General features: G+C 47.4%; 6 protein-coding genes and 1 non-coding gene across 17 annotated transcripts; 3 read left to right on the forward strand and 4 right to left on the reverse strand.

The window, feature by feature from the left end:
• Positions 1–4311: 4311 nt before the first annotated feature.
• On the reverse strand, positions 4312–16584 carry Sumo2 (small ubiquitin like modifier 2). 2 transcript variants are annotated; one of them, XM_059272098.1, is made up of 4 exons: positions 16396–16580; positions 14792–14923; positions 9299–9370; positions 4312–4976 (listed from the first exon to the last, which is right to left on the reverse strand). In XM_059272098.1, exons 1-4 carry the CDS (start codon positions 16414–16416, stop codon positions 4914–4916), a joined length of 288 nt encoding a protein of 95 aa, XP_059128081.1. In that variant the 5' UTR covers positions 16417–16580; the 3' UTR covers positions 4312–4913. The 2 variants fall into 2 exon arrangements, with proteins under 2 accessions (XP_059128081.1, XP_059128083.1); XM_059272100.1 differs by lacking the exon at positions 9299–9370 and having other exon boundaries at positions 16396–16584.
• Positions 16585–30735: 14151 nt separating this feature from the next.
• On the forward strand, positions 30736–51045 carry Nup85 (nucleoporin 85). Its single transcript, XM_059272105.1, has 19 exons — positions 30736–30826; positions 32331–32424; positions 33763–33925; positions 34649–34719; positions 34940–34983; positions 37715–37784; positions 40101–40222; positions 41860–41994; positions 42094–42216; positions 42417–42548; positions 42753–42859; positions 46687–46770; positions 46910–46975; positions 47139–47290; positions 48263–48380; positions 48468–48568; positions 49993–50144; positions 50473–50574; positions 50865–51045. The coding sequence occupies exons 1-19, from the start codon at positions 30794–30796 to the stop codon at positions 50964–50966; spliced, it is 1971 nt and encodes a 656-aa protein (XP_059128088.1). The 5' UTR covers positions 30736–30793; the 3' UTR covers positions 50967–51045.
• A 394-nt stretch (positions 51046–51439) lies between these two features.
• Positions 51440–74619, reverse strand: Gga3 (golgi associated, gamma adaptin ear containing, ARF binding protein 3). 8 transcript variants are annotated; one of them, XR_009380784.1, is made up of 18 exons: positions 72762–74617; positions 63630–63714; positions 63458–63533; positions 60774–60872; positions 59181–59304; positions 58823–58926; positions 58176–58256; positions 57656–57793; positions 57024–57105; positions 56828–56944; positions 56258–56503; positions 55875–55942; positions 55270–55592; positions 54823–55046; positions 53575–53744; positions 53341–53451; positions 52425–53092; positions 51440–51911 (listed from the first exon to the last, which is right to left on the reverse strand). XR_009380784.1 is itself a non-coding variant. In XM_059272103.1 (18 exons), the coding sequence occupies exons 1-18, from the start codon at positions 72799–72801 to the stop codon at positions 52982–52984; spliced, it is 2091 nt and encodes a 696-aa protein (XP_059128086.1). In that variant the 5' UTR covers positions 72802–74618; the 3' UTR covers positions 51440–52981. The 8 variants fall into 8 exon arrangements, 4 of the variants coding, with proteins under 4 accessions (XP_059128086.1, XP_059128084.1, XP_059128085.1 ...); XR_009380783.1 differs by having other exon boundaries at positions 52288–53092; XM_059272103.1 differs by having other exon boundaries at positions 51440–53092; positions 55270–55381; positions 55490–55592; positions 72762–74618.
• LOC131918082 (U6 spliceosomal RNA) lies at positions 69886–69990 on the forward strand. Its single transcript, XR_009380831.1, has one exon. It is a non-coding gene; the product is annotated as a U6 spliceosomal RNA (small nuclear RNA).
• Mrps7 (mitochondrial ribosomal protein S7) lies at positions 72876–76046 on the forward strand. Its single transcript, XM_059272106.1, has 5 exons — positions 72876–73173; positions 73651–73842; positions 73949–74012; positions 74576–74743; positions 75569–76046. Exons 1-5 carry the CDS (start codon positions 73091–73093, stop codon positions 75788–75790), a joined length of 729 nt encoding a protein of 242 aa, XP_059128089.1. The 5' UTR covers positions 72876–73090; the 3' UTR covers positions 75791–76046.
• Positions 76047–76344: 298 nt separating this feature from the next.
• Positions 76345–81368, reverse strand: Mif4gd (MIF4G domain containing). Of its 3 annotated transcripts, none has more exons than XM_059272109.1 (6): positions 81189–81368; positions 80289–80420; positions 78001–78110; positions 77693–77848; positions 77485–77577; positions 76345–77034 (listed from the first exon to the last, which is right to left on the reverse strand). In XM_059272109.1, the coding sequence occupies exons 2-6, from the start codon at positions 80368–80370 to the stop codon at positions 76807–76809; spliced, it is 669 nt and encodes a 222-aa protein (XP_059128092.1). In that variant the 5' UTR covers positions 80371–80420; positions 81189–81368; the 3' UTR covers positions 76345–76806. The 3 variants fall into 3 exon arrangements, with proteins under 3 accessions (XP_059128092.1, XP_059128091.1, XP_059128090.1); XM_059272108.1 differs by having other exon boundaries at positions 81180–81368; XM_059272107.1 differs by lacking the exon at positions 81189–81368 and adding an exon at positions 80772–80982.
• Positions 81369–88852: 7484 nt separating this feature from the next.
• Slc25a19 (solute carrier family 25 member 19) lies at positions 88853–106400 on the reverse strand. Its single transcript, XM_059272110.1, has 7 exons — positions 106155–106400; positions 101692–101861; positions 101371–101526; positions 98121–98291; positions 92641–92824; positions 91318–91448; positions 88853–89213 (listed from the first exon to the last, which is right to left on the reverse strand). The coding sequence occupies exons 2-7, from the start codon at positions 101821–101823 to the stop codon at positions 89031–89033; spliced, it is 957 nt and encodes a 318-aa protein (XP_059128093.1). The 5' UTR covers positions 101824–101861; positions 106155–106400; the 3' UTR covers positions 88853–89030.
• Between the last annotated feature and the right edge of the window lie 12602 nt (positions 106401–119002).

Below are 119002 nucleotides of genomic sequence, written 5' to 3' on the forward strand. Positions count from 1 at the left end.
GCATAAATGACTCAGACAGTTGCATCACCAAAGCCCACTCCAGCATGAGTGACAGCTCACAAACCTGGTGCAGGGCACACTGCACAGCCTACAGGCAAATCATCAATTTAGAGAATACTTTCCAGGTGTCTCAGTTGATCTAAACCTCTTCCAGATGCTCAGCTGGTTTCTGCTTGTTGCTCTGGACTCAAGAGGCATGTTTGCATCTTTGCTTGTCTGAAAGAGGCTGGAGAGGCCTAGTGAATCTGGTCAGTTTCAGGGACTTCCTGGGGTTGTTTTGTTTACCTTCCTGTTTAAAGAGCTTCCCTGATGGATGGGATGTTTCTGTCTCAGAGGAAACTGTTATACAACTGACCCAGGAAACTCTTGAGGAAATCCATCCCTTCATAGTCACAAGTTTTACAACATACAAAGTTAGTGACTAAATATACCTTCAAACCATGAATTATAAAGAAAAAAATACATGAGGATTCTTGGATTTTGAAGTTTTTTAAAGCCCCAATGGTATACTAAATCCTAAAATAACTTCATTGTCCCATGTCACTGCTTACAGGGAAATAACACTCCACATTCCAAACAACAGATTAAATTCCAACCTGTTTTGCTGTGTTCTAATTATGTCTCACCCTAAGGAGCACTGAAGACCAGTCTCACTACAACACATGCAGTTCTTACTGTATAGGGCGCTAATGTTTAGAACCCACCTCGACAGTTAGAAAGCTAAAGCACACAGTGGCTAAAACACCCTGTGGATACATCCTTGGCTTCTCAGTTTCAAGGAATCAGCAAGATGCACACAATGTAGGAATTGGTATAAAACCTAAGAAAGCAGGGGTGTGGCACATGCCTTTAATCACTAGATCACTTGGAAGGCAGCAGTAGGTGGTAGGTAGGTCTCTGTGAGTTCAAGGCCATCCTGGTCTACATAGTGAGACCTTGTTTCTAAGACCACAAAACAACATCCTAAAAAAATTTATTTTGAGACCTTGTTTCTAAGACCAACAAAACGACATCCTAAAAAAATTTATTTATGTTGTTATTGGTTTTTGAGAGAGGGTTTCTCTGTGTAGACCTAGCTGTAGAAGAACTACCAGGCTGGCCTCGAACTCAGATTTGCCTGCCTCTGCCTCCCGAGTGCTCGGATTAAAGCTGTGTCATCACCACCCCGCTATTACTATTATTTATTTTAGGTGTGATTTTCCCCCTCTAGACAGGATTTCTCTGTGTAACAGCACTGGCTGTCCTGGAACTCAATTTGCAGACCAGGCTGGCCTTGAACTCAGAGATCATCCTGCCTCTGCCTTGAGTGCTGGGATAAAGGGTACGGGCCACCACCACTCAGTTTATTTTAGGTTGAGACAAGGCTGTCCTGGAACTCATTATATAGACCAAGCCAGCCTGGAACACACAGAAATCCACCTGCCTTTGCCTCCCTGGTGATAGGACTAAAAACACGTGCCACTACACCTGGCCCACTTTTTTAATTAAAAAAATTTTGTGTGTGTGCGCCTGAGTGCATGTACGTGTACCATATGCATACAAGAGCCTATGGAGGTCAGAAGAGGCACTGAATCCCCTAGAATTGTAGTTACAGAAGATTGTGACCCACCATATGGGTGTAGGGAGAACCCGGCCAGGTCTTCTGCAGAGTAAGTGTTCTTAACTGCTGAGCTGTCTCTCCAGTCCCCATTTCCACTATTTTTTTTTTTTCTTTTTTTGATTTTTCAAGACAGGGTTTCTGTGTAGCTTTGCGCCTTTTCTGGAACTCACTTGGTAGCCCAGGCTGGCCTCGAACTCACAGAGATCCGCCTGCCTCTGCCTCCCGAGTGCTGGGATTAAAGGCGTGCGCCACCACCAGCCGGCCACTAATTTTTTTAAAGTTATATATATATATATGTGTGTGTGTGTGTGTGTGTGTGTGTGTGTGTATGTATAAATGTACTTATGTGTATGGATTTTCATAGGCATGTTTACCTGTGTACCACATGCACGCCAGAGCCCATGTGTGGACCTCAGAGGACAATTTGTGGGAGTCAATTTTCCTCCCACTATGTGAGCTCCAGGAATCAAACTCAGATCATCAGGTTCGGTGACAAGTGCTTTTATATACTGAGTCATCTTCCCTCCTCCTTTGTCTTAGTGAGTATGTGCAAGTGTCAAATGTCTTCTATTATTCTGCCTATTCTTTTATGAAGCCCTCTCCCTGAAGGGCTTGCATTTTCTTGGCTAAACTAGAAGCCAGCAAGCCCCAGAGATCCTATCTCTGCAGGAGAACCCCTGCCCCAACATCGGGGGCTGGCTCGTCCTGGACCCCAGATTAGGCACAAACTACACCAAACACCTATTTTCACAGAGACCCTTTATTAAGCAGGAAAGAAAATAACTGCTTTCTGACTCAGGGAGAAAACAACAGCGAACGACCTTGCAGATGTAATTTAAGAGAAGGGGAGGTCTGTGTTAGAATGGGCTATGATGGTGTGGTAATGGAGACAGGGACGAGGAAGAAGGGGAAAGGATAAGGGAAAGGAGGCAGAGGTATTTGTCCCAGAGGGACAAAGGACTGCCTCCGGATAGAGGACACAGATGTAGCACATAGGAAAACAGCAGTTTATAAAGGTACAAGGCGAAACTCCATATTAGGATGAGGTTTAATTTTTTTTTAAGGTCTTATTTATTTATTATGTACACAGAAGAGGGTACCAGATCTCATTACAGATGGTTGTGAGCCACCATATGGGTGCTGGGAATTGAACTCAGGACCTCTGGAAGAACAGTTGGTGCTCTTAACCTCTGAGCCATCTCTCCAGCCCCGAGGTTTAATTTTAATTGGGCATATTAATTAGGTGAACTAAAGGGCATTTTTGATAGCTGGACTTTGGTAGTCAGCATCAGGAGGAGGTGGTCAAATAAGGGAAAAGACCATGGGGGCTAGCTTTAGTAACACAATTTAATGGATTTTAGCAAGGCAGAGGGAATGGGGAGAAGGGCAAGGCCTGCCAGAGTCACATGTCCCTTCAGTCTCCACTACCTCCAATGCTGGGGTTACAGGATACCCAGGTTATGTGGATACTGGGATCCAAACTCATTTTTATGGTTGCCCAGCAAGTGCTCCTATCGTGAGCAGGAAAGCTTTAGCTAAGTCATTTTAATACTTAAGGAACACGGCATCGAAGGTACCTTCAACCTTCAAGCTAAAAAAGCAAAATACCGCCTGTGGAGCACACCTTGAGCCCCCTGCACTCAGGAAGTAGAGGCAGGGTGATCTCTGACTTCCCAAGTACACGGTGGCACAAGCACACTTATGCACACACACAAAAATGCAGACTTTCAAGACAGGGTTTCTCTGTGTAACAGCCCTGGCTGTCCTGGAACTCTTTCTGGACCAGGGTGGCCTCAAACTCAAGAAATCCGCTTGCCTCTGCCTCCCTAGTGCTGGGATTAAAGGCATACACCACTGCCCAGCAAATGTATACTGGTTAAAAAACTAAAAATGGGTCAGGTGTGGTGGTACATAACTTTAATCTCAGCACTGAGGCAGATTTTTTTTTGAGTTAATGTATTTTTTCTTTAATTTATTTATTGTACTTCATGTGCATTGGTGTTTTGCCTGCACTGGAGTTACAGTTGTAAGCTGCCATGTGGGTGCTGGGAATTGAACCCAGGTTCTCTGGAAGAACAATCAGTGCTCTTAAGCACTGAGCCATCTCTCCGGCCTGGCAGATGAGTTTCTAAGCCAGCCTGATCTACTGATCTACATTGTGACTTGCAAAAGTTTAATTTTTCTCTACCTCAGGCATGATATTTACCCCCTAAATGTCTGGCTTTATTTATTTGATACATATAGATGTTTGGCCTACAGAGGCCAGAGAATATCAGATCTGCCTAACTAGAATTAGTTGTGAATCACCAGATGGAGGCTGGGAATCAAAACAGGGTCCTCTACCGTGCTCTTAACTGCTAAGCCCTTTCTTGTCCCTTTTTAAAAGTCAAGAGATGGTCTTACTCTATCACCCTTGTTGGTCTGAAACACGCCATGTAGACCAGTTTGTTTCTGCATTATCTGCCTGTCCCCTGCTTCAAGTGCTGGGGACTAAAGGTATGTGCCACCACATCTGACCTTGCCTTAAGGCTTGATTTTTTTTTTCTTTTTGGAGACAGGGTCTCTTTATGTAGTTGTGGCTATTATAGAACTATTATAGGACTTGTTATTAGACCTCCCCCGCCCAGTGCTTGGATTAAGGGTGTGTGAGACAACACACTTGGCATTAAACATCTTTCCTATTTACTATTCCTCAGAATAAAAAGAACAGCTCATTTTAAACAAGAAGTTTATTTAAACAACAAGACGCTTGACTTGAAGGGAAAACTATCTAGGATCATTTTGTTCAAGAGTAATTTACCCCTACTTAAAGACAGATTGCCCTACATGTAACAGCTACGTACAAAAAAGTTATAAAATTGTCCTTGGTTTTACAATGATAAATGAAAAACATTAAAATTCTCCAATCAAACAAGGTATGCAAGGATTTTGTTGTTGGGTTCTTTTGTTAAAACGTTGAGAGCAAAATAACTTACTGGAATATAAAGATAAGAGCTGAATGAGCATGCCACTAATGGAGAAAGGGGGATATTTTCACAGAACCAGTACTTTCCCCCAGACCATCTCCATCTGATGTCAATCAAAACAGAACATTGGCCATTTAGTTTAAAAAAGAAAAGAAAAAAGCGCAAATGCTTGTGCACATACACCAGTTACTTTATGTACAATAAAGAAATGGGGAGAGGGAAATGAAAGAATAGAGAAAACTATACTGTAGTAGTCAGGATGTGGTGGAACCAAATTGCGGCTTTCTAATTGCGAATGTATTCTTGGTCTATAACAAAATTCTGGAGTAAAGTAGCAGGTTCCCTTTTTAGTAGACACCTCCTGTCTGCTGCTGGAACACATCAATCGTATCTTCATCCTCCATTTCCAACTAGGACAGAAAAGAAAACAAATTTTAAGACCAGTGAAGTACTTAGAATTCTAGTTTTCATGTTAAATTTACATAAAAGTACAGGTCCCATTTCCACTTCAGGCTTCACTATTAACAGATGTCAGTTTCTTAAAAACTGGGCATGGTGACACACAGCTGTCTAAAACCCCCGAATTATGGAGCTCAAGAAAGGGAAATGCATGTGATACCAGCCACAGGCTGGTCTTAAGCACTCACCAATCCTACCTCAGTCTGCCAAGTGTTGGGAGACTGAAACAGTTTTGATGAACCTAATCATCATCACAAGGCTTCACATACCACATACCTGTAATCTTAGCACCCAGAGACTGAAACAATGCTCTATATTCTGACACCAGCCTAGACTACAATACATGTGATACTAAGTCTTCAAAAATCTAAGACTTACCCTAAGTTAAACATCAATAAATATAAACTTTTTAAACGAGGCTCAATACTCTTAGGAAATAATGTATTTGTTAAACATCCCCAAAAGAAAGCATTAGACCAAAATCAAAACTTAAATATCATGTAGTAGCCAGGCACAGTGATGCATTTCTGGTTTTTTGTTTGTTTGTTTGTTTGTTTGTTTGTTTTTCGAGACAGGGTTTCTCTGTGTAGCTTTGCGCCTTTCCTGGGACTCACTTGGTAGCCCAGGCTGGCCTCGAACTCACAGAGATCCACCTGCCTCTGCCTCCCAAGTGCTGGGATTAAAGGCGTGCACCACCACCGCCCGGCAGTGATGCATTTCTGTAATTGAGACTAGCCTGGTCAACAGAAAGAGTTCCTTGCCAGTGTTTCTATGTAACAGCTGGTTGTCCTTGAAATCACGCTGTAGACCAGGCTGGCCTCACAGAGCTCCTCTGCCTGAGATTAAAGGTAAGCACCACCACTGCCAGGCTAAAAGAAATTTTCTTTTTTTTCTTTGTTTTTTTTTTTGTTTTGTTTTTTGGAGACAGGGTTTCTCTATGTAGCTTTGCGCCTTTCCTGGAACTCGCTTTGGAGACCAGGCTGGCCTCGAACTCACAGAGATCCGCCTGCCTCTGCCTCCCGAGTGCTGGGATTAAAGGCGTGCGCCAACAAAATTTTCTTAATTCTAGGAACACACACACACAAATGTAAATAAAGGAAGCTGGAAGGTGGTGGCATAAGACTCCAATCCTAACACTTCAGGAGGCAAAGGCAGATGGATCTCTATGAGTTCAAGGCTGGCCTACAGAGGAGTTCCAGGACAGGCAGAGCTACATAGTGAGACCCTGTCTAAAGCCTGGAACTCAAGAAATCCACCTGCTGGGTTTAAAAGAATGAGCCACCACTGACCAACTAGTTTTCTTAAATCTTAAAATGATACAGTGGGGGGATGGCAAGATGGCTCGGTTGTAAAGAGCATTGGCTGCTCTTCCAGAGGTCCTGAGTTCAATTCCCAGCAACCACATGGTGACTCACAACCATCTACAATGAGATCTGGTGCCCTCTTCTGGCCTGTAGGCATACATGCAGGCAGAACACTGTACAAAATACATTTGTACAATGTTCCAGGGTAACAATTTTAATTGAATACATATTAATTTTTACATTAAAATATCATTTTATGGTAAAAATTTAAATGCTTCAAAACATACATACCACATTTACAATGTTAGGAAATGTCAGCACCTCCTTGTGGTTATAAAACATAACTGACGACTGCCACTAGTCAGAATTTCTTCAGCACATTTTCCCTCTAGAACTAGAACTAGAACTCAGACAAGGTAAGTCTTTAAGTCTATTAGTAAAATCACACCTTGATGATGATGTTCCTGACTATTTAGCCCTCTCCACTATTTTAATATAAAAAAATATTTATTTTATGTATACACTTTTCAGAGGCAATTGAAACAGGGCTTCTGCATAGCTCTGGGTATCCTGAAATTTCCTATGCACACCAGGTTAGCATCAGAGATTTGTCGACCTTTGCTTCCCAAGCAGTGGGATAGGGATACGCCACCACACCCAGCTCAGTTATGTTATGTTTTGTGCATCATATTCACATACTAGAGTTATACAGATGGTTGTGAGCCCGTGGGTCCTGGAAAGGAATTCCAAGTCTCCCATGCAAGAGCACCAAGTGCTCTTAACCACTGTACCATAGCTTCAGACTACACACCTCCATTTTTTTGGGGGAGGGTGAGAGTGGGGGTAGGCTAAAACTGTCTCAATGTCTAACTCTGGCTGTCCCAAAAATCACAATGTAGACCAGGTTGGCCTCCAACTCAGAGATCCATCTGCTTTATCTACCTCCTGAGTGCTGGGATCAAATTAAGGCATATGCCACCATACCCTGCTCCCCTCCAATTTGTACTGGAGAATTAAAGCTTAAAATCAAATCAGGTAGTGGCTCACACTTTGTGATTCCAGGCAGCCTTCTCAATGTTCTTCAGGGCCAACTTATTAGGAAACAGCACAGGCTATGTCTCAAAGAAAAAACAAAAAAAAAACAAAAAAACGCCAAGCTTGGTTATATGCTCCTGTAAATTCCAGGAGGCAGAGGCATGATCACTGTAAAACCCAAAAACAAACAAATCAAAGGTGAAAAGCCCAAAAGATCCAATTTAAATTTCTATTCACAAGAATTAGGTGATTGCCGGGCGGTGGTGGCGCACGCCTTTAATCCCAGCACTCGGGAGGCAGAGCCAGGCGGATCTCTGTGAGTTCGAGGCCAGCCTGGGCTACCAAGTGAGTTCCAGGAAAGGCGCAAAGCTACACAGAGAAACCCTGTCTCGAAAAACCAAAAAAAAAAAAAAAAAAAAAAAAGAATTAGGTGATTTAGGCCAGGGAGAGGTGGTGCATGCCTTTAGTCCTGGTATTAGTGAGTCAGAGGCAGGAAGATCTGAGTTCAAGGCTAGCCACAACTACAGTACAGACCAAGTTCTAGAACAGTCAGAACTACACAGAAAAGTCCTGTTTCAAAAACAAAAATGAGCAAACAAACAAAAAATCAGTGATTTAGGGGGCTGGAGAGATGGCTCAGTGGTTAAGAGCACTGACTGCTCTCCCAGAGGACCCAGGTGCAATTCCCACACCCACATGGCAGCTCACAACTGTCTGTAACTCCAGTTCCTGGGGACCTGACACCCTCACACAAATATACATGCAGGCAAAACACCAATGCGCATAAAATTAAAAAAAAAAGTTCGGGGCTGGAGAGATGGCTCAGCGGTTAAGAGCACTGCCTGTTCTTCCAGAGGTCCTGAGTTCAATTCCCAGCAACCACATGGTGGCTCACTACCATCCATAATGAAATCTGGCGCCCTCTTCTGGCCTGCAGGTGTATATGCAGACAGAACACTGTATACATAATAAATAAAAATAAATCTAAAAAAAAAAAAAAAAAAAAAAAAAAAAAAAAAAAAAAAGTTCAGTGATTTAAAGTGAAGTCTTAAATTTAAGGAAAAAGTCTTAAATTTTAGAGGAAAAGGACACAATGCTTCAGTAGAGAAAATCATGTATTGCACAGATACAAAAACTGTAGTGCTATGTCAGAAAATTAAGGGAGATAACAGCATTACCTTTACCAATCAAGCTTGTAAAGAGTCACCTACATGTACATAGTCAAGCTCAGCGAACAAGAACAAGAACAGTTGGCAGACTGGGCCAAGAATAGATGAAAACCAAAAATATCCCCAAAAGAACAGTGAAAAAATTCACTTTAGGCTGGGCAGTGGTGGCGCATGCCTTTAATCCCAGCACTCGGAAGCAGAGCCAGGTGGATCTCTGAAAGTTCGAGGCCAGCCTGGTCTACAGAGCGAGATCCAAAACAGTACCAAAACTATACAGAGAAACCCTGTCTCGGAAAAAACAAACAAACAAACAAACAAACAAACAAACAAATCACTTTAGCCGGGCATGGTGGCTCAAGCACTCAGGAGGCAGAGGCAGACAAATATCGAGTTTCAAGGCCAGCCTGGGCTAGAGAGTCAATTTCAGGACAGCCAGGGCTACACAGAGAAAATCCTGTCTCAAAACAAATGCACAAACAAAAAGAAACACAACAGGAGGTGGTGGTGCACACCTTTAAGGGAGCAAGTGAGCAAACAAAAAGACAGCTGTAACCCCAGCACAGTGGGTGGCCGAGACTGGAGGATCAGTGAAATTCCAATGCCAACCAACCCCCAGGTTCAAGGAAGACTCAGTCTCAAAGGAATAAAGCGTAGAGCAATAGAGCAAGTAATGTGATGTCCTCACTGGCCACACACACACCCATGCATAAATATAAGCAATCATACCCATAAAACTTAATTTTCTTAATAGTAGAGATTTTTTACCTGTGCAGGTGTATCTGTTTCATTGATTGGTTGCCCATCAAACCGGAATCTGATCTGCCTCATTGACAAACCCTAACAAGAGATTAAAAGCAAACAGCATATAATCATAAAAAAAACCTGCTACTTTGGTTTTTTGGAAACAGGGTCTCACTATATAGCTCTGGCTGTCCTGGAACTCACTATGTAGACCAAGCTGGATAAAAACTCCATTTCAATAAAACTACAAATACATGTAACCATAAAATTTTGAGGTAATTTCTATGATCAACAAAATGCTAACATTTTCTATGTAAGTAAATATTTGGTGTTTCTCATACTTAGAGACTGTGTTTCAAAATCAAGATGGTACACACATGCCTGTAGTAATACCAGCACTTAGAAGGATTAGGAAGTGTGAGACCAGCATGGGCTACATGAGATCCATCTCAAACACAAAATACAAGAAATAAAAAAGGGAGACTAAGGCATTTAATTTTTTTTTTTTTTTTTTTTAAGAATTATTTATTTATTATGTATACAGCGTTCTGCCTGCAGGCCAGAAGAGGGTGCCAGATCTCATTACAGATGGTTGTGAGCCACCATGTGGTTGCTGGGAATTGAACTCAGGACCTCTGGAAGAGCAGTCAGTGCTCTTAACCTCTGAGCCATCTCTCCAGCCCCCAAGGCATTTAATTTTTTAAACTAAATTTTCAAAATATGGGTATTCACATTTTATAGCACCTCTCAATACTGGTCACAATCCAAGTGATCAGTGTGTTATGTGGCTTCTGGCTATCATCACAAACACAGATAGGATACACAGATTAGTATCTGCTGATGAATCTAACAATACCGAGGATCCCAATGTTTAGACTTCAACCGTGTTACTCAATGGGGATTCCACAAAGATTTCTAGAGGTAAAAGTCTGGCCACGAAAGCCTGGCAACCCAAGCTCAACCCCTGGAAAGGCAGATGGAAATAACTGACTCACTCAAGCTGGGGGTGTGGTAGTTCCAGCATCCAGGAGGCAGAGGCAAGTGAATTTGAGTTTGAGGCCAGCCTGGTCTATACAGAAAAACCCTGTCTCAAAAAAACCAAGCAATAAAAAAGAACTGACTCCCAAGTTTCCCCTCAACCCCGACACATCACATACAATCAAAGTTCAACATACAAGGAGAGAGGAATGAGATGGCAGAGGCTAAAGGTGTCCAAGTTTGATACCCCCGGTGGAGACGCAGCTCCATCAACTTGTCCTGACTGCTTTTTGTTGAGAAGAGTCTAGAAAACCATGGAATTCCCCATGTAGACTCCGATATGTATACCATCAGGCCCCACTCCCCATCTTTTTTTTTGGTTGTTTTTTTTAAAGATAGTTTCGCTATATGGCCCAGGTTGGCCTGGAACCTAATACATAGACTAAGCTGGCTTAGAACTCATTTGTGTGTGGATTTCTTGGCGGTACATTTGAACATGAGGCATTAGTCTTTTGATAGCATGCACTTACCTCATGTTTTAACGGCAGGGTCTTAGGCAGCTCTCAAACTCACTTTGTAATAGAGAATGACATTTAACTCTCCAATCCTGTTTGTACCTTTCTAAGCTGTGCCATATTTGTTCAGTGCTGGAGATCAAACCCAGGGCTTTGTGCATACCAGGCAACTCTACCAACAGACTCCAGTGCCATCCCTAACATTACTTTGTGTTCCTTGGTTTTTTTTGCCTGCATGGCTGTATCAATCCCCTGCTGCTGGAGTTGCAGTTGTGAGCTGCCATATGGTGCCGAGAACTGAACCCAGGCCTCTGGAAGAGCAGCCAGTGCTCTTAACTGCTGAGCCACCTCTCCAGCCATGTCATCCCTAACTCTTATGGAACACATGTAACTCCCTCTTAATTGAAGTATCTTGTGAGACACCCACCATGGTGGCTAACTCAAACCCATCTTACCCTCTGCCACTGGAGCTTGTGGACAAGTATATAGGATCAAGAACTCACACTGTGGTGAAGAGTGATAAATTGTTGGTACACTTCTAGGATTCGATGACTTTATCAGTACGGTGTTAGAAGATGTCAGGATTACAAAATTAGATCAGATTTTACTAAAATAAACAATACTGGTTCCTAGAGAAGAGCCTGAAGTGTGAATGGATTTCCTTGACTTACACTAGATTCTGGCCTTTTTTAAAACCTTTATTGTTCAGATTCTATAAAATGAAGTTTCCATTAAACAGAAATACTTTAAAGAATACACCCATTTTTTTAAGGCAATCATGGATAAATAGATGTTTGGTTTTTTTTTTTTTTTGGTTTTTCGAGACAGGGTTTCTCTGTGTAGCTTTGCGCCTTTTCCTGGAACTCACTTGGTAGCCCAGGCTGGCCTCGAATTCACAGAGATCCGCCTGGCTCTGCCTCCCGAGTGCTGGGATTAAAGGCGTGCGCCACCACCGCCCGGCCCAATAGATGTTTTTTGATTAAAAAAAAAATGGGGAAGGAGGAATCTTGTCACTCTAAATTCAAGTTATTCTAAACTTGAAGAAAACGGGAATCTTAGTTTGAGTTAGCCACCATGGTGGGTGTCTCACATGGTATTTCAACTAAGAGGGAGTTATATGTGTTCCTTAAGAGTTGGGAATGGCCAGGCAGTGGTGGCGCACACCTTTAATCGGGAGGCAGAGACAGGTGGATCTTTGTGAGTTCGAGGCCAGCCTGGTCTACAGAGCGAGATCCAGGAAAGGCGCAAAGCTACACAGAGAAACCCTGTCTCAAAAAAACAAAAACAAAAACAAAAACAAAAACACGAAAACAGTAATGTCACCCAGCAGTGGTGGCGCACACCTTTAATCGGGAGACAGAGCCAGGTGGATCTCTTGTGAGTTCGAGGCCAGTCTGGTCTACAGATCAAGATCCAGGACACGCACCAAAACTAGAGAAACCCTGTCTGAAAAAACCAAAAACAAACAAACAAAAAAAACCTAACAAAATTTAGTTTTTCTTTTTTTAATGTACACTGGTGTTTTCCCTACATGTATGTTTGTATGAGCGTGTCAGGTCCCCTGGAACTGGAGTTATAAACAGTTCTGAGCTGCCATGTGGTTGCTGGAAATTGAACCCGGGTCCTCTGGAAGAGCAGCCAATGCTCTTAACTGCTGAGCCATCTCTCCACGCCAGCCTGTTTTTGTTTTTTTGTTTTTTTTGTTTTTTTAAACATACAAGTAATTAAGATTCTTGCAGAGGCCAGGCATGTTGTTGCACGCCTTTAATCCCAGTAATCAGGAGGCGGAGGGAGGTGGATCTCAGTGAGTTCAAGACCAGCCTGGTTTACAAAGCGAGTTCCAGATCAGGTCTGCTATACAGAGAAAGCTTGTCTCGAAAAATAAAATTATTTAGAATATTAAGATTTTCCCCAGAAACCTGAGGGTGGTGAATGTTCAATAGAAGATACCAAATAATTCCTGCCCTCAACCACTTCTTACTGGGGACTGAAATCTGGGCCTCCCCATGGTAGGCAAATGCTCTACTACTGCACTATGTATATTTCCAACTCTAATAATTCCTTAAAAAAATTTTTTTAAAAGTGGGGCTAGAGAGATGGCTCAGCAGTTAGGAGCACTGGCTTTTTGTTCTTCCAAGAGGAACCAAATTCAATTCCCAGCACCCACATGGCAGCTCACACCAGTCTACTGTGGGTTTCAGGGACTGAACACAATCGGGCTTGCAGAGCCTCCTTAAAAGGCCCCTTCCCAAATCTTTTTGTTGACTTACTCTTCAGAGAGATTTCACCAAAAATTAATACTATGTAATATTTTAATTTTAATCCCAGCACTTGGGAGGCCAAGACAGATGGGTTTTTGTGAGTTTCAGGCAAACAAATATAAGTGTAAGAATGCTAACAAAGGAAATTAACAAAATAAACAAGCCCGGAAGCAGTTCTCTATTATCACGTTATAAAGGAGACATGAAACAGGAAGTATGAAGGCACGTGCCTAAAATCCTGCCAATGGGGCGACTGAAACTAGAGCAGACTTCAAAGCCAATCTAGGCACAAAATGAGTTGGCTGTCTTGAAAACAAAATGATTTCCAAAACGTTCACATCTTAGACAATCAGTGTAGAACAAGAAAAAATAATCCTATTTCTGTCATTATTACAGCAGATGAACTGGTGTGGGAAACAGAGCTGTCATCTTTAAAGTAGGCTTTGCTTTACCGACTTAGCACTCCAAAGGGAAGCTAGCCTGTAGTAAAACTTGCACTGACTTTCCAACATTTGTCCAAATCAAGAGACTTTAAACCTAGCACTCGTGAGGCAGACAGCTGATCTCTGTGAGTTCGAGGCCAGCCTGGTCTATAGCGCTAGTTCCAGGACAGCCAGGACTACACAGAAGAACCCTGTCTCAAAACAAACAAACAAAAAGACAATGAGCCTGGCTTGCTATCACAGAAATGAGGAGGAAAGGGCAGAGAACTGCTTGAGTTTGAGGCCAGTCTAGTTTACACAGCATGTTCTAGTCAGCCAGTGCTCCACAGGAAGACTGTTTCAGAACAAACCAAAAAACAAAAACCCAACACCCAAATCACAAGGAGAACTTTCTATTTCCTCTCGACATGTATATATTTTTCTATTTAATATACAAATATCCCTATAATATAAGTGTTCGGGGCTGGAGAGATGGCACAGCAGTTAAGAGCACCGGCTGTTCTTCCAAAAGAGCAAGGTTCTATTCCCAGCACCCACATGTGGGCTTAAAACTGCCTGTAATTCCAGTTCCAGGGGATCCAACTCCCTCATGCAGACATATATGAAGGTGAAACACCAATGCATGTAAAGTAAAAACAAACAAAATTATAAATACACACATAGTGTTCATGCTTTACTCAAAAGGGTTAAAACTTCCTAACCTCCGGTGCTGGGTGGGTAACTTAATGGAATAGTGTACGTTTAGCATGCGTGAATCTGGTTTAAATTCCCAACATATGTGCACACACAAATGTCGTAATTTCTATACTTCAGAAAACTGCAATACCCCAAACTCACATTGTTACATTGTTTTAAAAATCTCTTTCTCTCTCTCTCTCTCTCTCTCTCTCTCTCTCTCTCTCTCTCTCTAAGTCAGAGTTTCTCTGTGGTGTAGCCCTGGCTGTCCTGGAACTAGCTCTGTAGAGCAGGCTGAGATCCGCCTGCCTCTGCCTCCTGAGTGCTGGTATTGAAGGCATGTACCACCATCAAGCCCCGCAGATTTCTCGGGTGTTTTGAAAGAGGGCAATGCCTAATGATAAAAGAAAAAAAATTTACAAAATCCACTTTTTCCTTTGAAACTTGTTGTAAACGAGTCTTGTGGATCTAATGAGTTGTTACTGGTTTAACACTAGAATCATAATACTAAACCTATACCTGCAAAGTGTACAATAACAATCATCTTACCAAAAATATTCAAGGCAATATACTAGTCTATTTTCTACACATAATTTGGTTGTATAAATGAATGATTACGTGGAAGTGCACATATTAATTCCTCACCTGTCGTTCACAATAGGCTTTCATTAGTTTACTAAGTGGTGTATGCCTCTTAATCTTAAACTGCACCACAGAACCATCCTGCCCCGCCACCTTCAAATTAATATGATCGTTGTTCTCAGTCTTGACTCCTTCCTGTTGAAAGAAAAATAAGAGTGTAATTGGAATATGTGAAACACAAACACCTTTAAAGCAGCAGCAGTCCCAAAGGCTCCAGAATCAACAGGTTTCCTTCATTCTCTATCAATCAGCATACAGCTGTTCCCAGCCGCTGGTCTGAAAGATGAGACACCCTGCAGCAAGTGTTACAAGGCTGTTACACTAACAGATACTAACAACAGCAACAATACACTTACAACAGTCTCCATCCATTTTACTGTGTATGTTTTTGAGGCTAAATTTTCTAAGACGGCATATTTCCTGTCGTCGCCAAAATTTGTGCTGCCCATAAGCCCGGCTGTCCTTTCTCTTTTCAAAGCGTTTTAAGTGTGTGTGTGTGTGTGTGTGTGTGTGTGTGTGTGTGTGTGTGTGTGTGAGAGAGAGAGAGAGAGAGAGAGAGAGAGAAAGCCATTTTCATTGCATTTCAAAACTATTGCTACCTTCTTGTTAAAGTTAGCAAACTCTGCTCAATGACCCTATCAAATGAACATCTTTAAAAAAAAAAAAAAAAAAAGAAGAACGTCCTCAACTGAGGGATGATGTCCCGACTCTCTCTTTAGCGTTGGCAGATTAACGTTTGCTTCATTTCTAGTTCAGACCTCATTCCCCCCCCTCCCTTTGCTGTCATGGATCGAATACAGTCTTCGCGCATGTCTTCCCGCAGACCGCGACCCAAACCGAACTTCAGCCCAATCAAATGGAAACGTCCAAGGGTTCTTTCGGCCCGAGTCCCCCCCTTAAAGTCGAGTCGAGGCGGGAGGGTGCCCTAGTGACGGCTGCGCGTCCCCTCGTCCGCAGCCGAGTCTCCCGGTGCCTGAGAAGGCGCGTTTTCCACTCGAGCCCATCCCGTCTCCGCTCGCACCGCAGGGCACAACTACAAGAAGCCACATGGTCCCCGCCGGGGTCGGGGTTGCTGGGCGCCCGGCGAAGCGGCGCTGCCCCTCCCCCGCGGGCCCCTGGGGCCTCGAGTGGGACCTACTCCGGAATCCCCCGGCCGCCGCTGCCCGTGCACGGCCCATTGATTCGCGCGCGGCCCCCGCCCCGGAGGGGAACCCCGGCCCGCAGCACTCCCGCCGCCGCCGCCGCCGCCCGGGCTCCGCGCGCCCAACGCTCTCCTCACGCACGCCGGCCGCCGCCGGAGAGCCAGCGCGGGGCCGCTGGGCCCGCGGGCTCCCGCGATGCGCCGCCCGCCCGCCCGCCCGCCCGCCTCGCGCCGCGCGCGCTCCGAGGCCCTGGGGGCGGGGGAGGGCGGCGGGCCTCCTCGGGCGCGGGCGGGAGGAAGAGAGCCAGGGAGGAAAATGGCGCGGAGCGCCGGGCCCGAGCCGCGGCTGGCCCCGTGGGGGGCCCAGGGCAGGAGTGGGAAGCCCGCGGCGGGCTTCGGCCGGGACCCCGGGCCGCGCCACCCACCGGCCCGCACGGCGAGGCGGAGACGGCGGCGCCGAGCTCACCTTGGGTTTCTCGTCGGCCATGGCGAGCGCCGGAGTCTCCTCAGCCGCCGCTTCACAAAAGAGGCACCGGGTCCGCACTGAAGGCGCACACAAGCAGCACCAGCAGCGGCAGAAGAAGGAGGCGGCAGCGGTGGACGAGGCAGAGGGCGCGCGCACGTCGTGCGCTCCCTCCCCCCACCCTGCGTGCGCGAGCACGAGCGCCCGGGCCTTCTCATTGGTCGACGCCTCGCGGGAGCGCGCAACGCTTACATAACCACCCCCGCCGCCCCCCCACGGCCCGCGCCTCCGCCGCCTGGGCCCGGCGCCCGCCGGAGCGGCGGGAAGAGGCGCGGACACGCGCACCAGCCCCGCCGCGGGCGCGCGCCTGGCTCTGGGCGGGGCTGTATTGTCCTCCTTCGGTGGTGGAGCATAATCAAAATGGCTTCCAGCTGGTCCTCGGCGAGGACAGGGAGGCTCGTGGCCTTAGACGTGAGCCTGGGCCTGGGCAGGCCGACCGGCTCCACGTGGAAGGGGGAGCCTCAGCCAGAAAAGCAGCCGCAGCCGCAGCAGGCGCTGAGAAAAACTCCTGTTCAGTAGGAGAAATGCAGCCTTCCGCACCTCGAAGTTCCCAGTCCCCTCATCCTGCACCCTCAGCCAGCTTCCCACCAGGCAGCCTCAAGCACACCCATCTCTTCCAACCTGTTGGTAACCCTCCCCTAGCTGAGGAGAAATTCCTTGTATCCACTCAAGAAACTCCTCGCTAGGGGCGTGTCTCCCAACTTCAAGAGGGCACAGTCCCTCTGTGGACCGAAAGCTTACAGGCCGAGCGTTCCCTCCTCTTACCCAGCACACACTAGAAGTGGGTCCTCCCGGGTGAAGGATCCTGACCTCTGCGCTGTGGGCCCCGTCCCGTGACTCCCATTGGTTTTATTATTTCCTGTATCCCCGTATTTTCTTCTACCACTGGGGAAAAATAAATAAATTCTCAACTCTATTACCGCCATTATGCTCCTCGGCCAAACAGCTTGAAGAAATGCCCATGCCAGCTGTCTCCACCCCCTCAACTCCCACTCACTCCTGAAGCCACTGCAATCTGTTGCCGTCCCCATAGCTCCACTAAAACTCCACAAGGTCACCTTGCTGAACCCAGTAATGTGTTACGTTTCTCACGCCTATTGAACTCCCTGTGACTTTGCAGAAAACAGGTTTATTTTTTTTCTTCTGTCACCTCGGGCCTGTCCTTTGTCACACCAAAATCTTTCTCTTCATCAAACATTCTCTTAGTTGTTTCTGGGAGTTTCACCACAGGCTTTTTTTCAATTACTACTATATTTCCTCTACTGGGATGCATCAACCTCTTCCATTATCACTACTTTTTTTTTTCTTTTTCTTTCTTCCTTTTTTTTTTTTTTTTTTTTTTTTTTTTTCTTGAGGCAGGGTTTCTCTGTAGCCTTCACAGCCTTGGAACTCACTGTAGACCAGGCTGGCCTGGAACTCAGAAAGAGTGCTGGGATTAAAGGCGTGTGCCGCCACCGCCCAGCTAGGTCTCCATCTTGTAATCTGTGTGCTATGATCCAGACTCTGCTCCTCACGCTTGCACAGCAAATTCTCTTAACTACGGAGCCATCTCTCCAGCCCTTCTGTTGTTTTTGAGACAGGGTCTCACTCTGTAGCCCAAGCTGGCCACAGACTTGTATTCATCTTTTTGTTGTAGACTCCTGAATGTGGGTTCACAGCATGAGCTACCACGCCCGGCCTGCACTTGGCTTTTTTTTTTAAATGGGTATGGGTATTTTGCTGGGATCAAAGGTGTGCACCACCACCACCTAGCACCATCTACTTTCTAATGACTCACAAATCTATATTTTGAGTCCAGATCTTCTACCTTTAAAAAAAATTTCTTGCCAGTGTACTCTTGAGGCAGAGGCAAACACTCTGAATTGAGACCAGCCTGGCAGGACAGTTACCCTGTCTCTAAAAACAACAACAATAAATCGTTCTTTTGGGTAGAGACTAGTGGCACATGTCTTTTTAATCCCAACACTTGGGAGGCAGGACAGAAAGATCTGTGTACATTCCCCAATAGCCAAGACTACACAGTGAGACTGTGTCTTTAAAAAAAAAAAAATGTAGTGAGGGCCAATGTTCACACATGCCATGGAAGGGTGCCCACGTGGAGTTCAGAGGACAACTTCTGGAAGTAGATTATCTCCTTCCATCTTGTAGGCTCTGGGGACTGAACTCACCCCATCAGGCTTTCGGGCAAGCACCTTTAGTCAAGGAACCATCTCACCAGCCCCAAAGCTGTAACTTTGAAACATCTCTCTGCTCATTTGTCCCTGGTGCACTTCAAACTCAGTAGATCCCAATTAATTAAAATGCTTCATTTTAGCTCGGCCTAGGTGTGTGCTTATCCTTAATCTCAGAGTTCAGAAAGCAGGAGACTCTCTCTAAGTTAGAGGCCAGCCTGGGCTATGTACTATGTTCCAGGTCAGCAAGAGTCACAGGGAGAGCAGGGTGGTGGTGGCACCACCTTTAATCCCAGCACTAGGGAGACCGAGGCAGGCAGATCTCTGTGGTCTGCAGAGTGAGATCCACAACGGCCAGGGCTACACAAAGAAACCCTGTCTTGAAAAAACAAACAAAAAAGAGTTACAAGAAGACCCTATCTCAAAGCCATTAATTAGTTAATGAATTAAAATTTATTTTCTGAAATTCGCTGAGCGGAGTTAGGCATGTGGCACATGGCTTTTTTGCCAGTACATAGGAGGTAGAGTCAGGAAGATCAGGAATTCAAGGTCATCCTTGGCCACTGGGCGTGGCTACAGAACCAAAAAACATGGCTCTCTATTGACTTAGGGCCATATGAGACCCTCTCTACAAAAAATGAAAATAAGTTAATGCCTTTTTAACCTAAAAAAAAAGTCTTTTCCATCTTTTCTCCATTGTAGATATTCAAAGTTTCTCTGAATGAGTGAGTGAATAGAAACGATGCCTGTGTGTAAGGTCCTGCAGCAGCACTTGGGAGACAAGGGAGTGCAAAAGAAAGATGAACTCCCTCCGTCTAGTAACTTCCAGTGCTGGGGCGGTGCAGAAGAAATGAGAACCAGGGCCACCGACACTCCAGGGTCTGTGGTACTTGCTATGTACCAGGCACCAAGGCGAGTAGTTCTCCTTTCTTTTTAGTTTTTCAAGACAGGGTTTCTCTGTTTAGCCCTGGCTGTCCTGGAATTGGCTCTGTAGACCAGGCTAGCCTCGAACTCAGAGGTCTGCCTACCTCTGCTTCCCAAGTGCTAGGATCCAAGGTGTGTGCTCCACCACCACCTGGCATCTTTTCCTGAAACATCCCAGTGAATGGAGCAAATACTTGCTACTGAGACTTGAAAGGGTTAAATACTTTGTGCAATATCACACAGCTTGCAGGGAGTGAACATGGCAGGTGCCTGACAGGTACTAGAGACAGAGAAAATAATGTTTTCCTAGTCTGCGAGGCTCTACCGAACCTCAGACTTTTCATTGCCACAACATGCCTTTCCATCTTATAGAAATGCAGAGATAAATATGTTGTCAAACTCACCCTCATTAGCATGTGGGGCTTTCAATAGCACAAAGGTCATTTAAGTATTAACATCCGGGAGACAGGAATCTCTTTATAATATACCCACCCCCACCAAAGTTATACTAAGTTACAAAATCACAGGCAAAGAAGGAATTTATATAAAATACTTATTAAATTTGTGAGCAGCACATATTCCAAAGACACACAAGAACTCTGCAAAATGAATTTAGGGAACTACTGAAATCACATACAGAGGGCTAGATATATGGCTCCCTAGCTAAGGGCACCCCAGCAATCTCTTCTGGCCTCTGAGGACATTGTATGCACATGGTGCACAGCATACATAAAGGCAAAACACATGAAAGAAACAAATATTTAAAACAATACACACATACAAGGTGAAGGCATAGGCATACAGTGAAGTCTTGTAATGCCAGCTCCTTGGAAGGATGCCAGAGGATCAAATGGTTGAGGCCTACCTGGGCTACATATGAGTTTAAGGCCAATCTAGGCAATTCAGGGACAGCCTATCTCAGAAAATTAAAAAAAAAAAAAAAAAAACCAATCTGGGTGGTAGTGGTGCATGCCTTTAATCCTAGCACTAGGGAGGCAGAGGCAGGTGGATCTCTGTGAGTTCAAGGCCAACCTGGACTACAGAGCAAGTTCCAGGACAGGCTCCAAAGCTACAAAGAAAAACCTTGTCTCGTAAAAAACAAAAACCAAAAAAAAAAAAAAAAAAAAGGGATAAGAAAAGAAGGAACCAGGGAGGGAGAGGAGTGTCTCTGGTAGACACTTGCCTAGCCCAGGAAATAGTCCCCAGCGCCATAAAATAACATACTGAAAAGCTTCTGTTTTAATACCTATGAAGGGCCAGAGAAATGGCTCAGTCGGTAAAGGCACTTGCCATCATGCCTGATGGCCCAAGTTCTGTAGAACCCACCTGGTGGAAAGAGAGAATCAATTTCCAAAAGTTGTCATTTGGCACATGTACAAACGTTTTGCCCAAATAAATAAATATAAACAAAGAAACAAGGGGGGAAAAACACAATTAGGGGCTACAGAGATGGATTAGTGGTTAAGAGTGCTTGGTGCTTTTGCAGAGGACTGGACTTTAGTTCCTGACTCAAAACCACCTGTAACTCCAGCTCTAAGGAAACCAGCAAATATTAGAGAAAAAGGAAGTGCAGTGAGTTTACACAGGAAAGACTAACAGCAGCCATTAACCGAGTGATTACCAAGTGAGGAGACCGGCTGAGTCCTTAATCCTCAAGAAGCCTGTATAATAATTATCTTCACAGAGAGGCTGCACAACTTGTCAACCACCCTGAAGTGGTCTAGATCTTATGGAATGATTGTCTTGTGACTCAGACCCCAGACCTTAATTTCCATAGGGCTGTAAATTCATTCACTATCATAGAAGGCCACAGAGGAAAAAGGAAAGAAAGAAAGAAAGAAAGAAAGAAAGAAAGAAAGAAAGAAAGAAAGAAAGAAAGAAAGAAAGAAAAAAGAGGGGAAGAAAGAAGGAGGGAGGGAGGGAGGGAGGGAGGGAGAGAGGGAGGAAGACTGTGAATGAAGCTCAGTTGGTAGAGTATTTGTCTAGCATACACTAAACTCCGGGTTTGAACCTCTGAATGATGTCAAGTCATATACCTTTAATGCCAGAACATGGGAGACAGGAACAGGCAGATCTGTGAGTTCCAGACCAGCCTGAGCTACCTAGTGAGAACTTGTCTCAGAAGAAAACAAAATTTAAGGTCAGCCTTGGTCATATAGCAAGTTTGAGGCCAGCCTGGGTTATATGAGACCAGTACCATAAGTGCCAGTCATTTTCCAACAGCTAATGTAATTTATGAATCAAGTAAAGGGATTAATGAAAGCCAGACATGATGGTACATATTCAGAAAGCTAAGGCTTGATTAGGGACTTCAAGGTCCAGGGCAGCCTAGGCAGCATAGCAAGACCCTGTAAACCAGACCCGCGCACAAGCAAGCACAGAGGAGGAGGTGGAGAGATGATCCAGAAGTTTAGAGTATTCTTCTTGTTGTTGTTCTTTTTTAAAGTTGTGTTGGGATAATCTTTTTGTACACTGTGTGAAGACTTGTCTCTTTTTAACCTCACCTGCCTAAGGCCAATAGCTAGGCAGAGAGGGTAGGCGGGACTTTCAGGCAGTATAGGAACTCTGGGAAAGAATCTGAGGTGGGAGTTTTACCAGCCAGACGCAGAGGAAGTCAGACATAGGGAACTGAGGAGAGGTAATGCGCCACGTAGCAGAATGTAGATTAACATAAAAGGGTTAGTTTAAGTTTTAAGAGCTAGTTGAGGACAAACCTAAGCTAAGGTCAAGCTTTCATAATTAATAAAAAGTCTCCGCATCAGCTGGGTGGCAGTGGCTCATGCCTTTAATCTCAGCATTCAGTATCAGAGGCAGGTGAATCTGAGTTTGAGGCCAGCCTGGTCTACTCAGCAAGTTCCAGGACAGCCAAGGCTGTTACATGGAGAAATCCTGTCTTGACAAAAAAAGACCAAAAAAAAAAAAAAAAAAGTCTCTATGTCATTGTCCAAGAGCTGGTGATCCAAACAAAGACCCTTATAAATTTGTAATTTTATTCATTTTTGTTTTATTTGTGGTCGCCCGCCCCCAGACAGGGTTTCTCTGTGATGTTTTGGTGTTTGTCCTGGATCTCACTCTGTAGACCAGGCTGGCCTCAAACTCACAGAGACCTGCCTGGCTCTGCCAGAGTGCTGGGATTAAAGGTGTGTGCCACCACCTGGCCTTTGTTTTTGTTTTTTGAGACAGGGTTTCTCTGCATAACAGCTCTAGCTGTCCTGGAACTTGCTTTGTAGACCAGGCTGGCCTCAAACTCACAGAGATCCACCTGTTTCTGCCTCCCAAGTGCTGGGCCCCGCTTCATCTTTGTTTTATGTGTATGCATCAACACCACATGCATACACTGCCCTTGGAGGCCAGAAGAGGACATGGAAACCCCCTAGAACTGCAGTTACAGGCGGTTGTGAGTCACCATATGGGCGCGGGAATTGAACCTGGGTCCTCTGAAAAAGCAGCAAGTGCTCTTAACAGCTGAGCCATTTTTCCAGTCCCACTTGTTGCTCTGGCAGAGGACCTGGGTTCAGTTCCCAGCACCCACATGGTAACTCAAAACCATCCATAATTTCTGTCCCAGGGGATCAGATAATACTCTTTTGACCTCCTTGGGCACCGGGCATGAAGGCAAATGCTCATGTACATAAAACACACACACACACACACACACACACACACACACACAAATACACACACAAAGAATGAATGAGGATGGGGTTGTATGATAAAATTTTCATTACTAGAAGTTAGCTGGAAACTGGACAAGACAGGTCTAATTCCTCTGAGAACCTAGTTATCAATAATTGTCCAGGTATGGTGGTGAATACCTGCAGTCTCAGCACTGAGGAGGAATTCTGAGGTAGAAGATCTGGATCTTAGACCAGTATGGGCTGTGTAGTGATTCTGAAGCCAAATGCAAATACAAAATACACATAGTGGAAGGAAATTAAATGAATGGGCAAGGACAAGAACCACAGAGCCATGTGTAGGTTTTTTTATTTTGTTTTTGTTTTTTCAAGACAGGGTTTCTCTCTGTAACCCTAGCAATCCTGGAATTTGCTCTGTAGACCACACTAGCCTCACATTCAGAGATTTCCCCCTGCCTCGGCCTCCCCTCTCGAGTGCTGGGATTAAAGGTATGCGCCACTACACTTGGCCCATTTATAATTTTGACCCCACCGCTACCCCCTAGCCAGGAAATAAATATAAATAAATCCATAATATGAATGTTAACCATGCATAATTTATGCTGTCCATTTGTCTCCCAGGTCTAACAATGTTTGGTGGGATCCTTGATCCAATTCTGTGAGCACTACAGGAATACTGACTGACTGCTTTCTCAGTGCCTGGGGAAATCTAGAGGCAGATGGTGATGATGTTCCAAAGACCTTCCAACTATCTACTTGGGTCATTTCAAGAGAGATGAAACCTAAGATTTTTTTTTTTTTTTTTTTTTTTTTTAAGATTTATTGTGTATACAGTGTTCTGCCTGCACACATCCCTGCAAGCCAGAAGAGGGCACCAGATCTCATTACAGATGGTAGTGAGCCAGCATGTAGTTGCTGGGAATTGAACTCAAGACCTTTGGAAGAGCAGCCAGCGCTCTTAACTTCTGAGCCATCTCTCCAGCCCCGAAACCTAAGATTTTAGCAGCAGTCACTATGAAGAACCAAGTATATAATCCTTTAAATTCAACAGTTGGGAGCTGGAGAGAAATGGGTCTGAGGTTAAGAGCACGTGTTGCTCTTAGAGAGGACCAGGGTTCAGCTCCCAGCACTCACATCAGACAGCTCACAACCAACCTGTAATGGGGGTCTGATGCCCTCTGCTGGTCTCTGTGGGTACCTTTACATTCACGGTGTACGTATATACATGAAGGCACACGCACACACATGCAGAGATACAAAAGAAAATAAGAAAATAAATGATAGCCAGGCGGTGATGATGCATGTCTATTAAAATCCCAGCATTTGGGAGGCAGAGAGAAGTGGATCTCTGAGTTCAAGGCCAGCTGGTCTATAGAATGAGTTCTGGGACAACCAGGACTACACAGTGAAACCCTGTCTGGGGGAGGGTGGAATACAAAACAAGGTGTATGACTTCTGAGGAATGACACCTGAGGTTGACCTCTGGTCCCTACAGGCATGGGCACATCTGTTTCTACACTTGTATGCAAGTTTCAGGAGCATTGCTCTAAGTTATATTTGTCTGATATGTATATGGACAGTCTTGGAATACAAATGCATTGCACAATAAGTATATTAATATTCAGTGAGTGGGTACGGGGTAGGGGAACTGGGGATATAGCTCAGTGATAGATTACAGCCTAGCTTGTGGCTATGAGTTTCACCCCAGCAGCACACACACTTTTAAGACAGAATTTCTCGTTGGGACCTAGGGCTCAACATATGGCTATACTTGCTGTCCAGTGAGCCCCAGGGATCCACTTACCTCTGCTTTCCACTGCACAAATTACCAGATATTAAAACTTTCAATTATTTGTATATATATATACATATATATGTATGTATACACACACACATATATATAATTTAACTTTATGTAATGTACATTGGTGTGAAGGTATCAGATCCCCTGGAACTGGAGTTACAGACAGTTCTGAGCTGCCATGTGAGTGCTTGGAATTGAACCTGGGTCTTCCAGAAGAGCAGTCAGTGCTCCCAGCTGCTAAACCATCTCTCCAGCCCTTGCCTATATATTTTTGAGACAGGGTCTTGCTGTGTAGCCCTGGCCTAGAACTCACTATGCAAAGCAGGATGGCCTCTAACTCAAAGAAATCTACTCACCTCTGCTTCCCTAGAACTAGAGCTAAACCCCTGTGACACCATGCCCAGCTACACACCCAGATTTTTCATTTCAGTGCTGGAGACTGAACTCAGGTCCTTGTGTTTGCAAAGCAAAGACTACCAACTGGTCTGTCTTCCTATCTCTTTGCCTTCGAGTTTTTTTAATGAGGTATATATTCATGTAAAACAGATGTACAAATGAAACATTCACTGATTTTAAAAAACCCAAAATTTTATTTTAAAACAATTCTTTGGTTTACGCATAATTTTACCATTTATAAAAGAGAGAAGCAAATTTGCATGTTAATTGATGGATGAGCTTGTTTCTTTTTAACATAAAGAAATAAATCTTCACTAAGTATTTGATGCTGCAGGATGAAGAGCATCTTCAGTGTTTTCTAGGGTAGGTGGATGTTTGTTTCTGTATGTATACATGTTTGTGAGGATGGGTGTACATGTGTGAATGGGTGTGTGTAGAGACTAGAGGACAATTTTGGGTGTCATTCCATAGAATCCATCCACATAAGGTTTTCTGTTTCTTTGGGAGATATGTTTTTTTTTTTTTTTTTTTTTTTTAGTTTCATGGAATTGGCAAACATTTTGCCAAATGAGCTATCTCCTCAGTGTCTACATTTTGATTATTCTAATTAGCACTGAAACTTTGTTTTATTTTGCCTTTTTTTTTTTTTCCTTTTTTGAGACAGGGTCTCACTATGTAGTCCTGGCTGTCCTGGAACTCACAGAGATTTGCCTACCTCTGTCTCCCGGGACTTCTTCCAGGGCTGAGATTAAAGGTGTGGGCCACCATTCTTGAAACATTGTTTTGTAAATATGTATTATAAAATGTCAGAAAAGGGCTGTGATAAACCCGCCATGGTGGTGCTGCCTGTCAATCCCAGTACCTGGAAAGTGAGACAAGCCTATCTCTGGCCTACAGAGAGAGTTTCATGTCAGGGTTACAGTTATATCTTGTTTCAAGTTATACCTTGGAGACTTGAAGACCAGCCTGTGGGAATAGCTATGGGGAATAAACTTGATTAAGTTAATTAAGATTGGAAGACCCGGGGTTGGAGATTTAGCTCAGTGGTAGAGTGCTTGCCTAGCAAGCACATGACCCTGGGTTTGGTCCTCAGCTCTGGAGAAAAAAAAAAAAAAAAAGATTGGAAGACACATCCACTGTGGGTGGCATCATTCCCTGGGCTGGAATACTGGACTGTATGAATAGGAGAAAGTGAGTTGAGTACAAGAGTTCATCACTGTTTTCTTTCTTTCTTTCTTTCTTTCTTCCTTCCTTCCTTCCTTCCTTCCTTTCTTTCTTCTTGGTTTTTCAAGACAGGATTTCTCTGTAGCTTTGGAGCCTGTCCTGGACTAGCTCTGTAGACCAGGCTGGCCTCGAACTCACAGAGATCCACCTGCCTCTGCCTCCCGAGTGCTGGGATTACAGGTGTGCGCCACCACCGCCCGCTGTTTTCTTTCTTTCTTTTTAATTAATGAGATCATGTCTTACTGTGTATCCCTGGTTAGCTTGAGTTCACAGATATTCTCCTTCCTCTACTTTTCAAGTGTTGAGATTTAAGGATGTGTGCCACCATGCCCAGCATCATTCTATTTTTTTTTTTTTTTTTTTTTTTTTTTTTTGGTGAGGTTCGAATGTAACGTGGTGAGCTTCCTCAAGTTCCTGCTGCTGTGACTTCTCTATCAAGTTGGGCTGTAATCTTTAAAATGTGAGCTGAAATAAACTCTTTCTTCCTCAAATTACTCTTTATTTACTCATTCTTTTTGTTGTTGTTGTTGTCGTTGAATGAGAAACAGAGTTTCTCTGTGTAACAGCCCTCACTGCCTTGGAACTCACTTGGTAGACCAGGCTGGCTGGCCTTCAACTCACAGAGATCTGCCTGTTTCTGCCTCCCACCTGCTTGGATTAAAGGCGTGTACCACCACTACCCTACTCTTTTCTTTTTTAAATTTATTTTTATTGTTTTAATTATGTGTATGCACATGAATGCAAGTACCCACAGAGGTCTGAAGTGTCCGATCCCCGGGAGCTGGGGTTACAGGCAGTTGTAAATCACCCACTGTAGCTGCTGGGGATTGAACTCAGGTCTTCAGGAAGAGCAGAATTTGCCCTTAACCACTGAGCCATCTCTCTAGCCTAAAAGACCCTGTTTCAAAAAAACAAAAATATCCCCCAACAAACAAACAAAAAACATCAAAAAAACAAAACAAAACAAAACAAAAAACAAAGTTCAAGGTCAGACTGGGCAATATGGCCCACACCTTTAATCCCAGCATTTGTGGGAGGCAAAGGTAGGTCTTCTTTCAACACTCAGACATCTTAGTTTGGTGGTGAGTTTGTCTGAACTCTTTCTTTCACAGACAACTTTTTGCTCTTTTTTTTTTGATACAGGCTTCTCTGTGTAACCCTGGCTGTCCTGGATCTTGCTCTGTAGACCAGGCTGGCCTCTTCTTTCTGCCTGCTTCTCCGGGGTTGGGACTAAGGTGTACGCAACCACCTCACTGCTGAATTATTTTTTTGTTCATTGCATGTTCAGGAATCTTTTAATATTGCTACGTATTTTGTGATTCCCAACCTTCAGGTATATGACTTGATATGGGGCCATGATCCACAGTTTAAGAAGCTGGGACTTGTGAAACAGTCCTGTAAGTTGACTTTTGTTGCTGATTTTTGTTTGCTTGTGTAGAAACAGTTTCACTGAAGCAAGGGGGATAGTCTGGAACTCACTATGTATCCTCTTCTGGCCTCTTCCTTCCTGAACTCCCCCTGTCAGACTCCTGAGCAGACAAGAGCCACTGCTTCTAGCTTACGGGACTTTGTGATTTCTGAGTCCATGAAGATAGAAGGTACATTGTTAAGTGTGTTACAGAAAAGCAAAACTAAACAAAAATTAGCTGGAAGTCGTGGTGTATGCCTTTAATCCTAGCACAGAGATCACCTGCCTTGGTTTCTGGAGTGCTGGTATTAAAGGCATGTACCACCATGCCTGGCCCGGGATGCCTTCTTAAGCACTGTGACACATCTCTGCAGACCTGAGTTATATCTTTTTTTTTTTTTTTTCCTTTTTAGTTTTTCAAGACAGGGTTTCTCTGTGTAGCTTTATGCCTTTCCTGGAACTCACTCTGTAGCCCAGGCTGGCATTGAACTCACAAAAATCAGCCTGCCTCTGCCTCTCAGTGCTGGGCTTAAAGGCATGTGGAGACATTTTTGGTTATCACTATCAAGGGACACTATGAGCAACTAGTGCCTACAATCTGGGTATTTTGTTTAGTAACCTGTAATAGCCCTGACAGCATATAGTTATCTAGTCCAGCTGGATCTGGTGTCCTGTGCCCTTAATCTCAACACTAGGAAGGCAGAAGCAGTTGGATTTTTGTGAGTTCTAGGCAAGTATAGTCAGCATAAAGAGTTCTAGGCCAGCCAGAGCTATATAGTGATACCCTGTCTTAAAAAACAACAACAACAAAAACTACTAAGTCCAAAGTATCAATACTGAAGAATTGAGAAAGGTTCACTTTATTCTTTTTTTTTTTTTTTTTTTTTTTTCAAGACAGGATTTCTCTGTGTAGCCCAAGCTGTCTTGGATCTCGTTCTGTAGATCAGGCTAGTCTTTTTTTTTTTTTTTTTTTTTTGGTTTTTCGAGACAGGGTTTCTCTGTGTAGCTTTGCGCCTTTCCTGGAACTCACTTGGTAGCCCAGGCTGGCCTCGAACTCACAGAGATCCGCCTGGCTCTGCCTCCCGAGTGCTGGGATTAAAGGCGTGCGCCACCACCGCCCGGCAGATCAGGCTAGTCTTGAACTCAGAGATCCTCCTACCTCTGCCTCCTGAGTGCTGGCATTAAAGGTGTGTGTTACAACTGCCTGACTTCATCTCATTCTTTTGTTACACACACATACACACACACACCCTGCAAAATTCAAGTAACTGGCTGCGCTGTGGTGGCTCATATCTTTAACTCCCAGAACTCAGGAGGCAGAGGCAGGTGGATCTCTGTGAGTTCCAGGCCAGCCTGGTCTACAGAGTTAGTTCCAGGACAGCCAGGACTGTTACACAGAGAAACCCTGTCACAATAAACAAACAAACAAAACAACAACAATCACAACAAAAGAATAACTATTTTTTTTACTTTAAAAATACACTGTTGGTGTCAGTGATTATAATAGCATTGTGAAACTTCTGGGAAAGGCAGCAAGATACATGTGGTAAATCAGTTGTGCTTTGTGTAAATTTATGTTTTAAAATAAATATAAATATTTTAAGATATAACTTTAAAAATATTTTAAGTTTAAAGTAAATTTAATATTTTTTAAAAAGTATTTCATTTGTTTGTATACTGGTGTTTTGCCTGCATGTCTGTGTGCTGTGTGTTGTGTGTGTGTGTGTGTGTGTGTGTCTGTCTGTCTGTCTGGTGACCACAGAGGCCAGAAGAGGGCATCGTATCTCCTGGTACTGTTATTTCACATGGATGAGAATACTTTGACTTGAACCAGGGTCCTCTAGAAGAGCACCAAGTGCTACACTACTGACCCAACATTCCAGCCCCCTAAATTTTGTTATGGATGGCTTATTTCAGTGGTAAGGATTTGGATGAAATTTTGATGGCAAAAGGACTTTTAAAGAAAAATAAAGATTTCCTTAACAACTTGTGGGGTTTTCTTTGTTTTTTGAGACATGGTCTCATTTATCCCTGGTGTGAGCTCAAACCTTGCTATATAGCTAACGCTGGTCCTGAACTCTCAATTTTCCAGTCTCCACTTCCCAAGTGCTGTGATTCCCGGCTTGTGCCACCATTCCCTACTTCCAAGTTATATATGTCCAGCAATTTAAGTAGGTCATTCAGAATAATCCCAAGGGAAAAGAAGAGTTGCCAGTATGTAAAAGGTTGATGATGTCTCATTCTTTGGTGGTGGCGGTGGCCGCGACTAATTCCAAATAAGGGCGTTATGCTTGTCGGAGTTCGGAAAAGGGACAGTAAAAATTCTAATAACATACATAGATCAGGAGGGGAGGGTTCACAACCACCATGAAGAGATAAAGTGGGCTTATTGAAGCCAAGAGGATGAGCCATTCCACACCCACGCATGCGCACACACCCTCACAGCCGCCGCCTCTCCCGCCATCTCCGGGGGCCTTCTTCTCGCCAGGTGTGGGACTGTCCGCGGCGCCGCCTGATTCATTGGGAGTATTCCGTGAGGACAGGTGGCCCCTTGCACTGTTTTTCCTGAGTTGTTGTCTCGGGCTGGAGGGTGTCACACGAATGGAAGGCTGCAGAGGGCTGGGTCGTGGCTGAGACGAAGGGCTCTGCTGCGTTGAGGTGTGCAGGCACTGCGGAAGCCGCCCTGCAGGGGGTCCTCTTTGGCAGCTGGCTGTGAGCGGGAGGCCTGAGTGGAGAGCATCGGCAGCGTGGCGAGGTTCCGATCGCAGGGCCACCCGCTATGGAGGAGCTCGATTGCGAGCCCGCAGTAACTGTAAGGGCGCCCGAGAGAGGCTTGTTTTGTCGCACAGTGAGGGCTACGTTTCTTTGGTCACTACAGGCTTGCCTCCCTAGCTGCGGGACGCATGCTTCTTCCTTGGACTCAGTTGCCACCGTCCGGGATGTCAGATTGAGTGGGAACTTGGTTAGGGCGGTGGTGGTCCCTAGGCTTCAGCTCCTGTGACTACTCATCGGGCCGCCGAGGCCCTACTGCATCCCGCTCATCCCTTGTCTTTCTGACCTTCCTGCTTCTCTAGTTTTCCCCTTCGGGCTTTAGAGTGACCTCGGCATAAACCCCGCATTAGCTTCTACCTCTCCTGCTACGCTGGCCCGAGGCTTAATGCGTCATTTATTCTCTCAGGAGAGTATAGACTACCAGTTTTTGCCGATTTATATTCTATTCCTCTTGGACTTGGAACAAATTTTTAATTATGTGTATGTATCTGAGTATGTGCAGAGGCATCGGATATCACCTGTGCTGGAGTTAGCCGCCTAACGTAGGTGCTGGGAACCGAACTCCGGTCCTTTGCAAGAACATTAAACGCACTTACCTTCGGCGCCCTCTTTCCAGCACCTTTTTATCTAATGTGGATAATCTCTGATAAATTCATAGCCAGGTGTTTCGATGCCCCTCTAAGCCCAGGATTTTGGAGGTTGAGGCTGGGGGCTCACCAGTTAAGGCTAGCTTGGTAATTGCGTTGCAAGACCATTCTCCAAAAGCAAGGATGTAACCCCCAGCACTTGGGAAGTGGATGCTGGAGTATCAGAAGTTCAAGGCCAGCTTGTTATCTGGGCCCTTATTTAAAAAAAAAAAAAAAAAGTGAGAGGAAATGGGACTTGAATCTTCTGTCTCTTGTTTATCTTGTGAATAAATTATCGTGTGTGTGTGTGTGTGTGTGTGTGTGTGTGTCTGTCTGTCTGTCTGTCTGTCTGTCTGTCCTGGATCTCGCTCTGTAGACCATGCTGGCCTCGAACTCACAGAGATCCGCCTGGCTCTGCCTCCCAAGTGCTGGGATTAAAGGCATGTGCCACCACTGCCCGGACATAAATTATCTTTTAAAAAATTTTATTTATATTTATTTTTTATTTTTTGCCTGTGTGTATGTCTGTGTGAGGGTGTTGGATCTTGGAATTACAGTTGTGAGCTGCCATGTGGGTGCTGGGAATTGAACCTGGGTCCTCTGGAAGAGCAGTCAGTGCTCTTAGCTGATAGGCCATCTCTCCAGCCCTCCTCTCCTCTCCCCCTTTTTTTCCTTTTTTTTTTTTTTGTTTGGTTTTTTGAGACAGGGTTTTTCTGTGTAGCTCTGGCTGTCCCAGAGCTTGCTCTGTAGACCAGGCTGGCCTCAAACTGAGAGATCCACCTGCTGCTGCCTCCTGAGTGCTGGGATTAAAGGTGTGCTCACCACTGCCCAGCCTGACTATGCATTTCTGTGATCACACATTGAATGAGAAGAAAACCCTTACTAGGAATAACAGTTCTGTGTTTTATGTTTTGCTAGTGGATTCCAGGCGTGAATTCCAAGAAGAAGCAAATGTGTTTTGACTGGGGTCCTGGGGAGATGCTCCTGTGTGAAACTTCCTTCAACAAAAAAGGTAGTTAGTTCTTGTTCACCTTGTCCTGGCACATTTGTTGATTATCTGGGGCAGAAACTGAAGTTATTTGGCAACATTTTTATTTTTGAAGCTTTCTTTGTTTTTTGTTATTTTGAGATGGGGTCCCCCTGTGTAGTTCTAGTAGACTTGAATTTGTGCAGTCTGCTATGTGGTCCAGGTTAGTTTTACATTGGATTTGTGCAGTCTGCTATGTGGTCCAGGTTAGTTTTACATTGAATTTGTGCAGTCTGTCATGTGGTCAAGGTTAGTTTTACATTGAATTTGTGCAGTCTGCTATGTGGTCCAGGTTAATTTTAGTTGAGTTTTGCATCTTCCTCCCTCAGCTTCTAGAGTGCTGGGATTTGAGGTGTGAACTGCTACACTTGACATTAACATTTTAAAATTTTATTTTCTACGTATGGGTATTTGGCTACATGCATATCTATGCACCACTTGTGTGTTGGTGCCTGCAGAGGCCAAAAGAGGGCATTGGATCCCAGGAACTAGAGTTATATTTTTATGTGAGTTGCCATGTGAGGTGTTGGGAGTTGAACCTAGGTCCTCTGGAAGAGCAACCTGTGGTTTTTTTGTTTTTTTTTCTTAAATGTAGACTCTTTTCTTTTTTTTTTATTAATTTTATTTATTAAGTATGCAGTATTCTGCCTGCATGTATGCCTGCAAGCCAGAAGAGGTTGCCAGATCCCATGTGGTTGCTGGGAATTGAACTCAGGACCTCTGGAAGAACAGTCAGTGCTCTTAACCTCTGAGCCATCTCTCCAGCCCTTGTTTTTGGTTTTTTGAGACAAGGTTTCTTCGTGTAGTTTTGGTGCCTGTCCTGAATCTCTCTGTAGACCAGGCTGGCCTGGAACTCACAGAGATTCACCTGGCTAGAAACAAAACAAAACAAAAAACCACCATAAAAACCAAGGATATCGGTATCATCCAGTGGCTCAATGATAAGGTTCTCTAGCATGTGCAACACTCTTAATTAGATCATCAATACCACCAAAAAAGAGGAAACTGTGTTGTGTTGCCTGCTTGTAATCCTAGTACTTGGAAGGCTTAGGCAGTAGGATTGCCAAGACTGTGATACCATTCTAGGCTATGGAGTGAGACCCCGGCTCAACGTTCCCTATCTTCTGAAAAAAATTTTTTTTCTTTTAAAATAGGCCTAGCTTGCATGGAATTCAGTCCTAATCTTACAAGTGCATAGTATAAAAGGCACATGCCCTCATGCTCAGCCAGTTTTTGTAATTAAAGAAATAGGAATACTAGAATGGTTTCTCTTTTGGGGGAAATGATAGATCTTAAATTAAACTTTTTCCTGTTTTGTTTCAGACAAATCAGAGAAAGTGCCGAGCTGCCCCTTTATCTATATCATACGGAAAGATGTAGATGTTTACTCTCAAATTTTGAGAAAACTCTTTAATGAATCCCATGGAATCTTTGTTGGTCTGCAAAGAATTGAGGAGGAATTGACTGGAAAATCCAGGAAAGCTCAGTAAGTTGGGTACTGGTGGATGCTGGTCCGTGATGAAGTAAAATGCATTCTTATCCTTGTGAGTGACAGAGGGCCACGGAACTCCTGGCTCTCTTGTGTATTTTCTCAGGATGGGACTTCTTGATTATGTAAATACTGTTGGAAGACTTACTGGTTTGATAAGCCTTTCTGTTTGGATTCCTACTTCATTTGTATGTGTCCCTTGTATATGCCCACCCTCCAAAAAATAAATAAATAAAAGGAAGGCTAGTCCAAATAAGCCCTTGAATTAGATCTCATTTTTTTGATATTTGAAAATGTGGTAAGCAGAATTGAAACATTAAGCGGAATTAAACATTGAAAATGTTTAAGAGCTAGGGGCCAGCCTGGTCTACATAGTAAGTTCCAGATTAGCCAGAGCTGCATAGCAAGACCTGCCTCTGCCTTCTGAGAGCTGGGATTAAAGGCATGAGCCACCAGCACCCAGCCTTTTTCTGTTTTTGTTTCTTTTTCTTTTCTTTTTTTTAAGATTTTATTTATTTTTATTATGTATACAGTGTTCTGTCTACATGTATCCTTGCAGGCTAAAAGAGGGCACCAGATCTCATTATAGATGGTTGTAAGCTACCATATGGGTGCTGGGAATTGAACTCAGGACCTCTGGAAGAGCAGCCAGTGCTCTTAACCTCTGAGCCATCTCTCCAGCCCTTTCATGTCTTCTTGTGTCATTTCATTTCTTTGTAGATTGGTTCGAGTGAGTAAAAATTACCGATCGGTCATACGGGCCTGTATGGAAGAAATGCACCAGGTTGCAAGTAAGGATCTTGTGTATATCTGAAGTATGCGTCTGGTACTGTTTTCTCCAGAGGTCTTTAAGGAGGCTACTTTATAGTTTGGAGTGGGGCCTTGGTTGGATGAAGCATTTCTAATGAAAATGGGTGGGTGTTAAAAGAAACAAAGACAGGAGCCATACTGAGCTTAGGAGGTCATAGTGGATTGAATATAGTCAACTTAAGATGTTTTGTATTCTGCTAGTTGCTGCTAAAGATCCAGCCAGTGGCCGGCAGTTCAGCAGCCAGGTAAGGGGGTGGCTTGTGTTCATTGTATTGGCAACATTGTGTCTTTCTGTGTCCTTAGTGTCTAGGGTGGCTTTGTAGTCACTGTTGCAGGAGGTTTTCTTTCCAGGTAGACCAGCAGCTCTTTGGGGTGGCAAGTATGGCTTTAAAAGTGCTGGTGTTTCCTTCAAGGTCTAGCCCATTGGAAACTAGGATCTGCTTGATAAATGCTGCGTTTTCATTTCCTGTGGAAAAGATGAGGTCTAAGCACATGGTGTTGGTGAATTGTTATTTGAGGTGGAGAGTTGAGCTTTTGGGACCATTGTTTGGAACTCAACATTTTTGCTGAGCATCAGATGGTTATAATTCAGTAGGGACTAGAAAGTGACACACAGAACCCTCTTTCCTTAGTGGGATCCCAGTGTTTTTGTGACTGATGAACAGGGATAATACCCTGTCTCAGACTGGCACAGTGTGTTTTCCTGTGAACCAAGGTTCAGGAGTGACAGTGTCTGAACTGAAGCATGACTTCGTCTTCCTAAGGACAGGGTCCAGGTCTCCTTTATCTTATGTGGGAGGGTCTTATATCCCGCTTTGCTCTTAAAGTTTTTACAGTGCTGGGTCTCCAGTACCCTAGGTGTGCTAAGCATATACACTGTCACTGAGCTATGTATCCTCAGTCTACATGTCCCCTTAATTTTTATTCATTTATTTTTTTTTTATTTTTATTTTTTTTTTTTTTTAAAGATTTATTTATTATGTATACAGTGTTCTATCTGCACGTATGCTTATAGGCCAGAAGAAGGCACCAGATCTCATTACAGATGGTTGTGAGCCACCATGTGGTTGCTGGGAATTGAACTCAGGACCTCTGGAAGAGCAGTCAGTGCTCTTAACCGCTGAGCCACCTCTCCAGCCCTTATTCATTTATTTTTATTGTGTGTGTCTATTGGGTGTATGTACACACAAATGCACCCGTGCATGCATGTGGAGGACAGAAGAGGGTGTTGAATATCCTCTCTCACTCTCTGCTTATTCTGTTTCTTCTTGAACCTGGGAGTTGTGTTTTCTTGGCTAGGCTAGAAGCCAGCAAACTCCAGTGATCCTCCTTTCTCTGTCCCCCTTATAATTGAGGCTACAGATGTGCTCAGACTCCAGCTTATCTGTGTGCTATGATCCAAACTCTGATCCTCACGCTTGCACAGCAAATTCTTTTAACTACGGAGCCATCTCTCCAGCCCTTCTGTTGTTTTTTCAGACAGGATCCCACTCTATAGCTCAAACTGGCCATGGACTTGTATTGATCTTTCTGATGGCCCTGGACTTTTGTTTTAATTCTTTTTTTTTTTTTTTTTTTTTTTAAAGATTTATTTATTTATTATGTATACAGCATGTATGCCTGCAGGCCAGAAGAGGGCGCCAGATCTCACTCTAGATGGTTGTGAGCCACCATGTGGTTGCTGGGAATTGAACTCAGGACCTCTGGAAGAGCAGCCAGTGCACTTAACCTCTGAGCCATCTCTCCAGCCCTGTTTTAATTCTTTTTATTTTATGTGCGTGGGTATTTTGTCTGCATTGTGTCTGTGCATTGTGTGTGCGCCATCCCTACAGAGGTCAGAAGCAGTTATCAGATCCTCTGGAGCTGGAGTTTCAGGTGGTTGTTAGCTACCATAGAGTGCTGGGAATCAAACCAAGGTCTTTTGCAAGAGCAGTCAGTGCCCTCCACTGCTAAGATCTTCAGCCCCTGGACTCAGCATTTAATAGCCTGTTCCCTAAGCTGCAATCTGTGGCATATGGGCCTGTCTTTTCCCCTTTTCTTTTCTTTCTTTCTTTTTTTTTTTTTTTTTTTTTAAGATTTTTTTTTTAAGATTTATTTATTAATTATGTATATAATGTTCTGCCTGCGTGTATGCCTGCAAGCCAGAAAAGGGCACCAGATCTCATTATAGATGGTTGTGAGCCACCATGTGGTTGCTGGGAATTGAACTCAGGACCTCTGGAAGAAGAGCCAGTGCTCTTAACCTCTGAGCCATCTCTCCAGCCCCCTCTTTTTTTTTTTTTTTTTTTTTAAAATAGGATCTCATATAGTTCAGGCTGGCTTGGAAGTCCTCATCCCCTACCCTCACATTCCATGTGCTGGGATTACAGGCTAGGTGGGTATGGAACCCGTGACACTCCTACCTTGGTCTCCTGAGTGGCAGTTCATAGGTATTCACCACTGCCCTGGCTCTGACTTTGCAATTTTGTTCTGCTCATTCATTCATTCAATTTATTGACAAAGTTTCTCAAAATTATCTCTTCCTTTTTCTCAGGTAAAACTCCTATAACCACAATTCGCCAAGAGCATCAGTGTGTTATGCAAGTTTACCTTTCTATTTCATATAAAAATAAATTCACTAGTGTCAGAATTATGCAGGGCTTTCTTCTATTTTTTCTTTTCTTTTTTTGGTTTTTCGAGACAAGGATTCTCTGTGTAGTCTTAACTGTCTTAGAACTATAGCTCTGTAGACCAGGCTGGCCTTGAACTCACAGAGATCCACTTGCCCCTGCCTCTGGAGTGCTGGGATTAAAGGTGTGTGCCACCATCACCGAGCTGAATTGTGCAGGTTTTTCTCTCCCCATCTAAAATCCGGTCCTGGGCTCCCTGGTGGGAAATCTTGCTGGAGGTGTATCACTGACTTAGGCTCTACCATGTTTCTTTGCATTCAGATTTCAGAAATGTTTCCTGTTAAAATTGTCTCCATTTCCTCTTCAGGTCTCCATTTTGTCAGCCATGGAGCTCATCTGGAACCTGTGTGAGATTCTTTTTATTGAAGTAGCCCCAGGTAAGCTCAGTTTGTTTCTTTCTTTCAGGTAGCCTCAGTTAAGCCAGGCTGACTGTCATAATGTCACAGGGTCCCTGTCGTTCTTGTCCTTTCTGGTCCGTGCTGTGTATCCTGACAGTGCATTGCTGCTCAGAGGCTGGCGCTGCACTGCTCTTGAGTGTAACCATCAGAGACAAGGACAGAGCAGCCACAGAGACGGACATGTCGTCAGACCCCTTCTAGGAACTGAAAACATTAGGTAGATGACGCTCCAAAACTACTCTGTGGGGCTCCAGAAGTGAATGGCTCAGCAAGGAAGAGCACTGGCCACTCTTCCATAGGACCTTCCAGTTCCCAGCATGGTGGCTCACAAACGTCTCTACCTCTAGTTCCAGGGGATCCAGAGCTCACTCAGGCCTCTGCTAGCATCAGTCATGAAAGTGGTGCACAGATACAGGCATGTGTAGGCAAAGCATACACACACGCTTAAAAAAAAGTACTGCCGGGCGGTGGTGGCGCAAGCCTTTAATCCCAGCACTCGGGAGGCAGAGCCAGGCGGATCTGTGTGAGTTTGAGGCCAGCCTGGACTACCAAGTGAGTTCCAGGAAAAGGCGCAAAGCTACACAGAGAAACCCTGTCTCGAAAAAACCAAAACAAACAAAAAAAATAAAAAATAAAAAAAGTACTGAGAAACAAATAGCCAACTAGCATAAAAAAGGATGCCCAGTATATGGACTGTCTGAGCTTTACATGTAAGGGATTTTGGAAGGGATTAGGTGATGGGAGTCCAAGAATGCTGTGATTGGTGATCAAGGCTGGGGATACTCTCCCTATCTAATTGGGGTTATTCCTTTGATCTTGAATTATGTTGTGGCTCATCCAGTGCCCTGGCCTCTCTGTTCAGGTGCTGTGCTTTGTTGTTGTTTTTTTTTTGTTGTTGTTGTTGTTTTGGGACAAGGTTTCTCTGTGTAGTTTTGGTACCTGTCCTGGATCTTGCTCTGTAGACCAGGCTGGTCTCATACTCACAGAGAGCCTGGCTCTGCCTCCCAAGTGCTGGGACCAGGCGTGTGCCACCACTGCCTGGCCTTGTTTGTTTATTGTTTGCTTGCAATGTAATGACTTATGCTTGCTCTTTCCTATGACTGCATATACCCTTAACCTCTGTGCAGCCTAGCATTTCACTCACACTCCTGTTAAAGTGACTGGGAGGCTGAAGGCAGAGGATTGAGAGGTAGAGGCCATTAGGTTACATAGCTAGATCTTGCCTAAAAAGGACAAAACACAGCCTACTGTGGTGATGCAAGCAGTTTGTCCCAGCAGAGGCCAGCTTGCTCTACATAGACAGCAGCCAGGGCTACATAGTCAGCTTCTACCTTAATAAAATCAAAACATAGGCCAGGTGTGGTGGCATACTCATAAACTCCAACAGCAGGAGGGTCTCTGAATTTCAGGACAAGCAGGTGTACATAGTGCGACCGTTTCCAAAAAGAAGGGGGAAAAAAAGAAAACACAAACGGGGCTGGAGGGCTGGCCCATAATTTAAGAGCACCGGCTGCTCCTGCAGAGGACCCAGGTGTGCCTCCCAGCACCAGTGTGAGTCACAGCTCTGTGTAACTCCAGTTCCAGGGGTGGGCTGTTGCCCTCTTCTGGCTTTTTGGGTACTGCATGCATACAGGCAAAACATTCATAAAATAAAGGTAAATAAATATAAATAAATTTTAAAAAGGACAAAAAAATAATCACCAACAAAACCCCCAAACACAACCAAAAACAACCCAACATCAAAAACTCAAAGCAGTAATACAAACTTACTGTTCAGATACCTCCCCTGTCCATGTGATTTTGAGAAGTACATCTGTCACCCACCATTGATACGTACTGTCTAATAATGCCAACAATGAGGTAGCCATTTCAAAGACGCTGCACACAGCCTTCCATATTTGTAAAGAACACGGCCGTGGCAGGGTATGGTAGCACACACTTGCAATGCTGGCATTCCCATATACTCCAGCACTTGGAAGGCAGAAGCAGAAGTTAGAGTTCTCGATGAGCTTGGGCTTTAGAACACAACCATGTTTCAACAACAACAAAAATCTGATGTTTGAGAGCAGTCTGAGGCAGGTATCATCCCTTCTGGGATCCAGTGAAAGATGGTCCTGCCTTGCAGAGACTGGACTGGCTTGTAAGCGCCTTGCTTTTTCCTTCCAAGTTGCAGGAGATAAATCCCTCTGCAGTTAGGTTTTCTGCTTTAACATCAGTGTCTGTACTTTGGGTAAAGTGGAACTTGCTGCAGATGAAGGTGGGGTCTTTGTGTGTGACATGAGTCTCTCTTCTCAGCTGGCCCCCTCCTCCTTCATCTTCTTGACTGGGTCCGACTGCACGTGTGTGAGGTGGACAGTTTGTCGGCAGATGTTCTGGGCAGTGAGAACCCAAGTAAACATGAGAGCTTCTGGAACTTGGTGAGTGGGATGTAGCCTGGTCCCTTCTTCCTTCTGTCTTGCATTCTGCAGCCTGCTGCTGTCATTTGGAGATAGGATGACCTAATGCTCCATGTTTGGCTCAGCTCTTTGAGTTTATGATCGTAGAGGTGGTTTTACATCTTTCCTTCTCTGCTCCAGAGTAGTTTCAAAGTAATTTAGCATGGAGAGTAACGCTTGGTAAACTTGGGATTGGAACGGAAGTTTGGTTTGTTTGTAGAGCTGAGGAAGAGAGGGTAAAATGATAAAAGTGGTTGATGGGGACCAAGGTGGGGATGGAGTGCAGATGAGCACAGCGGCCATTTTGAGGTGGTAGGATACTCTAGGGCAGTGGTTCACAACCTGTGGGGTATCAGATATGCTGCATATCAGATATTTACATTACAGTTTACAACAGTAGCAAAATTACAGTTATGCAGTAGCAATGAAGTAATTTTATGGTTGGGGTCACCACAACATGAGGAATTGTATTAAGGGTCAGCATTAGGAAGGTTGAGGACCACTGGTCAGGGGCTTGTGGTGGTTTCCTAGTAGAATGCCTGTCTAGCATCTGCAAGATCCCAGTCTCCAGCACCACAAAAAGAAAAAGATTATCTTTGGTTATTTTGTTGGTTATTTTTTTTTCCCCCTTGAGACAGGGTTTCTTTGCTCTGGTTGCTCTGGATGTCCTAGAACTCACTCTATAGACCAGCCTGGCCTTGACTCCTTGACTCACAGAGATACACCTCTACCTCCTGAGTGCTGGGATTAAAGGCAGTGACACCACCGCCCGGCCTGGTTTGGGTTTTGAGACAAGGTCTGACTATGTAGCTTTACTGGCCTGGAGCTTTTTTTTGGTCTTTATGAAACAGGGTTGGGTGATGTGGATGCCTGTAATCCCAGCGATGTGGGGTGTGGAAAGCAGAGGATGGCCACCAGCCTAACTCTAAGTTCAGTGAGAGAACCTGTCTTACGGGACTAAGTCATAGAGTAGTAGAACCAATCACCTGATAAAGTCCTCTGGCCTCCTGGTGGGACACAGCTGTGTAGACACATATGCACACACAGAGATCCAAACATGTAAAGTTGGTTGCCAGCTGTCCTACAACTGACATTTTCCAGAGGGGTAATGCCTTTGTCAGGGTTTCTATTCTTGAGATGAAGCACAGTGACCAGAAACACCCTGGGGAGGTAAGGGCTTCGTTTACCTATCCCAGAGTCATAGTGCATTGAGAGAAGCCAAGGCAGGAACCTGGAGGAGGAGCTGAAGCAGAGGCTGGGGCAGAGGGCTGCTTACTGGCTTGCTCCTCATGGCTTGCTCAGCCTGCTTTCTTAGAACCCAGGACCACCAACCCAGGGATGACACCACCCACCATGGGCTGGGCCCTCCTCCATCAATCACTAATTAAGAAAATGCTCTACACCTGCCCACAGCCTGACCCTATGGAGGCATTTTCTTAGTTGAGGTTCTCGCCTCCGATGATGATCCTACTATAAAATCAGCCAGCACAGGGCATGACTGGGAGTTACTGCTAGAAGGGAGGAGTTCTTGCTGACTTGGGTCAAGGGCAGCCTGGAGGAGTCAGCACTTTGCAGTCCTGAGCCTTCTGCTGGGGTTCATGTCCCACATCTCTTTGCAGGTGACTGTCTTGGTGCTTCAGGGCCGGTTGGATGAGGCACGACAAATGCTGTCCAAAGAAGCTGATGCCAACCCCGCTTCTGCAAGCATGTGCCGCATTCTTGGGGATCTGATGAGGACAATGCCCATTCTGAGTGTACATGGGAGCTGTCTTGCCTGCCCGGTCTTGGGAGATAGGGATCAGGGAACTTGTAAGTCTGGGAGCTTAGTGTCTCACAGCCAGTCTCTCCCACAGCCTGGCAACACTCAGACTCTGACAGAGCTGGAGCTGAAGTGGCAGCATTGGCGTGAGGAGTGTGAGCGGCACTTGCAAGACAGCACATTCGCAGCCAGTCCCCACCTGGAGTCTCTCTGCAAGGTGTGGGGCGGGGCAGGGCGGGGCGGGGCGGGACACTTCCCTTGGGACGCTGGCATCCAGGCAGCAAGGTACTAGCTTCTCTTTGGAGAGGGCTGTCAAGTCACTGACTGCAAAGGAGGGAACCCATGGCCCCAGATGAGATCAGTAGAGTTGTAAGAAGTCTTCACCGAGGACAGAGCTCAGAGAACGTCTCTCCTCAGATCATGCTGGGAGACGAGGCCACCTTGTTGGAGCACAAGGAGCTTCTGAGCAACTGGTACCATTTCCTAGTGACTAGGCTGCTGTATTCTAACCCCACAGTGAAACCTATTGACCTGCACTTTTATGCTCAGGTGAGTGAGTGACAGTGTCCGGGGGACTCTTTGGTTCCCTAATTCTTGGTGTGGCTTCCATGGAACAGGAAGGCTCTTTACTTCAGTTCTTTGGGAAGAACTCCTCTCCAGACTGCCCACACGGCAGTCCTGCCCCAGCCCCCACCCCCACCCCCAGTCTCTGCTCCCATCTTGGAGATTGAGTGGGTTATCACCTTCCCACAGTCCAGCCTGGACATGTTTCTGGGAGGTGAGAGCAGTCCAGAGCCACTGGACAACATCTTGATGGCGGCCTTTGAGTTTGACATCCACCAGGTGATCAAGGAGTGCAGGTGAGGCCTCGTTGAACTGTTTGTTTATGAGACAGGGTCTCAATGTAGCTCTTGTTATCCCGGAACTCCATGTAGACCAGGCTGACCTTGAACTCCCAGAGATCTGATTGCCTCTGCCTCCTTTAAAGGCATGCGCACCATACCCTCTCGTTTTAACTCTTTTAAAGGGTACAATTCAGTGGCATTAAATATATGTCAGCCGTCACCTTCATCACGTCTAGAATGTCTTATTCCTCCTACTTTTTCACTTTCTTTCCTAGTTTTTTTTTCTTTTCCTTCCTCCCTCCCTTCCTTCCTCCTTCTTTCTTTCTTTTTTGGAGACAGGGTCTCTGTTTGTAGCCCTGGCTATCCTGGAACTCACTCTGTAGACCAGGCTGGCCTCGAACTCACAGAGATCTGCCTGCCTCTGCCTCCCAAGTGTTGGGATTAAAGGCATGTGCCACCACTGCCTGGTGTTTTTGTTCTTTTTCCTGTGTAGTGGCTTATATATATGTTTTTTATAAATATTTGTATGTATGTATACTCTGTGTGTGGTGGTTAATGTGCCTTGTGAAAGCCTCAGCTTTATTGCCTTGAGACATGGATTCTCATTGAGCCAGAAGCTTGATGTTTCTCCTAGGCTGACTGTTGGCTGGCAAGCTTTTAGGATCTACTTTTGCCCATTCCTCAATGCTCTGGCTTATTACCTGGTATAGAGGATTCAAACTAGGGTTCCTCATGCTAGCAGAGCAAGCAAGTGTTCTTATGCACCAAGCCATCTCAGCCTGTTTTGTGGTTTTGGGCTGCCTTGGAACTGACTAAGTAGCCCAGGTTGGCCTTGAACTTTCAAAAAAATCTAGAATTACAGGTAGGGACTGTCATACCTAACCTTTTTACATTTATTTCTGTAGACTTGCTGTCATGGAGTGCCTGAGCCTGGGTAATTTTTTTTTCTTCCCGAGACAGGGTTTCTCTGTGTAGCTTTGCGATTTTCCTGGATCTCGCTCTGTAGACCAGGCTGGCCTCGAACTCACAAAGATCCACCTGCCTCTGCCTCCCGAGTGCTGGGATTAAAGGCGTGCGCCACCACTGCCCGGCTGAGCCTGGGTAATTTATGTAGAATCGAAATGTATTTTCTCACAGTTGGAGAGGCTGGAAGTCTGGGTGAAGGCCCTGGCAGGTGCATTGCTGCAGTGACGGCATGTGTTGTTTTTGTGAGAGTCTCTTACAGTAGCTTAGGCTGTTTTGGAGTTCACTGTGTAGCCAGTAGACCAGCAATGCTGCCTCAGCCTTCCAGGTGCTGGGAAAGGGGTTGAGCTACCACACTCAGCTCCTGATAGTGCTTCTGAGTGCTGCATCCTCCAGAGGGGAGGAATGGCCCGCTCCCATGTGGTAAAAGGTGGGAGGCAGAGCTCGTAGCCTGCTAAAAAAGTTCTTTGTAAACTGACTGCATTTCGTTTGTGAAGGAGAGTCCTTATCACCCTCTGAAGCCCTATCTCTTAGTGCCCTCATGGCCACTAAGGCTGCTCAGGTCTCCTGCCTGACCACATGCAAACAGATAATGGCTTCTTCTGATGAACTGGGGTTTCACTGGAGCTTGAGCTCTGCCTTGTTTATACTTGTTTCCATTGCAGGAATATTCAAAATGGTATTGCAGGAAATGACATATATAGGAAGTAGCTAGGCTCTGTAGCTCAAGTTTATACTCAGCCTACTACCTGGAAGACTAAGGAATGGAGGAGCAGAGTTCAGAGACCAGCCTCTACTACATGACAAGTTCAGGGATAGCATGGGCTGCATGAGACCCTATCTTAAAAAAAGAAAGGAAAGAACATAAAATCTAGAAAGAGATTGAGAGATGGTTTAGCAGGTAAAAGGTGCTTGCCACCAAGCCTGAAAAGTTTGATTCCTGTAACCCACATTGTGGAAAGAGAAAATCAACTTCAGAAAATTGTCCTTTGACCTCCACATGTATGCTGTGGCTTTTGGTGCGTACTTGCATATAGAAACACAAATAAATAAATGTTAGATAAGAAAAAAATCTAGGAATAGTGAACTTATTATTAGGTACCTACTAAACATGCACTCACTTTAGAGGAGAGTGCTTCCCAACAGTTTAATTTCAGTGAGTTGGGCTGTTGAACTCTCATGGCTGGAATTCACAGCCCTCACCCTGAGTCTGTCCCTCATTGCAAAGAGCCATAACCAAAGTAGGGAGATCTAACATAATCAAAGCTCAGCCTTCCTACCTGGTGGTGTGATCATCTCCTTGGGAATGGATACAAGAGGATTAGGAGGTCAAGTCCAACCTTGCCTACATAGTGAATTTGATCCCTGAGTTACAGGAAACCCTGCCTCAGGAAACCAAAACTTTGCTAGGTGCAGGGGCTCATGCTTTGATCCTAGCATTTGGGAAGCAGAGGCAGGGGGATCTCTGAATTCCTGGCCAGGGCAGGGCTACACAGTCTCAAACAAAACAAACAAATGGGAAAACTTTCAAGGAGTCTCTCTATGTAGTAGTTAAGTATCTGGCTGTTTGTGTTGTACTGAGAATTGATTTGCAGCCTGCTTGTAAGGGAGGAAGTTGGGAGTGGCCGCAGACAGCCTTGCTTAGAACTGAGTTCACTGACCTGGATTTGTTACAGTAGATCTGGGCAATGGAAAGGATTTCCCTCCTGCTACCATGTTGGATTTTTTGGGGAGAGGGGTTCATGTAGTTCAGACAGAAGTTGAACTTGATACATAATTAAGGTTACCCTTGAATTCTTGATCCTCCTGTCTCTACTTACTAGGTAAGAGGATTACAGATGTGTGCCACCACGTGTTTTTTGTTTGTTTTTTGAGACAGGGTTTCTCTGTGTATAACCCTGGCTGTCCTGGAACTCGCTCTGTATTGTAAATGGAGTAGAGTGTCTGTGTCCTGCCCACCAGTTCCCAAATAACCACTTTAGAGGCTTAATATTACTTATAAGTGATCAGCCAATAGTTCAGGTTTATTACTAACTAGTTCTTACAGCTTAACCCATTTCTATTAATCCCTGTATTGCTCCAAGGCTCATGGCCTTTACCTCTATCTCACTTTGTATGTCTGACTCATCTCTGTCTGGGGACTCCTCTGACTCCACCCTTCTTTTTTTTTTTTTTTTCCAAGACAAGGTTTCTCTGTGTAACAGCCCTAGGCTGTCCTGGAACTTGCTTTGTAGGCCAGGCTGGCGCCTCAGACTCACAGAAATCAGCCTCCCTCTGCCTCCTCCCAAGCCCTGGGATTAAAGGTGCGCCCCATCCCCACCCCCACCACCCAGCCCGACTCTACCCTTCTTTTTTTTTTTCTCCCGCCCCCGACTCTACCCTTCTTTATCCTGTCATTCTCAGTTTGGCTTTGCCACCTAACTTTATCCTGTTCAGCTACTGGCCAGTCAGCTTGTTTATTAAACCAACCACAGTGACAAATCTTCACAGTGTACAAAAGGATTTTCCACAGCATTGCAGACCAGGCTGGCCTCAAACTCAGAGAAGTCTGTTTGCCTGTGCTTCTTAAGCAGTGGGATTAAAGGAGTGCACCACCACCACCAGGAGGCTTTTTTATTTTTAATTTTGAGCATGTCGCACATACACACATATACATGCCCTGTTGTTTCCAGTAGAGGTCCAAGGACAGCTTTTGAGAGTTGGTTCTCTTTATTATGTGCGTCCTAGGGATTAAGATTAGATCATCATGCTTGGCATCAGGACCTTTCCCTCAGCCATTTCTTTGTCCAATTGTTTTGTCTTTTCAAAGCATAGGGTTTCCTGCTCATCTCAGTCATGTGATTTGGTCCCTTCCCTGACTTCCTTTTTGCTTGCTGCAGCATTGCCTTGAGCAACTGGTGGTTCGTAGCTCACCTCACCGACCTTTTGGATCACTGCAGACTCCTCCAGTCACACAACCTCTAGTAAGTTGGCCAGATGCATTGACCCTCCTTATGTCACCAGGCCTTTGAGGGAGGGCCAGTAGGATGCACAGGAGCAGGTTAGGTTGCTGGAGCCCTGAAGGGGGCAGGCTTGCAGTCCTGTGTTGTTGTTTTTTTCCAGTTTTGGTTCTAACATGAGAGAATTCCTTCTGCTGGAATATGCCTCAGGGCTCTTTGCTCATCACAGGTAGGAAGGCCCCACAAATGGTAGTGACCTTGTGGATGCCAGTGGAGTCTCACTGCTCTCTTGGCTGGTTTCAAGGGTTGGGAGGATGAGCGTCGGGTGGCAATGCCCAGAGCCATAGGGCAGCCCATCTAGCCTCTCAACCTCTGTCTTCCTTGGACCTTAGCCTGTGGCAGCTGGGGGTGGATTACTTTGACCACTGCCCAGAGCTGGGCCGCGTTTCCCTGGAGCTGCACATAGAGCGGATTCCCCTCAACACAGAGCAGAAAGCCCTGAAGGTGCTGAGGGTCTGTGAGCAGCGGCAGATGACTGAACAAGGTGAGTCCCAGTTCCTCCCAGCCCGTCCTCTGGTTTGTCAGGGCGTCCTTAGGCTGAGCACAGCTCCCAAATACTGTGACAGCTTACCTCTCACTGCCACACCGTAGAGATGGTGTATGGTACGTGCCCAGACACAGGGCCACATCAGGGAGGGACACAAGAGTTGGAGTTGCCCTTTAAAACCTAGAAAAATCAGTCCTTTTCCTTTTAGAAAAGATCTACCTGTCCTCACATTTCATGCGACCTGTGGTCAGAGCTGAGAGTCATATGTAGCTGTAGGTGGGTGGTTGCTCCAGCAAAACCTGGAGCAGTGAGGAAGCTGGGCAGGAGCACAGCGGCAGGGACAGGTGTCCATGGCTTTGTCCTTGTACTCCCACTACTGCTGAATAATAAGCCCTTGTACACTTAAACCGTCACTTGGAAGCTCATGGTGTTCAAGACCTGAAGGAAGGAAGGTAGATTTTGTGGTCTCTGGACAGATAATGGTGGGACTATTATGGGGTGGATACTAAGACCTTTTTTGCCACTCAAGCACAAACACTCAGAAAGCCTGTCTAGCGAGTGGGTCATCTGTGGTACTAAGCAGAGTGAAGACAGCAAGAATAAATTATGAGCTGGGCAGTGATGGTGCACAACTTTAGTCCCAGCACTTGGTAGACAGAGGTAGGTGGATCTCTACAGACCGAGTTTCAGGACAGCCAGGGCTACACAGAGAAATCATCTGGGGGGTGGGGTGGGGGGAAGAATAACCTATTAAGCTTCTGGTTCTTCTCACTTAGCTATACATTGAGCCCATAGTTCTTATATTTTTGGTTGTGAGCCTAGCCTTTAACGGCTGAGCCATCTCTCCAGCCCGAGCCCATAGTTCTTTAGATTGTAGAAGCTGTAGGTTGGCCATGTCTGTCCCAGAGGGCTCTTCACGGGAGAGATTATAAGGTCTAAGACTTTGCCTTTTGTCTTCTCCCCTGAAAGTTCGAAGCATCTGCAAGATCTTGGCCATGAAGGCTGTCCGCAATAACCGCCTTGGCTCAGCCCTCTCTTGGAGCATCCGTGCCAAAGACGCTGCTTTTGCCACGCTCGTATCTGACAGGTGGGTACAGTTTTCTGGTTGGCTGGGAGGTGGGAGTTTGAGGAGGGCCTAGTGCTGCTGCTCTAACCTCTGGCCTGGGTCCTGCAGATTCCTCAGGGATTACTGTGAGAGAGGCTGCTTTTCTGACTTGGATCTCATTGACAACCTGGGGCCAGCCATGATGCTCAGTGATCGACTGACATTCCTGGGTGAGTCTGTATTCTTTTCCCTGAGTACGAGGGAACCATCTTTCTAGATTTCCCCAATCTGCTTAGAAACCTACTTGGCAGAGTTTTGGTAACATTTTATTTTCAAGTAATTCCAAACTTACGGAAATGTAGAAATGTCACAAGGAATGACACTTTTCATGCTCAGTTTTGTTTTTAAGACAGGGTTTCACTGTGTAGCTCTGGCTGTCCTGGAGATCCCTATGTGGACCACCCTACCCTCTAACATGGAAATGTGGGGGCTGGAGAGATGGTGGTTAAGAGCACTGTCTGCCCTTCCAGAGGACCGAAGTTTAATTCCTAGTACCCTTGGCAACTTACAACTGTCTGTAACTCCAGTTCTAGAGGATCTGACACCTTCACACATACATACATACAGGCAAAACACCAATGTGCATAAAAAGAAATAAATCCTTAACAAAAACAAACCAAACGTAGAAATGTTTGCCTCACTTCCTTAAGGCTGGGATTATGGGCCTGGAGAAAGTCTGGAATGCTTTCCATGTCCAGTCTCCCATCACACTTCCACCAGACATTTTCTCATCCCTTCTGTGAGCTGGCAGTTCACTGCAGGAAGAGATGAACTTCTCCCTCCATTTCATGTGTATCACCAGGACTCGAGTTTTTTAATCTTTTTTTTTTTTTCCTTTTAAAATTATTATGTGCATTCATGTATATCTGTGTGAGGGTGTCAGATCCTCTGGAACTGGAGTTAGTTATGAGCTGCCATGTAAGTGATGGGAATTGAACTCAGGACCTTTGGAACAGCAGCCAGTGCTCTTAACCACTGAGCCATCTCTCCAGCCCTTTAATCCTTTTTTTTAAACTTCTGTTTTGTGTGTGGGTGTTCTCCCTGCATGTAGAAGAGGGTATGGGGTCTCATGGGACTAGAGTTAGATGATTGTGATCTGTCATATGGGTGCTGGACACTGAATCCAAGTATTCTGTCGGAACAGTTCGTACGATTAACCATGGAACCATCTTTTCAGTCCTCATCTGACCTCTTGTAGTCTATTACAGTGCTGCTATTTCCCCAGAATTGGTGTTCCTAAATGCCTGTCCTTGAATCCTACATTTCATTTATCTGTGAACTTCGACTGTTCTACAAACATCCCAGTGTATGGCGTTCTAGTTTGAGGCCAGGGTGCCTTTTCTTTTTTTTTTTTTTTTTTTTTTTTTTTTTTTTAGATTTTATTTATTTATTATGTGTACAGAAGAGGGTGCCAGATCTCATTACAGATGGTTGTTGAGCCACCATGTGGTTGCTGGGAATTGAACTCAGGACCTCTGGAAGAGTAGTCGGTGCTCTTAACCTCTGAGCCATCTCTCCAGCCCCCAGGGTGCCTTTTCTAAGTCTCAGGAAAGTGGAGAGGAATGTTCAGGTGAATTCACGCCTCTCCCAACAGGAAAGTACCGAGAGTTCCACAGACTGTACGGGGAGAAGCGCTTTGGTGACGCTGCTTCTCTTCTGCTGTCCCTCATGACCTCTCAGATCGCACCCCGTTCTTTCTGGATGACTCTGCTGACAGATGCCCTACCTCTTTTGGAACAGAAACAGGTAAGGCTCCACTTCTAAGCAATGTATTCTGTCCTTTGGTGGTCCTCCTTAGCTTGGTTCATATATGCCTCCTCCCAAGTACTTCTGTGCATGCAAGTGTATTATTATAGGGCTCGTGAAAGAAAAGCCAAAGTGATGCTATCTGCCAGTGGTGCTGAGCCTGACTAGAGGGGTGGATGTGAGACTAGGAGCCATAGCAGCAGCCCAGGGCTCTGTATGCAAAGCATTCTTCTCAAGTCCTTAGAAGGAAGGGCTTCCGTGAATTTGGACCTAGCCCAAACAGGCTCTGCCGGGGGAGCAGCTAAGTGAATCGGCCTCTTTCCCCTAGGTGATTTTCTCAGCAGAGCAGACATATGAGCTGATGCGCTGCCTGGAAGACTTGGCCTCAGGGAGGCCAGGGTGTGGTGAGCCTGATGCCCAGCAACTCCAGGTCATTTTAACTTTGGGGAGGTGGTTCCATGCAAAAGGTTTCTGTCTGGGGATTTCCCTCCACTCTCCTGTGGTCTTGAGCATTAGCCCCTTATGAACTCATGTGCTTTTAGTTATTAAGCTGTCTGTGACATGCCCATTTTTAGGAGCAAGTGGATGGTTCTAGTCTTCCTATCCTTTCTGCCACCCATAGCATCCTGGTCTTAGGCTGACCGTGACTGCTGTGTTCCTTGGAAGCATTAGAGAACACTGCCTGCCTGCTGTGCCTCACCTTGCCTTTCTGCTCTTTAGGATGACGACATAGAGACCACCAAGGTGGAAATGCTGAGACTGGCTCTTGCTCGGAATCTTGCTCGGGCAATTATAAGAGAAGGCTCACTGGAAGGTTCCTGAGATAAGCCGTGGACAGTAGTTGCAATATATAGTAACTTTGTATGATGATGTAAATAGATTTTAAAGGAATAAATTCTCTTTTGCAAATACAAGTCCAGTTTTTAGTCTGACGAAGGAGTTTTTGTCTATCCTGAACTAGTGGCAAAAATAAACACTTTTGAGATGGATATTGCCACACCTCACAGCTGGCTGTGTCAAGTAGTGTGTGCTACACCTGGCCCCTGAGCTCATGGATAGAGAATGGTCTCTTAGAGTACCACAGGACTGGCACATGCAGTATCTTCCTGCCCAAATGGAAAGTTTGGCAATGTTTGTTGCTGAGGTCTTACCCCACTCAGGCAATGACCCGGAACGCACTCCACCTAACTTCCTCAGTTATCTTCCTTCAGCAAGACTTCAGAAACCTGTCTGGAGTTCTCACATACTCTCTTCCCGTCAGGATGAACTGTGTTCTGTATTGAAGGATTCCAAGCTGGGTGAAAATGGTTTTATTTCACATGCAGCAAAACAAGGGCAGAAGGTGGGACATCACCCAGTACAGCTGTTGACCACGAAGAGTGACCTGTGTTAGTGAGCAACACTCATAATTTAAATATTTGAAGGTTCATAAAGGTATGTCTCCACATAGTAATCCCATAGATATTCCAGGGCTGGAGTAAACCAGTCTCTGGAAAGCTCCTGGATTTATTCCATTACTGGGGAAAATGATTCTTTTGACCTGTTGTAAGGAAACTGTAAAACCTGCTAGCTAAGGACAATGGTGGGGAGGTAGGTCAGATGACCTCTAGACACAGAGCAAGGATGCTCCCAGGTGTAGGGGACCAGGGGTACAGTTGTGTCACCCTCCTTCTCCAAGGAACAGACAGCTGAGCCCCCTGTTGTCTCGAAGCTTGAAGTCTCTGGTCTGGAGCAGCTGGGTCATGCTAGCTGAGGTGAGGCTGAGCACTGTGGAAGCAATAGGGTCTGGTAATTCAGTTCAAGCATGGCCCCTCATCTCATCACTTCCAGACCCAACATGTCGCTCACAGCGCCCCTCTGTAGCTGGGGAAAAGTGGGTGTTTTGGTGCAGCACAAAAGGACAAAGTCTAGTGCAATGTGTGTGACCCTGAGACTTCCTGGGTCCAACCACATGTGCCACACTACATTCCATGTGGCGGGGAGAGGGAGTCACCAAAGCAGGAGGATGCAGAGTGGCAGGAGGTGTCTTCCCTTAAAGGCTTAAGGGAAACACAGCAGTTTATTTCATGCCAAGCAAGAGGTAGTGAGTAGGATGGCCTATTCCCACTGCAGGAGATATGCTTTTCCTAGAAAGCCACAGTACCTGCTTCTGAAGGGAAACATTGGCACTCTTCCATTTCCCTTCCTATCCCTAGTTGAGGCTATTAAGCCGTGTTCCCTGTCCTGCTGAGATGTCCATAGGACACAACCTGCCACTGTCAGGAAAAGCACGTCACTCACTCAATAGCCACTTCAGGATGCTGCTGCCTGCAGAAAACGGAGTGAAGACTCTATAGTATACTCCAGATTCTCACTCTAAACCACTGCTGCCCACTTTGGTTCAGGCAGCAGCAGTGCCTGCTAGCCAAGCCAAGCAGCATGGAACACCAGTGGGAGGTATAGTCTCCCATGCCATGCCTCTTCAGGATGTAAAGATGCAGTTCTTGACGGGGTTGGAAAGGCGCTCTTTGGAGCCCTCTCCCTGTTATCAAGGGATGCCAGTAAAAAAAGTAAAAACCCACTCCAGGCCCAGAGTCCACCATCCCAGGGCAGCCATTGAAGCCACCAGCCACTCCCCACCCACACAGTACGGCCACTTCAAATCACACAGGCAGATAAAACTGGTCCTTTTAGGGGCCCAAGAAGAGATGATCACAGCAGTGGCTTGCCTCCTGATAAATGTCCAGGGCCTTGGTCTACACCAAGCTGGAAACACTGTCAGGGTGTACAGTGGCTGGACTAGACAGCCTGTCTCAGGTTGCCTGCCTTCCAAGGAGAGATGACAGCACTTGCTGGGGTCATAGGTTCCCCCACTGCTCCACAGGAGGAAACTGGTCCACTTCACCCAGTTCTATGCTCAGCTGCTCCCCTAGAGCAAAGCTCAGCTTATACCGAAGACGCACCTTCTCCTGTAATAGAGGGCTGCAGGTGAGAATCAGTCCAGGAGTTCCCTCTGTAGGTCACTCTCTTGACTCTGCTGGTGGGATGGACCTTGTGCACCCATGTCTACCCATACTCAGTCCCTTAACCTGGGACAGGAAGGGGTTACTGCTACAAATCATGCCAGGACTTCAGACAAGAGGCGCAGAGGTGGCACTCCTGTGTCCTAATCGGGGCAGCAGGACCAGGTGGGTATTGTGGATTCTCCCATGCTTACCTTCATTGGATTGGCCAGTAGCATGACCTGGGTAATGGCTGCAGGTGGCTGGATGGGACTAAATGGAGAAAGTTCTGTTCCAGAGGGTGGCTGCAACTTCACTTTCATTGACTGAAGATAAAAAAGAAGCTCCTTTGAAGGGAATGGTCCAGGTGTCTGAGAAAGCCCCACTGAGACCTGCTGGCCACTGAATGGCGGCCAACATAGTAGGTTCAAGATAAGGGAGGTGGATACCTTGGGCACTGCGGCCTGCAGCACAATGCTCTTGACTGGCAAGGGAGCTGTATTCAGCATGGACACTACCACCACCAGCACATCGGGCCGTCCTGGGGGACACTCCTTAGCAAAGTGGAAAAGGATGCGGAAGCCGTTTTTATCATAGGCTGTCACCGGAAGGGCACTGCCTGCAAGGAGGTGTTACATTAGTGAGTGTAGAGTATGACAGGAGAGAATGTCCAAGGCACTCCAGAGCCCCAGTGGTACTTCAGTGAAGCCAAGTGGGATGGAGAAAAGCAAGTGTGGCTGAACAGTGCTCCCCTGTGAGTACTGGAGAGGCCCACGGTTATACAACTGCTGTAGGAAGTTGAGTAGAGCTGGTTGTGGTGGCGTACACCTTTAATCCCAACATTAGGGAGGCAAAGGCAGGTAGATCTCTGTGAGTTCAAGGCCAGCCTGATCTACAGAATGAGTCCCAGGACAACCAGGGCTTCACAGAGAAAGCCTGCCTCGAAAAAAAAAAAACAAACAAAAAGCTGAGATAGGCTGGAGAGATGGCTTAGTGGTTAAGAGCACTTGCTATTCTTTTTTTTTTTTTTTTTTGGTTTTTTGGTTTTTCGAGACAGGGTTTCTCTGTGTAGCTTTGCGCCTGTCCTGGAACTCACTTGGTAGCCCAGGCTGGCCTCGAACTCACAGAGATCCGCCTGGCTCTGCCTCCCGAGTGCTGGGACTAAAGGCGTGCGCCACCACCGCCCGGCTCAAGCACTTGCTATTCTTGAAGAGGATCTAGCTTCCCAGCACCCACATTGGGCAGCTCACAACTGCCTGTAACTCCAGTTTCAGGAGTTCTGACGCTCTCTCTGACCCCTGTAGGAACTTGTACACATGTCTAGCACATGCACGGACTGAGGCACACAAACATACATAATAAAAATACAATCTAGAGAAAGCCTGTCTAAAAAACCAAAAACCAACCAAACAAACAAAAAATGCCGGGCAGTGACACGCCTTTAATCCCAGCACTTGGGAGGCAGAGCCAGGCAGATCTCTGTGAGTTCGAGGCCAGCATGGGCTACCAAGTGAGTTCCAGGAAAGGCGCAAAGCTACAGAGAAACCCTGTCTCGAAAAACCAAAATAAAAAAATAGAAAAGAAAAAAAATTTTAAGACAGCAGGCAAGTAGGCCCTTAACCAGAAGTGAGCCCTGCATAGTCACACACCTGTAAACACTGCGGCCGTGAGGCCTGCTGCTTGTCTCCAACACTTACTAGGCTTGATTGATTCCAAGGGCACATGGACATTGGCCAGGGAGAGCTCTGGGCCCCTCAGAGGACTGCCTTGGGACTGGAAGGCTGGTGATTGGAAGAGAGGGCTTCCAGGTCCCGTGGAGAAGGGCAGGAGAGGCCTGGCTGGGGTAGAGGTGGGAAGCAGCGGGGAGGTAGAGGTGGCCCCAGGGGAGAAACAAGAAACAGGTTTCACCAAGCCTGAGGTCCTGAAGGGAAGGAAGGAAGGAGGACAGAGGACAAGTCAGAAGGCAGGCTAGAACTGCTGGGCAACCCCTCAACCAAGGCCAATCCCTAGCTACCCAGGGTCACCAGCTTCCAGCCCAATTAACAGGATCAAAAGGGATCCCCACACCCCGTCCTCTGGAGCCTCCCTTTTGACCTGCATATGACACTCCACCCTCAGCCACCCTCTCTTCTCCCATCCATTACACTTTGGCCTCTTCCAGAAGCTGATCAAGGGCATCTAGGCGGTGCGAGCTGCTGTCACCCAGTGCTGAGCTGTGGCACTCTGGGGCTGTGGGATCAGCCTTTGGAACCGAGGCTGGGGCAGGTCCAGAAGAGAACATGAAGGAACCAGTGCTGGGGGCTGGTGCACTGGCTGGGACCACAGGAGCTGGGAAGGGAGCAGGCAGTGGAGCTTGGGACGTACTTGAGGTAGACACTGGGGGAGGGAGCAGAGATCCATCTGAGGGGCAGCAGGCTGCAGACACTGGCCTGGGGTTGAAGAAGTCCAGGTCTGATGATGGTTCGTTCTGTACAACAGAAACAGCAGGTGAGTAAAGGCTTAGGAGGAGCTGCAGCAACACCGCAGTTCATAACCCACCAGGTCGGTCCTTCTGAGGTATCCCATCATGACCCACAGAATTAAATGTTGGGGAACAACCCTTGGAGGCAGCGTGTCCCAGCTACAGTGGACAGAGCTCTAGAGAATACAGACGCTCTGGCTCTAGCCAAGTGCAGCCAGGCACAGACTAAGTAACGGTGAGTTCTGGTCCTCGGGCACTTTAGTGAGGTAGCCATTGCTGTGCCACTACCTGAAACAGGTGCCACTGACTATTTCCAGCTGACTCTCTGGAAGCAGTGGGGGCTGGGTCAGTAAGGCCTAAGAACACAAAAGAAAACTCAATGAGATGAGACCCTGGGCTGAGGCAGCAACCTCCCGAACTCCCTGAAGAATGGTCATTTGATAAGACAAGTGACATTACTTGATGAATGGGTACAGAGAAAGTATTCCCTTACAGCTAGATTTGGAAGTAAATCCACTTCCACCCTTTACACAAGACTGAAGGGCCTCCCAGGAAGAGAGGAGCTGAGTTGCACCAGAGCCATGTTCACCCTGGCATCCACAGTGGCCTCCGGAACTTGACTGACAAAGCATACTAGAGACCCCTTCCTCTAATGCCACCCTTGCACGTACCCAAGCAGAGCAGCTCCTCATCCAGCAAGGAGAGGGCATTGCTCATGCTCTCAGGCCCTGGGGGAGCCTCAGCCTGGCTGGATGACCGGCTTCGTGGAGGCCCAGAGGTCTGGGGGGGTGGAGGGAGGATAGGGATGCCTGAAGTGGCTGGGGCAGGTGCTGGGGCCAACACTGGGGATGAGCTGCAGGGGGTGTCCAATTCAGCAAGGTCGATGAGGGTGCCTTGGTTACTGCAGTGGTCATTTCCTGGATGGGTCGACACAGGAGGAACAAAAACATTCAGAGTCAATGTAGTGCCTGTGTAGTAGAAGGCAGGACCCTGGCCGGACACAGGAGCTAAGGCTTTTAGCTTCTGTCCCAAATCAGTAGCATTTCTCTAGGGAAATTGAAAACCAGGCTTGAGAAGGCAAGCAGAACAATCTCCATGCATACCTCCTGCCTCTGGGAAGCGAAAGACCACCTGAAATGGTTGGGAATTCCCTCAGGCCCTAAGACTTGCCACTTGTGGCTCAGTGGTCAGGACTTGGGGCTGGTCTGGAGGGTCCCAGAATGGGGAATCATAGGATGTACCTTCAGAGTCAGGCATGGTTGAGGTGGTCACCTCACCATTGATGATCTGCCCTTCAATAATGGTTTTGTAAGAGCTGATGACCCTGGAGAGGTTGTCACTGGCCTGCAGGATGTCCCCTAGAGCAAAAGAGACTCCTCACTGTGAGGGCTGTGACGACTCTCCCACAGAGCCTTGCCAAGTACTCTTTATGCTCACCCAAACTGTTGTCATTGTCTTCTGTCTCACTGGCTAATTTAAATAACGTCCGTCTCTTGTTCTCACAACGATCAAACAGCTCCTGAGAGAGAGCCGGACATAAAGATCAACTACAGAGGCTCTCAGAAGTTATCTGATTCAGTGTGGGATGCCCCTCAGCCACAGACAGTCCCTGGCAGAACTGGGACCAGAGCATGCATCTTTGTGCTGTCAGGGTTCACTCAACAACACTGCCGAAGTCTTTGTATCAACTCAAAGTCACTCATATGGTAGATGAGATGTGCGCCTCAGAAAACACAGCTAAGCTACAACGTCACCATCAGGATCTCAGGGAAGTCTCCCAACCACGTGTCCCCAAGGCTTAAAGGCAGAGAGTAGGAGTGAGCACCCAGATACTGACTGTGGAGTCTCGGGCAAGCACCTGCACCAGGAGTGTTAGCTCTGTGAAATAAAAGCACTGTCCTTCATTCCCCTGCTGTAGCACTTGCACCCGGAGTGTTAGTTGTATAAAACAGGGACACTGCCCTCTGCTGCCATGAACAAGCCCAAAAAGCAAGCATGTCCTCACCAGACCAGGACCCACTTGGGGCAGAGCAATGTGAGCATGGGGCTCTCGGCTCTCAGCAGCTTACCTTCATGAGCTCTTTGTCAGCCTCCGACGAGTACTCTTGGCTATAGTGAAGCAGCATCTCATGGAGCAGCTTGACATTGTTGTTAACTTCCTCCAACGTGTGCAGGCGCTTGGTCACCTTCTGGATCCGAGCCTCATCCTGCCTCAGGCAAGAGGGTGCAGGAAAAAACAAGTTCACCTAGCTTGCCTTCCGACCACCAGGCAGGGCTCATTCGTTACCCAACAGTACAAGGGCAGAGACCAAGTCTCGGAGCTCTGCTTAGCCTGTTTCCTAAGACTACAGGCCTCCCTCAAACTTACCCTGAGCTGTTCTTTCACAGTGACACCTCCCCCTCCACTCCTCTCACCCACCACTCCTCTACTGCTTTCTCCCATAGAAAATATAAGGCTCCTCCTAAACTCACTCCAGTTCAGGGCTGGTGCAGAGTGAACAAGACAGGCCTAAGATCTCTGGGGAAGGACTTCTGCTCTGTGGTAACATGCTTCTGTGCCCCACGCCCAGAGGACCAGGACCCACTCACTTCCTTCACCATGGACTTGATGAGTTTGTTAGCTTCCTGCAGATCATCTGGGTTCTTGCTTTTCAGCAGCTTGGCTAAAAGCTGGAAGAGAAGGTGTCTAAAGTGAAGGAAGGTGAGCGTGTGCCCAGCCCCACTGGGCAGACCAGAAGAAACTATAGCTCCCTGCAATACCAAGCAAGACCCCATTTCACGTTTGGTAGGATGGCTCAAGCCTACAATGCCACCACTCAGGAGATTGAGGCAGAAAGATATCAAGTTCAAGGTTGGTTTAGGCTATAGTGGGATACTGTCTCAAAAAAATCAAAAGTGGCCGGGTGGTGGTGGTGGTGGCGGTGGCGGTGGCGGCGGCGGCGGCGGCGGCGGCGGCGGTGGCGGTGGCGGCGGCGGCGGCGGCGGCGGCGGCGGCGGCGGCGGCGGCGCACGCCTTTAATCCCAGCACTCGGGAGGCAGAGGCAGGTGGATCTCTGAGTTCAAGGTCAGCCTGGTCTACAGAGTGAGTCCAGGACAGCCAGGGCTGTTACACAGAGAAACCCTGTCTTGAAAAACAATAAATAACTAAAAATAAAAAACAAAAAGCTACCCTGACACATTCACCCTGCTACTGCCACGAGTCATCTAAAAGACTCCAGGTCCAAGATGTACTTTACCTTGGACTTCTCCTCATCATCAAAAACAGGGTTTCTGGGACGAGGTGGGGGAGAGGGGATGAGCGTTCTGTCCATGGGGATGGGGGGGTCCGACTGCACTATGCCTGAGGAGACACAAATGACAGAGTACGTGCTTAGGCAATGGTCACTTTGTCCTTCACACATTGAGGGCCAAATCTCTATGAGGAGGAGCAAGAAAAAGACAAGGCTGCTCTCATCTTGTGAGGCAGCCCTCACACAACTCTCTACAGGAGAGACAGGGCAGAACCCTGGGAACCCCAGCATTCCTTTGTCTTCTTTGCCGTGACCAGCACTCAGGGAGGGCCACCCTGAGGTTAACGGAGAGGTAAACACACACCTTGTCTCTTCAACATATGGTAGGCATCTCTGATCTTGGCTTCCTCCGGCAAGGCCAGCGTCCAGCTAAAGAGCAGCTCGATGACCTTGGTCTTCACCTTCTCAGACACCCTGTCTCCCAAGTACTGAGGCAAAAGGAAGTGAGGAGAATTGCTTTCTTGACAGAGTGTTCCCCACTCCAGTTCACAAGTCTACTTGAACAAACCCAGCACTCTACAGTGTGTGACAGAGTAGGGACGGGAGCGACAGAGTCTGCAGCCAGAAGAGGGCCAAGACCTTCTCCCTGGGCTTCCATGCAGAAGCTGCCTGAGACACTGAAAAAGGCGGGCAATGTAGTAAAGATTTATTTATTTAATGTATTTTTTAAGGTAAACTGAACATACTTGTGAGGATTTTTTTCTGAACACACTTGTGAGGATTTTTTTTTTTTTAAAGATTTATTTATTTATTATGTATACAACATGTATCCTGAAGACCAGAAGAGGGCACCAGATCTGAGAGATGATTGTGAGCCACCATATGGTTGCCGGGAATTGAACTCAGGACCTCTGGAAGAACAGTCAATACTCTTTCTTTTTTTTTTTTTTTGGTTTTTCGAGACAGGGTTTCTCTGTGTAGCTTTGCGCCTTTCCTGGAACTCACTTGGTAGCCCAGGCTGGCCTCGAACTCACAAAGATCCGCCTGGCTCCGCCTCCCGAGTGCTGGGATTAAAGGCATGCGCCACCACACCCCGGCAACAGTCAATACTCTTAACCTCTGAGCCATCTTTCCAGCCCAGTAAAGATTTATTTTTATTTTTATGTATGTTGAGTGTTCCCCCATGAGTATGTTGGTGCCTGTAAAGGTCAGAAGTTGGTGTCAAATGCCAATGACCCTATAATTACAGGCATTCATGAGCCATCCAATGTGGGTGCTGAGATTTGAATATGAGTCCTCTGGGACGATAGCAAGTGCTCTTAATCACTGAGCCACGTCTCCAGCCTGATAACCACATTTTCTTTCTTTCTTTTTTTGGTTTTTTGAGCCAGGGTTTTACTGTGTAACAGCCCTAGCTGTCCTGGACTCACTCTGTAGACCAGGTTGACCTTGAACTCACAGAGGTCCACCTGCCTCTGCCTCCCAAGTACTGGGATTAAAAGTGTGCCTGGCACCACCATCCAGCTTTTTTTTTTTAAAGATTTATTTATGTATTTTATGTATACGAGTGCTCTATTTGCATGTATGCCTGCACACCAGAAAAGAACATCAGATCTCATTACAGATGGTTGTGAGCTACCATGTGGGTGCTGGGAATTGAACTCAGGACCTCTGGAAAAGCAGCCAGTTCTCTTAACCTCTGAGCCATCTCTCCAGACCCAGAGTATTAACTTTCTACACTTTTCCGGGACACATACAGCCATGTTTATGCTGGGAGTCCATCAGGAGGCTACTCAGACCTCAGACTGATCAGTCATTGGTATTTTAGGAACCAGGTTTGCAAGTACAGGACACAGAGCATCATCTCTGTGAAGATGTTAAATGACCAGAAAAGCCAGTAAAAAACGAAGGGACAGAAAAGCAGCTCCCAGAACACAGGACATTGCTATCAACTGACCTTTGGAGAGACGACTTTGATTAATTCATTCAAAAATCGGAACTTCCCCACTTCGTTATGAAATCTCCTCCCACAGTTCTTCATACATGCCTCTAGCACCTGCAGCCACACAGAGAGAGGCAGTCTGTGACAGGAGGTATGGCACCTGAGACATACAGTATTTTTTTAATATATATTTTATTTTATTTTATTTAAATAACATTTTTTTTTTTCCCAATCTGGAGCTGTCCTATGCACTTCAGGATATTCCCACCTATACCCCTCCTCCCCTTCTACTCCTCCTCCATCTGCATTCAGAAAGAGGCAGGTCTCCCATGGCCTTGAACAAAGCATGGCACATCAAGTTGAGGAAGGATCTTTAATACTGTATGAGGCAAGGGGAGGAGCTCAGTACTGCCCCATGCAGCATTAAGGAACCTGACCCAGGTGAAGGGATTCACTATGAGAAATGGTGCACTCTCCCTTGAGAATGGAGGCTAAGTCACAGAGCCACTCAACACAAATCCTTCCTTCTAATGGCATGCTCTGCAGAGAATGCTACACAAGGGCTAGAGCAGGAAATGTTGAGACCCAGACACCAAGACAGTTTGCTGCCAGACCTGCAAGGGCCTTCCACAAAGATACTGACTTGGAACCTTAGGAGGAAAACCAAGTTCTAAAGAGAAAGGCCCTCTGACTCAGGGTCCAGGGTCCTTTCTGAAAACTGACCTTTTATGGGGGTAGATATTTAAATCTATCATCTTTCATTTAGATGATGGGGCATTTCCCTTGCCTCCTTTTTTGGCACGTTCCTATTCTGCTTGGGGCCCCATCATTCAGGTAGCTTGTACATGTCAGTGTTCAGGTCTGAACGTATGTGTGTATAAGCCAGGTTAACCTCAGGCACCCTTCCTTAAATGAAGTCCACCTTGTTTTGAGACAGGAACTCTCACTGGCCTAGGACTACCAATTAGTCTAGGCTGGCTGGCCAATGTCCGCCTGTCTTTGTTACCCAGAATCACATCTGGTTTTCTCTGTAGGTCCCAGGGACTGACCTCAGGTCCTCATGCTTGCAAGCACTCTACCAATTGAGCCATCCCCCTTAGTCCCTCGGTTTTGTCTCTGCTTTTCTGTTTTGAGGCAGGTTAGTCTGGAACTCAATGAGATCTGCCAGCCTCTGTCTACTGAGTGCTGGAATTAAGTGTCTGATAACAAATGCTGGGATTAAAAGCATATGATAGGCTGGGTGGTGGTGGCACAAGCCTTTGATCCCAGCACTGGAGAGGCAGAGGCGGGTGAATCTCTGTGAGTTCGAGGCCAGCCTGGTCTACAAAGTGAATTCCAGGACAGGCTCTAAAAGCTACACAGAGAAACCCTGTCTCGATAAATCAAAAAACATGTGATAACATGTCCAGTAGTTTCTTTTTAAAATAAACACACATACATAGGGAAGGATTTTGTTTTATGTATACAGGTATTTGTCTGCCTGTATGTCTGTGCACCACATGTGTACTGTGCTAGAGGAGGCCAGAAGAGAGCATGGGATGCCCTAAAACTCGAGTTACAGATGGTTATAAGTTTCCATGTGGGTGCTGGGAATTAAACCCAGGTCCTCTGAAGATCAGCCAGTACTCCTAACCACTGAGCCAGCTTCCCCAGCTCCCAGTGGTTTGCTTCTTTAAAGCAAGGTTTCTCCACTGCAGCCTGGCTAACATTTCAGACTAGCCCCTCTTTGCTCTGGAGCTGTCCTGTGCATTTCAGGATATTTAGCTGCACCCCTGGCTACCACTCTCCAGCAGCCAGCAGCCAGCAGCACGATTACACTACCCTCTACAATAAAAGTACCCCAACACTATCAAATGTCCTCTGGAGACCAAAATTGCCTCCCTGCAAACCAGGCATGGTGACACATGCCTGTAGTATTAACACTTTAGAGATGGAGACAGAAGGATTGAGACATCTTAAAATCAATCAATCAACCAAACGAAGAGCTTGACTGCCCTTGAAAATCACTGTTGTAAAGGTCTTGACTCCACAGGGAAAGAGCACTGCACCTGGGCCTCTACACACCGTTGTTCTTCTGTCTCCAGGAACCAAATGAAGTCAAGGTCAGAAAGGACCCAGAGTCTCTAAATCTGGCTGTTGTCTGGGGAGCAGGGAAGCACCTGAATGTTCCCCTCACTGCCTGACCAAATACTGACCTCTGCCCTTGTGGCCGTGACTATCAGCATGACATCTTCACTAGTACAGACAGCATCTTCAGGTATGCCACCAACTGGATCTCCCAGGCTTTTCTTTGGCTGGCTGACTTTTTTTGTTCTTTTTTGAGACAGGGTTTCTCTATGCAGTGCTGGGTGTCCTGAACTTATTTTGTAGACCAGGCTGGTCTTGATCTCACAGAGATCTGCCTGACTCTGTCCATGAGCCATTGACTCTTAAGTGTCAAGACTACTTAAGTCCTCTCTGAGCCCTGGACTGGACTGAAGGTCCCGCCTCTGGGATCTCTCAGTCACCTGTGCAGCCTCCGTGCTAGGTCTAGAGGCATGAGTACTTGTAGACCAGCTGATTGACATGTTCTAGATATGCTCAACCTGTATCACTGGACTTTGGGCATGCCTGATTACCACCGATGGCCTAATGGGTGTGTGAGGAAAGACCTGAGCAGTGAATATCCACTGCTTTCATCTCTGACAGCAAAGACCTACCGTGAGGGCCTGCACTGCCTCCCATTCCTGTGGAGACTGGATCTTGTGAGCCAGGAGTCGGACAGCGATCTGGGGCCTGGTAGACAAGCACACTAGAGTCAGTCTGCAGATGGAGGCCATCTGGCCAGCCCTCCTTGGCCAGGTTTTAGCCTTCTCTCTCACTGGCACTCACCCTTCAAGCTCCTTGTTGATCTGATCACAGAAGCCAATGATATATTCCCAGTCTTCCTGGCGGTTAGAAGGATTGGTAGCTTTATCTTGGGGCACAAAACAGAGGAAAACTGTTAGAAGAGCAATTCACAACACAAGGTTGTCTTCACAATTTTTAAACACAGTAAGTTTGCTTCCAAATTTGTTTCATAAGGATGTTTCCACAGTTCAGCCAGACAACAAATATAAATCCTGCTTTCTGCCTAATATTTTTGGAAGTTGCAATAAAAAAATGAGAAAGCAGCCAGGTGATGGTGGCACTCACCTATAATCCCAGCACTCAGAAGGCAGAGGCAGGCAGATCTCTGTGAGTTTGAGAACAGCCTGGTCTACAGAGCAAGATCCAAGACAGACACCAAAAATACACAGAGAAACCCTGTCTCAAAAAACCTACAGATCCTTCACAAACATTTTCTAGATGTAACCTTTCTTTTTTTTTAATGGTATTTTTTTTATTTAAATTTATTTTATGTGCACTGGTGTGAAGGTGTCAGATCCTCTGGAACTGGAGTTACAGATGGTTGTGAGCTGCCATGTGGGTGCTGGGAACTGAACTCAGGTCCTCTGGAAGAGCAGTAAGTGCTCTTAACGGCTGAGTCATCTCTCCAGCCCGACCTAACCTTTCTTAATGCTTTAAAGATTTCTGAAGTTGCACAGGACCCTCTACAAATGTATTTGGCTCTAATTAAACACCTACCAATCTTGTGCAGTCTTCCCCTGCATAAACAGATTCAGCACCCTGTTTAAACTGCCTTCAATGATCAAGTACAGACAAATCCTGTGAGCATTCTGAGGGCTACAGAAGTTCTAGAATTCCAGCACTAGATGTAAAGCCCAGAACACTTGCTTTGGTCTCCTTCCTGCTACTTTGGCATATGTGCTAAAAGAAGATGGCTCAGCTGTGGGTGGTGAAAGGCTCTGATGCAGATCTGAATTCTGCTCTCTGTGTTCAGAGCCTCAGGCCCAGAGAAAAGAGAAAGCCTGAGCCGCACATTTTCTCCAAGAGCCTTGATCTTCTGCAGTGACAGACCTTCCAACATTACACAAGCTAACCTCCTAAGTTTCTAGATTTTGGTTCTAAATGTGGCTGCTTTCGTCTTCTTTACATTTATTTACTTGGGGGGTGGAGGCATGAGTGGGGCTCAAGTACTGTGAATGTGGAAGTCGGTGGACAACTATAGGAATTGGTTCTCTCCTTCTATCATATGAGTGTTTTTTTTTGTCCCCTAAGACAAGGTTTCTCTGTGTAGCTTTGTAGGCTGTCCTGGAACTCGCTCAGTAGACAGGCTGGCCTCAAACTCACCAAGATCCACCTGCCTCTGCCTCCTGAGTGCTGGGACTAAAGGCGTGCACCACCGCCACCCGGCCCATCACTACCCTCTTTTAAGATTCTTATACTTCAGCCCAGGCTGGTCTTGAACTCACAATGATCCTCCTACCTTGGCATCTCAAGTACAAAAATTGTAGGCATGCCTCACCACACCAAGCTGTGTTTTCTTAACTTTAAAAATCACCACTTGGTCTAGGCCTGAGAGCACAGGCCTGTAATCCCAACTGCGTGAGAAGCTGAAGCAAGAGGCCTGAAAGTTCAAGGCTAGCCTGGGCTACAAAGTAAGTTTAAGGTTAACCTGGACAACTTAACAGGACCTTGTCTCACAATTTTTTTTGAGACAAGGTTTCTCTGTGTAGCTCTGGCTGTCCTGGAACTTGCTTTGCAGACCAGGCTAGCCTCGAACAAACAGAGATCTACCTGCCTCTGCCTCCCTGGGATCAAAGCTGTGTGCCACCATTGCCTGGCTTGTTTCACAATTTTTTAAAAAAGGGAAAAAAAAAATGCCTAGGGGTACATGCCTTTAATCCCAGCACTCAAGAGGCAGAGGCAGGTGGATCTCTGTGAGTTGGAGGCCAGCCTGATCTACAGAGCGAGATACAGGACAGTCAGGGCTACACAGAGAAACCCTGTCTCAAAAAAACAAAAAAGAAAAAGCAAATAGAAAAACAGAAAAAGAAGGCTGGGGATATAGCGCAGTAGTAGAGGACTTTCCAAGCATGTACAAGGCTCTTGGTTTAATGACCAATACCAATAAACAAACATAAAGCACCAGGTAAGCTTGGCATCCAATGGATGTCTACAATCTCAACTCTCATAAGACAGAAGCAGGAAGGTCAGGCATTTCTGGCGGCTTGGGTTACAAAGAAATTCTGTATTCTCCACCCACAAATCACGAGTAAGGTGGAGGACTGAATCCTAAAAACCCACCCTTCCACCAAGAACAGGGCATCTGAGCAGAGGTCTTCTTAGACTGGGGCTGGTTCTGCCTGACAGGGCTTCTGGTCTGGCTTCAGCACGAAGACGCTAGTGACCAAAGCTTGAATTTAGAAAGTGAGGCACGGCTTTAATCCCAGCACTTGAGAGGCAGAGCCAGGTGATCTGAGTTCGAGGCCAACCTGGTCTACAGAGCAAGATTCAGGATAGGCACCAAAACTACACAGAGAAACCGTGTCTCAAAAAACCAAAAACAAAGAAAGAGAATGAGGCCTCATGGCATAGGCCTTGTAGGACCCTGGTTCGAGGAGGTGTGTCACTGGGGGCAGGCTTTGAGGTTTGAAAAGCCCACACCACTCCTTAGCTCTCTCTGCCTCATGGTTGTATCTCAAGACGTAAACTCTCAGCCACTGCTTCAGAGCCATGCCTGCCTGCTTGCCGCCATGCTCCCACCATGATGGTCACAGACTCACCCTCTGTAAGTGCAAGCTTCAAGTTAAACATTGTCTTCTACAAGTTGCCTTGGTCATGGTGTCTTAGCCAGGGCAATAGAAAAGTCACTAAAATAGCCTGCAATCTCAACGTTGGACTTGGTAGGGTGAAGAAGGAGAATTCCAAGTACACTTACCTCAAAGTATGAAGTAACTAGAGTTGAGAGCAACTAGGTGGTAGAGGTCCTGCTGAGCATATGGGAGGCCCCAGCTTCAATTCCCAGTAACATACACAAGTTTGTAATTTTATATTTAGAGGAAAAAACACATGGCTAGGGCTTTTTATTTATTTTGAGACAGGGTCTCACGTAGCCCAGGTTAGGCTCCAACTCACTATGTAGTCAAGGATGACCATGACTCCTGATGCTCCTGCCTTTGCTTCCAAGTGCTGGGATTACAGATATATGCCAAGGTGGCTGTTCTCAATCTTGAAAGATAATTAGTAACACCTTCCAAATGGCAAGCACAAAGAGGGATTATTTTATTCAGCAGTGTCCATTTGATAAGCAATGTTGTCGAGCCTACACCAATCACCAGACAATACTAGTCATCACCAAGGTCTCCTGGCCCAGGTGTCTCAGGTGTCAGTGTGGCTTTGCTATGCTAATCGCTATCTTTTGGGATGCTTCAAGTTTTCACATGAAACCAAGAAGCTACAGGACTCAAAATAAGACACCGAGAAGCCAGACCCATGCCTAATGCTTCTATGAGAGACACAAGACTTGCACAGTGGACAATGGGAAAACCATCTTCCAAACAGAATAACGTAAGGACTCCTACAAAGCAACAGGCAAAGAAAACTGCAAAGTCCGCAAAGAAAACTCTTCCCAAGCACTGCTGCCCCCCAGAACGCTCACCTTCTTCTCACTGAGGACAGGGAACACAGTACCGCTTCCCAGTGTCTGCAGCTCAGAAGGCACAACCTGTCACCCACAGCAACTAGAAAAACTACTGCGGGTGGTACTAGATGACTCCAGCTCTCCAAGCGCTCATCACTTCGCCTACCCCACATTCTCCTCATCTAGCAGAGCCAACAATGGAGTGCCGTTCCCCCCCCCCAACCTGGCCTTGAACCACCCCTATGGGTCCTCCTCTGCTGACAGTTTGTGCTGTGTTGCTGATTGGTCAATAAATAAAACACTGATTGGCCATTGGCTAGGCAGGAAGTGTAGGCGGGACGAGGAGAATAAAGCTGGGAAGTGGAAGGCTGAGTAAGAGACACTGCCAGCCGCCACCATGACAAACAGCGTGTGAAGATGCTGGTAAGCCACGAGCTACGTGGCAAGATATAGATTAATGGAAATGGATTAATTTAAGCTGTAAGAAAAGTTAGCAAGAAGCCTGCCACGGCCGTACAGTTTGTAAGCAATATAAGTCTCTGTGTTTACTTGGTTGGGTCTGAGCGGCTGTGGGACTGGCAGGTGACAGAGATTTGTCCTGACTGTGGGCAAGGCAGGAAAACTCTAGCTACAAGTTTGTCTTTTGGGTCTCTGGTGAAAGCCTCATCCTCTGCTGCTTCCATCCCTCCAGATGTCCTACTCTCCTTAAGTACTACTTAGCTTAAGCACTGCTAACCTCGACTCCTACAGGACGTCAGAGGATAGGGATGAAAACAAGCAGCTTTGACTACTTGGAACTCCACATGGCTTGGCCTCTCCAAGGAAACCAAGCTGCACACAGCAATGACCCAAAAATAAGCAGACCCAAGAGCACAGTAAAGGAAGGGGTCAAGGTCAACCTGTACCGCTGCATCCTGAACCAAAGGAGAAAGGCCCAGTTGCCTTGTCTCTCAGGCACTCATGGAAAACAAACTGCTATAACCCTCGAAGTTGTCTGAGATGATTCAAGCTTTCACACATCTCAAAAGTAAGACACCGGAGGAGCTATGGGTGAAGTACAAAACACAGGCAGGCCCTTGAGGAAGCTGTGCTTCTATGTGAGCATGAGGAAGAAACTGGCACATAAACAAGTCTATAATTACGTTACTTTGATACACAAGTAAGTCTGAGGACCTATCACTTCTCCTTACTGACTTCCCCTATTTCTATATACAGTACCGCTATTCAAAAGCGCCCAGGTCCGAAACCCTACTGTTGATCCCTTCTCTTTCCTTCCCTATATCTTGGCAATCTTGCTTTTTTCCCCTTTTTAAATTTTTATTACATATTTAATTATTGTGTATGTGGGAAGGGGGTAGGAGGGGAGATGTGTGGTATGTCACAAGTGTGAGGTTAAATGACAATTGGTAGGAGTTGCTTCTCTCTTTCCACTATGTGGCTCCCTGGGATCAAACTCAGGTTTAAGGCTTGGTGGCCAGTGCTCTCACCTGTGGAGCCATTTCCTGGCTCTTGGAGTCGCTTTCCTAATCCACGTCTTTGTACGGTCTTTCTCCTCCGTACCCCAACTTCTTGCTCCTTCCAGAACCTCCCCTTCTTCTCTCACTTTCTGTGTCGTACACAACGTCTGAGCTGGGGCACATGGGTATCAGCACACATGGGGAGGCCAGAGGACAACTTTACAGAGTTGGCTCTCCTCCACATTTACATGGTCCCAATGGCTGCACCCAAGCGTAGCCAGGCTTGCACAGCAAGCCTCTTTATTCGCTGAACCGTCTTGCCAATGCTGGTTTTTGGGGTTGTTTTGGAAACAAGGTCTCACCCGGTAACCCTTAATGGTACTGGTCTCAAACTTGGGGAGAGCCTCCTGCCTCAGCCTCCAAGTGCTGGAGAACAGATGAAAGCCACCACACCTAGCTTGTTCTCATCATTCTAGGTGAAGCCTGCCATCAATCCTCCTAACAGGACAGTTTAATCAGGTCTAAGAGGAATGGGAGCCTGCTAACTGTCAACACTCAAAACCCCTCAGGCAGAAACTCCCAGTGTCTTAGGATTTGACCCTAACTTCCCAGCCTAACTTCCTCTCTACTCCTATATTTGTCTAACCGCCCAACTCCAACCCCTGCTACTCCGTGCTTTATACATCACCACCCAGCATTCTTGGGGCTGTCTCCCATTGTCTTCTTTCTTTTGTTTTTTTCGAGAAAGGGTTTCTCTGTGTAACAGTCCTGGCTGTCCTGGAACTCACTCTGTAGACCAGGCTAGCCTCGAACTCACTGCCTCTGCCTCCTGAGTGCTGGGATTAAAGGTGTGCGCCACCACTGCCCAGCCGTCCCTAGCATGATCCTGTCTTCTCATTTTCTGTCTTTGGTCATTCTCCACTCCCCTTCCTCGATTACCTAAAGAAACCTGCATTTTAGTACTTATGGCTTCCACTCACAGTCTCTGCCACTTTAGTTTCTACCCATTCTGACATCATATCCATCAAACTGAAGACAAGACTACTTGAACTTCCTGGGCCTTTTTGTTTTATTTGTTTTTGTAAGCCTGGCATGGAACCCAGTGCCTTGTGCATATTAAGTGAAAGCTCCATCACAGAACAACTGTTTAAACTTCCTAATTCTTGTGCTCACTTTGGCAGCACATATACTAAAACTGGAATGTTAAAGAGAAGATTAGCATGGTCCCTGCACAAGGATAACACGCAAATTCGTAGTGTTCCATATTTTTTGTGTTTTGTTTTTTGAGACAGGGTTTCTCTGTGTAACAGCCCTGGCTCTCCTGGAACTCACTCTGTAGACCAGGCTGGCCTTGAACTCACAGACACCTGTCTGCCTCTACTTCCTGAGTGCTAGGATTAAAGGTGTGTGCCATCACTGGCCGGGAAGTGTTTCATATTTAAAAAAAATAAAATAAAATAAACCTTTTTTCCACCCCCACTCCCCCAGACAAGGTCTCACTGTGTAGCTCTGGCTATCCTGGAACTCACTCTGTAGACCAAGCTGGCCTCAAATTCACACAGATCTGTCTCTGCCTTACAGGTGCTAGGATTAAAGGTGTGTTCCACTATTCCTGGCGAATATAAACTTCTCATAATACTCCACATGGCAGTGGCTTGCTAACCACCAGTGAATGGGCCAAGCAGGACCTGAGAGAGGGTTGAAGTCATCATGAGATGGTTTGTGAGAAGAAGAATCTGAGATGGGTTTGAAGCATTTAATTGAGCAAAGGGGAGCAGGGCTTTGGGGTTAATGAGAACACCGTGTGCTGGTGGGAAAAGCACCAGAAGGCCACTGAGAAAAGGCAGGGAATGACCAGAGATGGACTGGAAGGATGGCGGCAGGGTTGGAAGCAGGGGGAGGGTGACCAATGGTAACCACTCTCCTGGAAGCAGCATGCAGAGTGGACCCAGGAGAGGCTGCTGTAGTAAGGCAGGCAAACCATGGGTGACAGGACCTTCACTAAGATGGCAGTGACTGGTTCATGGCATTGGTGCAAGTCACACCATTCAGTCACAAGAACTGTGGAAGGTGCCCTTCTGAAATCTCAGCTTCATAGCATGTTTGAGGCCAGCCCGGGCTTCCTGAAACCCTGTCTCATAAAAAGAAAACAAGTAAATCAACCCTGCTGGGCTCAGCTTAAGTCTCTTAAATTATTCCAATTTTTCTCATTACCATCTGCGCACTGAACCAACTCCACTCTGGTTACTTCCAGCTGCAAGGTTTTAGGAAAAGTCTGAGTGCCGTCAGAGTGTCCTGTTTGAACTGTGGCTACAGAACTGGTTTTGTTAGCTGGGTACTTGGTCAACATTTTATTTATTTTCATCTTTCAAGAATGTGATTGGAGGCCGGGCGGTGGTGGCGCACGCCTTTAATCCCAGCACTCGGGAGGCAGAGGCAGGCGGATCTCTGTGAGTTCGAGGCCAGCCTGGTCTACAAAGTGAGTTCCAGGAAAGGCGCAAAGCTACACAGAGAAACCCTGTCTCGAAAAAACAAAACAAAACAAAAAAAAAGGTGATTGGGGCTGTAATCCCAGCACTCAGGAGGCAGAGGCAGGTGGATGTCTGTGAGTTCGAGGCCAGCCTGGTCTATGGAGCAAGTTCCTGAACAACCAGAGCTATTATATAGAAAAACAAAAACAAGCAAAAAAACAAAAACATCACCACCACCAACAACAAAAAAAAAAAACAGAATGGGATTGGAAGCCAGGTACGGTGACATGACATACACTTTTAATTCCAGCACTGGGGAGACAAAGGCAGGCAGATCTCTGTGAGTTTGAGGCCAGCCTGGTCTACAGAGGGTTCTAGGACAGCTGAATACTCTACAATGAACTCTAACCTCAGTGTTTTCAGTTTTGGACACGGGGTGTCACTGTTTGCCTTATTTAGTGTTTTACTCACTTGTCAGCCAGGCAGGCCCTACCTTATCACCCAGAACGGCTGGGACTACAGGGCTGGCTGTACACTGGGCTCCCTGGCTCAGTGATTTTAACCAATGTCTGCAATCCAGCACTGTGCACTCCTTGGAGAACTGTTCCATATAGGGAGAACTGTTCAGTGGCCTGCCTGCAACATCAGACTTTGCAAATGTAATCGTACTTTTCTTCCCTTTGGGGATGTGCGCCCCTTCAAGCCTAATTTCAATCTCCTGAAGGGTATTTCTTAAGGACGACCAGGTAACTGGGAGGCAAGTCTTCACACCCAAAAAGCTAGAGACTGTACTCAGTAAAATACCTTGGCACAAAGCTCTATGTAGGCATCCCAATTTCTGTCTCCATTTAAGAGGCTCCCCGGGGGCTAGCCCTTAGTTAACTTATTAACCCTTGTGATTAACCAGCCTTGTTAACCCTTACTAAACACATGAACTGCCTGCTAATGTTAAACCTCATTCCTTCACAGCAATGTAAATTAGTAATGACAGCAACACAATGATACAACAACTTCACACTGCTCCAGAGCGGGTTATCTCGTTGAGTGTGTGTGTGTGTGTGTGTGTGTGTGTGTGTGTGCGCGCGCGCGCGCGCGCGCTCCAATGCATATGTAGTACTCCATTCCCTGCAGTCACTCTTTGAAAAAGAATTCTCACTTCAAGCATCGTGCCTGAGGAAAACGGGTATGCAGAGTCCACGGTCACAACCCTGGAGCTCTCAGCTATGCACGGGTGGCACCACTCCCCACTCCCAGAGGGACCGGCCCAATCCGGAGCTTTTACATCCTTGGGACTTTGGGGTACAAGGTCCCTCAACCTCCGCGACGCGCCTGTGCCTGTCAGCCCCAAGCACCCGGCTGTCGCTTTTCCCGGGCCTGCTAGACCTCGAGCTGCAGGCGTCGCGCGCGGGAGCCCAAGGGTGAGAACGCGGGATGCTCGCGGCGAGGCGAGGCCGGCTGCGGACTGCTGCCACAAGCCGTCGCCGCCGCCGCCGCCGCAGAAGGGATGTCGGGGTGAGGGAGGAGGGCGGCCCGCGGTTGGAGGTCAGGCAGAGCGGCCCCGGATACTCACTCAGCCAGGACTCCAGGCTCTCCCCTTCCGCCTCCGCCATATTGCAGCCGCCCAGTCCGGTCCTGCGGACTCAAACCTCGCGAGATTCTGCGCGAGCCGGTCCGGGGCGGGGCCTGCATGGGGGCCTGAGAGAGTTGAGAGCTGCCGCCGACAGGCGCGCCGGACTGTGTCGAATATCGGGCGGACGGGAGTATTCTCTTGCTTCTTCCTCGGAGGGAAACTCTGACGTAAAACCCACTCTTGAATAAACGGTGCAATTTCTCATCCGTATTCTGTCACTCACTCAGGCGCGCTGTGGACCGTCCTCTGGGGTCCTTTAGCGGGCCAAGATGGCTGCCCCCGCACTGCAGGCAGCGCGCCGGTGGTCGGGGCTGGCCTTGGGAGTGAGGCTTGCTGTGTGGAACCTTCCAGGGTGAGACGGCAACGGGCAGCTGGCACCGCCGCGCAGACCTTTACGGGAGGACCTGGGGAAAGGAAAGGAGTCCGAGAGAGCACTGCTCGGCGGCCCGAGATGGTTGAGTCAAGTGTCAACGGGCCAGCGTGGGGTCAGCGGCTTGCCCCTTGCCTGACAGCCTGGGTTGATCCTAACCCGAGCCGAAAGTGCGGCCCTGCTAGAGACCTTAGACCTGGGGTTTCCTAGGCGGTAGAGGGAGAGCTTAGTCGTGTTTGCAGAGGAGGCAGTTTAAATGGCCGATTCCGGAGAGGGCTTCCCACCTCTTGGGACGAGAGTCAGAACTGCTGCCGGGAGGTTTAGCCTGCGGTCCCAGTGGTACTGCCCCTCGTCAGCGTGATGGCAGACGGGCTTATTGTTAAGTCAAGCTTGTTCATTTGTCGAGTCACAGATTCATTTGTGGACTTCTCATCTGCTTCCTCCTCTTCCCACTCCCAGGATAATTCAGGTGAGGTGCAGCCGCTATGCCCCTGAATTCAGGGATCCCTTGATTGACAAGGAATACTACCGCAAACCTGTGGCGGAACTCACCGAAGAGGAGAAATATGACCAAGAGCTCAAGAAAACCCAGCTCATCAAAGCTGCTGCCGCAGCCGCGACCAGCTCGGTGTTTGCAGACCCTGTCATCAGGTGAGGTGGAAACGCGCTTCATGGGCTGGGATTACCCCAGGGAAGGTTTCTGCGCAAGGATCTGTAACGCAGCCTTGGAAAGCTAAACATGTTTTTCTCCTTGAAGCAAATTCACCAACATGATAATGAAAGGCGGCAACAAAGTACTGGCCAGATCCCTCATGGCCCAGGTAAGGCAGTGTCTAGAATCCTCTTTGCTTTTCTCTCTTTCCCCTGGGCTGCCTTTGTACTGTGTCTGGTTTCTTCACCTTAGCTTGAAAACTAGAGAACGGGTTTCTTTATCTGTCACTAAAATTTATTTCTGAGAGCTGGGAATGGTGGCGCCCACCTTAAATCCCATTACTGGAGAGGCCTTGGATTCCAGCACTGAAAAGGCAGAGACAAAGCAAGGCAGACAGATCTCTGTGAGTTCGAGGCGAGCCTGGTCTACAGAGCTAATGCCAAGACTACACAGAGAAACCCTGTCTGGGGGGGTGTGGTGGTGGTGGGGGTTCTCACCTGTTCTTTGGGTCAGTCTAGCAAAGCAGCAGGTGCTTAAACTCTTTTTAGTTTCTTTGAAAGACAGTCTCATGGAGCAGTCTAGCCTGGACCGTGCTATATACCTGAGGATAACTTTGAACTCTTGGTCTTCCGGCCTCCACCTCCCAAGTGCAGTCGCTGGCATGCAACACCACTCCCAGCTGAACTGGCCAAATTCTTAGGGGCCTGAGCAGCCTCTTCCCTCTCTTTGCAGACTCTGGAAGCTGTGAAGAGGAAACAGTTTGAGAAGTACCGTGCTGCCTCTGCAGAGGAACAGGCCACCATTGAACGTAACCCCTACAGGATCTTCCACCAGGCACTGAAAAACTGTGAACCTGTGATTGGGCTGATGTCTATCCTCAAAGGAGGCCATTTCTACCAGGTGAGTGGGCAGCCCACATGTGAAACTGATCGGGGAATGAGGGTCCAGAGTTTGGGCCATGTATAATAACCCCTAGAGACTGGGCACTGTCAGGATCTACTCATCTGAGGCCCAGAGTGTAAAAACCACAGGCAGAAGGTGGAAAGACAGAACAGAGTAACTCAGTAACGTCTTTGGGAGCCCACTTCCTCCCCATTGTCCAGTGTTCTGTGTGTAGCCTACGCTACACTTGGGAAAGGACTGTTTATCTAGAATAGAACTTGACCCCTGATCATCATTATTGAACTGAACTAGCCATCCCTATCAAAGCATATTTACTTTATATTATTGCGTTAGGTTGTTTTCTCCTTTAGTAGCAACTCCCAAGACTAGGGGATTTTTTTTTTTCCCACTGTCTGTGTCTTTAGTGTGGCATAGTACCTGGCCTGCAATGGGAGCCAGGAAAATTGTTCTTGTACAGAAGGTCGTATTTTTAGGCACCCTTGGTCTGAAGTAGCCAGCTTGCCTCGGGTAGCAGGACTGTCCCAACTGGTGCTGTGTAGACTGGGCAGAGCTTTTCCTTAGGAAGGAAAGTGCTGACTGAATTCACTAAGTGACTGTTTCTTCTTCACTGATGTCGCTCGAGAAAGCTGGGAAGAGACGGGTTTCTGTCTTGGGGCCCAGCCCAGGACTACTCTAAGACAGTACGAGGTAGCTTCTAGGAGGGGGAGCCCTCACAGTCAGCCCCAGCCCAGGACTGCTCTAAGACAGTACGCGAGGTAGCTTCTAGGAGGGGGGGCCCTCACAGTCAGCCCCCGCTCAGCTGGCGCTCGTCTCCTCCCCCAGGTCCCCGTACCTCTAACTGACCGCCGGCGCCGCTTCCTGGCCATGAAGTGGATGATCACAGAGTGCCGAGAGAATAAGCCACGGCGGACGCTGCTGCCGGAGAAGCTGTCAGAAGAGCTGCTGGAGGCTTTTCATAACAGGGGTCCCGTGGTCAAGAGGAAGCACAACATGCACAAGATGGCGGAGGCCAACCGTGCCCTGGCCCACTACCGCTGGTGGTAGTGGGCACGGAGGGGTGGGAGACGTCACCTGAGGGGCTGGACAGATGGCTGCTCTTCCAGAGGTCCAGAGTTCGATTCCCAGCACCCACTTGGTGGCTCACTAACCTTCTGTAACTCTGGTTCCAGAGAATTTGACATCTTTTCTGACCAATGTGGGCACCAGGAATGTTCATAGTACTCAGACATACATGCAGGGAAAATGTCTGTACATATACTACTACTACTACTAAAGTAATAAATGACTTGAGTTACTGGAACGTTCTGGAAGGAATTTAAGGATGGAGAGGGCCTTTTGTAATGCAATATTAGATCCTATGAAGCCCTTCTTGATTCTTCCATATGGCTAGAAGTTGGGTGGGTACAAATTGAGGGTGAGGCTCCCCTCACAGAGTAAGACTCAGGGTCTCAGAAGGAGCATGTGTTGCCCGGTAATCAAACTGGTTCCCCTACCCTACTACCTCATTAAGGCAGAACATGTCTCCTTAGAGATTTCCTCCAAGAAACTCAGGTCCAGTTAGCTTGGGGTACACCTTTGGCTGTTACAAAAGGAAGCAGTTTGGTTTCAGAAAAGATTTATTAGAAACCCCTCCAACCTGGTGAGACACTGTCACTCATGAAAACTGACTGGAGTACACAGGCTTATCTCCACAGTAGTCTTTGTACAAAATGTATAAAACACTCTACTTCTCTTGTAATTTGTACTCTTTCTGCCCTTAACATCCCAAAGCATCCCACCAATGGCTATGATTGCCCATTTTACAGATGGGGAAACTGAGGCACCAAGGTATTATTGCAGCAGTGGTTACACAGTTCAGTGGTTGTTAGGAGTTGCCTTTCCCTGCCTGGCCCAGGTAGAAGTGGGAAAAAGAAGCTGAAAGGACTTGGAGGAAGACCAGGTCTGTTCGATTTCTCCACAACTCCCGAGTGAGGGAAGGTGAGTCTGGAAAGGTCTACGAGGCCAACTTAAAAGGAGGGTCACAGGAAGGTGTGCATAGCCACAGACATGTGGAGCCTAGCTCAGTCAGAAACCTCACTGTAATAATACTTATGGGCAGCCGGAGTGGTTTTCCAGCCAGCTGCCCGGAACTCAATGATCTCCAGCAGCAGCAGCCGGGCCAGGGAGCTGAGGCCTATTGGGAGCAGGAAGCCATCCCGGATTAGGACAAAGAGCTCGTCCATGCGCTGCCCATTCATCTTCTCCAGCTGCTCCCCAACCCGGTGCAGCTGGAGCACCAGACAGTCGACCTGCAGGGCCAGTGGGAAGGCCTGGTCAGCCACAGGGAGGACCGGCACCTGCTGAGTACCATGCTTTGCCTGTGTGGTGGCTCCTTGCTTCATCCTGACAATGGGGTATTGCCCACATCTTACCACAGAGACTTTCCCAGAACACCTGACCAGGCTGAACTCGGGCCTGACTCCAAAATGTTGCTTAACCCTACTCACTGCCTGACTCAAGAGCTGGTTTCTGGGCCAGCTGCCCACAGCTGCCCACAGCTCTTGCCACTCCTAGCATAGGTTGGCTCCTTCTGGGCAGCCTTGCTACTGTGTGTTCCGGATAAATTCCAGACACTAGTTTGTTTTGTACTTGCTACAGGCCTTAAATGCCCCTACTAGGCACCCGAGGAGCCTCCATGGACGGGACCGGGACTCCACGCCAACATGCCCTCCACAGCCTGTGGCTGAATGGCCACTCACCTCCTCTTCCCTACTTAGACTCTCAGGCTGGGCCAGCTGGAAGAGACAGTCATAGACAGGGTTGACCAGGGCCATCATGGGCATGTTGTTCACCTGTGGGGAGAGCAACAGGTGCAGGGAGGTAGCATTAGTGACCGGGGGAGCAATCCAGCCTTGGCCTTGGGACACAGGCCATCACGGCAGCACAGGGTGACTGCCCTTGCCTCACCCTCAAGTAGTCAAAGATGTTGCAGATGAAGGTAACATAGCAGACCCAGCTCTGCAGGGAGCGGGCTCGAAGCTGCTCCCGGGCCTGATACTCCCGCTGAAGCCTGTCAAGGAGCCCACGACGGAAGACACTCTGGCCTGCTTGCTTACTCTCTGCCTGTGAGCCAGGAGAAGGTGGTAAGCAGGGCACTGGCCACTCCACCCGCCCTAGCCTTTGTCTATAAACTCCTGTGTCTTCTGCTGGCCAGCCTGTGCCTGATCCTGAGGTGCCATCCTCAAGGCAGCTCCCTCTCTGCCAGCACCCCCAACCTGGATGATGGCGTAGCACATCCGTCCTGCTTCCTTGCTGAACACACAGTCCTGCAGAGAATGGTCCACAATCACATTGGCCACTTTCTCCAAGTCCACAGCACCTGGATCTGGGGTAGAGACAGGAGCGGAGTCTAGAGGTGCCTGCTCAATCACACTTGCCTCCATCTGCTGAGGATTGAAGGTGGCTTTTGTTTTTCTTTGAGAGAGGGTCTTACCACGTAGCTTTGGCTGGCCTGGAACACTCTATGTAGACCAGGCCTCAGACCCACAGAGATTTGCCTGCCTCTGCTTCCTGAGTACTGGATTAAAGTCTTGTACCACAACACCCAAAGACCTGAGATGTTTGCAATAGAGCACCCCCATCACATGCTTAAAAGAGGAAGGGAAAACCAGCGAGATGGCACTCAGGAGGTAGAAACAAGAAGGATCTAGAGGTAAGGGTTACCCTTGGCTACATGTAGAGTTCCAGGAAAGCCTGAACTACATGAGACCCTCTCTCAAAAAAAGAAAGCTGGGTTGAGGGGTGAACACCTATAATTCTAGGGCTTGAGAGGCAGAGACAGGCCAAACTGGTCTACATAGCAAGTTCCAGGTCAGCCAGAGCTACATAGTGAGATCCCGTCTAAAAAAAAATAAAAATCAAAGTTGGAGGTGTAAAGGGTGTAATTTAGGGATCAGCACTCTGCCTGTCCACTGTGTGTAAAGCCAAAGGCTGGACACAAAGCAACCACGCCAATGAAAACAGTCTCCAAGAAGGTGCTTGTAACCATGTGCAGGGCAGCTCGTTACCCAATCAGGAAACGGGAGTTGAAGCCATGTCTCAGTAGTTAAGAGAACTTGCTTTTGCAGAGGACCCAGGTTCGATTCCCAGCTCCCACACTGGGCTGTTCACAGCTGCCTGTAACTCCAGTTCTGGAGGACCGGACACCCTCTTTTGCCTTCACAGGCTCTGCATACGTTGGTACAAGTAGGTATACACATAAATAAACTAAATTTTAAAAAAATTTAATTGTATACTGCCAGGTGTGGCACTCACCTTTAATCCTAGCACTCAGGAGGCATGCTGACCTGAGTTTGAGGCCACCTTGGCCTACATAGTGAGCTGTAGGCTAGCCAGGGCTACAGAGAGCTTCTGTGCCAAATAATATAATTAAATAAAAATAAATAAATGATTAAGAGACCAAAGTACAAATGTAGTTTCTTGGGATACATGTTTTATTTTCTTGGCAGTAGGTTGAAGAATGTATACTGAATGCCAAGACTTCTACAACTTTTTTTTTGGTCTTTTGAGACAGTCTAATTTCGCTATTTAATAGCCCTGGCTGGCCTATATAGCTCATCATGCAATTTTTTTAGGTTCACTCATTTTATGTGTATGGATATTTTGTCTGCATGCATGTATGCACACCACGTGTTTGCCTGGTACTGGAGGAGGTTAGAAGGCATCGGATCCCGGGAGCTCAGTTACCAATGATTGTGAGCCACTCTGGGTCCTCTGCAAGTGCTCTTTAGGTTTTGGGTTTTGTTTTTGGTGTGTGACTGGGTCACTATGTAGCCCTGACTATCTTGAAATTCACTGTGTAAGTGACCACACCAGCCTGGAACTCACAGAGATCCTCCTGCCTCTGCCTCCCCAGTGCTGGGATTACAGGCGTGCCCACCATGCCTGCCTCACAACCAGTGCTCTAAACTGCTGGGCCATTTCTCCTCCCCCAGGCACTCTCTCTATAGAGCAGGTTGGCCTTAAATATGTGCTAATCCTCCTGCCTCTGTAATCTGCTTGGATTACAGTTGTGTACCATCATGTGGCTCCAAGTGTTCTCAAAACACAGAGGCCCCAGACATGAGCTCTGTGCAGATGCTTCCCCAACGGGTTTAGCTTGGCACATGACGGCCATTGCTAATTGTTAAGTCAAACTTCTGTCCTGAGTGTTACAATGCAAGGGCATGGGGCCAGGCAATTACATATCTCTTCCAGCAAGCTGATTCTCCCACCTCTGTCCCCAGGCAGACAGCTCTGAACGTCCAAGGGAGCTGACTGCACCGAATGAATGCAAAGGCTTTAAAGGGAAGACTGTGTTCTCTCTCAAGGGTACTTAAAGGCTTTATGATCTTAGACAGGACTGTGATTCATCTCAAAAATAATGGCCTAGATGTAGCTTGTCTTCCAGTTGAAGAGTTAGGTTGTGACATTCTCAGGAGCCACGGGAAGGCTGGGCATTGCCTGGCTCTGGGACTCAGGCCCTCTGCAGCTCTTGTCCAAGTAGAAGGGCTGGTCGGCTCACCTTTGAGTGCGGTCTTCAGCAGCTGCTGTGTTTCTGCATCAAAAGACTGGATCTTATACTCATCTCTACTGGCCTCTCCCATGACGGTCTAGCCCCAGCAGCTTTTCACTGGCCTGAAACTAATGCCAGCACCTGAGAAGCAGAGATAGAAGAAGCTTCAAGTGAGAATCGCAGAGCTCCGGATTCTAGTCCTGCAGGTAATGGGTGGGGCAGGCCAGGGCTTGGGACAGGTGTAACAGGACTTTCTGTCGCCTGCAGTGGTTGGTTACAGCCCACCAAACTTGGCTTCTGACGGACACTTGAGCATCAGGTAGGCACCTGCAGCTCAGCTTAAGGAAACCCAGGCTCCTGCTACTACATATGAGGAATGAAGCGGGAATTCAGCTACGGTCGCGGCAGGACCTGGGTTATCAGTCAGTGTCAGGGTAAATTTAGGGGAGCATATGCTGAACTGGGTAGCGGAGAGGTAAATGTCAGACTCGCCCAAATTATCCAGCATGGAGAATTCCGGTTCAGTTCCTTTGCCGGTGTTGTCCAAGCCGCAGATCCCGACACCAGCAGAGTTTCGAGCCCTTCTCCCCAACGTTTGCCAGTCCTTTTCAGCCTACAAAACCCACCCCTGCAGCCGTTGGGCTCCGACTAGCCTGAGTGGGAGGGCGCTCGCTCCTCCGGGGCTGCGCAGCGCGCGCCCGCCGTGGTACCGCGCGGAAGCTGAGCTCATCTGCCAGGGAGACGCCTGAGCTGCTCGCTGGCGCCGCCTGCCGGCCACGGCTCGCCTTCGCCTCCGCCCCGGGCGGCTCCCCGGCTTGGCGCGGAGACAAATTCGCACCCGACATCTGCGACACCGCCACCGCCGCGCCGAGCGCTCACCAGCCCCTGTCCCCTGCTCACCGGGCGCACCTCCGCCTTGTTTCTGACCGCAGAGGCCCTCGAGTGCTCGGCCGGACTTGCTCTCGGTTCAGCATGAAGCCCTTGGTCTTGCCAGGTCGTACCCCCCACCAGGGTCACCATGTCCCTTGTGGGGTTCAGGTGAACTGGGTCGGAGACTCGGGCCGTGCGGCGTGGGAGGAGCCCCGGAAGGCGTGGCCTGCCCGGGAGAAGGGGCGGGTCAATCGCAGATGGCTGGGCACCGTCATCTGGGGTTCGGTTGGTTGCAGCAGAGGGTGTGTAAGGGCTGGGGCACATCCTGGCAACTCCCTCCTCTGCCACTCGGGCAAAATAAGTTTTAAATCAAAGGGGCAGTCCGAGAGAAAGGGCCCTGGGTCTTTCCTGGAGGGCATTGGGGAGCAACACTGTGGCTTCCCTACCCCTCAGGAGACCAGGAGCCAAAGCTGGCGCCTGTTTTAAGAGTTGTCACAGCACTCATGGTAATAGGTACAAAAGAGAACTCTCCTCTGCGGCAGCAAAGATACTCCGGAGGGCAGGGCAATATTCTCATGGAATTTACTTCATAAAAAAGCAAACTAAAACATCCACACAGCCGATTCTAAAGCCTCCACGTTAAGATGGGACGTCTGAGAGGAGGAGAAACAAACCCTGGCTCGAAAAACCCGGGGTGGGGGCTGGGGGAGAGGGGATACCGGATGTTCTAGGGAGGACAACTCAAAGGCTCCTGGAAGCCCCTCCCTACTAAGGCTATATAAGCAGTGAGGACTGCTGAGATGCACCCATGCCAAGCTGCCTGAAAAAGGCTTGGGTCGGCACAGCTGTGTGGAAGAAGCAGCGATGAGCTGGACTGCCCAGAATACTCTCAAGATCTGTCAAGTTGGCTTGAAGAGACTCGACCAACTGAGCTGCCTGACAGACTCTTCAGTCTGTTGGGCTCCTGAAGGCTGTTCTTGTGCTCCATGTTTCCAACTTTCTTGCGCTGTCAACCTCATTCACCAAGTTGGACTTAGGTAGTGTGCTGGACATTTTGTAAATGATTTATTCATATTTCATATGCATTGATGTTTTGTCCACATTTACATCTATATGAAGGTGTCAAATCACTTTGAGCTGGATCACAGACAGTTGTGAGCTGCCATGTGGGTACTGGGATTTGAACCTGGGTCGTCTGAAAGAGCAGCCAGTGCCCTTAACTGTTGAGCCATCTGTCCAGGCCCGTGTGCTAGATAATTTTATATCAACTTGACCCAAACTAAAGTCATGTGAGAAGTGGGAACCTCAGTTAAGAAAATGCCTCCATACAATCAGGCTGTGGGCAAGCCTGGAGAGCATTTTCTTCTTCTTCTTTTTTTTTTTTTTTTTTTTTTTTTGAGACAGGGTTTCTCTGTGTAGCTTTGCACCTTTCCTGGAACTCACTTGGTAGCCCAGGTTGGCCTCGAACTCACAGAGATCCGCCTGGCTCTGCCTCCCGAGTGCTGGGATTAAAGGCGTGTGCCACCACCGCCCGGCTTTTTTTTATTATTATTATAATTTATTTAACTTTATTTTATGTGCATTGGTATGAAGGTGTCAGATCCCCTGGAACTGGAGTTAGAGACAGTGGTGAGCTGCCATGTGGGTGCTGGGAATTGAACCCGGGTCCTCTGGGAGAGCAGCCAGTGCTCTTAACCGCTGAGCCATCTCTCCAGCCCCGAGCATTTTCTTTTTTTTTTCTTTTTTTTTTTTTTTTTTGGTTTTTCGAGACAGGGTTTCTCTGTGCAGCTTTGCGCCTTTTCCTGGAACTCACTTGGTAGCCCAGGCTGGCCTCGAACTCACAGAGATCCACCTGGCTCTGCCTCCCGAGTGCTGGGATTAAAGGCGTGCGCCACCACCGCCCGGCCTTTTTTTTTTTTTTTTTTTTTTTTTTGGTTTTTCGAGACAGGGTTTCTCTGTGTAGCTTTGCGCCTTTCCTGGGACTCACTTGGTAGTCCAGGCTGGCCTCGAACTCACAGAGATCCGCCTGGCTCTGCCTCCCGAGTGCTGGGATTAAAAGCGTGCGCCACCACCGCCCGGCCCCGAGCATTTTCTTAATGATTGATGGGGGAGAGCCTAGCCCATTGTGTGTGAACCCAGGCTGGTGGTCCTGGGTTCTATAAGAAGGCAGGCTGAGCAAGCCATGAGGAGCAGGCCAGTAAGTGGCACCCCTCCATGGCCTCTGCATCAGCTCCTGCCTCCAGGTTCCTACCCTGCTTGAGTTTTTATCTTGACTTCCTTCAATGATGAACAGCTAGATGGAAGTGTAAGCCAAATAAACCCTTTCATGTTGTAGAATATTATTTTAAGATGTGTTACATTTGTTTATGCTGTGGAACATTTGTTTAATGATGCAAAAATGTGTTGTATTTTTTTGTTTTGTTTTTCGAGATAGAGTTTCTCTGTGTAACAGCCCTGGCTGTCCTGGAACTCACTCTGTAGACCAGGCTGGCCTCAAACTCACAGATATCTGCCTACCTCTGTCTCCCGAGCGCAGGATAAAAGGTGTGCACCACCACAGCCCAGCAATGTGTTGCATTCTTTTATGTTGCATTTGCTTAACTCTGTGAAGCTGTGTTACTGTGCCTGTCTAAAACACCTGATGGTCCAATAAAGAGCTGAATGGCCAATAGCAAGGCAGGAGAAAGGATAGGTGGGGCTGGCAGGCAGAGCGCATAAATAAGAGGAGAAATCTGGGAGGAAAAAAAGGACCAAGAGAACAAGGAGAGGAGGATGTTAGGGGCCAGCCACCTAACCACTCAGCCAGGGAGAAAGAGTGAAAGTAAGATATACAGAAGAAAAGGAAAAAGCCCAGAAGCAAATGGTAGATGGGATAATTTTTAAAAAAGCTGGCTATCAACAAGCCAACCTAAGGCCAGGCATTTATAATTAAGAATAAGCCTCCATGTGTGATTTAGGGTTGGCGGGTAGACCCCCCCAAAGAATAAAAAGAATAAAAAATAACCAACAACATATTGGCATATCAATGTGGGCCAAATTTCCATGTAGGTACTGAGAAAAAGAAAAGGAAATAAAAGAAAAACGACACTACTCCTTTAAGAGGCACTGCTGTTCATTCGGCAGTGCTTTAAAAACAAACAACAAAAAAAGGCAAGCTAAGTAAAACAGCTGTGGCAATGCATATACCAGCTTCCTGCAGTTTGGAAGGTGGAATGCAGTTTTTGATCAAATACCTCTGACAGGGCTTCGACCTTTAGGCTTGTCTTTCAGGACCCGAGAAGCAGGCAGAGCCAACCAAGAGGGCCGTGTGGAGGATCTAGGTATAGCTTAGCAGTCTAAAGTTTGCTCGTGCAGTCAAAATAGGCTAAAAGATATGCAGTAAAAGAGGTCTAGACAGAAAAGATCTCTAAAACAGATTCCAGTGTGTTTTACAATGTGCATAGGCTTAAGAAAGAAAGAAAAAGGGTATGGACAGTTATAGAAAGAAACAAATAGTTTAGAAAGAGTAAAATCTTTAAAGAGACAGTAAAAGTAATATAAAAGAAAAAAGCCACATAAGATGGGAAAGACACAGGGAGTCTGGATCCTATATAGTATTGTGTTGTTTTGAATTTTTTTTGAATGCTGATAAGCAAAAAATAGTTAAGAGGCATGGGATTGTGAACTGGACTGCCAAATTGAACCAATCAGGATACTTTAATGCCTTAACTTTAAAAAAGAAGTAAAAAAATTGTCAAATGGAAGTAAAAAATGCTTTCAAGTTTTGTTCCCACAGACGTTGAGAGGTTGTGGACTCCTTCAGGAATACTATGGATCAGGTTTGATCAAGGGAGACCTACTGAATCTTGACATACGATATCTATCAACAACGGTTACTGCTGGTCTTCCCAGGACTTGGCTATTATCTCGAAATGTTCTCAGGGACCCTAAAGAGGCCTTCACCCACAGACAGCAAGAAGCAGTTTGGAGAACACATTGCCCACATTCCCAAGAGGGGTGTGGTTGGCTTTTGGTTAACTGGTGAGTCATGGATGTTTGTTATATTTAGGGGAATATAGGAATGATAATAGGATAGATTATTAAATCTACTTTAAACTAAAAAACAACAAATATTTTGCATTTATATGGACTTTTGTATATTGCTACAAATTTAAGGTCATTTTTGTTATAAAGTACTGTATATATGTTTCTACTCTTGTTTAAAGGATTCTTGTATATTGATACAAATTTAAGGTTATTTCTCTTACAACATATTGTATATATGCTTCTACTCTTGTTTAAGGTACTGCACCTATGTAGTTCATTTAAAATATAGGTAGGGGCTGGAGAGATGGCTCAGTGGTTAAGAGCACCGACTGCTCTTCCAGAGGTCCTGAGTTCAATTCCCAGCAACCACATGGTGGCTCACAACCACCTGTAATGAGATCTGGTGCCCTCTTCTGGCCTGCAGGGACACATGCAGGCAGAATACTGTATACATAATAAAAATAAATCTTAAAAAAAAAAATAAAAAAAAATAAAATAAAATATAGGTAGAGTTCTAGTTTTTGAAAGCTGTTATTACAAACTATATAGGATAACCAAGAAACAGGTTAGTAGTCATTTTTAACCATCATATTTGTAGATATGTTAAATATGCTTTCAAGATTATATAGAGATATATTTTAGACATTGGTCTTCAAATACTTCAAAGACCTATAGAATATGGCATTTAAAATGTTTTGTTAACTTAGGGCTTTTCATGACAATGAGACACATCTGCTCCTGGGAAACTTAAGAAACTTCATAGGGGGCTGGAGAGATGGCTCAGCTGTTAAGAGCATTGGCTGCTCTTCTAGAGGTCCTGAGTTCAATTCCCAGCAACCACATGGTGGCTCACAACCATTTGTAATGAGGTCTGTTGCCCTCTTCTGGCCTACAGGTATACATGCATGAAGAACACTGCATACATATAAATAAATAAATTAAAAAAAAAAAAAGAAAAGAAACCTTATCACATGCCAGGCGGTGGTGGCACACGCCTTTAGTCCCAGCACTCGGGAGGCAGAGCCAGGCGGATCTCTGTGAGTTCGAGGCCAGCCTGGGCTACCAAGTGAGTTCCAGGAAAGGTGCAAAGCTACACAGAGAAACCCTGTCTCGAAAAAACAAAAAACAACAACAAAAAAGAAACTTCATAGGAGTTTGTTTTCATTGTGGCAAGGTTAGCCACTGGGCAAAGAAACTGCTCTTGCCTTTGACTGCTGACAATGTGCTGTGCAGACTGGACATGCAGAGCCCACAGGAAAGACTGTTGAACTGTGCCACAACAAGGCAGGACAGTTCTTCAAATTCTTGCTTCACTGAAAAGTTTGCCAGATATTCTGGACCTGTAGGCTGAAGATGGATGCCCCAACGTTGCAGAGGAACTTTGGGTTACTGTCCAGGCAGCCAAATGTCTCTGTTGTTAATATTACATATTTGATGGAGTTAAAGACTAAATAATTAGTTAATAGTTTTCTTTAATTTTGATAGTAAATAAATTAGGTGTAAAACTTTGGATTCACTAAGATAGGATAGATAATGGAGTATTTTCTCTGAATAAGCTAAATACAAATGGACTGAATATTGTAAATGTAATTCTTATTTGTAACTTTTTGCTGTGTATAGTTTTACTATGTTAAATTTAAAACCTTTTAATTTAGACAAAAAGGGGGAAATACTGTAGAATAGTATTTTAAGATGTGTTGCATTTGTTCATGCGGTGGAACATTTGTTTAATGATGAAAAGATGTATTATGTTCTTTTATGTTGTATTTGTTTAACTCTGTGAAGCTGTGTTACTTTGCCTGTCTAAAACACCTGATGGTCCAAAAAAGAACTAAATGGCCAATAGCAAGAAAGGATAGGCGGGGTGGGCAGGCAGAGAGAATAAATAGGAGAAATCTAGAAGAGAGATCAAGAAGGAGCAAGAGAACAAGGAGAGAGGATGCTAGGGGCCAGCCACCCAGCCACCCAGCCAGCCTCGGAGTAAGAGTGAAAGCAAGATATACAGAAGTAAGTAAAGGAAAAAGCCCAGAGGCAAAAGGTAGATGGTAGAATTTAAGTGAAGGAGCCAGAAACAAGCCAAGCTAAGGCTGGGCATTTATAATTAAGAATAAGCCTCCATGTGTGACTTATTTGGAAGCTGGGTGGCGGGCCCCCCCCAAAAGAGTAAAAATAACCAACAACACTTTCCTTCCCAAGCAGCTTCTGGTCATGGTGTTTCATGTCAGCAATGAAAACCCATAGACAGGTGGCGTCTTTCCATTGTATCATCCTCCTCCTCTGGAATAGGCATTTGTTCACGTGTCTCTAGGATCTCACGACACTTCTGCAACCCCATGCCCTAGAAAGGCAAGGGCCCACCTGCCTCAGAAGCCCTCCCAAGAGCAGCCTGGACCTTCAGAATCTGGAGCCAGGATCAGAGAATGTACAGCAGCTAGGGGAGAGATACAATGGGGCCAAGAGGAGGAGAGGCCGCTGACGCGGGGTAGAAGTTCCAGCTTCCGGGCTGGAGAGATGGCTCAGAGGTTAAGAGCACAGGCTGCTCTTCCAGAGGTCCAGAGTTCCAGAGTTCAATTCCCAGCAACCACATGATGGCTCACAACCATCTATAATGAGATCTGGTGCCCTCTTCTGGCATGCAGGCATACATGCAAGCAGAACACTCTATATATAATAAATAAATCTTTAAAAAAAAAAAAAAAAAAAAAAAAAAGAAGTTCCAGCTTCCATGAACAGGGCCATTCCCAGCAGGCGTTACAATCCAGGTTATCACAGGGGCAGAAATCTCACAGAGTCAAGGGATCTTTCCTCCCTTCTCTCTGCCAGATTCACTGCCAGGCAGGAGCACGGAAAAGATGGCCATCCTGTATTTATCCTCTTGTGCCCCTGACAAGTTTCTCCTCTTCGTCTAGATACAGCTGTCTGGATCCTTGGTTCCGCTAACAGGTGCCAACCATGTCCCCCCAGCCTGCTGGCCACCCCCATCACTGGACTGTTCTGTGGCTGAGGCCCTTCTGGGATTAGAGGACACACACAGCATCCATGCTGAGCTGAAGAGCAAAACCCTGAGCTAATGGTGTCGCCTGGCCTGAGAACTCTGCACTCCAGCAGAGCTAACCCAGCACCCGGTGCAGTGGAGCCGCAGACAAGCCTGAGGGTTAGGGCCGGCACCTGCCCGCTCCTGTGGCTCAGCACATCCCCTTCACTTCCGGCCTTCCGCCTAGAAACTGGTTGTCCCAGTACCCTTCCTGTTCAGTCCTGGAGCCTCACAGCCACAGAGGTCTGGGCCTGGGAGTTCAGAAGCTACCCACGTGGTAGGGGTCCCCCCTTAAGTTGAAGAGCATGGCTGCCTGGGCTGCAACTGCAGGGACACCAGAAAGGCCCCCATCACCCTCCCTCAGCTGGGGCGTGGCTCATGAGACGAGCTGCCAGAGTGAGATGAGGAATGTGCCTTTTGCTTTAATGTCTATTAAATAAGTTGGCAGGAGAAACAAACAAGTTGTGGGGGTTAGAATTCTGCAAAGAGCCCAGTCCTACTCCTCTGTGCTCCAGCCATGCTCTTACTAGGACGGGGGGTTCTCCCCGGAAACAGGACTGCACAGCAGAGGCTGGCTGGACAGAGGAGACAACGCCAGGCCCCTTCTCGGTGGCCTTGTCTCTGTAGCCCGAGCACCCTCTGTGTTCTTTTCAGAAAAGGCCCTGGCCCTTCTGCCATGGGCTGTGGATGACCCGTCATGCTCAGGACAGCTGGCCTAGAAGGCCAACCAGGCAGCAGCCATTGTTCAGTATGAGCTCAGAACAAGTCTTGTTGGGAGAGGCGCCTCCGGTGCAGACCGTAGGCCCCTCCTGCCCTCACAGCTATCTGTCTTCCATCCTCATACAGTGGAATAGGTTACAGAAGAGCTCGTACCAGAAGAACATGAAGCCCGTGGAGAGGGCGGCCTTCAGCAGGCTGGGGGACAGGCCCTTGAAGAGGCCCTTGGTGCCTTCATCATGTAGCACCTGCCTGGTGAGGTCCACGAGGCCCCTGTAGCTCCGCACCTGGGAAGAGGAAGGGGGAGGTTGAGGAGGGAAATGGTCATTAAAACAGGGGCTCCCCGGCTCAACACAGCTTCCAGGAACTGCTCCTGGATGAATGAGGGGTGAGATTCTTCAGCCTTGGGCACATGGGACCGGTTGGGCTTAACTGAGCTGGAGAGGGGGTACCTGCCTGTGGTTCTAGTGGACACAGTGACAGCCCTTGGCCATCTCAGAGTCTTCACCTCATTACACCGGGTTCCCCTTGGGCAGCAGGTCTGAATCTGGCCATCACCTGGTGCTCCCCAACCAGTGCCCGCCTCCAGCCTGGCCTCCCTGCCTTCAGGTGACACCACAAACTGCTGTCAGTTTGTCCTGTGTTCCCAAGACACAGCCCTGACTGCTCTGCTCCCCTGCCAAAGCTCTGAGAACATCTGATGACAAGAAGAACACCGGACAGCATCTATCCAAGTTCCAGGTCTGGGAGTCAAGGATTCCAGCATCTGGCTCCAACTGGTCCTCTGCAAAAGCTCCTTCCTCAGCCAGCCAGAAGCACACTAGTTTCCATTAGGAAGAGAGCCTCTGTCCTGGGCCCTTGCCATCTCTCCCATCTAAATTCAAACAGTCTCTTCAAGACAGGTTGGCAAATGGAAAAAGGTTACAAAACCTTGCATTGGGTAACCTTATTTTTGTTAAAACATGCACCTGTGTTAATGCAAAGAAATAAAACTACTTCTTCTTTGGGAAAAACCAAATGGCGGGTGACGCTGCTGTGGCAGAAGGGCCTGGAGGACCTGGAGGACCTGGGGGCACAAGACTAGGAGGCCAGGGCCGCTTCTGCGGAGGATTCTGCAGTGGTCTTGGGGGGTCGAGGCTGTGGCTGTGGTCAAGGCCACGGGGCTGGTGGAGGCAAAGCTGAAGACAAGAAGCTGAAACCCGTCACCAAGCTGGACTGCCTAGTCACAGATGGGAAGATCAAGCCCCTGAGGAGACCTGCCTGTTCTCCCTTCCCATTAAGGAATCAGATTATTCATTTTTTTTCCTGGGCACATCCCTAAGGAATGAGATTCTAAAGATCAGTGCAGAAGCAGACTCCGGCTGGCCAGCAGACCAGGTTCAAGGCTTTGTCAATATTGGGAATTACCATGATCATGATGGTCTTGGTGTTAAGTGCTCCAAGGAGGTAGCCACTGCCATCGAGTGGGCATCATCTTGGCCAGGCTTTCCACTGTCCCTGTGCAGAGGCTACTGGGGGAGAGGACTGGCAAGCCCCACACTGTTCTGTGCAGGGTGACAGGCCGCTGTGGCTCTGTGTCGATAAGTCTCATCCCTGCCCCCAGAGGCACTGGCATTGACTCTGCTCCTATGCCCAGGAAGCTGCTGCGAATGGCCAGTACTGTTGCTTGCTACACATCAGCCAGGGGCTGCACTGCCACCTTTGGCAACTTTGCCAAGGCCACCTTTGATGCCATCTCCAAGACCTACAGCTACCTGACCGCCGACCTCTGGGAAGAGACTGTGTTCACCAACTCTCCTTATCAGGAATTCACTGACCATCTTGTGAAAATCCACAGCAGAGCCTCTGTTGACGGGACCCAGGCTTAAGCTGTGGCCACCACATAAGGTTATTTTTTAAGATTTATTTATTATGTGTACAGTATCCTGCCCACGTGTATGCCTGCAGGCCAGAAGAGGGCATCAGTTCCCACTATAGGTGGTTGTGAGCCACCATGTGGTTGCTGGGAATTGAACTCAGAACCTCTGGAAGAACAGCCAGTGCACTTAACCTCTGAGCCATCTCGCCAGCCCTACATAAGGTTTTTATACAAGAAAAATAAAGTGAATTAATTCTGATTTTAAAAAGGGGGGGGCAGACAGTGGTGGCACAGCCTTTAATCCCAGCACTCTGTGGATCTCTGTGAGTTCGAGGCCAGCCTGGTCTACAGAGCTAGTTCCAGGATATCTAGAGCCACACAGAAACCCTGTCTCCAAAAACAAAACAAAAAAACCCAAACAAAACAAAACAAGAAAACCACAGAAGACAAAGGGGGAGGGGGAGGGTCACCGCTGCTGGTTGCTCACATCCAATGACAGCACCCATCTGGGCGCTCTGCACAGGATGGCTTACCTGACCAAAGGCAGACCGGGCATGCTCGAACCCTCCCACCTGCAGGCGCTTCTTGAAGAGGTCCAGGGGATATGTGAGGGTCTTGCTAATGACTCCAGACCCACAGCCACAAAGCAGGTTTTTCAGGTTCCCTGAGCCACAGAAAGAAATGCAGCTGAAGGTCCATGGCATGACAAGGACAGGAGAGCGTTCTGTTCGGTGTCTTAAAGCACTGGCTGCTCTTCCAGAAAAACCAAGTGCTGTTCCCAGCACCCACATCAGGCCACTCACAACTGCTTGGAACTACAACTCCAGGGGATAGTTCGGCTGCCTTGAGAACCCTACATACACATGCACACGCGCACATGCACACGCACAGCATACACACACACACACACACACACACACACACACAGCATACACACATGCAGACACATAAATAATAAAATAAACCAGAGCTGGAGAGATGGCTCAGCAGTTAAGAGTACTCGCTGTTTTTCCAGAGGACCTGGATTTCATTCCCAGCACCTCATGGAGGCTCACAACTGCCGGTAACTCCAGTTCCAGGGGACTCAATGAGCTCCTTTTGTCTCCAAGGGTATCAGGCATACACATGGTACACAGACATACATAAAATAATTAAGAATTTAAAAATAAATCTTAAAAAAATATGAAATAAAAATATCAGAATTGGGCACGCCTTTAATCCCAGCACTCGAGAGGCAGAAGCAGGTGGATCTCTGTGAGTTCAAGGCCAGCCTGGTCTATAGAGCAAGTTCTAGGATGGCCAGGGCTGTTTGTTACACAGAGAAAACCTGTCTCAAAACTAAAAAAAAAAAAGTCATCAGACTTGATACTCCACCACAAACCTGAACCCCACGAGCAATTCTTGCTTCTCAAAAGGGAACATGACCACTGCCAGAGGCAGACACAGCCATTGAAGCAAGAGTGACAACACATTATCCAGCTGGTCTCACCTGGAGACACAGAGCCTGTGAGTCCCTAGATGGAAACAGTGCATCCCCCTCCCCACCAAACGATGAAACCACAAAAGCGACAGATAGATAGATAGATAGATAGATAGATGAATAAATGAATAAATGAAATTTGTAAGTTGGGCTCCTGACAAAAAAAATGAAAACCAGGAAGAAGTATTCCCAGGAAAGACACTTGCTTCCAGAAGTGTAGGGGTGAATGTGTAAGAGCCCGAAGGAAGTGTCCTCTAAAGTACAAGACTCGCATGTTCTGCTAGCTAGACCACAGAGCCAGATGCTCCGGACAGGAAAACCAGTGCCTTCAAGGCTCACAGAAGCCGTGGCCCAGGCTAGGCTGGGGGCATCTCACCTGTTTGCTTTCTATCTGGCGGGAGGACCCAGTCGTAGGCACGCTTCAAGGACCGGTAGCAAGAGAACTGCAGGCCCGCGTAGGGGAAGATGGCGATCACGGTGGGAAGCAAGCCTTTGTAGAAGACCAAGGGGCCCTCGGTCCTGTACATGGTTGACACAGCCTCTCTCAGGTTGTTATAGATCTGCACACGTACATGCACAGTATGAGTGAGCTGCGTGAGGGGGTTCAGCCCAAATGCATCATTTTCTTCTCATCTAAAACCCAGCTGCCAGGAGTGTAACTTTTCCACTTCAGTCTAGGAAAACTAAGGATAAAGTTAAGTGGGGACTGGGTGTGGTGGCACACATGTAATCCTAGCACTTGATAGGTGGAGGCAGGAAGATCAGGAGTTCAAAGTCAGCCTGGACTACATATCCTTTTCAAGGCCAGCCTGAGCTGAATGAGACCCTATCTCTAAACAAAATAAAAGTTCAACAGGGCAGTGGGGTGCGGTGGCACACACCATCGTCCAAGCACTTAGCAAATGGAGGCAGGAGGATCAAGATTCGAGGACAGGGACTGGAGAGATGGCTCAGAGGTTAAGAGCACTGGCTGCTCTGCCAGAGGATCCAGGTTTGGTTCCCAGCATCCCCATAGTAGCTAACAACTGTCTGTAACTCCAGTTCCAAGGTATCCAACACCCTCTTCTGGCCCCCAAGAACACTGCATGTACACAGTGCATGGGCATAAATGTAGGCAAAACACCCGTACACATAAAAACAAATAAATCTTTAAAAAAAAAAAAAAGTTTGAGGCCAGTTGGGCATAGCTGGACAGAGGCAGGCAGATCTCTCTGAGTTCAAAGCCAGCCTGGGCTACGTATCAAGTTCCAAGACAGCCAGGGCTACATAACAACACCTTGTCTCAAAAAAAAAAAAAAAAACCTTGAGGTCAGCCTGAGCAACATAGGGAGACCCTGTCTCCAAAACAAACAAAAGGGTGTGGCTTTCTGACAACTTACTTCCTAGAAATTTCCATGATTGTTATTTCTCCTTGAGTATACAAACAGATGTGCCCCAGGACTAGAGAACTGTGTCAGCAAATAGGAGTATGTTCTGTTCTTGCAAAGGACCCAGGTTCAGTTCCCAGCACCCATATGGTGGCAGTTCCAGAGGATCCCATGCCCTCTTCTGGGTATGTGGGCACTGCATACAGTACACAGACATACATGTGGTGATGTATTGTGTCCCCCACTAGATTAGACATAGAGGCCAGACAGTGGTGGCACACACCCTTAATCCTAGCATTCCGGAGGCAGAGATCTATCTTGATCTCTGTGAGTTCAGACACACTGGAAACAGAGCCAGGCATGGTGGCACACAACTTTAATCCCAGAATTTGAGACCTCATATGTCTTGCTTGGGAAAGACACATGCCTTTAATCCCAGGAAGTGATGGCAGGAAGCAGAAAGGTATATAAGGCACGAGGACCAGGAACTAGAGGCTTTTAGGCTTTTAAGCTTTTAGCTTTTAACAGCAGTTCCGCTGAGATCCATTCGGGTAAGGACTCTGAAGCTTTCAGTCTGAGAATTCGTGGAAACATGACTGGATAGAGTTGAGGTGAGGTTGGCTGGTTCTGTCTCTCTGATCTCTCAGAATTCACCCCAATATCTGGAGCAGGGTTTTATATTAATAAGACCGTTTAGCAATTCATCTTACATATACATGCAGGCAAGACACCCATACACATAAAATAAATCTTTAAAGTAAATGTCCAGGCCGGGTGGTGGTGGCACATGTCTTTAATCCCAGCACCCGGGAGAGGCAGAGCCACGTGGATCTCTGTGAGTTCTAGGCCAGCCTGGCCTACAGAGCGAGATCCAGGACAGGCACCAAAACTACACAGAGAAACCCTGTCTTGAAAAAAAAAAAAAAAAAGTAAATGTCCAAAGATTCCCAGCAACATCCTGAACATCCTGTGGACTGCAAAAGAGCCACCTGAACTTGGGAGGCCACTGGAGCACCCTCGAGAGAAATACACTTGCAACAACAAAGACTCTGCCCAGGTCTCCCAAGGAAATCACAACAACACAGAGTAGACGGTTCATCTCAAAGTTCCTTCCCAGGAAGTCGGGGAGAGGGTGAAGAGCAGAAAATGCCCCAGAGGCTACCAGCAGGTCCCTGTGGGCGGCTTCCAGTGCAGGGCAAGGAAAAAGGCCTGTTGGGGAATTCTGCAGGCCCCGCTCTTTTGGGAGTGGGGCCTTCTGTGTGAGTGACTCTGTTTCTCAGCTCTGCGGGGCCAGAGCAGGTTAGCCCAGAACAATGCCCTCCTGCGCCAGTCGGCAGAGGTAAAGCTCATCTCCTTCCTTAACACCACTGCCACTTCTTCCTTCCCCCACCAGAGGCTGGCAGGTAACAGGAGGGCAGGGGCAATGTGGACTGTCGTCAGCCACCTTCCCTCTAGCCCAGGAGCCACCACACTGCTGAGACCTCATCCCCCACTTCTCCACCAGGCCGGTTGCCCCAGCCTCCAATTCTCCAGGGAATTATCACACACACTTGACCCTTCTGCCCCATTCTTCTCTTCCAGACTATTCCTACGGGACTTTGCTCTTTGCAACCAAAATAGCATCAGAATGTTTTCCAACCAGGTTCCCCATCCTGAGGAACACAAAGGCCAGGCAAAACCAAAACCTAAACAAAATGTCCAGTCCCAACCAATGTGTCCATAAAGATGGATAGAGACACACACATACTGACTGGTATTTCTAAAAGAATTTTTACTTTTTTTTTTTTTTTTTTTTTTTTTTTTAGTTTTTTCGAGACAGGGTTTCTCTGTGTAGCTTTGGAGCCTTTCCTGGAACTCGTTCTGTAGACCAAGCTGGCCTCGAACTCACAGAGATCTGCCTGGCTCTGCCTCCCAAATGCTGGGATAAAGGCATGCGCCACCACCGCCCGGCTGAATTTTCACATCTTTAATTTTATGTGTATGGATACTGTGCTGGCTAGTCTTATGTCTATTCGACACACAAACTAGATTTGAAAGGAGGGAAACTCAATTGAGAAAACGCTGCCATGAGATCCAGCTGTTAGGCATTTTCTTAATTAGTGAATGATGGGGGAGGGCCCAGCTCATTGTGGGTGGTGCCATGCCTGGGCTGGTGGTCCTGGGTTCTATAAGAAAGCTGGTGAGCTGGGCAGTGGTGGCGCACGCCTTTAATCCCAGCACTCGGGAGGCAGAGCCAGGCGGATCTCTGTGAGTTCGAGGCCAGCCTGGGCTACCAAGTGAGTTCCAGGAAAGGCGCAAAGCTACACAGAGAAACCCTGTCTCGAAAAACCAAAAAAAAAAAAAAAAAAAAAAAAAAGAAAGAAAAAAAAAAAGAAAAGAAAAAGAAAGCTGGCGAGCAGGTCAGGGGAAGCAAGCCAGTAAGGAGAACCCATCCATGGCTTCTGCATCAGCTCCTGCCCTGCTTGAGTTTCTGTCCTGACTTCCTTCGATGATGAACAGTGATAAGGAAGTGTAAGTCAAGTGAACCCTTTCCTCCCCAACTTGCTTTTTGGTCACGGTGTTTCATCACAGCAACATCACCCCTGACGAAGACAAGTGTTTTGCCTGTAGGCATGTTTACACGTCTCACATGTAGTACTAGCAGAGGACAGAAACCCCAGAGACTAGAGTTACAGATGGTTGTGAGATCCCTTGGGGGTGCTGGGAATTGAACCTAGGCCAGATGGAAAAGCAGCCAGTGCTCTTAACCATTGAGCCATCTCTCCAGTCACTATGTTTATTTCTTGTGTGGGGGCCTGTGCATGCTTTGTGCACATGTGGTAGAGGACAAAATTCCGGAGTTGGTTCTCTCTTAATATGTGGGTTCCAGCCGGGCAGTGGTGGCGCACGCCTTTAATCCCAGCACTCGAGAGGCAGAGCCAGGTGGATCTCTGTGAGTTCGAGGCCAGCCTGGGCTACAGAGTGAGATCCAGGAAAGGCGCAAAGCTACACAGAGAAACTCTGTCTCGAAAAACCAAAAAAAAATAAAAATAAAAAAAAAAAATGTGGGTTCCAGAGATCAAACTCAGGCCATTAGGGTGGCATCAAGTGTCTTTACCCACCAAGCCATCCTGTCACCTCTGTTTATTTTTGAGACTCTCGCTACATTGCTGAGGTGGCCTCAAACCCCTGACCTCAGTCAACCTTCCCATTTTAGCCTCCATGTACTAGGACTGTGCAACGTGTGTGGCTGCTGTCTTTTTCCTTTTGTGGCCGTGTTTTGGGTTTGCTAGTGTGTATGTGTTTGGGGATATGTGGTTTTTGTTTTTGTTTTTTGTTTTTTTGAGACAGGATCTCACTCTGTAGTCCAGGCTGGCCTTGAACTCCCATGGATCCTCCTGTCTCCACCTCCCTGAAACCAGGACTATGGGCTTGGGCCTCGACCCTGCCTATTTTTTTTTTTTTAAAGCAGGATTTTTTTTCTCTTGCTTTAAAAAAAAGTTTTATTTTATGTGTGTATGAGGGTCTGTTCTGCATGTATGTATGTGGACTGCATGCCTGCCTGGTGCCTACAGAGGCCAGAAGAGGGTGTCAGATTCTCTAGAACTGGAGTTAAAGCTAGTTGTGGAGTTAAAGATGTGGGTGCTGGGAACCAAACCTGGGTCCTCTGCAAGAGCTCTTAACCCCTGAGTCGTCTCTCCAGCCTCTAATGATGCTACCCTTAAATGCATCCAGGAAGCAGACTGGACCAGGAGGTCAAACTTGTTACCAATTTGACAGATCTAGAATCACCTAGACACATGCCTGGGTGTGCCCTCGCGGCACGATCATCAGGTTAGTTAAGGTGGGAAGACCCACACTAAAAGTAGCCGGCACCATCCATGGGCTTGTGTCTGGACTGTACAAAAGGGAGAAAGCCAGCTGAGCACAAGCAATCACTCTCTGCTTCCTGACTACAGCTGCAATGTGACCGGCTGCCTCCAGCTCCTGTCAACAGCAATCTCCACCCTGATGGACAGCACCCTGCAACTGTGAGCCAAAATAAGCCCTTTCTCCCTTAAGTTGCTTTTGTCAGAGTGTCTCATCACTGCAAGGAGAAAAGTCACTCAGCCATAAGGCTTGGTCCACTGTAGTCCTTCCTGAGACTGACTCACCTATGCCATCTCCTTCAACACATTCCTGGAGGAAACCCTCAGCATATGATGGCCAAAAGTTCCTGTGTCCCAATTCCCCCAGATGCCTGCCTCATTCAGCCCGCTGCCGGATACTTATTTGTTCTGTTTTGCCCTGTGGGCTCAGTCTCCCCAGAAGTCTACGAGCTCTGGGAGAAATGGACACCAACCACCAAACTGCAGAAGGAGTGCAGATTACTGACCAAGCCTTACAAACTGGCTGTTGTGCTGATAATGAAAGGCGCCCCAGCTTTGCGTCCTGAAGGGACAAGAGCCCCAACTCCTGTGCTCCCACCTCCTCCAGGCTCCCCATCTGGCCCTGATTGCTCCCACCTCACCTTGGGCTCCCCCTGAGCTGCGAGGCGAGTGCGCAGGACATCCACAGGATGCACAGCAAGGGTGGCTGTACCAGCAGACAGGCCGCCGCATATAAAGTGTGCTGAGAATTGGTGAGTTTCATACAAGTTGGCTCTGTGGAGCAGTTCAGTCAGCTCTTCAAATGACAAAAACTGCAAAAGCAAGTAGAAAGACACTGAGGACAAGCTGCAGAAATGGTCCCCTAGAAGAAGAAGCATGTCACTGTGTGTACGCAGTTGCTTTACCCGAACAGACAGAGTAGAAAGAAAGAATAACCCAGATGCCATTTCCTATCCACTTGAGTCAAGCCAAGTATCCAAAGAGTTAAGAAAGGGGCTGGAAAGATGGCTCAGTAATTAAGAGCAGGTGTGAACTGCTCTTGGAGAATTCAATTCAAAGTTCCTACATCTGGCAGCTCCTCACCACTGCCTGTACCTCTAGCTCCAGGGGATCTGATGCCTCTGTAGGCACCAGCAGTCATGTACAAATACACATAACTTAAAAATCTTCTAAAAAGGGGGCTGGAGAGATGGCTCAGAGGTTAAGAGCACTGGCTGTTCTTCCAGAGGTCCTGAGTTCAATTCCCAGCACCCACATGGTGGTTCACAACCATCTGTAATGAGATCTGGTGCCCTCTTCTGGCATGCAGGCATACATGCAGGCAGAACACTGTATACATAATAATAAATAAATAAATAAATAAATAAATCTTTAAAAAAAATCTTTGAAAAAAAGAAAGATATGGAGCATGCTTGGAGGTCTTGGTCCAGTCGGAGATCACTAGCCTAGCACAAGGCCCTGGGTTCCATCTCCTAAGAAAAGAAAAAAAGAAAGGTGCTAGGGAAATACCTTAGCTGGTAAAGTGTTTCTGTGCAAGCACAGGACCTGAGTTTGAGCTCCAGCACCCACATAAAAACCAGGCTGCAACAGTACGTGCCTGTGCGTGCCTGTAATCCCCAAGCTAGGGGGACGGCTTGCTGATCTGCCAGTCTAGTGAGCTCCAGGTTTAGGGAGAGACTCTGTCTCAAAAAATACAGCAGAGTGACTGAGGAAGACACATCTCTGGCCTACATATATACACATGCATACAGACATGAACACAGATGGACACATGTACATACAAACACAGAGATAGATAGATAGATAGATAGATAGAGAGAAACATATACAGAGAGATCTGTTTTGTTTTATTATTACTTTCTGAGTTGGTGCCTCACTATGAAGGCCTGGCTAGCCTGGAACTTGCTATATAGACCACGACGGCCTTGAATTTATGATGCTCCTTCTGCCTCAATCCCTGAGTGCTAGCATTACAGGTATGTGTCATAGCTGGGCGGTGGTGGCACACGCCTTTAATCCCAGCACTCAGGAGGCAGAGGCAGGCAGATCTTTGTGAGTTCGAGGCCAGCCTGGTTTACAGAGCGAGATCCAGGAAAGGCGCAAAGCTACACAGAGAAACCCTGTCTCGAAAAACAAACAAACAAAAACAGGTATGTGTCATGCCAGGCTCGAAAGATGCAGAAACTCCCTTCATTTAACTACTTTTCTGCAACCTAAGAAAAGCTAGCCATTATCTGACTTGTGGCAGGGGACCCCACACCACAGCTGAATCACTCACGTCTGTTGACAGCACATTCCCTCATACCCATAGCCTCCCCTATCACCTCCAGCCAGCCAGATTTCCTGAGACTCCCATGTTGCTGCATTTCCTCCACATGGTGCCATGTCGAGTGGTGTATCAGAGAAGGACACGGGTCAACACAGACACGCCAAGCTGGTAGGGCTGGACTTGCACAGAGTGTGAGAGGGTTGGAAGAGCAGGCAGGGACCACTCTGACACTGGCTACATGAGGAGGATCCTGCTCTGCCGCTCTCTCTTGCATTTACTCATTTGTGCTCTGCAAGGACCAAAGCCAGGACTTCACGTGCACAAGCTTGCTAAGGTGGCGCTCTGCCACCACACTGGCCACCCCTCTGCCAGCGCTCTCCCACCACACTGGCCGCCCCCCTGCCAGCGCTCTCCCACCACACTGGCCGCCCCCCTGCCAGCGCTCTGCCACCACACTGGCCGCCCCCCTGCCAGCGCTCTCCCACCACACTGGCCGCCCCTCTGCCAGCGCTCTGCCACCACACTGGCCGCCCCCCTGCCAGTGCTCTCCCACCACACTGGCCGCCCCTCTGCCAGTGCTCTCCCACCACACTGGCCGCCCCTCTGCCACTTTCCCACGAATGACCTTAGCTGACTAACCACATAAGCGTTCTCAGCCATAGCTTTCTCTTCTGTAGAGTCAGAAAGACAACAGGATTTCCTCACAGGACGACTGTGGGGGGCCGGGCCCACAGTTTGAGACACTGTCACTCCGGCCAAACCTTACCAAGTACACCATGAAAACACTGGTGCTGGGCTAAAGCAGGAAGTGCTGAGAAGGGAGAAGCCCGTGTGTCCGTTGCACCCCATCGTGGACAGCCCCGAGGTCCTGGCAGCTGTCCTGTAACACTCGTGGCACCTGCTCTCACTGCTCTTGTGCACCAGTGAGACCCAACCGAGCACTGCGGTGAAGGTGCTGTTTCCGAAAATGGGTGAGTCGGTGGGTAAAGGTGCCTGCAGCCAAGCCTCGGGACCCTAGTCTGAATCCCTGGACCCTAATCAAGCATAGTGGTGCATGCCTTTAATCTCAGAACTTGGGAGGCAGAAGCAGTAGATCTCTGTGAGTTCTAGGTGAACCTGTTCTACATTGAGAGTTTCAGAACAGACAGGGCCACATAGAGAGAATCTGCCTCCAAACAAAACAAACAAACAAACAAACAAACAAACAAAAACCAAACCCCAGTGAATCCCAGGACCCACATGGCAGAGGAGAGAACTGACTCCTGCCAATTGTCCTCTGACCGGGACACCTTGGCAGAAATTGTGTAGCAAGCACATCTCCCCTTTGTTTATTTCTGAAGAAATAAACCAAACGTAATTTGAAATTTAAAACAGAAAAATGGAGGTATTCCTCAGTATTAGCTGGGATGGGGTCAGGAGAGGGGGAGAACAGGATGTGGGGAGGGAAGGCCTGAGGTGTGGCTAACTGATGATGTCTTCACACAGTCAGATCAGGTTTCCCGTGAAGGCAACGGGGCAGGGTGGGGACTGCCACCAAAGGCAACTGTCCTTACTTGTCACCCTTTCTCTGCTCCATGGAGCAGTGTGACCACAGGGACCTGACCGGGTTCCCTGCTACCTACTTGGACTGCTCCATAGCCTATGGACAGAATCTGGGCTGGAACGTGTCCTTTCCAGAACGCCGTTGGGCCCTCCTCCTGCAGAATCTGCTTGATCGCCTGGAAGATTCCGTGGTATTTGGCGTTGGGGTCACTTGGACACAGGCGTTCAATCTGAAGCTGGGGATTAAAGTGTAAAAGGTCAGGACGGTGGGGGAGGGGGAGTGGCAAAGGGAAACTGAAGGAAACGAACCCTTCACCTCGACAAAGTTTTAGGACCCGCCTTTGCAAGGACTAAGCCTGCTTGTTCCCTGGCCCATTACATGGAGAAGAGGGGAAAGGTACCTGGAAACGGATCTTGATGACGTCCAAAGGGCTGATCAGGGCACGAGTGACAAATCCAGACACCGATCCTGCCACCGCCACCTCCAACTTGGAGTTATTCCTGCCATCTGCTTTGGCATCATAGCCGACCATCCCTGCCGCTAGTCCATCCAACGTCCATGAGTATCGAGCTGAGTGTAATAGTCACAGGGTAAAGACAAGTTCCTTCGGGTTCTGCTCAGACACCACCTTCTTGCAGCAGGCCCTCTCTGCCTGCATAAGGCACTGGCCTTTGTAGCCTTATTCCTACAGGATATGGTTTCCTGTCCTGCTGATTAGAATGCAAGCTCACAGAGCCGGGCGTGGTGGTGCACACCTTTAGTCCCAGCATTTGGGAGGCAGAGGCAGGTGGATCTCTCAGTTCCAGGCCAGCCTGGTCTATAAATCAAGTTCCAGGACAGCCAGGACTACACACAGAAACCCTGTCTCAAAAACAAAAACAAAACAAACAAACAAACAAAAAGAATGCAAGCCAGTGGAAACATAGCCTTGGTCTCAACTTTATACCTTCCACATCCAGTGACAGAAAAGATCAATTTAAACCAAGGATGATGGCTCAGGAGTTAAAAGCACTTTCTGCTTAATCATGGACACTGGAATCCAGATCTCAATGCGCACATTATTAGATGGTTCATAAATACCTGTAATTCCAGTTCCAAGAGATCTAATGCCCTATTTGGTCCTCTGAGGGTTCCTGCACTCATGTACACACATCTACCCCCCCCCACATACTCATAATTTAAAAAACCTCATAATTAAAAATAAAATTAGGGCTGGAGAGATGGCCTAGAGATTAAGAACACTTGTTACTCTTGCAGAGGACCTGGGTTCAATTCCCAACACCAACACTGCAGCTCACAACTATCTGTAACTCCAATTCTGGGTCATCCTACACCTTCTGTACCTCCACAGGCACCAGGCATGCTGGTGATGCATATAAACATGCATGTGAGCAAAACATTTAAACACATGAAATAAGTACATCTAAAAATTTTAATTAAATTATAAACATATTACTAGTCTCCAACAAGCTACCACTGTCCAAAATTTCTGCCCAGTGCCCTCTTTGCCTTTTCTTCCACTTCAGAGACAGAGGCAGGAGGATCACTGCAAATTCAAGGTCAGCCAGGTCTACAGAGCAAATTCCAGGCCAGCAAAACCACAAAACCAAACCTTCCTGTGGTGGTCTGGATGAAAATGGCCCCTATAGGTCCATAGGGAGCGGCATTATTGGGAGGTGTGGCCTTGTTGGAGTCTTGTTGGAGGTCTCTTGGAAAAAGTGTGTCACTGGGATGGGCTTTGAGGTTTCAGAACCACAAGCCAGGCCCAGTGTCACTCTCTCTTACTGCTGCCTGCCAATCAAGATACAGAATTCTTGCCAGGCAGCTGTGGAGCACACCTTTAATCCCAGCACTCGGGAGGCAGAGCCATGTGGATCTCTATGAGTTCGAGGCCAGCCTGGTCTACAGAGCGAGATCCAGGACAGGTACCAAAATTACACAGAGAATCCCTGTCTCCAAAAAAAAAAAAAAAGGAAAAAAAAAAAAACCCAGTTGCTATGAGGCCAGACAGTGGTGGCACAAGCCTTTAATGCCAGCACTTAGGAGGCAGAGGTAGGTGGATCTCTGCATACAAGGCCAGACTGGTCTACAGAGTGAGTTCCAGAACAGCCAGGGCCACACAGAGAAACCTTGTCTTGAAAAACAAAACAAAACAACAACAAAAAAGAGTTGCTATGGTCATGATGTTTCTTCACAGCAAAAGAACTTTAACTAAGACATCCCTAAAACAAACAAAACACCTAAATATAAAATGATTTCAGAAAGGCCACTGGAATTACCCCACAGCTTGAACATGCATAGTAACTAGGAAGCCACTGGCCACCCAATGACAACTTCCACTCCTCCATTCTGACAATATTTTCCCTCTCTAGTCCACCCTGGCACCTCTCCCAGAAGGCTGGGAGAATCGGGTTAAACAAGGGCAGAGGATGAAGCCACTGAATCTCTCAGGGATGATGGGCCTGCTCAGTCCTCAACAGTTTCAAGTTTCTTGCAGTCTAGGAGGGAAAGAGGAGAAAGCCAAGTGGCAGGTGTCCTGGCTCGGTGTCCACTGAAGTTGAGGAGACAGCCAGTCTATCTGGAAGCCCAGTCTGTAACTGCACAATTCAAACCAAGCAGAAGGTGGGAGAGGCTATTGTGTCTGAATTTCAAAAAATAAGCAGTTCTACATTGCTGGATACAACTCCAGAAACCTGGGTTCTAGCTACTAGAGAGACTGACACAGAAGGACCACAGTATGAGTGAGGTCTAGCCTGGACTGCATAATGTGACCCTGTCTTAACATAAAAAGTAAGCCGGGCGGTGGTGGTGCACGCCTTTAATCCCAGCACTCGGGAGGCAGAGCCAGGCGGATCTCTGTGAGTTCGAGGCCAGCCTGGACTACCAAGTGAGTCCCAGGAAAGGCGCAAAGCTACCCAGAGAAACCCTGTCTCGAAAAACCAAAAAAAAAAAAAAAAAAAAAAAAAAAAAAAAAAAAAAAAAAAAAACCCATAAAAAGTAAAAGGAAGCCAGGTGGCGCACGCCTTTAATCCCGGCACTCTGGAGCCAGAGGCAGGCTGATCTCTGAGTTTGAGGCCAGCCTGCAGTACAGTACTAGCTCCAGGACAGCTAGGGCTACACAGAGAAACCCTGTCTCAAAAAAAAAACAAAAAAAAACAAAAAAAGGAAAGCTGGTGTTCACACTTACAATCCCAGCATGTGGGAGGCAAAGGCAAGAGGATTAGGAGCCAGCCTGGGCTACATAAGATCTCAGCCCAAGAAACCCAGACAAAGAGCAAAGTGCTAGCCAAGCATGTGCAAGACCCTGGGCTTCATTCCCCAGCACTACGAGGGTGAGGGGGTGTGTTTGCTCTATGGCTCAGGGGGAGAGTGCCTGCCTTGTATGCACAAAGCTCTGAGTTTAAAATCTCATGACCACCAAAAACAAAAGCCTGGAGCCATAGAGATGGCTTCGTGGGTGAGGGCAACAGGTGCCCAGCCTGAAGCCCTCAGCTCCATCCCTGGGACCCACATGATGGAAGGAGAGAACCGACCACAGAAAGTTGTCTCTGACCTTCACACGCTCTTTGTGGTATGTGTGTGACTGTACGTACACGTACGTGTACACACACACACACACACACACACACATAATAAATAAATAAATATAAATAAAAGGAAACCTGTGTTCAAGTCCTGTCTCTCCCATAGACCAGTGGCAGCTTTTCAAATTCCAACCGAAGTCATGGCTCAGTGGTTAAGAGCCCTGACTGCTGCTCTTACTGAGGACGTAGGTCTGATTCCCAGTATCCACATGAAGGCTCATAGCTGTCTGTAACTCCAGGCTCTGAGGATCTACACTCTTCTGGCCTCCTGCACCAGGCATGCATGCAGTGCAATACAGGCAGCAAATGCTCATCCGCACAAAAATGAAATTAAATAAAATACCAACTGTTTTCACCTGTGGAAAGTGGGAGATGATGTTTGACCTGCCTGGCCCAGATTGCTGATCAGATTAAGTGACAAATTTTGAAAACAAGTAAGTCATACACACCGGAAAAGCTTTTGAAATGTTTGTTTTCTAGAAAAGAAAACCACAAAGATGCAAACATGTCAAGAATCCGGACTGAAAAGTATTACAGTTGGTAAAGCACCCTGGGCTCGGTCCCCACAGGAAGCACAAACCAGCATGGTGGAGCCTGTAACACTTGGGAATTGGAGGCAGGAGACGCAAGAGTTCAAGGTCATCCTTGAGAACATAGCAAGTTCAAGCTTAGCCTGGGTTACCCTGTCCCAAACCAACAACAAAAATAAACAAAGGGAAAGATTAATCTCCTGCCTATTCAAAACCTTCTTATAGCACCAATAACCGTCATATCTCAACAGATTTTAAAAAACGATTGTGTAATATAAATAATCCAGGACTGAGACAGGCCGGCTGCTGACCTGAGTGGCAGTGCCTGGGGTGCAAGCGAATTTCTTCACCCTGCACCTTTACTGTGTCAGACTCCACTGTTCGGGTGGACAGGTGTCCTTCGGTGAGTAACCAAGAGCCCACGTGTTCAGGTGAGGAGCTCTGCAGATGGCCCCGTGTTGGTACACTGTCCAGGCGTACCGCGGGGAGGGCTTTTCCGTGAGTCCTGAGCAGTGGACAACCCCATGTCGCCTGAGGTGGTGGTGGTGGTGGTGTGTGTGTGTAGCGGAGAGGGGGAATTCGCTTTCCATGTCCCTGAAGATGCTCCTGGGGTCAGGTGTACCACGTGAGCATTCGTCCCCGCCCCGCGTGGACACCTGTCCTTCCGTATTCCCTGTGTTCCGACTCAGGAAGCGGGGGTACCAGCTCCCCAGAGTACCAGGAGGAGAGCAAAGCCAGAGGACACTCACCTGAGGCGGCAGGTTCCGCAGGGCTCTACAAGCTCAGTTCTCCCTCCTCAGTGTAGCCCAACAGCAAAACTTAACTGCACTTGCCAGTAACTGATGGGCTGCTGGGCCAATCACCGCGCAGCTTCTGGCCGCCTATGGCCCAATCGACGCATGTCGGAGGGACCATCTAATGTCACCGTCGAGATATCTCTGGGTAATGTAGTCTTCCGCTATCAAGCCCCTCCCCCAGAGAAGCAGCGAAGAGCCTCCTGGGAGATGTAGTCCTGCTGCGCGTGCGTATTCTCAACTTCAGAAGGAAGAGGATAGAAAAGCAGGCTTTTACGACTTTCTGGGCGGTCTCTTTCGGGGGCACGATCCTCTGGAGTCCGCGGAGGACGTGGAATTAGGGCTCGCTGAACTTGACCCACCTTTTCTTCAAATCAGTGTAGTCTCAGAATCCATATAATCTAAATTTGGAAAAGATGGAGGGTAGCCTGGCATTATTAGCCTGGAGGACTTGGGTCGGGGTTCTAGATGGGTTCTTGGGATGAGAACCTTTAGTGGGGGTTGTATCCCTGACGTTTATCACACAGCCAGGCGAGGTGGCTTGGGCACCGGAAGGAAGATGGAGAGTTCAACGTTATCCCCTGCCACAGAGTTCAAGGCCAGCCCACATGAGACCTTGTCCCCCAAAACAAACAAAAATTGTATCCCAACTGAGACCTAAGTCATTTGTTGTGACTAGTTAATGTATCCTTCCTTACATGTTTTTTCTTCTTCTTCTTCTTCTTCTTCTTCTTCTTCTTCTTCTTCTTCTTCTTCCTCTTCCTCTTCCTCTTTCTCCTCCTCCTCCTCCTCCTCCTCCTCCTCCTCCTCCTCCTCCTCCTTCTTTTTGGTTTTAAGAGACATGGTTTCTCTGGGTAGTCCATGCTGTCCTGGAACTTACTCAGTAGATCAGGCTGGCCTCGAACTCAGATCCACCTGCCTCTTTCTCCCGAGTGCTAGGAATAAAGGCATGTGCCACCACCGCCTCGCTAATTTTTTTTTTTTTTGATAGGTTTTCATGGATGACCCATAACTCCTGATCTTCCTTTCTCCACATCCGGTCTGATCCACCATACCTGGCCTAGAAATTTTTAATTTTATTGAAGTCTAGTTGCGTTCCTTGGGTGGGAGGAGTGGATCATGCCTAGCCAAAGATTCATAAAGATTTTCCCAAAGCAGGCATGCTGCCATCTTTCTATGATCCCAGCACTCAGAAACAGAAGAACCTTAAGGTCAGGGCCAATTCCAATTTGGCCCATATAACTAACCATGTGGCAAAACCTTTCAGCCCTGCTATGCTTTCTAATGCATGTACATGGATTGAAGTTCAGCCCCAACCCCTGAATTTAGATGTTAATTGTTTCAGCATGTGGAATATTGCTATTGTTGAAGAGTCCATTTTTCTCCCTGAACCTCCTTTTCCACCTCTGTTGAAATAGTCGTTTGCATGTATGTACAGTTTGACTCTGCTCTCTTCACGCACACACCTACCTGAACAGGTGCCAGTTTTCTTGGGCCTGTAACCCAGTCCTAATTTTTGCATATTTGCAATCTGGTTATTTAAGTTCAATATATTTAGTAAATCCAGTCATGTGAAAAGATAAACCAGAAAAATAACAGTTCCCGTCAGCTTGGGGAAGTGAAGCCCTGAGTGACCTCATCACGCCCTAAACAGACCCATTAAGAGTTCTGGACTTCCCCCGCCTCTTCAGAGAGAATAAATGTCTCGATTAGGGCTGGTGTCTCACGGCTGGGCTGCTTTGGCGGGGGAACTGGGCCCCAGAAATCTGCTGTCAGTAAGAGCTTGGTGGAAGTGGGATGCTGTATATCTTTGGCTTCAGTCTCTCCATCCATCCAGATGAAGAAGGTACACTTCAGGGTATCCAAGCTGTAGATCCGTGAGTCAAAACAAAACAAAACAAAACAAAAACACCCAGAAAACCAAACCAAACCAAACAAAAAACATGACTGTCGGTCTAAGCTGATACAGAATCACTTGGAAACTTTTTTTTTTTTTTTTTTTTTTTTTAAAGAATTGTTTTATTTGTAATTAGGTGTATTAGGGGAGCAGGGAGCGTATGTGCATGTATGAATGCAGTTCCCATAGTGTCCAGAAGAGGGCATTGGATGTCTTGGAGCTGGAAATTGTGATTTGCCAGAGTAGGTACAAGAACTCAATGTAGGTCTTCTGCAAGAGAAATGCAAGCTGCTTTTTTTTTTTTTTTTTTTTTTTAATGATTTCACTATTCTTATTTTATGTTTTGCCTGCATGCATGTCTGTGTGAGTATGTCAGGTCCTCTGGAACTGGAGTTACAGACTTGCGAACTGCCACGTGGTTGTTGGGAATTGAACCCATGACCTGTGGAAGAGCAGCCAGTGGGCTTAACCGCTGAGCCATCTCTCCAGCCTCTGACTTTGTATTTGTTTTTGTTTTGGGACAGGTTCTCACTGTGTAGTCCTGGCTAGTCAGAGCTTGCTGTGTAGACCAGGTTAAACTCTGGCTAATGGTAATTCTTCTGCCATTGCTTTCTGAGTTCAGGGATTGCAGGCTCCAGCCACCACACTTAGCTGTTTTCTTAGGAGTCAGCCTTGGTTTTCATGCTCCTTGCTCTCATTCTTAAGTTCACCAAATAACTGCTTGAGGATCTGTTTTGATCCACAGTCACTGCTGTTTCAGACCCTGGGGCATAGCAGGGCCCTCCCTGTTGGAGCTTTCTGTCACTTGGCGAGGTACTTCTAAGTACCACAGCTTCTTGTGGGGAGTGAACAGTGTCCACCTGTGTGGCTGGGGCATCGCTCAGGAGCTGAGCAAGCAACATCCCGGCTTGGATTCCAACCAAGGCAAACAAAGTCTTGTGTGGATGCCCCGCCCAGTTTGTGTAGCCGGTCACCTGTTGAATGTTAGGATATCTTGGTTGTTTCTAGGTTTCAGTATTTATGAGTGAAATTTCTAGGCTGAAGAGATGGTTCAGAGGGTAAAGTTATTTGCTATCAAGCCCGATGACCTGAGTTGGATTCCAGGGACCCACAGAGTGGAGGGAGAGAATGGCTTCTGCAAGTTGACCTCTGACATGACATGTGCACTACAGCACACAGACACATATAAATATAAAATTTTTTAATTGTTGTCAGGTGGTCGTGACACACACCTTTAGTCCTAGCACTTGGGAGGCAGAGCCAGGCGAATCTCTGAGTTCGAGGCCAGCCTGGTCTACAAAATGAGTTCAGGACAGGCTCCAAAGCTACAAGGAGAAACCCTGTCTTGAAAAACTTTCACTTGGCCGGGTGCCTTTAATCCCAGCCCTCAAGAGACAGAGGCAGGCAGATCTCTGTGAGTTGGAGGCCAGCCTGGACTACAGAGTGAGTTCCAGGACAGCCAGAGCTGTTGCACAGAGAAACTATCTCGAAAAATAAATAAATAAATAAAATAAACCTTCACTCACAAGCGCTTGCATGGCTGTGTATCCTCATTTTGTTTTGTTTCAGACTTTGACATTTTTTACTGAGAAACCCATGAAAAAACCAACACTGTCGGAATGTTCTAGAGGAAGTTCTCAGGGGCACCAGGGCAACACCAGAGGTGCTTCTGACAGTTCCTTTTTTGTTATTTTCAGATTCACTCAGCACACGGCTCACAACCCTGAAAACTTACAAAGCAATAAAAGGGATTCACTGTCTAGTAACATTCAAGAGCAGGTCTCCTGCAGGGACTTCCGCAGGGAAGTCAGGAGGTGTGTGTGGGAGAGAGGTCAGTGGTAAGGGGCCAGTGGGGAAGGGTTCCCAACTTGCTGGAGGGTGTCCCAGCTCCCAGAGTTCTGCTTTTTGGCTTCTGGTTCTCAGCTAGATCAGCCTTTGTGGGTAACAGCACCTCGCCCAGCACCATTTCTGAGTCCCTGGAGTGTTTTTGCTGCCTTTGAGAAGCAAGTCTCCACTCTGCGCGCACAGAGAGAGAAGGGAAATGCAGCCCTGCTCATTAGAAAAGGGGGGGGGGCATTGTCCTCTTCCTCCACAACTTCTCCCCCATATCTCAAGACCTGCTTTGGGGTGTGCTCCTCAAGGACATAGAGAGATGGAGAAAAGAGCCCTGGAAAAGAGGGTGGGCATGTAGCTTAGTTGATAGAGGGCTTGCTTAGCATGCAGAAGGCCCTGGGTTTGAGCCCAAGGTCTCATAACCCAGGGCTGATGGCACAGGCCTGTAATCCTAGCACTTGGGAGGTGGTAGAGGCAGGAAGATCAGAAATTCAGGGTCATCTTTGGCTACATAGCAAATAACACATTTAAGTCTAGCCGGGGAAAGGGCGGATGTTCAAAGGGTGAGATGGCTCAGTTGGTAAAGGTGCTTGCTGTCCACGCCTGAGAGGACTCACTGACCTCCACACATGGTCCATGGAGTGTGTGCATCCATACAACACACACACACACACACACACACACACACACACACACACACATACACACACACAGGAGGGAAGGGCATGGCCTGGAAGTTCCTGAAAGCTTAGTAGATCAGGAAATCATATTCTTCCTGAAACAAGGGTTTTTTCTCCTGGAGACATCTACCTTCTCCCCTTGGCCCCTCCATCAGTCTCTCATGTCAGCTCCTCCCCCGTGTACCTCTGCTGGGTCATCTGGACTTTTCTTAGCTTTCTAGCTGTGTACACACATCTGGAGAGCACCCCTGGTTACCGTTTCCAAGCAACACACTGTGCTTTCTTGCAGGGTCTAGCAAGAAAGCTCCAGAGGGCTGGTTGATTGGCAGTGCCCTTTCTTCACTCAGCTGGGGGTGGGGGGAAGGTGGGGGGGGGGTCAGGCTCAATCTACTTGGATTTGAAAAAAACCCTTTATCTATGCCTGTTAGTGGTGGCATACGCCTTTAATCCCAGCACTCGGGAGGCAGAGGCAGGTGGATCTCAGTGAGTTCCGAGGCCAGCCTGGTCTGCAGAGTGAGATCCAGGACAGCCAGGACTACACAGAGAAACCCTGTCTCAAAAAAAGCAAAACAAACAAACAAAACAAACCAAAAAACTGTGTCTATTTATTATTTGAGACACGGCCTCACTCTGTAGCCCTGACTCCTAACTTTTGTTAATCCCCTTGCCTCTGCCTCTCAAGGGCCACATACCACCACACCCAACTTATTTCTAGTGTGTAAGTCAGGGGACAATCTGCCAAAATCCTTTCTCTCTTTCTACTATATGGGTTCCAGGGATTGAATTCTCGTCTTTGGAAGGTAATAAGATGGCTCAGTGGGTAAAGATGCCTGTCCTGTATGTCTACATTCAAGAGGCTGAGGCAGGAGGATCCCAAGTTCAAGGCTAGCCTGGTCACATAGTGAGGTATTATGTCAAACAAAAATCTGAATAAACAGTTGAAATGTGAAGTGTTTTATATGTTATGTATATGTTGAGCAGGGTCTGACGTAATAGAACCTAGAAGGGCCTTCAGCTCACTATGGAGCTGAGGATGACCTTGAACTCTTGATTCATCTGCCTCCATTTCCCAGGGGCTGGACTATAAGTGTGTACCACCATGTCCAGATTTTCTTTTTGTTTTTGAGACAGGGTCTCTCTATTATGTAGCTCTGGCTGTCCTGGAACTCATTATGTAGACCGAGCTGTCCTTGAACACACAGAGAGACACTTGCCTCTGCCTGGCTGGGATTAAAGATGTGCACCACCACACCTGGCCCACGCCCAGATATTTTTATTTATTTATTTTGTCATCTGTATGAGTGTTTTGCCTACATGTATGTCTGTGTGTCACATGTGTGCCTGGTCCCTGTGGAGCCAGAAGAAGGTGTCAGATCCCCTGGAACTGGAGTTATACGTGGTTGTTAGCCTCTGTGTGGGTCCTGGGAATTGAATCCTCCTCATCCTCCAGAAGTGCAGCCAGGGCTCGTAAGCTTTGAGCTGTCTCCCCAGTCCATCAGCTATCTTCTTAAAGATTTATTTTACACAAGTGAAATCAAAATAAGTAAATCTTTGGGCTGGAGTTACAGGTGGTTGTGAGCCGCCATGGGGATACTGGGAACTGAACCTGGGTCCTTTGCAAGAGCAGCCAGTGCTCTTAGTTGCTGATCCATGTCTCCAGCCCCCAGATGGTATTTTTTAAATTATGTGTGTGCACAGTGGTGGTGGTGGTGGGGTCTATGCATGTGAATGCAGTGCGGTAAGTACCCTGAAGCTGGAGTTACCAGCAGTAGTGTTAAATAGTATGTGGATGCTGGGAACCAAATTCAGATTCTCTGCAGGAGCAGTGTGGGGCCCTTAACGGTTGAGCCAGCTCTCCATCCTCCCTCATTTAATTTTTATTTATGTGTATGTGTTGCACGAATCCTAACTGGTCTTATAATAAAAACCTGGAGCCAGATATTGGGGTAAATGCTGAAAGATCAGAGAGACAAAGGAATAAGCCACAGCCACTTCTCACCACTACCAAATCCTCAGGCTGAAAAGAAGGTGAGATCCTGTCTTCATAAATCTTCAGACTGAGTCCTGAGTCCTCAGCCAAAAACGGTTAAGTTCGCCGGGCGGTGGTGGCGCACGCCTTTAATCCCAGCACTTGGGAGGCAGAGGCAGGCGGATCTCCGTGAGTTCGAGGCCAGCCTGAGCTACAGAGCGAGTTCCAGGAAAAGCACCAAAGCTACACAGAGAAATTCTGTCTTGAAAAAACAAAAAACAAAGAAAAAAAAGAGGATTCGTATCTCTTCTCGAGAAAAAAACGTGTTGCATTTTGTCAGAGAATTTGATGTGATTTAAACAGTTTCCTCAGGACCATGGGGCTCACTTAGCACACTCTGTCCACAGTTTCAGTGAAGGGAAGGCTGAGGCAGCGGTGATGTATTTGACGGCAGTAGCCTGCTGCACAGGGAAGGGGGAGATACCAAAGCTGGGTGTGACAGCATGTTCCTGCAATCCCAGCATCGGGAGCTGAGGCAGGAGGGTCAGGAGTTCAAAGCTAGCCTGGGCTACATGCTTCCTGTCCCAAAAGATATGGAAAAAAAAAAAAAAGTCCAACAAAGCAATTAGGCATCTGCGAGCATAAGAAACACTCCTTTAGAGTGACTTTGAGACGGTCCCTAAGGCCATGAATGACCCTGGGGCTGTGCGGAGCTTCCCTGATGGGGACACCCAGCTTCAGGAAGTTGCCCACACTTCTAGAGGTAGTTTATAAATTTCACAAGATCCAAACAACAGCACTGAGAGGCTTTTTTTTTTTTTTTCCTGGAACAAGACAAAAGTTTGGATTGAAAACATAAGCACACCAAGCCAGGGAAATTCTGGAAAGAGAGAGGATTCCCGCTCTGCCACCCAAACTTGCAGGGAAGTCTCAGGAAAGAAGGCTGCCCAGAGCCCCACCACCCCTTGAACAGCATAAAGGCAGCTTCTGGCTAGGAAGCCCAAGCTGACCTCAAGCTGTGGATCCTCTCTCTAGCCTCCCAAGCGTTAAGATTAGAGGAGTGTGCTGACATGTCTGGCTGTTAAATTTGGTTTAATGAAACAGGGTATCACACTTAGCATAGGCTGGCCTCAATCATCAGTCTTCTACCTCAGCTTCTGGAGAGCTAGGATTATAGCCATGAGCCACCAAGCCTGGGGCAGGCTGGGTTTTTGTATTTGTTTGTTAGACAGGGTCTCATTTTGTAGCCCTGGTTGTCCTGGAATTCTCTATGTAGACCAGGCTGGCCTCCAGATCACAGAGACCCACTTGCTTGCCTCTGCGTCCCCAGTACTGGGACTGTTGTGTACCACTAAGCCTGGCTTTCAAGCTGGTTTTTGTTTTTGATTTTGAGATAGAGTCTGAGTAGCCCTGAATCTTGCCATGTACAACAGGTTAGCTCAGACCCTCCTGCTCAGCCTTCTGAGTGCTAGAATTACCACACACAGATCTAAACAGAAAATATATATATATATATATATATATATTTGGGGTGGTGGCGCATGCCTTTAAATCCAGCACTCAGGAGGCAGAGGCAAGAGACTCTGAGTTCGAGGCCAGCCTGGTCTATACAACAAGTTCCAGGACAGCCAGGGCAACACAGTGAGACCCTGTCACAAACACAAAGGTGGTGTTAGGGGTGTATCTCAGTGGCAGGTAGAGCATGTGCTTAGCATAGTTGTACTCTGGCTTTCCTCCCCAGCACCAAGTCAATCTAAACAAAGGAACTTTGGGTGACAGCGTCGGGCTTAGGCACAAGCTGAGCAAGGATGACTTCCCAGAACGGGGCACAAGCACAGACGAGCGGCCTCCTGCCCGGTACAACCCAGGACATACTCTGGGCGACCTTGTCAACCACACTCCAGTCCTTTTATCAACCTAAGTTCCTTCCACCAGTCTCAGAAAAGTCACACATTCAATGTGACAGCCCCAACACTCAGGCAGGAAACAAGCTGCCCCTGAGCACGGCCGAGCCCTGGGGCCCGACTCCTTTCCTACTTTCCTGGCTGCAGGTGAAGACAGCCAGCTGCTGATGCAGGACAGAAGGCTCTGGGAACAGGAGGGCAGAGAACACAGGTCAGGCAGGGCTGCAGCCCTGGAGTTGACAGAGACGCACAGCTGGAGCGGGGTGGGGGGCACGTCCTGAGGTTTGGAGGCTGCAGGGGAGCCATGGTTCCCTGGAGTCTGGTGAGATGGGAGCTCTCAGGTAAGCTTTAGAGTTAGGTCTCCTGACAGGTCCCAGATCTGTCGATGAGTAGACAGGAGGGGCCTGAGGGTCAGTGAGGAAGGACAGAGGCAAAGATGGCAGGATCTGAGAGAAAGACAGAGGCTGCTGAAGCCTAGGTCTCAGAAGGGCTTGGTATTGGGAGGTGGAGGGGGAAATTGGTCCAGGTGCTGACTGAATGCCAAGATGGCGTCATGGCATGGCATGTGAGCCAAAGCTTCAGAATACCTGCATACTGAGCTAACGAGCTGACATTACCATCCTCTTTCTTCCTTCCTTTTTTTTTTTTTTTTGTTTTTTGTTTTTTGTTTTTTGAGACAGGGTTTCTCTGTGCAGCTTTTGGAGTCTATCCTGGAACTCACCCTGTAGACCAGGCTGGCCTCGAACTCACAGAGATCCACCTGCCTCTGCCTCCCGAGTGCTAGGTTTAAGGGCGCCACCACTGCCCAGCCTGTTTTATTTTCTTGAGAGAACTCACACTGCAATCTAGGCTGGCCTTGCTCTTACTATGTAACTTGGGCTAGCTTCAAATTACCAGCAATCCTCCTGCCTCCACTTCCTGGATCATAGGCAGAAGCCACCATGCTTACAGAGTTTGATTTTGATTATTTTATTTTTAGACTTATGGCCTTAAATATTGAACACATTAGCTAAGTACAGGTCAGAAGGAAGCCTCCAGCGTCAACAGAAGGTAGATATCACTGTGCAACTGGGTCAGAGCCCCACGGGCCCAGCCAGACTGCAGAGGGGCTGCTAAGGACACTTATGAGCTGGCCCAAGGGACTCAGCCAGCTCACCTTACACCCTCACTAGCCCTGCTCCACCTGCCCTATGGGTCTATTGTCTGTTTGGTGCTGGCCATGGAACTCGGGGCTTTGCCTATACTAAGCATGTGTGCTACCACTGAGTTCCATCTCCAGCCCACCTATTAATAACTGTTCAAATAACTGTACCAACAGATCAAGCCTCCATTTGCATGCCATCCCCCACTTCCTCTCTGAATTCACTCAGCCCATGGCTCACACTGCAGTTTAAGAACTGGGTAGAGCCGGGCGGTGGTGGCACACGCCTTTAATCCCAGCACTCAGGAGGCAGAGGCAGGCAGATCTTTGTGAGTTCGAGGCCAGCCTGGTCTCCAAAGCGAGTTCCAGGAAAGGCGCAAAGCTACACGGAGAAACCCTGTCTTGAAAAACCAAAAAAAAAAAAAAAGAACTGGGTAGAACACCTCCCTAGCAGTACAGTAGAAGACCAAAAATGGGGTAATTTCCAGTCTCAGGATGACTCAGTGATGTCTGCAGGGGAGGAGTGGAGGAGTCTGCTGATCGGTGGGGGATGGACGAGGCTCTCCTCTGCCTGTTCCTCATGGGGGAAGTCCCCCAGTTCTAGAGCAGAAGAGGCCACGTGCCCTCTGGAGGACACTGGCATCAGGGGTTCTGACAATGCCTCAAGGGGATTGGGAAGAGGCTGATGCAGGATCAGGTCCTCACACCTGGGAAGGGATGTGCAGGCAGCCGGTCCAGGTGCTGACTCACAAGGAGAGGACTGTGCTCTCTAACCCCCAAGCGAAGGGTGCTGAAAAGGCTGTCTTCCTGCTTCCTGCTGGGCCAGGGTCAAGTCGGGACCTCTTCCTCAGTGGTCTCTACTTGGTTTGTGCTCCTGTGCTCTTGAGACCGGGTCCTATCATGAGCCCTGGCAAAAGTCTCCAACTTCCTCAGTGCCAGGATTATAAATGCCATCTTTCCTAGCTCCTCCAGCCCTTATTTATTCATAGACAAGGTCTCACTAAGTAGCTCTGGCTGGCCTGGAGGGACCAGACTAGACTTAAACTCAGGGATCTGGACTACCTCTGCCTCCAGAGTGCTGTGCCGCCATACCTAGCAATCTTATATTTTTTTTTCTTTCTTCTTCTTTTTTCTTTTCGAGACAGGGTTTCTCTGTAGCCCTGGCTGTCCTGGAACTCACTCTGTAGTCCAGGCTGGCCTCGAACTCACTTAGCTCTGCCTGCCTCTGCCTCCCGAGTGCTGGGATTAAAGGCATGCGCCACCACTGCCTGGTTACTTTTCCATTTCTAACAGTCAACAACCCTAAGTACAACAGTCCCTGAATTTTCTTTTTTTTTTTTTTTTTGACAGAAAGAGTGCCTCAGTCTGTAGCCCTGGAATGCAACCTGACCCTCCTGCCTGGGCCTCTGGAGGGCTGTTACAGATGTGAGCTACCATCCCTCTCCTTAAGATTTTGATGATAACCATCACAGAGAGGCTGCTGGTTGCTGAGGGACCTGGGACTCCAGACTGTTGAGGACCCCACACTGAGCCTGTTGGTGCATGCCTGTAGTTCTGCCATTTGGGAGGTGGAGGCAGGAGGATTAGGAGTTCAAGGCCAGCTTTGGCTACTTGGCAGCTCACAGCTGTCTGTAATTCCAGTTTTTAGGTCTGGCCTTCTCGGGCACTGTACTTGTAAGCATTGCAGCTCAGAGAGGGATCCTGGCAGTTGTGAGCCAAGGAGGCCCACAAAGTCACCCTAAACTCGGCAGCGTACAGTCCTGCTCCAGGGAAAGGTTTCCCCAATGTAACAGCTCTGCCCAGACAGAGGAGGGTTTCCCCAGGGAAGTTGTTACAGTTCTGCTTAGGTGTCATGTCATCCCCCACCCCCCCACTCCCTGGTGTAACAACCTGAAGATTTCCGAAGCAAAAGTATTAGTTCTGCTTAGCTCCATTCTGGCCAAAGAAGGTCTCACACAAACCTCATTCAAGAGATATATTGGGGGGCTGGGGATTTAGCTCAGTTGTAGAGCACTTGCCTAGCAAGCGCAAGGCCCTGGGTTTGGTCCTTAGCTCTGAAAAAAACAAAGGAAAAAAAAAAAAAAAAGAGAGAGATATTGGGAGGGAAGAATCCAGGATAGCTGCCTCTGCCATGGTAGAAAACATGCAGCAGCAAACTGAACAGGCTTATATATATGACTTCTTAGGGGTGGAGTTTTTCCAGGGTGGCTATTTTCAGGGTGGGAATTGGTTGGATTTCAATCCCTGAGCTTGGACAAGCTCAGCGATTGGCTGGATTTTGTGTTTAGGGATTGGTGGGTTGTTTTTGGGCTGAGTTGGTCAGGAGCAGAATGTGTTTCTTTGGCTCTGGTTTCAGGGCCAAAGTGTGTTTCTTTGACTGGCCCTTTTTAACCTTTTGACTCTGGTTTCAGGGCCAGGGTGTTTCTTTGGCTGGCCCTCTTATTTTACAGTACTTATCATGGTACACAGACATATATTCAAATGCTCATACACATAAAATAAAATTTTTTTAAAAATCTCTGAAAATATTGAAGAAAACAAAAATAAAAACAAACAGAAGCAGCACTCTGGAGGGAGTGAATCTCTGAAGTTCAGCTAGAGCTACACAGAGAGACCATTTCAAAAGTTAAAAGATACACAAAATAATAAAAGACATGCCAGGCAGTGGTGGCGCACGCCTTTAATCCCGGCACTCGGGAGGCAGAGCCAGGCAGATTGTTGTGAGTTCGAGGCCAGCCTGGTCTACAGAGATTCAGGACAGGCGCAAAGCTACACAGAGAAACCCTGTCTCGAAAAACCAAAATAAATAAATAAACAAACCAAGGACAACCCCCCTCACCACCACCACCAAGTGCTCCTAAATGAACATACGAAAGCCCTCCAAAATCCCTTTTTCTTGGGGAAAAACAGGGCTCAGATCTGGAGAACCCCACAACAGGCAGATGCAGTATATTTTCAGTACTTTGAAGATACATTCATAGAAACTCACCTTCACTCCCCTCTAGCTATCTTAAGAATTTTCCTAAGTTGGTTATTTGGGCCTGAAGGTCACCTAGCCTATAAGCAGGCCAGGGGACCAAAGACAAGAGGAAGACACAGGCTGGAAGTACTTAGCTGTCTATCACAGCCCTCATGATCTCATTTCACACTTAGCTCCTGGGTGTATGTTGGAGTCTTGGGACCAGGAGGGCCACTGTGATAGGCCAGGTTGGCTAGTGGTACCCTCAAGACCTTGCCCAGTCTAACTTCTACTACGAGACACAGCCGAGTTGATCCTGGTAGATGTCTGTTCAGGGGAGCAGCACTGAGCACAGACACTTCACTAGGAATCTGATCCACGGAGAAGTGGGAAAATACCAATTAGGAAATCTGTGACTCA

The sequence above is a fragment of the Peromyscus eremicus genome, chromosome 8a (genome assembly GCF_949786415.1).
Source record: "Peromyscus eremicus chromosome 8a, PerEre_H2_v1, whole genome shotgun sequence".
Lineage (NCBI taxonomy): Eukaryota > Metazoa > Chordata > Mammalia > Rodentia > Cricetidae > Peromyscus > Peromyscus eremicus.

Bases quoted from the DNA above. Each gene is read 5' to 3' on its own strand.
- Sumo2 (XM_059272098.1), bottom strand. From the start codon at position 16,416: ATGGCCGACGAGAAACCCAAG. The intron at 9,371-14,791 runs GTGAGGAATTAA...ATCTCTTGTTAG, and splicing joins AAGCCTATTGTGAACGACAG to GGTTTGTCAATGAGGCAGAT. The intron at 4,977-9,298 runs GTAAAAAATCTC...TTTCTGTCCTAG, and splicing joins AAACAGATACACCTGCACAG to TTGGAAATGGAGGATGAAGA.
- Nup85 (XM_059272105.1), top strand. From the start codon at position 30,794: ATGGAGGAGCTCGATTGCGAGCCCGCAGTAACT. The intron at 48,381-48,467 runs GTGGGTACAGTT...TGGGTCCTGCAG, and splicing joins GCCACGCTCGTATCTGACAG to ATTCCTCAGGGATTACTGTG. The intron at 50,575-50,864 runs GTCATTTTAACT...TCTGCTCTTTAG, and splicing joins CTGATGCCCAGCAACTCCAG to GATGACGACATAGAGACCAC.
- Gga3 (XM_059272101.1), bottom strand. From the start codon at position 72,801: ATGGCGGAGGCGGAAGGGGAGAGCCTGGAGTCCTGGCTGA. The intron at 56,504-56,827 runs GTACATCCTATG...CGACCCATCCAG, and splicing joins AACCATGCCTGACTCTGAAG to GAAATGACCACTGCAGTAAC. The intron at 55,943-56,257 runs GTACGTGCAAGG...TTGTGTTCTTAG, and splicing joins TGAGGAGCTGCTCTGCTTGG to GCCTTACTGACCCAGCCCCC.
- Mrps7 (XM_059272106.1), top strand. From the start codon at position 73,091: ATGGCTGCCCCCGCACTGCAGGCAGCGCGCCGGTGGTCGGGGCTGGCC. The intron at 74,013-74,575 runs GTAAGGCAGTGT...CTCTCTTTGCAG, and splicing joins CCAGATCCCTCATGGCCCAG to ACTCTGGAAGCTGTGAAGAG. The intron at 74,744-75,568 runs GTGAGTGGGCAG...CTCCTCCCCCAG, and splicing joins AAGGAGGCCATTTCTACCAG to GTCCCCGTACCTCTAACTGA.
- Mif4gd (XM_059272109.1), bottom strand. From the start codon at position 80,370: ATGGGAGAGGCCAGTAGAGATGAGTATAAGATCCAGTCTTTTGATGCA. The intron at 77,578-77,692 runs GTGAGGCAAGGG...CTCTCCCCACAG, and splicing joins ACATCTTTGACTACTTGAGG to GTGAACAACATGCCCATGAT. The intron at 77,035-77,484 runs GTGAGTGGCCAT...CTGGCCCTGCAG, and splicing joins GTCTAAGTAGGGAAGAGGAG to GTCGACTGTCTGGTGCTCCA.
- Slc25a19 (XM_059272110.1), bottom strand. From the start codon at position 101,823: ATGGTCGGCTATGATGCCAAAGCAGATGGCAGGAATAACTCCAAGTTG. The intron at 101,527-101,691 runs GTACCTTTCCCC...TTTAATCCCCAG, and splicing joins TCATCAAGATCCGTTTCCAG to CTTCAGATTGAACGCCTGTG. The intron at 91,449-92,640 runs GTGAGATGCCCC...TCTGTGGCTCAG, and splicing joins GCCAGATAGAAAGCAAACAG to GGAACCTGAAAAACCTGCTT.